Source organism: Nomascus leucogenys, chromosome 2, assembly GCF_006542625.1.
Source record: "Nomascus leucogenys isolate Asia chromosome 2, Asia_NLE_v1, whole genome shotgun sequence".
Taxonomy (NCBI): Eukaryota; Metazoa; Chordata; class Mammalia; order Primates; family Hylobatidae; genus Nomascus; species Nomascus leucogenys.
In genome coordinates this window covers 119,649,352-119,793,530 of record NC_044382.1, presented here as the reverse complement: position 1 = coordinate 119,793,530, position 144,179 = coordinate 119,649,352, and the positions used below count along the sequence as shown (strand labels likewise).

General features: G+C 39.0%; 1 protein-coding gene, 1 long non-coding RNA gene and 1 pseudogene across 3 annotated transcripts; 2 read left to right on the top strand and 1 right to left on the bottom strand.

Moving 5' to 3' along the window:
• The first annotated feature begins 48,885 nt into the window (after positions 1 to 48,885).
• NREP (neuronal regeneration related protein) lies at positions 48,886 to 78,112 on the top strand. 2 transcript variants are annotated; one of them, XM_004087420.3, is made up of 5 exons: positions 48,886 to 49,154; positions 49,918 to 49,961; positions 51,258 to 51,318; positions 71,601 to 71,678; positions 76,375 to 78,112. In XM_004087420.3, exons 3-5 carry the CDS (start codon positions 51,316 to 51,318, stop codon positions 76,498 to 76,500), a joined length of 207 nt encoding a protein of 68 aa, XP_004087468.1. In that variant the 5' UTR covers positions 48,886 to 49,154; positions 49,918 to 49,961; positions 51,258 to 51,315; the 3' UTR covers positions 76,501 to 78,112. The 2 variants fall into 2 exon arrangements, with proteins under 2 accessions (XP_004087468.1, XP_012360826.1); XM_012505372.2 differs by having other exon boundaries at positions 48,896 to 49,167.
• LOC115836371 lies at positions 68,310 to 143,157 on the bottom strand. The gene is made up of 3 exons (XR_004031401.1): positions 142,969 to 143,157; positions 75,492 to 79,429; positions 68,310 to 68,901 (listed from the first exon to the last, which is right to left on the bottom strand). It is a non-coding gene; the product is annotated as an uncharacterized LOC115836371 (long non-coding RNA).
• LOC115832058 lies at positions 84,209 to 84,315 on the top strand (annotated as a pseudogene).
• Positions 143,158 to 144,179: the final 1,022 nt, after the last annotated feature.

The following is a 144,179-nucleotide window of genomic DNA, read 5'->3' as shown; positions in this document are numbered from 1 at the left end:
ACTGAAATCTAGATTCACCAATTGTTAACATTTTGCCATATTTGATTAATTTTTCTCTTCTCTCTGTGTAATAAACATATATAATATATATTGATTTATTCATTCAGTCACTCCTGAACTTACTTGCTGAAGTATTTGAGAGCTAGTTGCAGGCCTTGTATCACTTTACCCCCAATTACTTCAGCATAGGATGTATATATATGCACACATATATGTATGTACATACATGTGCACACATCACATATACTATTTTGTATCTTGCTTTATTCAATTAACAATATTTTCTGATAATAACTCCATATCAGTTTATACAAGTCTTCCTCAATATTTTTAGCCACTACAAAATACTCCATTATGTGGCTGTATCATAGTTTATCCAATATCTCTCCAGTATACAGGCATTTAGGTTGTTTTCAATATTTAGCTACCACAAATATGCAATGAATAACCTTGTACATATTTTTTCTGGGTTGTTGTAGTCTTAACTTTAGGGTAAAATTCTAGATGTGGAATTACTGGCTTGAAGAATAAATGTCTGTGAAGCATTTTTCCCCTTCAGAGCCGTTGTGTAATTTTACATTCCCACTGGTGATAAATGAAAGAGCCCATAGCCTATGTGTTGCCACACTTCTGAAGTTTTACCAACTTGAGGTGAAAAACTGTGTCTCAATTGAAGCTCTATTTACCTTATCATCAGTGAAGCTGAACCTTTTTTTAGGTTTGAGAGCTTTTTGTAGACGTCTTTATGGCTGTTCGTGTCATATGCCCATTTTTCTAATAGTTTCTTTTCTGTTTTATTTTTATTTTTTTTGAGACGGAGTCTCGCTCTGCCGCCCAGGCTGGAGTGCAGTGACGCCATCTCGGCCCACTGCAAGCTCCACCTCCCGGGTTCACGCCATTCTCCCGCCTCAGCCTCCACAGTAGCTGGGCCTGCAGGCGCCCACCACCAAGCCCGGCTGATTTTTTGTATTTTTAGTAGAGACAGGGTTTCACCGTGTTAGTCAGGATCATCTCGATCTCCTGAACTCGTGATCCGCCCGCCTCGGCCTTCCAAAGTACTGGGACTACAGGCGTGAGCCACGGCGCCGGCTCAGTCTTTTTTTTTTCTCTTGTTCTCCTCCACTCTAATTAAGAATTTGATTACATATTAGGGATAGCAGCGCTTTACCTGAACTATATATTGCAAATATGCCTCCCAATTTACATGTGTCCTTGATTTTTGGACAAATGATTTTCTGCATGAAAAATTTTATTGTTGCTTAATGTAGTCCAAATTGTCAATCTTTTCCTTTATACATACACATACACACATTTGGATTTTTAGTTACAGTTAGAAAGTTTTACCTACACTCAAGTTATAATGAATCTATCTGTGTTTTCTTCTAGTCCTTTTATGGTTTCGTTTTATGTTAAGATTTAGATCACTGATGTATTTGCAGTTTATTCTTTTGTAGGATCTGAACTATGGCATCTTTCTCTAATTGGCTATTCATTTATTCCAAATCATTTATTTAAAAGTCTGTCTATTCCTCCAGTGTTTTGAAATGTGACCTTATCATGTACTAAATTTTCATATCTACATTCTCTATCTGAATTTTCTATTCTATTATGGTTCTAACGTTCATGTGCTAGTACCACACTGTTTTAATTGTGAAGCCTTTTTGACATTTCTAATGGGACAGTCCCTCTTTCATTTCTCTTACCTTTGTCGTCTCATCTCAAATCCCTCATTAAACTTTTCCTGACCACTCCAGAAAGAGTTCCATAGCAACTTTGGAATCAACTTGTTAGGTCCAGGGAAAAAAGTGATTACTAGTTGTATTGGGGTTGCATTATAGTTATAAATTAATCTATGGAGAACTGATATGTTCATGATTTTATTCTTTTAATCCAAGAACAAGGAATATCTTTCTATATTTTCAAGTCCATTTTTGTGTCAATGAGGGGGACTTGTACATATCTTGTTAAGTTTATTGTTATTTCATCTTCTGTACCTCCATAATTTTTATCTCCCACCTTCAAAATTTTTGAACTACTCTCTGTAAGGGATATACAACATAAAATGACAATGAAAAGTTTCCATCAGGAAATATAACTAAGAATATTTTAGGTGATAGGAACTATGAATTATGCGAAATATTCTTGCTTCGTGACAATAATAAACATTAATAGATACTTAAAATGCAACTTTGTCTTTCCTACTTGCATTAACATAAATGCTTTGAACAATAAAAGATAAGCTTTTATTGTTCTGCTACAAAGGGAGACCCCCAAATGTTGAAATATCAAAATAAGCATGTAATTAAAAGGAACCCAATGAAAGGATAAGAAAAAATAATTATTGGAAAGATGTGTGCAGAATTCAGACACAGCAACTTGCTGTCTAGTGAATGTGCATTTTAGACAAAAAATTTAGTTGATTCCTGCAACTCCGTATCAAACTAGATTTATTGAAATCTCAGTGAATTTTGTCTTCTCTGCCTTTGATAATCACCTCTATTCATTTTTGCCAAGATCTTCTCTATTTAAAGCTTCTCCTTTGAAGGGTTTACCTACTCTCATAACTTCAAGCATCTTTTATTCAAATTTTATTTTATAAAATAAAATCCCTATTAGCAGACCTTATCTGAGTGATAACTTCTTTTTATGAACTCTGACTATATGGCTGGTATTAATGGCACTTGGGAATTTCCATTGACCTGCTCCAACATTATATTAAAATCACGTTATCTAAAACTAAATTTATTCTCTTTTCTGAAATCTGAATTTTTGTCTTTGGCAACACCATTCTCGCAGTTTTTTTCTTTCAATCATTCCTTACTTATTTGCAGTCAATCAGCCAACAAATTGTGTGATTATCTTTTCATGTCCTTTCTTGCTACTGCTCTTTCAACCTCATTCTTTGGGTCATTGTCATAATCTGGTCCAGTTTTGCTCAGTCATCTAAGGAGCTCATAGTCCCTTGCAACCCACTAAATATTCTGCAGGCTGTTCTGCATCTTCAGATTTAAAAGTTATGAAATGATTATTTCCACATACATTTTGTAAAGTTGAACTGTAAAATCAATTATAATTTTCAAAAGAATACATTATGTTTTAAATAATCTTTATCCCTTAACATGTGCTGAAAGACATGTTGATTTGCTTTGGCTAACATTCAGATAATGGGATGCACTTCAGATGATATTTTTCATGGCATCAGTTTGTTATTTTTTACATTTGTGAAATTGCATTTTAAAAAAATACAATGCTGATCTAGGCCTCATTCATCTCTTGCCTGGAGCTCTGCAGTATGTACACTCTGTCTTTCCTGCCTGCCATCTTTCATTTCAACAGTTTCTCCTGCATTAGATACTAAGTCCATTTCTTAGAAATATTCTGTGCTCCCCCATGTTTTCAAGACTAAGCTTCACCCTAAAAGTCTTTAACAATTTGGGGATCAGCTGCCCAATCATTCACTTACTTTTTTTTTGCCTAAAACGGTCTCCTTGCTATACTTTTTTAACACTGTATTTGACACCTCCTTAACATTTTTCTTCATTATGTGCTTAGCCTTAATATCATCACACTTAAACTTTCAACTAAATCTTATTTTTCCTTCATGGCTCTATTAAAATTCTTCATTAAGCCTTTTCTGATCACTCTGAACAGCACAGTCCTCTAACTGTCTGTGGTAGTGGTTCTTAAATAGAGGTATTCAGCCGAAACCTCTATTTTAATTTAAATTTTAAAAGTATGGATGGCTGGGCCCTCTGTCTGGAGGCTGTTATTCTATGGTCCTGAGGTATAGAATGTAGGAGCCTCAGTTTTTAAAGCTCCACCAGGGATCAGAGCTGCCTATGTAATTTGCAGAGTCCCATGCACAGCAAAAATGTGCGGCCCCTTGTTCAAAAAGCAGGAGAAAATGTGCCGATAAAAATACAAGAACAGAAAGCTTTTCCTCCTTTCCCATGGTCTGTCTTTCTCAACTTGTCATGGTATATTTTACTTGCTATTTAATGCCATTATTATAAGAAGTATAAAACTTAAGTTAGAATAAATTTTATTGTTCATCTTTGTATTGCACAATGACAGTTTTCAATGTACATATAAGCATATTTAACCCATAAGTGGAATTACTGAAATTACGTAATTGCTTCTCTGTAGCTCATACTTGTATGTATATTTTTTTCCTTGTCAGGACAGTGAAAAACTGCAAAACTAGCTCAACTGTTTTTATTTCATTTCTGGATATGCACACATTCTGCCAACACTCTCTACCTTCTGCTTTGATGAAAAAGAAGGCCTGAAAAGAAAAGGAGCTATGAAAGGCCTCTTTTTTCTATGTCACCATTTTTAACATAAGTGATTGGTGAATACAGATAATGAACACAAGTAAAGAAGGGATAATATGATTCCTTGGTTGCCATTGCCTTCTTTTCGAATTTAAAGCAGGTGTTGGTTTGAATGTAAAGCGTGGCCTCTCTGAGCTATCAGCACCCCCACATACTCAATCACATTGTAAGGGTAAATACAGCTTAGTAAGAGGCTTAATTCTCCCTGTTGAAAATAAGAAGTCTCCTCCTTCCCTTTCCACTAACATTTATTTTAAAAATTTATAATTGTAAATTCTTTCTCTTTCTCTTTGATATGTGTGTAAATCTTTTAAAAACTAAATATGTTTTTTCGATAGCTTTGTGACCCAGGAAGGTCTTTCTCAAGGACAAGCCCCTATCTCCCAGTTTCTATGGGAGCGGAGGAGTCAAACTTCTTCAGGGAGTTGATCCAAAACTACCTCCTGTCATAAATATATAGAAGTTTTTTTTTTTCGCCCTTTGGCTAAAGCCAATTAGCTAACACAGATGGTCACTCCAGTTACCAAGTGAATTTAGGATGAACTATATGTGACAAATGGTGCCGCCAAGTCCTCTTACTTGAGGACTAATTATCGTTTATCTTGAAAACATGCATGCAACGGGTTGTATTCACCTGGTTATATAAAAAAAATGAGATTTCTGTTTTTGCAATTTCTTGAGCAGATTGGCTAATAACATATATCACATTCTGATTGATTGTTTATTCAATAATAAAACTTTTTTTCCTCTTCTACCTTTGTGGAGAGATTTTCTGGACAGGGAGAAAATTTCATTTTTAAATCTACCTCCCCAGCAATATGCACTTTGAATCTTGCTGAACTCCCATGAGCGCCACTGGAATTCTGGGCTAATGGAGCTTCATGAATGTTCCATGCGAATTGGAAAGGCAAGAAATGACTGGAATGGCATGCCACACATGCACTATCAGTCCACAGGACTCCGCTGTGAAACAAATTCAAAGACAAAATGATGAAGAATTTCAAGAAAGCAACAGCAGAGCATTAGACTAAGCACAGGACCCTTCTGTGCAATGGCACAAGTTGCATGCCCATGAAGCTGGCCCTGTCGGTGATTCTAACATGAAACCCTGTTAATAATCACTGACGTACAGCAAGTACTGTCTGAACCTTTGGCCCTGAACCCTAATGAATTTCTTTAAATAATGAAAATGCCGATAAGTTTTTTGCTAGTTTATTCCTTTTAAAATTACGTTTCAAACCATGTGTGGTGGCTCGCACCTGTAATCCCAGCACTTTGGGAGGCCGAGGCAGGCAAATCACGAGGGCAGGAGTTTGAGATCAGCCTGGTCAATATGGTGAAACCCCATCTCTACTAAAAATTACAAAGAAGAGAAAAAGTAGTCGGTGTGGTGGTGGGCGCCTATAGTCCCAGCTACTCGGGAGGCTGAGGCAGGAGAATCACTTGAACCTGGGAGGTGGAGGTTGCGGTGAGCTGAGATCACACCACTGCACTCCAGCCTGGGTGATGGAGTGAGACTCCATCTCAGAAAAACAAAAATTACATTTCATTAAATGTAAAACTTTACTACCAACAAACCAACACATCCTGAAAAGACAACATTCTTTCACTGTATTTCATATCTGCCTTTACTCCAGACAAGTGGACTATTGGCTAAGCCTTAGAAATGTCTTCATTACAAATAATTTCTGAAGTAAATAACACCCTTTGCCTGATTCAGAATTATGTACCCATACGTAAGTAACTATGTCCTCTAGGCAGCCTTTAATCAGAAATAACTGGTATTAAGCCTAAAGTTTTATTTCTTAGTGGGAATATGAAGCCAATCTCAGACTTTCATGCAAACATTTGCTTATGCAATACAACAGCAGATTAAAAGCATATAGGAAATTTTGGCAGTAGAAACAGGAATACATAAAAAGGGAGAAAACAAAAGAGAATTTGAAGGAATTGTATTCTGGGATTAATTGTCCTAGGGCAATTGGTCTTCTTCAACATGTGTCAACCACACATGGGATTTAACAATGATAATGTCAAATTTTCTGGGAAACAAACACATTCCATGCTCATGGGTGGGTAGAATCAATATGGTGAAAATGACCATACTGCTAAAAGCGGTCTACAAATTCAATGCAGTTCCCATGAAAATACCACCATCATTCTTCACAGAACTAGAAAAAAAATCCTAAAATTAATATGGAACCGAAAAAGAGCCTGCATAGTCAAAGCAAGACAAAGCAAAAAGAACAAATCTGGAGGCATCACACTACCCAACTTCAAACTAATCTGTAAGGCCATAGTCACGAAAACAGCAGGGTACTGGTATAAAAATAGGCACACAGACCAATGGAACAGAATAGAGAAGCCAGAAATAAAGCCAAATACAACCAAGTGTTAGTGAAAAGGAAACACTTTTACACTGTTGGTGGGAATGCAAACTAGTACAACTATGGAAAATAATGTGGAGATTTCTTAAAGAACTAAAAGTAGGTCTACTGTTTGATATAGCAATCCCACTGCTAGATATCTAACTAGAGGAAAAGAAGTCATTATACAAAAAAGATATTTGCACACACGTGTATAGCAGCACAATTTGCAGTTGCAAAATATGGAACCAGCTTAAATGCCCATCGATCAACGAGTGGATAAAGAAACTGTGATATATATATATATATATATATATACACACACACACACACAAACACACACACACACACACACGCCATGGAATACTACTCAGCCATAAAAAGGAACGAAATAATGTCGTTTGCAGCAACCTGGCTGGAATTGAAGATTATTATTCTAAATGAAGTAACTCAGGAATGGAAAATCAAACATTGTATGTTCTCATTCATATATGGGCCCTAAACTATGAGGACTGAGGATGCAAAGGCATGAGAATGAAACATTGGAATTTGAGGACTCAGGGGAAAGAGTTGGAGGTGGCAAGGAATAAAAGACTACACGCTGGATACAGTGTACACTGCTCGGGTGATGGGTGCACCAAAATCTCAGAAATCACCACTAAAGAACTGATGTAACCAAATACCACCTGTTCCCCAAACACCTATTGAAATAAAAAAATAAAAACTAATTAAAAAAACACAAATTTTCCGGGAAATTGTAGACAAAGGTATAAAATTATAAAAAATCAATTTCCAAAGATTTCTGAACTTAATTTTTAGAATGGGACTTAAATGATTTTATTTTCCATTTCTCTATGATCTTATATGAATAGAAATTTACTTTAATCTTATTTGTTAAAATTAAATTTGACGTGCCTTTCAAAATTAAGCTTTGTTAAAAAAAAATAAGATAGTTTTTCAAATAACAACTATCATTATAACAGGTCAAAATATCCAAGTTCAGTCATTAAGTTTAGGGAAAAAACTACATAACTATCTAATTAATTCCCAGTGATCTGTGCTTAGTGTAAATTCCCCAATAATAACTATGTCTGAGAGCTACAAAATGAATAATCTCTCCTTTTCTTACAGATTTGGTGGGTTTTCCTATCAGTTTTTACTTACTGCACTTTTATACATTTCTTTGTTCTCCCCTTACCTAAACTCTACTTTCCTTCTTCCATAAATGTGTTCTATTGAATTGCCTAAAATCTACCTCATGCTATTACTTCCCTTTTTCTGAGAACACCGATTTTTCTAAGGAGACTAAAAATCCCATCCTCATCAGGGCCTTTGTGGTTGGAAGGCTATTCTGACTCACTGAGGCTGCTACCAGCTCTCTAATTTCAAATGTCTTGTTTAGCGGGATCATTTCATTTGAAGATGAAATTGGCACAATTTTGTGCTCATTTGACATCTGAGACTCTGCAGCCTAGCAGCTCTGCCCTGCTGGCCTTCCCAGTTTAGCTGCAGACGCTCGAAGAGATCTAGCAATATTATCAGCTTTATATTTAGTAAAAGAAAGTATATATTCAAGTGATGAACTCCATAAAATCAAGGGAAGACAAATCATGCAGAACATGATACTTGTAAGGCCTGTGCTCTTGCTCCAAATTTTTCTTCTTCTCTAGATTCTAATATATAGAGACATAAACCTAAATGTACTAATACTTCTTAGAGGATAACAATTGCAGTAGTATTCCTCCATCATAATTTTGGAGTGTAAGCGAAAAATGCAAATGCAAGAAAATAAAAAGCCACACCATAAGGACAAGCTGTAAAGTTTTAAATTTTTTTCTCTGACACTTGCATAGTGCCTGGTACTTAATGGGTACTAAATAAATAAATATTTGTTGAATGGATAAACTGATGAAGCTCAGTTTTCATCTCTAATCTGTCCCACAGTCTATGTGTATTTGCCCAGTGATGTTTTTTGAAATATCAGTGATGTTTTTTGAAATATCTATCTATCTATCTGTCTGTCTGTCTGTCTATCTATCTATCATCTATCTATCTATCTGTCTATCTTAGTAGACACTGCACTTGCGTTTTCTTGTCTCTTTAGTGAACCTTGTCATTCCCAAGATTCCACTATTCCTCTTAGCAGTATGGACCCCGTTGGTTCTTCAGATTTTCCTTTTATTATAAAATTTTACATCAGGGACAGCAAGCCATTAAATATAATTTGGTTCTTATTTACCAGTTTGCATTTGTTCATTTGTTTAATGGTTTCATGCAAGGTAACATTGTCTCTGCAATGTGATTTTAAGCTTCTTGAGAGCAGTGAAAGTGCTGCAGACCCTTTTGTATTACCTATAGGTCTGACCAAAATATTAGGCAATTATAGTGGTCATTATATTATCAATGTTTGATTGACTAAGTCAAATGAGTTATCTATTAGCACTTACTCATTCATTGCCAAATATTCACTGAGCTAGACTATGATACTGTTGTAGGCTTCGAGCAGGCATTTTTTCAAGATATTTTTCTTCTGCTGTGACTAACCTTGTAATCTCTGTCTCACAATATGATGCAAATAAGAATTACACGAATAAGCAGATGACCTTAGACTTGCCTTAATTCTGCCTTCTCGGCTTAGAGACTTTGGGATGCCAATTAATATAGTGGTTGTGATAGGTAGAATAATGATCCCCTAAAGATATTCACATTCTAATCACCAGAACCTGTGAGTGTGTTATCTTACGTGGCAAAGGGACTTTGTACACGTGGTAAAGCTAAGAATTTTGAGACAGATTATCATGGCTGGGCCCAATATGATCACGAGGGTCCTTAAAAGATGAAAGAAGGAGGCAAAAGAGTCAGAGCAGTAGGTGTGAGGACAGGAGCTAGAGACGAGAGGCAAGAGACAAAAGGAAAGAGAGACTGAGAAATTTGAAGCTACTGTACTGCTCTGGAGGAAGGAGTCACCAGCCAAGTAATGCAGTTGACTTCTAGAAGCTAAAAAAGGCTCTTCCATAGAGCCTCCAGAAGGCATGCAGGCTGCTGACACCTTGATTTTAGCCCAATAAAAACCATTTCAGACTTCTGACCTCTAGAATTTTAAGGTACAAATTTGTATGGTTTTAAGTTTGTGATAATTTGTTACAGCAGCAATATGAAACTAATACAGTGGTTAAGAATTCAGGCTTTGCTGTTGAAAGACCTGGCTTTGCCTCAGTGCTTCTGTCTGCACAATGGGAATAATGAAAGCACATACCTCATAAAATGGTTGCTTAGCTATGCTTGAGTATTAATAAATACATATTTGTGCTTTGTATCCTGTTTTCAATTGATTTTAAAATGTAGACTCTATCTGTCTTTTATATACTTTTGACCTATTTAATTACTTTTAACCTATGTAACCTTAGAAGGATTAGCTAACTTTTGCCAAAACAATTTATTTCAAAGTAATTATACATGAATAGGTTCTTAAACAAAAATGCAAAATGACTGGATTTCAGAATTAAAGACATAAATTATTTGATTTGAATATTAATAAGAATAGTAAAAGGAATTTATCTCTCATGTAGTTTAGACAAATTAAGTATCTTTCTTTAAAAAAAGTCCTAGACTATTAGGGTGATGTGAGACCAAAATTCAAAGAATATTTCAAGCAACTGTGGAAAACTTTTGATGTTAAGGGAAGTGGTTCAGAATAATTCATATTGATTGTCTACCTAGCTTGAGTTTGCCAAACAATGACCAAGTTTCCACTACATTCTGCTTTGCAGTCCTTCCTTGTAAAGCAGAGTCAGCAAAATCATCTTGAAGTTTCCTACAGGAATCACAGTGTGGAGTAGAATATACACCTGAGGCAGCCAGTCCACTCCCTAGCCGCTGACATTTTCTTTTTATTTATTCTTGTGTTTGCATCTAGTAATGATCCATCTTTGCTTCCCCATTTATTTGTATGAAGCAGAAAGATTAAAAGAAAGCAAAATAGAAACACAATATGGAAGAATATCAATGTCCCTTTGTATAAGTCATTATAATGCTACTTGAATCAAAGATACTTAAACTGGTTAACTGTTTTAAGACCAAAAAATTTATTCACATCACATTTTTCAGGCTCTTTTTTTTCTTTTAGAGCAGCTTTAAATTCACAGCAAAACGAAGAGGCAGTTACAGGGATTTTTCACATATCCCCTGACTCCCATATATGCAAAACGGCCTCTGTGACCAAAAACAACCAACAGAGTGATACATTTGTTACAATTGATGAACCTACACTGACACATCATTGTCACCAAAAGGCCATCGTTTACATTAGGGTTCACTTCTGGTGCTGCACTTTCTATGGATATAGACAAATGTGTAATAGCATATATCCATCGTGATAGCTTAATACAGAGTATTTTCACAGTCCTAAACATCCTCTGTACTCACCTATTCATCCCTCTCACTTCTTACCAAATCCCTGGCAACCACTGATTTTTTTTTATTGTTTCCATAGTTTTGCCTTCTCCAGAACATCATGTAGTTGAAATCATATTGTAGGTACTCATTTCAGATTGGCTTCTTTCACTTAATAATATGCATGCAAGTTTCCTCCATGTCTTTCCATGGTTGAAGAACTAATTTCTTATTAGCACTGAATAATATTCCATTGTCTGGATATACCATAGTTTATTTACCTGTGTACATACTGATGGAGGTCTTGGTTGTTTCCAAGTTTTGGCAATTAGGAGTAAAGCTGCTGTTAATATGAACATCCTTGTGCAGGTTCTTATGGAGACATAAGTTTTTAGCTCCTTTGGGTAAATACCAAGAAGCCCATTTGCTGGACTGTATAGCAAAAGTATGTTTAGTTTTGTAAGAAACTGTCAAACTGTCTTCCCAAATGACTGCAGCATTTGCATTCTGAACAGCAATGAATGAGAGTTCTTGTTGTTCCACATCCTTGCCAGCATTTGATGTTGTCAGTGTTTTAGATTTTGGCATTCTAACAGATGTTTAGTTGTATCTCATTGTTTTAAATTCAATTGAACTTTTATATTGAATTCTGAATGAAAACACTGCATTAACTTTATTTCTTCTCATAGGGTCTTGCTGTGTTGCCCAGGCTAAGCATGGGCATAGCTCACTGCAGCCTTCACCTCTTGGCTCCAGTGGTACTCCCACCTCAGCCTCTCGAGTAGCTGGGAGACTACAGGCATATGCCACACACCTGGCTATAATTTTTTTTATAGAGGCAGGGGCTTGCTTTGTTACTCATGCTGGTCCTGAACCCCTGACTTCAAGATATCTTCCTGCCTTGGCCTCCCAAATTGCTGGAATTACAGACATGAGCCACTGTTCCCAGCCAGAAATTTTTTACAATAGATATGTGCCATCAACTTTCTTTAGCATTCATTGAGCGTAAAGCATTATGCTAGGGAGTGAGGAGGGCTCCTGTGATGGTTAATTTTATATGTCAACTTAACTGGGCTAAAGTCTGCCCAGTTAGCTGGTAAAGCATTATCTCTGAGTGTGTTTGTGACTGTGTTCCAGAATAGATTAGCATTTGAATCAGTAGACTGAGTAAAGAAGGCCCACCCTCACCAATGTGGGTGTACATGATCCAATCTGTTGAGAGCCTGAATAGAAGAAAAAGGCAGAGGAAGGGTGAATTCTCTCTCTTCTTGAACTGAGACAATAATCTTCTCCTGCCTTTGGATTTTGGAGCTCCTGGATCCCAGGCCTTTGGACCCCAGGACTCACACCTTATCACTCCTCCCCTACCCCTTCAGACTCAGACTGAATTACACTGCTAGCTTTCCTGGTTCTCCAGCTTGCAGATGGCATGTTGTGGGACTTCTCAGCCTCCATAATCACGTAAGCCAATTTGCATAATAAATCTCCTCTTATATATCTCTATATATCCTATTGGTTCTGTTTCTCTTGAGAAGCCTGACTTACAGAGTTCCTAAAACCTACCACTTCTCAAAATGTAAAAAAGGCAATACGGTTGGGAACTGCCCATGTTTCATCTGAGTTTACAGCACCTAGTTTACTGGGTGACTTGTGGAGATTTCTGTCATTTGTCATGCCTGGTTATAATTTTTAATTAGTACGACATGTCCCCTATTCCTTCCAAAGGCCCATCTGTATCCTTTGCATAGTGATGTTCAACTTCCAAGAGCCAGAAAAACTAGAAATAACAAAGAACCACCAAATAAAAAGAAACGTCATCAGAAAAAAATTTTCCCATCCTGATGTGGCTTTAACATGTGCCAATTTAACCAAGTGCCAGCCACATTTTAAATGACACACATAAAGCTAAGTCATGGTTGAATCACCAGCAGAAATAAATTTTGTTTGTTCTTTTAATTCAACCAATTTCTTTCTATTTTCTCGTCTCTCTGTCTTTTCTTCTCTCTTCTTTCTGTTATTTTTGGATGCTCAAAGATTGCCAAAATCATTTTTTTCTACAGATTTTGTCGCATCTAGCCATTTTTCTTTTTCAAAGTATGATAGATACTATTTATAAAAGCAAAATGTCTTGAGAAAACTGCTTCACTCTTTTTGCACATGGGTCCTGTAAAAGGAAAATCCTCGTTGATATTTGGCTCGTTAAAACCATGTCCTTTTGTAAGAAATCAAGCCATGTATTTTTTATTGTGCATCCAAGTTTAAGCTACACAATCTTTACAATTATTTTCTTTTAATATGTTGATAACAAAACATATATTCAACCTCTTCCAATCATTTTATTAAGTTGGGTTAATTTGTTCTTAACTATGGCCTGTGTCATTCTATACAGGCTATTTAAGGCAGTGTATCAGAGTCTAAATAAGACAACACAAATTTGAAAATAAAAAAATTTGACTAGTAGAATGAGACTGTCAGGGTGGTCGGTTAATATGCATTCATGCAGGCTACAAGAGCTTATATCATTATAAAACCTGGGCTACAGAATGGGCTCTAAGCTATCAATTATATGTGAATTTCTTATTGTCAGCCTATCAAAATATACATATTCTAATATATTTGTTCTTCCAGAGAAACAAATAGTTTCTTCACACCTAGGTCTAAAGCAAATATTTATGTGATAATAACAACATCGATGATAGTTTATAACTATATAGTGTTTCCTTTGTTCCAGGTAATTCTAGGGACTTTTCTCATTTAATGCCTATAACAATCCTTTGAAGTGGGAACTATTTTATCCTCATTTTAAAAGTCAGATAACAGAGTCCCAGACCTGGCAAACTCAATAAAACAGGCAGTTCGAAACATAGCCCAATTAGACCGTTTTTTAAATGATAAATACAGAGATAATGGTAGTATATCTAAAAGAATGAATAAACAGCACATTTAATTTAAGTCACAGGGTGCCATGGCTCATGCCTGTAATCCCAACACTTTGGGAGGCGGAGGCAGGAAGATTGCTTGAGCCCAGGAGTTTGAGACTAGCCCGGGCAACACAGCGAAACCCTGTCTCTACAAAAATTAGCTGAGTGGGCATGGTGGCACACACCTATAGTCCCAGCTACTCCGGAGGCTGAGAAGGGAAGATAGTTGGGCCTAGGAGGTTGAGGCCGCAGTGAACTGACATGTCACCAGTGCACTCCAGCCTGGGTGACAGAGTGAGACCCTGTCTCAAAAAGCAAACAAAAAATGTTTGTGTCAAAATGAGGTCATATTTCTCACAAATGTTGTCAGAATCTAAAAAAAATCAGACTTATAGAAGCAGAGAGTTGATCGATGGTTACCAGCAGGGAAGATGGTGGTGAGGACTGGGGAGATGTTGGTCAAAGGATGTAAAATTCCAGTTAGGAGGAATAAGTTCAAGGAATCTCTTGTACAATGTGGTGATTATTGTTAATAACAATCCATTGTATACTTGAAAATTGCTGAGAGCAGATTTTACATTTTCTCACCACAAAAAAGTGGTAAGTATGTAAGATAATGGATACGTTAATTAGTTTGATTTAATGATTCCGGAATGCATACATATATCAAAACATCATGTTCCACTCCAAAAATATATAATGTTCGTTTGTCAATTACAAAAACAATAAACAATTGCTATAAACAATTTAATAATCTTCTATTACAATCCTCTCTCAGTATACTGGGGGATTGGTTGCAGGACCCTCCCCCAGCCTGCACATATACCAAAATATGTGCATATTTAAGTCCCACAATTGGCCCTGCTGAACTCACATATATGAAAAGTTGGCCCTCTGTATATGTGGTTTTGCATCCCATGAATGTTGTATACTGTATTTTCAATCCTCATTTGGTTGAACAAAAATAGGCACCTAAGTGGAGCTACACAATTTAAACCTGTATTGTTCAAGTGTCAATTGTACTTAACAGTATATCCTAAATAACTTCCCATGCGATGGCATAAGTAGATCCTCATTTTAATGACAGCCTTGTGTTTCAATGTATGGCTCTACCAGAACTCATTTAGTTACTTTTCTATATTCTGCACTTAATTTGTTTCCAGCTTGTTATAATTTTAAACATGGGTAGGAGAAACTTTTTAAAATTATGATTATTTTTGAGAAAGAATATCATTCTGCTGCTCAGGTTGGTCCTGAAGTCCTGGACTCAAGTGAACCTTCCACCTTGGCCTCTCAAAATGCTGGGATTACAGGTGTGAGCCACTGTGCCCAGTAGGTAAACATTCCTGAACAAATACCTATGTATACTTTTTCTGATTATTTTCCTAAGACAAATCTCTAGAAGAGGAATTGCAGTACCAAGATGAATACAAAAAAAAAAAAAAAGTTAAGGTTTTTGAAGTACAGGGTGAAAACTCGTCCAGAAAGTGTAGTCAGACTTAAAGACTCACCAGTAGGGTATGGGAGTTCTTGTTTTTCATGTATTTAGGATGTCCTGGATTTTATAATTCTCTTTTATTTTTGTCAATTCAAAAAAATCTGATATGTTTATATCTTTACAAGAAACATTCAAAACTTTTCATGTGTATTGATTACTTGTAGTTCTGATTTTGTGAATTAACTATAGTCTTTGCTCATTTTTATATCAACATGGTCTTTATTATTTGCTCATAATTGTTCTTTCTATATAAAGAAAACTACTTGATGGCTGTAATATATGTTGCAAGTTGTTTATCTAGGGTGAAATTTGCCTTTCAATTTTGTTTATATTTTCTCCTCTACATAAATTTATTTTATTCATGTCAAATCTACAAATCTTGTCCTTTATGTCCTTTGAGTTTTATGTCATTACAAGGAAGCTCTTCCATTGCCTATAGTTCTAAGATCTTATAATTATTTGCCTATTTTTTCTCTTAGTAATTTCATGTGAGCTCATGTGGTTTGGCTCAAGACTAGTTCTTGCCAAAAGATTAATGATAAAGAGAAGGTCAATAAAAGCTGCTAATAATCTCATATTATTAATAGAGTCCTCCTCAAGGTTAGAAAGAGAATCTACAGCTATACTGAACGTACAATGAGGGCAACCATGAGGGTCTATGTGCTTTACCCATGGTAGAGAAACTATAGCCCAGCTATTAAATGAATAAATAAGAGCAAACAGTGGCATATCCCTGCCTAGAGCCCCCAAGCTTCTCTGATAAAATCTGGGCTTAAGAAAGTCAAGCTAGGAATTTGTCAAAGATAAGTCTATCACAAAATGTACATGCAGCACTAATAATTTTTATTCTGGAGAAAAAACATGAATGTAGACCTTTACTCTGCCTCTATTTAGGTGGAATAATACACATTAAAAATATGTTTAAGTGGAAACTTCCACATGCATCATTAAATGTGGTAGTTTAATTGAGAAAACAAAGTCAATTTTTTCCACAATGTGTTTGATAACATCTTTTTCTGAAATTTGTCAAGAGAAAGAAAAAAAGCTTCAATTGGGTATGTGTATGATGCTTCCCTAGAGAAACAGAAACAATATATTACACACACACACATGCATACACAGGCATACACATATATATATGTATATACATGAACACACACATATGTGTATATACGTATTTATATACACACAAAAAGGGATTTAGAATAAGGAATAGGCTCACACAGTTATGGAGGTGGGCAAGTTCAAAATCTGCCCAGCCTGTGTCCCACTTGGAGTCTGAAGGCTGGAAGCTGCCGTAGAGCCATGAAGAGCTGATGTCAGGCAGGAAGAGCTGATGCTCCAGTTCAAAGACTATTAGGCAGAAGAATTTGCTCTTAATCAGGGGATGGTCAGCTTTTTGTTATTTTTAGGCTTTCAACTGATGGGATGAGGCCCACCCACATTAGGGAAGGCAATCTGCTTTAGTCAGTCCACATGGATTTAAATGTTAATCTCATACAAAAACATTCTCACAGAAACCACCCAAAATGTTTGACCAAATATCTGGTGCCCCATTGCCCAGTCAAGTTGACACATAAAATTAACCATCACCATGTGTGTAATTTTGAAATATGATTATGTAGCCCACATATTACCTATGATACCTGTCCTTTGAGATTCAAATCAAATTCATTCAAATTCCATTCCATGTGAAGTGAACGCCTGGCTGTCTCCCTGGCCTTTCCAGGAATTCTGGGTGCATGTGAGGCTTATGTTCTTCCCAGTCAGTTCTGACTTCATGCCCTGGCTTGAATTTTCATTTTTATGGATTTCTCATTGTTCCGTGTGTGTTTTGTTTCTACATCACACAGTGTCAGCAAAGACACAGCTCACTTTCTCTCCCTAATTTCCACATATATATGCACACAAATACAAACACACACACGCCAACACTTCGTCCAAAATATTTATATGTGTGAGAGATTTAATGAAGATATTGAGAATACAGGAAGATTTCCTATACCAGAAATGCAAACAATTTATACTGGACATTTTTTATCATAAATATTTTGGCCATTTTGGCCCATTGAACCTACAAAAGTAAGGTGAATACACCATGAGGGGTTGCATTACAATCCACTGGGCTCAAGAACACAATATTAGAACTTTTGCTAATGTTTCTTTTCTTTTTTCTTTTCTTTTGATATTTCTTCTTGTTGTTGAGATAGGGTCTTGCTTTGTTGCCCAGGCTGGAGGGTAGTGGCGCAGTCATGGTTTACAGCAGACTCACCCTCCTGGGCTCAAACAATCCTCCCAGCTTTCAAAGTACCTGGGGCCACAGGTGTGCACCACCATGCCCAGCTAATTCTTTTTATTTTTGTAGAAACAGGGTCTCAAAATGTTGCCTAGGTTGGTCTCAAACTCCTGGCCTCAAGCAATCTGCCAGCCTCAGTCTTTCAAAGTGCTGGGATTACAGGCATGAGTCACTATGCCTGGCCTGATATTTATTTTTAATGTAAAAAATAAGTAAGAAATTAAGCTTTACCAATATCAGATCAATAAGTATATTTACAGAATTTTAAAAGAAATATACATATATTTGAAGAACATGCTCAAAAATGTCTTACTGATTAACATGCAGAATAAAAAAAACGCATTTGGAAATTACGAGTTTAACTACATGCCTGATTTCTTCACCTTTTTTTTCAAGCCCTCCTTTCTTTTCTTTCTCCAATACTTGTTTCCGCCTTCTGTGGCAAAAATAATAATGCTAATGAGTGTCAGTTATGAATATCTCCAACTCTCATCCATTATTACTGAACTTTCTCTAGTACTTATCCCCAAGTCTACCATGGGCTTGCTTTTGTATTTCCAAAGATGCGTTTACTGTAGTTTTCTTCCCAACCCACAAAGCCTGGAGCAAAAGAACAATAAGATGGTTTACTTTCTCATTGTTAGGAATAACAATTGGAGGGAAGAATTATCCAGTGGTTAGTTTTAATTTTAAACAATATCTCTCTCTCTCTCTCTCTCTCTCTTAAACTACTGGGTATTGGAGCTGAAGTGTGTGTGGCTTCAGAATGTTTCCCTACTAAGATCACTGGGAAATTCCAGTGTCAGATGAGAAGTGGTTGTGGGGACCTTGAGCAGAGAATACAACCTGTTGGGATGGGGGAGGAAGCACAGGGAGGGGTATCCAGCAGGGCTGAGAATACAGGAGAGAGACATTTCCTAAGTTGAGAGTTCTAGTGGCTACTGCTGGTTCCTTTTTTCAATTTATTTGGCCATGCCAACCTTTTTCTCAAAGACCATCAACAGTGTAAGACATCATTGCTCTGCTGGACATAGTTTAAGAAGGATAGCATACATGTAGCCTAGTACCTGACCTTAAATAGGTACTTAATAAATATAACTTTCTTTTCCCTTCCAAGGCAAAAATAATCTGCCCACCAAAGATTCATGCCCTTCTTTACTGTTGTTTTACAGAAAAACAACTGCCACTTCAATATACAAAATTCCTACCCCAATATACAAAATTCTGATCATTTAACTTCCCCAAGGAAGATTAACATTGATAAATCTCAAAAGATCCTAATTCCCTGAAAGTGCTGTCTTTAGATGCAACAGCATTCATTACAAATTGTACATTTACCGTATTTATTTCTCGCTAAATTTTAAGAAGGACATTGAATACCTGACATATCCAGAGGAAAGTGACAACAGTGGGAAAGGCTTCTCAAATCTTTATATCTGAGAAACATGTGACAGGCTTGGTGATATTTGGAGAAGAAAAAGAAAAAAAATAGTACATCCATGCTTACTCTATTTAAATATTTAAGACCGTCCTGTTGAAGACTTTTGGACATCTTTCTGGAGGTCAGGAGAGAGACAGAACTAGGCACTGTGGGATATTTTAACTAATGTAAGAACCCTATATTAGTCTGTTCTCACACTGCTATAAAGAACAGCCTGAAACTCTGTAATTTATAAAGGAAAGAAGTTTAATTGACTCACAGTTCCACATGGCTGGGAGGCCTCACGAAAGTTACAATCCTGGAGGAAAGGGAAGCAAGCACCTTCTTCACAAGGCGGCAAAAGGGACATGAGTGAGGCGTGAAGTGGGAAGAGCCCCTTATAAAACCATTGGATCTTGTGAGAACTCACTCAAACCCTCTAGCAATTAGAGTTGTTTAAAAATTGAATGAGCTACTTTGAGAACTGCGTAAGTTCCCTGTCTTTGGAAGCAGATGAGCAGGAGCTGAATGAATATCAGTGAAAGATAGAGGCTGTTTTCGAGGAAATCGGACAATGGGGCCTTTAAAGCCTTTTCCTGCTCCACACTACATGATAAAAAAAAGAGTGACCTCTCTTCATTTTTCTTTCCAGGTCCTGCTCTTGTTTTCATACTCTCTCTGCAACCCTCTTCCCTCTCCCTATCCATCTCCTTGATACAGTTTGTATATATGAACTATGGGGACTCAGGAAGGCATGAGAGAGCTTCAAGTCTTGCTCCTGCCCCATTGTTGCCTTTCTCATCCTTTCCTCCATGCCATTTTTATTCACTGCTATGGATAATTGGTATTTCCTCTAATCTAATAAAACATAATAAGTATATACAGCTTCACTTTTCTTGTCCCTTCCATTAACTCACCACTCCTAAACCACTCATATATATAATTTCTGGAGTTATCAAAGTATGCACATATTTTTACCAACAGTAGCTTCCAAAGCTTCAAATAAGAATAGCCATTTTGGGCCAGGCACAGTGGCTCACGCCTGTAATCCCAGCACTTTGGGAGGCCGAGGCAGGCAGATCATGAGGCTAGGAGATCAAGACCATCCTGGCTAACATGGTGAAACCCCATCTCTACTAAAAATAGAAAAAATTAGTCAGGCGTGGTGGCATGCGCCTGTACTCCCAGCTACTCAGGAGGCTGAGGCAGGAGAACTGCTTGAACCCAGGAGGCGGAGGTTGCAGTGAGCCCAGATCATACCACTGCACTCCAGCCTGGGCGACAGAAGGAGACTCCATCTCAAAAAAAAAAAAAAAAAAAAAAGCCATTTTAAAATAGAAATGAATCATGTCTGAGTAGAATATCTCTATGTTTAACAAAGCCGTGCTTCCCTTAATGAAGAAAGCATGATGGATATTTTGTGGTCCAAAGAATCTATGCTAAAGGAAGAAATGAAACAGGGTTGCTAGTGATGGATTGGTGCTTGGAAGACTTGCTCTTCTTTCTCCCCAGGCAAAACAGGATACAGATTCTGGGCTGAAGTTCATATAGATCTTTAATGTTCTCCCCAGGCAAGATAGTCAATGACTCTATAACTCCAGGCCTGAGGATGGCACCACAGGAGCCCCGGGAACGTAAGCCTTCCCTTGGCTAGAGCAGCTCCCCGCTGCTCAAGCACACCCAGCCTTTCTTTGTAGAAAGTAATTTCTTTCCCAGATAGAATCATCATACATTCTTTATAAAAATAAGTGAAATGAGCGATGATTGGGAACCTTGAAAAGTATAGCTTTTTAATTAAATGCTATTTTTAAATATCCATATTGCTAAAATCTCTCAAACTGAGTCCTATAGTGCTCTAGGTAATTTGCAGCCAAATAAGGTTTGGAAATGCCTTACATTCTGTTCATTCTTGGAGAGTCAAAAATGCATATTAATATACTAAGGACCTTGAGAAGTCCTGAAGAAAAATAAACTTGTTAAATTATGTTTAAAATAATATTTCTTCAACATCTTTGGCCATGCTAACCTACTTCTTAAAAACTATCAATGGTGTAAAACAGTAATGCTCTGCTGGCTGCTGGACATAGTTTGAGAAATGTGCATTGTAACAAATCAAAGAAAGTGTAGCATGCATGTAGCCCACTTCCTGACCTTAAATGAGTTCCTAATAAATATTGCTTCTTTTTCTCCCATATGAGGCAAAGATAATTAGCTGCCCACCAAAGATTCATGCTTCTTTTCTTTACTGTAGTTCTACAGGAAAAGAGCTGCCCAGTTAGGACTACATTCCCAGCTTTCCTTGCATCTACACAGGCAAACCCACAGAATTCTGGCCTGTAAAATATGGACAAAACTAAACATACCACCTATGGGCCTAGCCTTAAAAAAAAATCCAATATCCTTTATACCTCCTGTAAGCCCATTGCTTAGCTATATTTTCGTGCTGAGGATAACATCAAAAGCCCCAAGTAGAAAATAGCAAACCTTCTATCAGCTTGAATTTCTAGATTATTTGTGGAGCAGAGTCCTCTTCTTGCTGAACTGTCCACCCCCTCTACCCCACATATATATCAACTGAACTTTATGTGATTAAATGAAAAGCAAAATTTTTTTAAAGTCTTATCCAAAACTTATGTTTGTCATGCAGATTACTGAGGTTATCACTACTTGTGTAGGAAGGTCTTATAATTAGTAAACAGAAATATAAGGCCATAGATTTTCTATATGCATAGGGTCATTTATTCATTCATTTAACATTTATTATTCATTCATTTAAACATGCCAGGTTTAGGGAAAAAAGGTGAGTAAGACAAGAGTCTCTATCTAAAGGTAGACAGATATTTACAAAACAAAATTAGCAAATTTCTCAGGAGGTTATATTAATAGAATAAAGGAGAAAAACCACATGATTATTTTAGTAGATGTTTGTATGCCTGATAAAATTCATCACTCATTCAAGCTAAAACATGTTCAGCAAACTAGGAATAGTAGGAAACTTCCTCAAATGGAGAAGGGACGTCAATAAAACAGAACAAAATGAAACAACTACAGTTGATGTTATGGTTAAATGTTGGAAGGCTGATTGTTTCCTCCTTGAGATCAGAAATAATGCAAAGTTGTTCCCCACAGACATCTTAACTAACTTTCATTTTGTTGCGGTCCACCTGGGTGATAAAGTTAAGCATAACTGACAATTTGAATTGAATACTTGAGCCAAATAATCTCCTGGTGTATCTTTTCCCCAACATTTAGAATATATGAGGTAATCTTAGGAAGATTTTTAACCATTTAAGGAAATCAAAATTTCAAATTACAAAATCTGCTAAAGCAGGAATTTATACACAACAGAAATTACCTCAGGCAGTTAGTACATCATCCTGGCTCCTTTGCTCCTTTTCTCATGACAAGAGTCCGCATAGGGATTTTAAGGAGAGATACTGTGACTATGTAGTTGATAAGTCTGTTGAGAGTGTCACCTATAGTCTGGGGGGTCGCTTCTTTCTGATACTGTGGAACAATGAAACATTCTTACCATGAGTTCACCCAGAGCCTGAAAAAAGTCTGTTAAAAAATGCCATGTGAGGCCAGGCACAGTGACTCACACCTGTAATCCCAGAATTTTGGGAGGCTGAGGCAGGTGGATTACTTGAGGCCAGGAGTTTGAGACCAGCCTGGCCAACATGGCGAAACCCCGTCTCGTTTAAATACAAAAATTAGCCGGGTTTGGTGCCATATGACTGTAATCACAGCTACTTGGGAGGCTGAGGGATGAGAATTGCTTGAACCCAGGAGGCAGAAGTTGCAGTGAGCTGAGAGCATGCCAGTGCCTTCCAGCCTGGATGACAGAGCGAGACTGTCAAAAAAAAAAAAAAAAAAGCCATGTGGTTCTTTGTTGTCCTATACCCACTTACTTGAGTTTTCTACTTATTGTGTATTTTATGGGAAATTTCTGGTTTTTCTCTGTTTTACTCATCAAAATATTATATTTAGAGTTAATTTAGAACTATCAGATGCCCAGAGAATCTATTTTCAGCTCTATTTCACAGAAGAGTCAAACGTTTCATATAGTTAAGTATAAATGAAATTAAATACCCAAAATGTAAGAGTCTAATTTGAAACACAGATTCTCCAAGTTATGAATTTGTTCCAAGGTTGGCAGAATATATGATCACATCTCTGAGGTTTGCCATTTATACTCAAACACATGCAGAGTTGAATCAATGCCTTTTAAGGCAGATAACTAACAAAGTGCTTTAGGTTAGGACATTTTGAATGGGTTCAATTTTATGATGAATTTATTAGTCACGCTGATAAGCTGCCAGTTCCATATACTGCAGAACTTTTTGTCCTCTACATGTGGATATTCCAGGAACGTTAGCCAGGGAAATGAGAATGTGAAATTTAGTGATATGGGTTAATATGTTACAGTAAATATTTGGAGTACTACAATAATCACAGCTACCATTTATTAAGCCATTAGCTAGTATTAGGTGCTATGCTAAGCATATTATTAATGACATTTCTAGAATGCTTATTTTGTACCAGACACAAAGCTAAACACTTTACATACATTTTCTCTGTAAATCCTTATCATTATAAATATAATTAGCCTCATTTTACAAATGAAGAAACTGAGGCAAAAAACAGAGTAAATTTTTAATCACATAGTTAGTAAATAGCTGAATCTAGAGGAATTAATTATTCAGTGTGTCAAGCCACTTGTTTTCTCATTGGCTATCTTGAAATTTGACTTTTTATTCCTGAAAGATGAACCAACTTCTACCCCACCTCCCCTTGGCCCTGATAGCCTTTGTCTTTCAGGCTAAAGAACCCTTGAAGTACAAAGAATAGTGCTTGAAATCTAAAAAGTGCCATGAAAACAGATATGACCCAGGTCTTTAAGCTTTAAATAGAATTAGTCCAAATTTCATCACAAAGTTCTTATTTTTCCAAAGATCCTGGAAGTGAGGATGTATTATTTATTTACTGTAGCATAACAAATTATCCCAAACTGTGGAGGCTTAAAGCAATAATTATTTATCATTTCCCACAGTTTGTCTTGAGTCAGGAATTCGGTCAGGATACAGTAGAGATGGCCTGCCTGTGCTCCCTGATGTATGGGCTCTCAGCTGCAAAACTGCAAGACTGGGAACTAGAATCGTCAGAAGGCTTTTGCTTGCCCACATTTTTAGTGGTTAATGCTGGCTGGGTGCCCATCTGGGGCTGCTCGTCAGAATACAAACACATGGCCTTTCCATGTTGCATGGACTTCCTCACGTAGGGGTGGCACTGTTCCAAGAGCAGGCATCATGAGAGGAAGCAAGAAAGAACCAGACAGAAGCCATGTTGCCTTTTTGACCGAGCCTCAGAAACCATGCAGACTCACTTATACCCCATTCTGTTGGTCAAGGGTCTTAGAAAGATCTACAAGTTTCAAACAGACACTGGGGCCTATCAGAAGTGGAGGGTGGGAGGAGGTAGAGGATCAGGAAAAATAACTAATGAGCACTAGGCTTAATACCTGGATGGCAAAATAATCTATACCACAAACCCCTATGACACAAGTTGACCTATATAACAAACCCCTGAACTTAAAGTTTTTTAAGAAGAGATGTTGTTTGTTAAAAACGAAATAATCTATATAACAAACCCCTATGGCACAATTTTACCTACATTACAAACCTGCACATATACCCCTGAACTTAAAATAAACGTTAAAAAAAAAATGTCTGTGGGAAGGAACATAGACTCTATTTCTTGAAGGCAATGTGTCAACTTCACATTGGAAAAAGGGCATATGGGATAGGGGTTATATATTGACGTGGCCTTCTTTGCAATGTAAAAATTGCTGCAAAAAGCAATAGTGAGGATTTAAAAGATTTCCAAATCACCTATGACTATTAGCTCCTGCTTTTTCTGTTAGTTTCATTAGTGAATTGTCTAACTGTGCTTCATGTTATTTCCCTATTCTCAACCACTCAAAACAAGATTTGAAATCCAGCCTCCTTCCATGATTTACATACACAATGAAATACACTCCCCACCAAACATATACTAGCAAATAAAAATACTCCTTCAAGTCAGTTACACTGACTTGACTGATATTTGCAGCAATGAGTGGGATTTATATTGTAGACAAATAACTTAGAATATTGAAAACCCCTAATTTAAAAAGCTCTATGACTCTTTCCTATGTTCCAGAGCTTTCCTCTCTCCCTGTTCCCCTCTATTTTCTTATCTGCCTCTTCTCTCACAGTAGCAAAAACTTTAAATACCTTTCATTTTCTTATGCAAAATAATTCAGTTTAGCTCTGCTAAATCTCCATACACCATAGTCAGTGCATAGACTCTTTTTAAATCCAAAGTCCCACGAATGTTTTCTGCTAAACCAAATGCCATCTAAATCTGAGGGTCACTCTTTCTTCCTACTCCATCTCTTTCTGCAAGAGAAAGGAACAGTGAAGAGATTTATTCCTCCAATTAAATAAATTATGCCCCGTTCCCACCCCCGTGTTCTCCATGGGAAGGCAGAAGTTGCTCCATTCAGTTGTGGTTTAAAATGACAATTTCCCCCTCTGCATTGCACTAGCGTGCATTGGATCATGGCCAGCACTAATCCAATGCTTAGTTTAGATGGAAAACTAAACTTAAGTTTTCCATCTCTGATTTCCAAAACATTCAGGGAAAGCCTCAGCCTCAGACATTGTAAATATGCCTAAGAATATAACTTCTGAGGCAAAAAATAAAAAATAAAAAATCACAATTTAATCGAGAGAGCCCTCAAGTACCCATTTAATAGGTAAGCCATGTTCTTGTCCTTTCTCCTACTGTGCAATTCAGCGTCTGAGTTGCCTTTCCAAAGCCTATCGTTAAGTCCTATAAACTTTCAGAAATGGATTGACCCAGGAGAAGCCTTTATAGAAACATCTAAATATGAAAGATATACTCTCTTTCATAGTCTCTAGCCAGAATAGTCTCTAGCCAGATTCTGGAAGAATACTGGTTCTCACAGGGAAGCCATAATACAAATTCCCACTTGTTTCTCCACAGTCATGTCCTCACTATTGCCCTTACCCCTTTCTTGGAGAGTTTGATCTAAGCCTCTCCTCCTGGTTCTCATAGCCCCAGTGAATGGGAGGGCACATGTGACGTCACATACCTGTTTATGGCTAAATGAATCATGGTAACTAATCCAATTAGATTGTTTTCCTGGGATAATGAGCTAGGACTAACAGACAGTAGCTAAAATAGTCTGAGCAGAGCAGAGCAAACCTCCCGGCAGAGACAGAAGCACAAAGCAGGTGCAGAGCTGTGTGACAGGATACAAACTGGCGTCTAGAGCTGGGAAAAGAAATGAAGTTCCAGAAAGCCATCTAGTTCCTGCTTCCAATCCCTTAGGAGGTCTGGATGCACCTCTTGCTTTTTGGCTTGCTGAGATAGCCCAACAACAGAGCAATAAGCTTATCTTAATGCATCAGCTAGTTTGCAGCCAAGTGAACAGAAATTATTCTACATGGGATGGGAGAAAGAAAAATAGGAATATATTTTAATTTCTTTTCATATATTTCAAATAAATTTTCAAATAAGTTTATTTATGCACGCTTTTTTGGGTATATATGTTGTAAGTAGTGAAGACTTATATATCAAGGAGTTTCAGTAAAGTATGATTGCAATGTAAAGGCTGCTACAAGATGTTCTTCTATGATATTTGAGGACCATTAAAAAAATAAAACATACTTTAGTACTGAATGAAATGTCATGGTGAACTTCTTATCCTTGGTAACCAAAGAACTTGCTTAAAAAATCATCATATGCCGTTGAAGTATCTCTGAAGATATTTTACATATAGTAATCTCTGTACAGTGAATTTTATTTGAGGGGGCTTCATAGGAGAGCTTTGCAAGATGTTAAAGAACATGCTATTTGTCAGCTTTCTGAAGAAATCTCTGCTCTTTAGGGCCTCACAGCCAAAGAAACAAACAAAAACAAACTCGTAAAGCAATACTGAAAAATATGTGCCCATTCCAAGAAATGGAGTGAAATACATTAGCAAATTAAAAAATGTAATGGAGTATGGGAAAAGCCTACATCACAATTAAATAAGGAGTTTGACTCCATGTAAAGCTTCATGTGTAACTCTTTATGTAAGGAATTCATACTACTGACAATTGGCCATGAAATACACAAAAAGGACATGGTTTAGAGGACAGGAAGTAGGCCCCACACTCACTAACTGTTAAGCACACTACTTAAACCCACTGAGCCCCTGTTTCCTCATTCGTAATGAGGATGACAACATTATTTACCTCAATGGGATGTTGTGAAGATTTAACACTATAATGCTTATAAAACACTTGGCACATGCATTGATGTTCTCAATAAATCTCAGGCCACTTGTAGTAGTAATTTTTGTTATCTCCATTATCACAAATGTATCTGGATATTCTAGGGCAATTCTCTTAGCATATGAAGAGTTTGATGTGCTGGTTGGAGATGGGCAAGCAACTTGCCTCTGCTTGACAAGACCACTCCCACTTCTGATGTGTGCCTGTGTGTATGCATTAAATTGTTCTGTACCAAATCCTACGATTTCTGCCACCAGGTTTCAGTTTCTTGGGCTTTCTTTAGCTTGTTCTGCGTACAGGCAAAACAGAGAAGCTGTTTTGATATTTTGCTGTTTAACATTTCAAATTACTGGCAAAACAATGAAATTCCTGGACCTCCCATACCCTGTTTATCTCAATCAGCAACCTATTTCATGTGAGCCATCACACAGGCAATCACAGCACAACTGGACTAGGTGGGGAAAGTGATGGGACCTATTAGGAGAATACAACTGGGACCTGGTCATACTTTAGTTATGCCTGTGATACATTTCCCTTGTTTTCTCCACACCTATAATTTCTAGAACTTTGCCAGTCTTAAACTATGCACGATGCCCTCAAAAACGTTGCTTTTACTTCCTTAGATCACTCAAAGTTACATAAACAGCATTTTGGCCTTAAAAATTGAGCTCAAAACACTCTTGTTACTGAATACCACAAATATACACATAATGGTTAATGTGCAACTACACTGAAGCATTGTCGTATTTACTCCTAGACTTCTCACCTCTCTTACATTCTCGATGTATCATTTAGGGAGAAATCTGTGTGTATTTACATGCATGCAGTACACAATTTAAATTGTACTATAGGCCACACGCTGAAAAGTGAGCTACCCGGTTTCCTCTCCAGAGACAACTACTGTTAGATTCTCATAATAAATACGTACTTAAAACACACACATACGCAAACCACACACTGTAGCATATATAAACATTCTCAGTGAACGTTCCTTGCGATAATTAAATTCTCATACTCTAAGGCATCCATTGTATGTAATAAATTGGCTTTTCTTCTAGGCATCAGAAATGATATTAATTATGTACCATCCGTAGAAGAATTGAGGAAATAGTCACAAATAATGGTTCTGTGAGCTGTGGTTCAAATGAGGAACTCTAGTTGAGAAATACTTTCACTTAACAATCTAGCTTGGAGATTATATATATGGGTACATACATAGCTGCTCTCCTCTTCCTCCTTCTCCCCCACTTCTTTCCTCCTCCTCCTCATCCTTTTTCTTATTTTTCCTTCTTTACTTTTTCATTGAGGTATAACCTAAATTAGAAAGTGTATATAGTACACCAATCTTAAGTATACCATAAGGTAAAACATGACCAATTTTATATATTTATATACCTCTGTAAACACCATCCAGATCATAATATAGAATATTTCCGTCACTTTAGAATGGTCTTCCATGCCCCAGGGCAAATCTCTAGTCTAACTGCTATCACTACAGTTAGTTTTGCCTGTTTTGGAGCTTCACATAAATGAAACCACATTTGTATCTTCCTTCTTTCCTTCAGCATGTCAGAGTGATTTTCCATGTTGTAGTGTAAACTGATGTTTCCATCAGCTTATTCTTTTTGTTGTCTATTATTCCGCTGTATGAATAGATGACTATTTATTCATTCTCCTGTTGATGGACATATGGAATGTTTCCAGTTAAGGGCTATTTTGAAAAAATCTGCAGTGAACAGACTAGTACATGTCTTTTGGTGGATATATGCATTTATTTCTCATACACCTAGGAGCAGCTGGGGTCATGCAATAGGTAGGTATATGTTTAGCTTTAGTGAACATTGCTAAACAGTTTTCCAAAATAGTTGTTCCAATTTTGATCATTCTTTTTAACAGCTGCATAGCATTACATTGGTATTCTCATGATGTATTTAAACTAGCCCACTCTTAATAAAAATGAAAGTTGTTTTCAAACATTTGCTTTGGAACAAAATATGCTCCAAATAATACCCCTTGACATAAATTATCTTGCACATATACAAGTTTATCTAGAGGAAAAATTATAAGACATGAATTTACTTGACCCAAGGATATGCTTATTTTTAATGTGAGTCTATATGGCCAAATTGCTCTCCAAAGTGTCTCAACTGGTACATACTGCTGCTGGCAGGGTTTGAGGCTATTCACCTCATACTTACTGACAGTAAATCATCAAATGTTTTAAACTTGTTAATCCAATTACATTTTTATGGTTTTTTATAGTTTTAATTTGAAAGTCTCTTATTATAAGTGATAGTGAATATTTTCATAAGTGCAAAAGCACTTATCGTTCCTTTATTGTGATCTATCTTTTAATATCCTTCACCCCTTATTAGGTTCTTGGTCTTTTATTGATTTAGAAGAATACTTTTTAAATGGAAGAAATTAAGTTCTTTCTTTATGATAGGAGTCACAAGTATTTTCCCCCAAATTGTTGTCTGTCTTCTCTCTCTGTTGATAGTTGAGAGAATATTTTAGAATATTTTCTTCACCTCAAATTTTCAAAGCATGTTTTACAAAGCCCTAGTCTACCCTTCTTCTGCCACCTGTAAGATGTATCTTAATCATTATTAATGAATAAAAAAATTATGCTCTAAATATACTCTCTGGATTATTAAAAATAGTCCTGCTCTAATGCGTACTCCAGAGAATTGAAAGGAAGACCACATGTATAAAAGTAATTGGCAGGCACACAGAATATGAGTAGGGCTGCTGTATTGCAAACTTTCTCAAGGAAGCAAAAGGCAGTTTGCATTCTTAGAAAGATTCTGCATTAGGATCATGTGCTCACCTTTGAAAAGTATTTATATATGGTAATCAGCTGCCTGCTGCTACCCTAGGGCAGCCCACAAGTCACAGGGAGATTACCAGGCACTCACTTCACACTGCTCCCTAAAGATTTGGTCATTTTGGAGTATCCCATAAAATGCCCTTAAAATGAGGATTGGTATAGAAAGAAACTTAAGGAATTGTTCTAAATGGCAATATCTCTGTGATGCTTGAAAGAATTGAAGTTAAAGCCTGGTATGGTGGCATGCATCTGTACTCCCAGCTATTTTCGGGGCTAAGGCAGAAGGACTGCTTGAGCCCAGGAGTTAGAAGCCAGCCTGAGCAACATAGCAAAACCCCATCTCTTAAAGAAAAAAACAGAAAACAACAAAATCAAACTATTACTGTGATTCTTCAGGAAAATTTCTCCTCACATCATTACAGCATTTACTCACTTTCTCCCCCATTAGAATCTTTGCAGCCAGGGACATTTATTATTTGTATCAGTTTTCTCTTCCTACCCTAACCAATTACCATGAATTTAGCAGTAAAGACAACACCCATACTTTATCTCATAAATCTGCAGATTAGAAGTCCAGGTCACCATACTGGTCCTCTGTTTAGAGCCTTACAAGGTAGAAATCAGAATATCAGCAGGGCTGCATTCCTTTCTGGAGGCTCTGGCAGTTAATCCACTTCTAAACTCATTCAGGTTGTTGGCAGAATTCAGTTCCTTGCGGTTACAAGGCCGAGGGCCCCATTTCCTTACTGGCTGTCAGCCAGGAGCCTCTCTCAGCTCTTTAAGGCCATCTGCACTGCCAGTTATATTACCCCTCCATCTCCAAACCCACAAAAGGACACTGACTCATTTACACACTTTGAAACACTGCATTCCCCTTTCTGTGGCCTTTCTCCTTGCTGCAGCTGAAGGGAGGTTCTATGTTTTTAAAGGCCCAAGTGTGATTAGGTGGGCACAACTGGATAATCCAGGATAATCATCCTATTTTAAGGTCTGCAACCTTAATTATATTAGCAAAGTCTCTTTTACCATGTAAGGTAACATATTTGGAGGTTATAGAGATAGAATGTGGACATCTTTGGCAGCCGTTATTCTGCTTACCATAATATCATTTGTCTTTTTCCCTTCTTCTCTCCCTCCTGCCCTCCCTCCCTCCTTCCTTCCTTCCTTTCTCCCTCCCTCCCTTTTTTCCTTTCCTTCTCTCATCTACAGTATCTAGCCTAATGCTGTACATGTAATATAAGGAGAACTAAATCAGTGCTAATTAGTTCAATGATGTCTCTAGAGTTCTTTGTCCTGAGGCTTCAGTCTAAATTCTGGGAATACATATTGAATCAAGAATTCGTCAAGTGGTTTATAAATTCTCAGATCAGAGTAGAAAACTCTAGGGATGAGCATGCTTTGTGTCACCTCCCCGACGGGTAAGAGCCCGGGTTGAAGAGTCTTCCTGGTCCAGGAGTGTGGTCTTTTGGTCTAAGCTACACTCTTGGGATTGCCCTAAGCCCCGCAAGGTTTCTCTACAAGCAGGGTACCAGGGACAGAACACATAAAACTCTGTGTGCCAGAACCAAATTTGGACTTGTCAGTGTTTTTCAAAAAATAAGAAAGAATATTAGGCATTCTGTAGAAGGCACTGTATTTTTGAACAGAGAAATAACCCACTTTAGTAAAGGAAAGCTTTAGATGATCTCAAACCTTAATTTTGGTCCTAGAGTCTCCCTTGTAGACAATACAGAGACATTTTTGCATGAAAATTTTGATTATAATGTACCAAGGGGCAAATTCTTGTAGATCTTTGTTGAACAACTGAAAAAAACAGATTTCCAATCCTCCCCAACAAATTTTATTAAAGATAAATCCTCATTGTTAAATATCCTCAGTAGAATAAATAATCATCTTCTAATTTCTTGAGCAAAGAGATTTTGACTATTACATTAGCTGCTAATTCTTGGTTTATGTGAAATAAAAGCGCTGTGCAACCACTGTTTTCTTGGAGTGGCCAAGGACCAATTAGTAACCTCCAAATACTATTTATTGTTACATCTGCTTTAGAGAAGTGGGTGTTTATTCGTTTTTATGTATGTTTATGATTCTCTCTCTCTCCTAAGGTATATCTTCCCAGAACTTAGTTTACTGCTGAGCAGATAATAGTTTCTTTTCTTCTTTCCTTTTTTTTGGTTTCCCCTCAGAGAATTGAAGCTCAGTCTCCTGCAAAGACAGTAGTTTAAAAAAAAATTAAAAAAAAAGGCTCAGAGAATTGAATGAAAGTTATATGCACTATGACTTGCACTATCTATTGTCTGTTGGGATTACAGCTAGAGACATATAGATGATGTATGAACAAGTATGTTTACATTATAGTAAAATTCTGGAATTATTAATACTATGTTGACTTTAGTTGAAAACAGAGAAACACGGAACGTAAAATGGAACATTTGAATATCATCATTTTGCTATTTAAGAGAAACTAAGCAGCAGTAACCATTAGTAACAAGATAACATTGCCTAATCCAAAGCTGTCATGCTATGAAAGACAGCATCGTTTATATTAAACTCCTATTATTAATAATACATAATAAAGAAGATTAATGAAAAGAAACGCTTCAGGAAAACAACATCTTTCAGGTGCTGAGTCAAAAGTGACTCCAGTTGTGTCTTCATGGGAAACATGCTGCTTGCCCCGGTCGAAGGCTATGATTGCAGTTCCCATAAAGGACCAGCAGCATCCCTGTTGGTGTCTTGGGGGAGGGGCTGAATGAGAGGACTTGTTGCTGCTTCTCTGAGGCTGCACACCTGTCCCTTTCAGTAGAGCCAGGCTGAGGATGCTCCTCAGGTGCATAAAGATGTTACCTCAAACCAAACCATGACTTGCTGATTGCAGCTGAACCTCCAGGCTTTCAGAAACTGGAATATTTCTTGGGTCAAAATGTAATCACATTTTTTAAACAAAACTTTTGTATATTAATGATGAAAATCTCAAAATTGTTTCTATAAATTTAGTGAAACAAGGATGAACAAAAATAACAAAGGAATTGTATTTCAAAACTACTGAAGAGTTTAAAACAAACAAAAAAACTTCTATTCTCTCACCTCTGGTTATTTATCAGGAGTGGAAAAATAAGGCTCTTGGCCAAATATACTGTGATCGAGATGATAATTTTACAAGTCACAGCATGAGGGCAACTAAAGAATCGCATTTAAGCACAAAACCTAGCTTGTAAATTTTCACACAGTAATTACATTTCAAGCTCTAGAGTTATAGGATTTTAGGGTGTTAGTGCTGGAAGGAAACTGGAGAACCTTCTAGTCCAACTCCACTGTTTTACAGATTGTGGAATTCCTAATAACTTCATTTCCTCTAAAAGTTCTCTTAATGAAAGCATCTTACAGTAGCATTTATAACAACTGATTAGCTAAGTGTTTTTAATGGATTTTTAAAAAAATCATTCTATAATCACAGTTTTTTTGCTTCAGTTCTCTAGCTAAAATCGAAGTAATATAGTTCTTAGGGACTTTGGTATAACTTTTGGTTTGCATTAGGATAAGGAAATACTAAATATTGATGGCACAATAAAATCTTGCTTCTAAATATTCTATTGATTTTTTTGGTTTTTTGAGGTGGAGTTTTGCTCTTGTTGCCCAGGCTGGAGTGCAATGGCATGATCTCGGCTCACCACAACCTCCGCCTCCTGGGTTCAAGCTATTCTCCTGCCTCAGCCTCCCAAGTAGCTGGGATTACAGGCATGTGCCACCACACCCAGCTAATTTTTGTATTTTTAGTAGAGACGAGTTTTCTCCATGTTGGTCAGGCTGGTCTCGAACTCCTGACTTCAGGCTATCTGCCCCCCTCAGCCTCCCAAAATGCTGGGATTACAGGCATGAGCCACCGCACATAAATGTTCAAGTGTGTGTGTGTGTGTGTGTGTGTGTGTGTGTGTGTAAAAGACTATGAAGCCTCTCACCAGGCAGTTCTGCTTTGAAATCCTGTCTCTGTCATTTATTAACTGTGTGTGATCTCAGGCAGAGTATTTACTCAGTAATCTAACATCTGTTAAAATGAGTTAAAGAATGCCTAACTCAAAGAATTTGCGAAGTGTAAGAGAGATTTCATATGTGAATGTGATTTACATACTACTTCTCAAAATGTACCTCCTCAATAGCTGTTCCTTTTATTCTTCCCTTCCATCATTCATGTGTCTTTACTTACTATGTGAAGCATTCTGCATCATTTTATTATTTCTAAATAAAATATCAATGCAATTCTCCTAATAGCTATAGGAAAAAAAGTTATAAAATATTGTTGTGTTCTTCACGAGACAAGAATGTCTTCTTTTGAAGTGTTGTTCTTGTCTCTGCCACTTTTTGTTTTTTTTTTTTTTTGTAATTTGTTTGAGTTCATTATAGATTCTGGATATTAGCCCTTTGTCAGATGAGTAGGTTGCAAAAATTTTCTCCATTCTTAGTTGCTGTTCATTCTGATGATAGTTTCTTTTGCTGTGCAGAAGCTTTAGTTTAATGAGATCCCATTTGTCGATTTTGGCTTTTGTTGCCATTGCTTTTGGTGTTTTAGACATGAAGTCCTTGCCCACGCCTATGTCCTGAATGGTATTGCCTAGGTTTTCTTGTAGGATTTTAATGGTTTTAGGTCTAACATATAAGTCTTTAATCCATCTTGAATTAATTTTTGTATAAGGTGTAAGGAAGGGATCCAGTTGCAGCTTTCTACATATGGCTAGCCAGTTTTCCCAGCACCATTTATTAAATAGGGAATCCTTTCCCCATTTCTTGTTTTTGTCAGGTTTGTCAAAGATCAGATAGTTGTAGCTATGCGGCATCATTTCTGAGGGCTCTGTTCTGTTCCATTGATCTATGTCTCTGTTGTGGTACCAGTACCATGCTGTTTTGGTTACTGTAGCCTTGTAGTATAGTTTAAAGTCAGGAAAACACATGAAGAAATGCTCATCATCACTGGCCATCAGAGAAATGCAAATCAAAACCACAGTGAGATGCCATCTCACACCAGTTAGAATGGCCATCATTAAAAAATCAGGAAACAACAGGTGCTGGAGAGGATGTGGAGAAATAGGAACACTTTTACACTGTTGGTGGGACTGTAAACTAGTTCAACCATTGTGGAAGTCAGTGTGGCGATTCCTCAGGGATCTCGAACTAGAAATACCATTTGACCCAGCCATCCCATTACTGGGTATATACCCAAAGGACTATAAATCATGCTGCTATAGAGACACATGCACACGTATGTTTATTGCGGCACTATTCACAATAGCAAAGAGTTGGAACCAACCCAAATGTCCAACAACGATAGACTGGATTAAGAAAATGTGGCACATATACACCATGGAATACTATGCAGCCATAAAAAATGATGAGTTCGTGTCCTTTGTAGGGACATGGATGAAACTGGAAAACATCATTCTCAGTAAACTATCGCAAGGACAAAAAACCAAACACCGCATGTTCTCACTCATAGGTGGGAATTGAACAATGAGAATCATGGACAAGGAACATCACTCCGGGACTGTTGTGGGGGGGGGGAGGGACAGCATTAGGAGATACATAATCTAAATACGAGTTAATGGTGCAGAAATCAACGGCACAATAATATAAAACTGCACATTGCAATTACCTAAAAAAATAAAAAAAAAAAAAAAAAAAAGAATAAGTTTGAACACTTCATTCTTCAGAGAAAAACAAAATTTCTCTATTTAATGTTTGTTTCCTGGAAGAGAGAAAAGTTCCATGCATGAACTTTAGAAAATATTGTGAAAGAACTCATTCAAATTAAGCTGGAGCTCTTCTTCTCTTGCTTGTTGAAGAGGAAATTAGAAATAATTCATTAGCTTGGCTTAGTGGCTCACACCTGTAGTCCCAGCACTTTGAAAGGCTGAGGTGGGTGGATGGCTTGAGCCCAGAAATTAAAGACCAGCCTGGGCAACACGGCGAGACCCTGTCTCTACAAAAAATCCAAAAATTAGCTGGGCGTGGTGGCACGTGTGTGTAGTCCAGGGTACTAGGAAGGCTAAGATCGAAGAATTGCTTCAGCCTGGGAGGTGGAGGCTGTAGTGAGCCGTGATTGTTTCACTGTACTCCATCCAGCCTGGGCGACAGTGAGACTCTGTCTCAAAAAAAAAAAAAAAAAAGGAAATTTTTTTTTTTACCAAATATTATTTTTTATTACTAAGGTCTAGTCACATTAACATCAACTTAATTTCAACTTTGGTACTAAATCAAGCTTGAGCTAGGTGTGGTTAAGGATTAGGAAAACTAATTTTAAAACCTTGAATGAATTCTAAAGTTAAGAACTTGCCTCTGCAGCATAGAGAAATTATAGTTTCCTTTTGTAATAATCCACAAATTCTGTATATGTTTATAATATTGATTTAATTTATGAAATAGTAAAACCTTAATATCTTGAAACAATTTGGCCACTATAAACTCACTTTTTGAAAGAAAAACATGAATGCTTTTATACTTGGACACAGACTCTGTGTCAGACATTAGGGTTATAAACATTGAAAAACATTCCTGAAGTCTAGTGATAAGCAAAGCAAGCAGAAGGTTTACAATAGACATGACAAGTACTAAACTAGAATGTCTAATTTTCTGATCTTATATTGATTGTTCTTTCCTCTTGCTCACTATCGTCTAGTCACATTATCTCAATCACAGCCTCCCTATCTCTTGAACATCTTCAGGGATTCATGCTTGAGTATCTTTGCACTTACTTTCTCCCTCTGATAGGAATACTCACTGATAAGGTTTGGCGTTTGGCTCTGTGTCCCCACCCAGATCTCAAGTCAAATTGTAATTCTCAGTGTTGGGAAAGAGAGCTGGTAGGAGGTGATGGGATCACGGAAGTAGGTTTCTCCCTTGTTGTTCTCATGATACTAAGTGAGTTCTCTCAAGATCTGGTGGTTTAAAAGTGTGTAGCACTTCCCCCTTTACTCTCTTTCTCCTGCTCCACCATAGTAAGACGTGCTTGCTTCCCCTTCACTTTCTGCTATAATTGTAAGTTTCCTGAGGCCTCCCAGCCTTGCTTTCTGTGCAGCCTGCAGAACTGTGTGCCAATTAAACCTCTTTTCCTCATAAATTTCGTAGTCTCAGATGTGTCTTTGTAGCAGTATGAAGACACATGAATACACCCCACTCCCCCAATATCTTTCAACCTTGGCTTCTTATTCAGGTCCTAGCTCAAGTGCTGCCTCAAAGAGGCCTTGCCTAAATACCCATTTCCCCACCCTCCCCCAGGCATTCTTTGCCCGGTCATTTTGTTGTTGTTGTTAATTTTCTTTATCTGAAAATGGCTTGCTTACTAATTGGTTTCTTGTGCCTTGGATTTGTGATTGTAATTATAGAATTAAGTTCCATTAGGACAGTGCGGGGGTCTATCTTGTCCACCGCTGTAACTCTGGTGCCTAGCATTTTGCCTTGCAAATAGCAAGCGGATGCTCAATACATATTTATTGAAGATGAAGGAATAGTGCTGTGGGGAGTAACCACAGCCATCAGGGAAGCTTCACAGCAAAGGTAATGCTTAAACTGATGCTTGATGGATTCCATTTAAGATATAGGATTAACATCAAAGAAATGCAAATCAAAACCACAATGAGATGTCATTTCACACCAGTCAGAATGCCTATTATTAAAGTCAAAAAACAACAGATGCTGGCAAGGCTGCAGAGAAAAGGGAATGCTTTTACTCTGTTGATGGGAAAATAAATTAGTGCAGCCACTGTGGAAAACAGTTTGGAGATTTCTCAAAGAACTTAAAACAGAACTACCATTCAACCCAGCATTCCCATTATTGGGTGTACATCTGAAAGGAAACAAATGGTTCTACCAGACAGGTATATATACTTGTATGTTAACTGCAGCACCATTCACAGTAGAAAGACATGCCCTCAACCTACATGCCCATCAATGGTAGACTGAATAAAGAAAACGTAGTACATATAAACCACAGAATACTACACAGCCATAAAAAATGAAATCATGTTCTTTGCAGCAATATAGATGCAGCTGGAGGCCATTATCCTAAGCAAATTAATGCAGGAACAAAGATTCAAATACCACACCTTCTCACTTAGAAGTGGAAGCTAAACATTCAGTACTCATAGACATAAAGATGGCAAAAATAGACACTAGGGACTACTAGAGGGGGCAGAGAGAGGGGAGCAAGGGTTGAAAAACTAACTTTAAGGTACTGTGCTCATTACCTGGGTGGCAGGATCATTCATATCTCAAACCTCAATACCACGCAATATAGCCAGGTAACAAACCTGCATGTGTACCCCCTGAATCTAAATAAAAGTTGAAATTACAATAAAAGCAAGCAACAAAAGCCAAACAACAAAAGCAAGATGTGCTTCCAAACAAATCAAACCAAAAAGGCACAAAATCTATAATCTCCTTCTGCTCCTATTTTCTTGAGGCTACCACTGTTGACCCCCTGGTATAAGTCATTCCACCTGGTTCTCTACTCTCCCGCCAATTCTACATCACAGACACAGAGAGAGGGGCAGCTTCTTTTTGTTTATTTGCTTTAAACTGTTGTTAATGCCATCTTACAAAACCTGATTTGTAATATGCATATTATCCTATAGATTTCTTTGCCGTTTTGACAAAAGGACATCCTTGTGGACATCCTTCAAGACAAGAGATATAGTTCTAACTAGAATTTTAAATAGGTGCATTATATTTCATATTAAACATGTACCACAGGCTAGGCACCATGGCTCACACTTATAATCCCAGCACTTTAGGGAGCCGAGGCAGGAGGATCACTTGAGCCCAGGAGTTTGAGACCAGCCCAGAGAAAACAGGGAGGCCCCATCTTTAAAAAAATTAAAAGATTAGCCAGGCAGGGCAGCACAAGCCTGTAGTTCCATCTACTCAGGAGGCTGAGGTGGGAGGATCACTTGAGACTCGGAGGTGGAGTCTGCAGTGAGCTGTGATTGTGCCACTGCACTGTTGCCTGGGTTACAGAGCAAGACTCTGTCTCAAAACAAGAAACAAACAACCAAAAAGCAGCCATAATTTAAAAAAAAAAAAAACACACAGCGTTAATACAAACTGGGGACAAGTGGAAGAGGGAGTTGAAGCAGGTTTTCACCTTGATGGAGTACATGTACGTGAGACCATTTGCATAAATAGAGAACAGAAAATAGTCCCAGCTATCCAAGGGAGATGGTAAGCAGTTTTGGATTAGCTGAGTTTATGATACTTGTGGGTCCTTCAGGTAGAAATGTGCTGTGGACACTTAGACAAAGGGAAAGATGTCTGTGTTAGAGAGATTTCTGCTGCTGTTTACGTTGTAAAGCCACTTGGGAGAACTGCCAGTGAACTATACCTATGCATAGATGCTTCAGAAACCAGTAAGATTTTTTTTTTTTTGGCAGGGAGGGGTAATTTATGGTACATTTTGTGAAAATTACTGAAAGTGTGCTCAGACTGTAAAACATAAATGTAAACTTTTAAAAGCTTAAATCCAGTTTATCTAATTTCTTTCATAAAAATCTTCCTTCATATTCTATCTAACCTCAGATCAGCCTAACCCAAGTTGAAATCAAAATTCTTGACTGCTTAGATTCCTGAAGATGTGTTTATGTGTTAACAATTGCGGCTTTTTTCACGTGTGCATTCAAATTCTTAGGGTGGGAGGAGTGTTAAAGTAAATTGCAGTTTGTAAAAAGTAGACAAAAAGAATTCAGGACATTTAAAACTGTAAAACTGTAAAAAGTAAATTTTTTGACAGAAGGAATGAAGAAGTTTCAGAACTTAGCAACCAATGTAGAATTACCACCCATATGATTTATGACCAAGAAAAAATGCTTTGCTTGCCAAGTCCTTCCGAGGAAAATTCACTCACCCACCCTTTCTTGGGCCTGTGGCCCTTCTCCCTCACCAGAACCAGAAGGAAACCCAGCTTCATGGAGGAGAAATTAGTGAACTGACAATCTGAACCTGAGATTGTAGGGAGGAAGCAACAGAACTTCAGGGGATGGCAGAAGAAAGAGGGAAGAGACAGAGGGTTAGGATGACCTAGTTGACAAAGGGAGAAGGGGACCCAAGAAAAGAGATTTTTGGATATCCACCCGAAGTAGACTCACTATGTGGGAAGCAGCTGAAGGTGGATAAGAGGGAATAACATTGCACTTCCCTTCACGCTTGTGTTCTTGGTTCTCTAACCATAAGATGTTTCTCTCATGAATAGCGGAAGCCTTTCATTACCCTTTCAACTCTTTTCAACCCGTTCACAGTTTAGGGATTATAGCTGGAGGTTTTCAGGCACTGACATTTTGATGCAAAATGAGGCAAATCCATGCAAATGGAAACCTGACAATTTTTCTTGGAACTGTCCTGATTTCAACTTTTAATATGAACAGTCTCAGAATTCTCTTAGGTTTTCCCAATCACAGAATCAAATTCTTACTGTTTTATTATGATGCCTTTGAGGATCAACCAAAGTAAAACTTTACAATGTTTAAAAAAAAATGACTAGGACACATTTTGACTCCAGCAAGTTGTGTAATTTAGAATGAAAAGGCTATATACAACACTGAAATCAAGAAGAACTTGAAGTTACAAAGTGCACTTTTAAAAGGAACTGTAATAATATGTAAATGATTATGTGTCTGTGAAGTGGGGAGAGGGAACCTCAGTTTTTTAGTTCTGTTTTCTGACAATATTTCATTACCAGTATGTGGTAGAGTAACTGGCAAATGGTGTGGTTCAAAACCATTTGTGAAATAAATTAATCGCCTCAAAAAAATCACAAGCTGATTTAGGAAGTGTAGGTGCCATTTTTACAAATCGTTCTGCCTGAAGAACAATTTCATACCTGGAAAATGCTAGAATTTAAGGGATAGTAAAATGAAGATGAGTCAGCAAAAAAAATCAAGAAGGAGAGTTCAAGAAGAAACCAAGTGAACCAAGTGAAGCCAGGAAATAAAGAGATGTCAAGGGATGAAGCCCTAATCATATACATTGGATGTGCAAATTTCTAGGGTTCTAGGCACAGCAACGAAGGTGAGCATGATGGTTAGGAGACCGAATTCTGGAGCCAAACTTCTTCGGTTCACATCCCAGCTCCGCGGCTTACACTGTATTAAGTTATGTGGTGTCTTAACCTTTCTCCACCTCAGTTTCTCATCTGTGAAGTAGGGATACTGATGATACCTATGTCACAGAATTGATGCAAGGGCTATATAGTTCCTGAGCTAACAGTGGCTGTACACGGAGGATGCCTGCTTCAAATGTAACTTTATGAGAAATGAAGGCTTATGCAGTCTAGTCATGATTTAGACCTGGAGTCTCCAACCCCAAGGTGCAGACTGGTACTGGTCTATGGCTTATTAGGAACCAGGCCATACAGCAGGAGGTAAGTGGTGGGTGAGCAAGCATTACTGCCTAAGCTCTGCCTCCTGTCAGATCAGTGGTGGCATTAGATTCTCATAGGAGTGTGAACCCTACTGTGAACTGCACAAATGAGGGATCTAGCTTGTGCATTGCTTATAAGAACTAAATGCCCGATGATATGAGGTGGAACAGTTTTCTCCCAAAACCATACCCCCAACCTTTCATGGAAAAACTGTCTTGCAGGAAACCAGTCCCTGGTGCCAAAAAGGTTGGAGACTGCTGATTTAGACAGTCCAATCAGTGTTATTAACTACAGCTGTGATCCTATGTAACTCCCTTCATTTTTTTCTACCTCTGCTTCTTCATCTGTGAAACAGGAATAATAAAATCAGGTTCTCATAGCTTGTGAGATACATATTGAAATATTTTTACAAGTTAGAAAGTGCAACAAACATATGAAATTACTGTTAAATGCAAACACCTTCATAATTCTTTATATGTGTACTTCTATGACTTCCAGAGGACCATACCATCTAATGTCTGAAGTTTCTGGCAGGGGTTTACCTTCTTGGGTATCATTACAAGAATGAAAATACTACCCTAACATTTGAAAAGAAAAACCTCCTCATTATTATTTTTTTAAGAACCTCATTCTAAAGGCAAAGATCTTTCGCCTTTGATATAGTTTGGCTGCGTCCCCATCCAAATCTTGTCTTGAATTCCCACGTGTTGTGAGAGGGGCCTGGTGGGAGGTAATTTAATCATGGGGGTAAGTATTTCCCATGCTTCTGTTGTGATAGTGAATAAGTCTCACAAGATCTGATGGTTTTATAAAGTGGGGTTTCCATGCACAAGCTCTCTCTTTGCCTGCTGCCATCCATGTAAGATGTGACTTGCTCCTTCTTGCCTTCTGCCATGATTGTGAGGCCTCCCCAGCCACGTGGAACTGTAAGTCCATTAAACCTCTCTTTCTTTGGTAAATTGCCCAGTCTCAGGTATGTCTTATCAGCAACATGCAAACAGACTAATACAGCTTTCAATCAGCCCTTTCTTTTTGGGCCAACCTCCTCCTTCCATCTCTGCCTCTGAACTGAAGCAACTTCACAACTAGTGGTCAGCTGAAGAAGGTACCTAAATGGAGCACCTGAAAGCATAACCCTGGATGCTGCAGGCCCTATTGAATCCTAAGTTCTGAGGCGAAGGTCAACGGGACAGGAGAGTATTTTGCTTAGCTGTCAAGATGCTTAAGTTAACTTCAAAATCATATTGAGTATGTATGGAATTTGTTTTAACCATGGCATCATATCAGGGGATATGTAAATCTAGAGGTTTTTTTTGTTAATCCACCTCTTGGTTGGTAAGACAAGCATTACCTTGTCTATAACTAGACAGTATATATGTTATCAGCTTCTTAGAGCATGTTTCTGCATTTCCCCAGTGTTACAGAAAATACCCATTTATAATTGTAAAATTCAAAATTCTTCCAGGGGGAACAACATTCTACTTTGTTAAAGCAAATTCGTTAACACAAATAAGCATGCGCATGCGTGCACGCACAAACACACACACACATACACAGACGTACTGGGATTTTAAAATAATTTCTTTTTCTTGTTTTAGAACAGCATTAACTACCAGTATTATTTTTACAGTTTTGTACCATGATGCAGATCAGTTTTAAGGCAAGAAGGAGGATAATTTTAAAATGTGTTTCATATGGTCTGTTTTGCGTGGTAGGATAATCTGGATAAATCTTCCTTTGAGACATTCCTTTCATTTATCTCTTTGTTTCTGCAACAACCTCCTTGTTCTTCACCTCCAGGAGGACAAACTTGACTTTTCCAGGGATTTACAATTATTTCCAGATGTTGAGTATAATACAAGATTGAAAGCACCATAATTTTCAAAAGTTCCTCACCTCTTTCATTTGTCCTTTATCTTTTAAACGCTCTGTTCATCATATTTTATAGAGTTATGTAGGTTGTAAGTCCTCCTGTGTTTGCTTTTGCATTTATAGTTCACAATTTGCTAAGTTTACATCTATTTTTACTTCTCTCATTGTCAGCATCCCCAGTGTCAATGGCTGAGTTCTTGATATTTTGTGTTCCTCCCTGAGACTTCCTGGATTCTCTAATACGAAGACACTGAACATACTCTTGGTGTGGGTTTCTCAGTGATGAAGGGGAGAATCTCTCATCTGTGCTGCCTTCAGCAGCTGTGTAAATACAGCTGGAAACTTGAAAGTGGACAGGGTTAATTGTAAATTGGTTTCCTTTCCCTTACGTGTTTCGGAATGCTGTTCTGAGAAAAACGAGCCGTGAATTTTAGTGGAGCCCTCCTGACTTCAACTTTTCTACACATATGTAAGCAACCTTCTGGGTTTGGATAAAGCCCTCGACATATAACTTCTTTAGCTTCAGGCTCTTCCTCCGACTTTGCACCGTAGAATATCCGAAACCTCATAACAAATGCAAATATTACAAATCCTTTACTCTTCCACATGTTTGCTGCAAGGGCGGTCTATTAGTTTCCCAGGGTTGTGATAACAAAGTACCACAGACCAGGGGGCTTAAACAACTGGCATTCATTTCTTGACAGTTCTGGAGACTAGAATTCTGAGATCTAAGGTGTCACAGGGGTTTGTTTCCTTGGTGTTAGATGTGTTTCTTCCCATGTCTTCATGTGGTCTTCCCCCTGTATGCGTCTGTGTCCTAATCTCTTCTTAGAAAGACACTAGTCACTTTAGATTAGAGCCCAACCATTATCACCTCATTTTACCTTAATTATCTCTTTAAAGACCCTATCTCCAAATACAGTCACATTCTGAGGTACTGAGAGTTCAGATTTTAGCATGTACATTTTGGGGGTGGTGTGTGGGGGGAGGGGACACAATTCAGCCCACAACAGGAAGAAAGCATGAGGAAAAGGGAGCTGGTGATAAGAAAATTACTCAAAGATAGCTACTGGAACATCATTGAATATGTGGGTTATACATTCAACAGGTATAAAATTGAACTCAATGTCACCCACTGATCCTCCCATAGGCACTTTTCTTTCTGTATTTTCTGTTTTAGGAAATCCCATCATCATCCAAGCAGTCACCAAGCCAGAATCTAGAATCATCTTAGACTCTTTTCTCCAGCTAATCTTCCATGCTTTGTGAACCCAGAATGAGTCCTGCAATTCTACCTCCATAATGCAACTTGACTCCTTCCCTCTTTTCCTTTCCTATGGCCTCTATCTTAATTTGGGCCATTCATAATTCCTCACGTGAATTACTCTAATATTCTCTGAAATTGAATTCATTTCCTCATTTCTACCCCTTCTCCATGCTCAAATCCATCCTCCAAATTACTCTCAGAATAACCTTCCCCGGAAAAAAAATCTTGTCACTTTCAGATTACATTTCTTCTACAGTTTTGTATTACTTTAAGAATAGCATTCAAATTTCTTAAGCATGAAATACAGTTCTTTCCCTTCAGTCTGATTGGTTGAACTTAGGTCACCTGCTTATTAGCCCATTATCAGATCCAATTCAGCACACTGATTGGCTAAGATAATTAGAATCTATTCCTTGGGGTCACCTTCCCTGGATCTAGCAGGCTGAATGGGGAAGGATGGAGACCAGGACAAAAATCAAGATTTCATTGAGAAGGAGGAAAGGGATAATGGATGTTACATATGTGATCAACAATGTATCCTGCAATCTGTTCCTTCATAGAATTCATAGTCTAGTGGTGAAGACAGAAAAATAAAGTCCAAGTTCAGGTGTAGAGTGATAAGGACAAGTGTAGAGTTCTGTACCTGGTGCACTGTGACCACAAAGACTCCTTTCTAAATGAGATCAGCAGTTCAAAGAAAGTTTCTTAAAAAGGCGGTGATGGCTAAACTGAATTTGAGAAGAAGGAGCAGGAGTTAGCAAACTGAAGAAGTGGGAAAGGGGCCTTCCAGCAGGAGGAATAGCATGTGGAAAGGCTCAAGGGTTGTGCAACAGTGTAACTCACTGAAGTGCTCTCATTCAGTCTGACCAGAGAGGACAAGAGATGAGGCCAGAAGGAGAGGCGGGGTCCATCAGGAAACATCATATAAGTTTTGTTCTATAAAGCAGTCTATAATACCTATTGCTACTGTATATGTAATGTTAACTTATACGCTAAACACTGTACACAGTCTCACATAATACAACAGTTTGGCACTATGGTATAAACTCCAATTGAAAGATGAAGAAACTGAGACTAAAAGGTTAAATGACTTATCCAAGGCGACATAGAGCTGGCTCTAACCACTTTTCTACTAACCTTTCACCTGGAACTCAAACTCATGGAACTAGTTACCCCAAGCAATGACACTGACCAAAAATTAATAAAGTTGCAGGAATATATAGATTTGAGATAAATTTAGCTATAATCAGGAAATACTTGAGAATGACATATCTAAGGGAGAAGAAAAATCCTGTGTCTAAAGTACATCCTCTTCTACTGAGCAAATCCTTCTGAGGGACTATTCTTTGGCATACTTGCCAGGGACAGAACCCAGGAATCAGGTTCTGACCCAGGGTTTTTATTTTCTTATACCATCTGGATGTCATCAGCCATCAGTCAAATTTCTTAGCTCATGATCTGCCCCTGCCTCTACCCAGAAGGCCCCTTTCCTCCTTCAACTTGCTGACTCTTTCTCATTCTTCAGAAATTCAGTTTAGGCCTCACCTCCCTTAGCAAACTTTCTTCGAACTGCTGGTCTGATTTAGAAAGGAGCCCTTGCATCCACAGTGAACCCTGTGCAAGAAATTTACAATCATCCTTATCACACTGCATCTTAACTTTGGCTTTGGCTGTCTCTTTACCCCTTCACCCCAGACAACAAATTCCATGAAGATAAGGACATTGCCTACTTCCCTTTCCTCCTCCCTATGAAAATCCTGATTTGGGTCAGGTCTCTGTCCCTCTTCAATGCAGTGCACATAACTCAAGGGAGGTTACCTCTTTCCACCTCAGGAAATGGATCTGATTGTTAGAGCTAGTGGTTCTCAATCAAGGATGAGTCTCCCTTACCCCTTGGAACATTTGGTAGTGTCTGGATACGTATCTGGTTGTGACAACTGGCGTTTCCTACAGGCATCTGATGGGTAGAGGCCAGAGATGTTGTTAAACATTATGCTATGCACAGGACAGCCTCACCCTCCATCCTTACCCCGTCAAAGAAGTATCTTGTCCCAAATGTCAATATAACTGAAGGGTCGAGACATCTTAGCTGAAGTCAATCTTTGTGTGACTTTGCTTCCTGACTGGTAATGGCTTAGGGATAATTATGTGCCCTAGATGATCAATCAGAGTGAAGTGAAGGACTGATATTCTATGATTGAGAGAGAGATGATAAGGTTAGAAAGTCAGACTATGGTCACACTGTGGCAAAATATGGCCTTTATCCCTTAATGGAGCAGGGGATACCATGATTAAAAAGAAATTTTAGAAGAGTGGGTCTACCTTACCACCTACAGGATAGATGGAAGAGGGCAGAACACGGCAACTAGGAGGACTGTGAGACAGCTATAGCTATAGTTTGAGTGAGGTGACATGGCATGAGTTTCTCATATATCCTTAAGTGACTAGCACATCCCCCTACACCTAGAGGAGGCTCAAGAATGTTTCTTGGATAGTTGGATGATAACCGTTTTCTGGAACACAACAGATAAATAAGCTATGAATCTGACCCAGTGTTCTTAATACTTAAAATTATCTGTCACCTGAATGTCTATCATTACAAAGAAGAAAAATTGGCCAAGAGAGGTGGCTTGTGCCTGTAATCCCAGCACTTTGGGAGGCCATAGTGAGGACTGCCTGAATCCAGGAGTTTGAGACCAGGCAACATGGTAACATGGTAAGACTCCATTTCTTAAAAGAAAAGAAAGAAAGAAAGAAAAATTAACATTTCTCTGTGAAAGAACATTTTAGGGAAGTTTTACATAAGCATTAAAGTCCCTGTGTATGTATGCGTGTGTATGTATGTTTCCTTGTAGAAGCAGCTTTTGAACAAATGTGGCTGGGATAGATTTTTGGTAGTCTGATTTGATGGTGTGCCCTTGGGGTTCTTTTCCAGCCTGACCCTGAGGTGAATGCCAAAGATCTCAATGTTGAGGTGCCCTTGAGCAGCGTGTTGGGGTTCCAGACTTGCAGATCAGCCCCCAGGCGTCTCCCCTCTCCCACCACCCAGCCTACGCCTTACACCTTTCTTCCAGTACTTCCCTGGCTGGTGAACTGGCCTGAAAGGGTCAAGGGAATTTGTTGAATTTTATATTTATTCCCTTTGTTCCTAGCTGTGGCTGCCAAATCATCTTATTTTTGCAGGAAAATTACTGTGATGTTTTAGATTAATTCAGAGAAGCTTTCAGTGGGCTCCTTAAACATCACACCCAGTGCAGTCTAATAGGCATTTGTTGTGGCAATGGCTTTGTAGTTTTAAAGATGACCTATAGTCCCAGCAACAAGCATACAGAGAACTCAATGCATTCTTTTAGAATTGTGAGTGTAAAGTATTGCTTTTTAAGGTTTGCTATTTCTGTACCCAGTATGTTACATCTAAAACATCATTCTGTAAACACATGTTTAAAAATTGAGTTTTGTAAATTTGCCTTATTTTCTTTGTTACAATGGAAAACATTGCTTTCAGTGATTAGGGGAAAAAGTGGATGGCAAATTTAGAAGACACTATGATCCTTTATATCTTTTTTTCTTGGCAAGGCAATTTAATTAGGAAATAATCTTCTCCTCTAACATCTGACAGTTACCATAAAATGATATCCTGCTTTGTTGGCAACAGAACCAGTTTATTTGAGTTTGTTGCAAAATCTTGAGCTATTACATTACTATGAAAAGATAAATTTTAAATACGAAAGACGAGTTTACAAAAATCAGAAATGGCAAAGCACTTTATTTTTTAAAGCAATCCTCGATTTTAAAAAGTACAATTTCAGAGGGGCAGGCAGTGGGGGAGCGTGTAGGGAAGGAGAAGGAAGCACCAGGGTAGTATGTCTTGGGCCCATCACGCCAGGCCGCAGCTCTGGCTGGCTGTGCGCGTGTGACTGTGTGCACGTGTGTGTGTGTGCACGCGCAGCCACAGGACCTCTGGGCCCGGCCTTCGGGGGCGCTCCCCGCCCCGGGCTTCCCCGCGGAAGAGAGCGGGGCGCGCGTACCCAGCCGAGGGGCAGGGTCCGACCCGAGGCCGTGTGCAAATCCATGCTTCGCGGACTCTTTGTGTGTCTGAGCGCGGCTCTGCGCCGCCGCAGGCACCATTTTCTGCTTCGCTCAGGACAGGCACATAAAAGGAAGGCGGCTGCCGCCCGTCGCCGTCCTCTTTTCCTCAGATGCCCTCTGCTGCAGGTTTATTATTACAGTACGGGCCGCGCCGCCTCTCCCCACGGCCCTGGCGGGCCGCCGGGCTGTGCAGCACCCTGGCCGCCTTCACGCCTGGCGCGCCCCCAAACCGCCTCCTCCGCCTCCTTATTTGTCTGAAAAGCAACCGCACGTCGAGGCGGAGAGGCTGGCCGGGGGCGGGGAGGAAGGCCGGGGGTTTGCGCGCGCCGTGCTCCCGGGGCGGGGCCGGGGCGCAGAGCTGCGGGTCCGCTTTGTCTCCCCGGGGCGCCGCGCGGTGCAGTGGGGGCGGCGCGGCGAGCGGGGCGCCCTGGGCGCGGGTGCGGGGTGTCGGGGCGCGCGCGCCTGTTGGCCGCTAGCCGACGGGGCCCAGAGCCGCCGATTCCTGCCGAGTAAGCAGTCTGGCTCCTAGGCGGCTGCACAGTGGCAGCAAGGCTGGGGCGCTGGCTCCGCGCCAGCTCCATCAGAATTAGCTCATTGTTCACTAGCACACCAGCGGGAGAGAGAGGGAAAGGGAGAGAGAGAGACTCTTAGAGAAAGAGAGAGACACACACACTCTTGGAGAGAGAGCGCGAGGCAGGGAGATGATCTCCTCCTCCTTTTTCCAAGGCTGCACTTCTTGGAAGTGAAGCCGGTTTGGGTTTTGTTTCCCTTCCCCCTCCTCCCTCCTCTTCCTCCACCCCTTTCCCCTCCCCCTCCCTCCCCCATCCCCCCTCCCCCCCAAGCTGTCTTTCTAGCATGTTGCCCTTTTTCAACCACATTTGTGTTTCAGGTGTAGAGAGGAGAGAGAGTGAACAGGGAGCGGGGCTTTTGTCTGTAAGTATATGCCATTCCTATCCCCGGCTGGGAGCGCTGCTTTCTCTTTTGTGTCGATTCCTTGCCGTTGCTCTTAGCTGGACCCTTCAACCCTGCAGAGTTCATGCTTCTTCCCTCTAAATTTTAAAGAGCTGAAGCGTGTACCTTGGAGAAATTCTGGCATTTTGGTCGTGCTGCATTCAGGCTGGAATTTAACTTGGGTTTTTTCTAAAATGCACAAGTTCAGAGGGATAAATGCATTCTTTTGGGAAGGGGTGGGGTTTTGTGCTTGTTGGTGTGGTTAATTTTGTTCTTCTTGCTCCTAAAGCATTGTTAGAAACTGTTGTGTTTCTTTGCATTAAATGCACTTTGGTGCATGCAAGCTTTTCCTCCCCTTTCATAAAATGAATTTGTGTCCCTCCGCCCTTACACTTGATTACTCTTTCAATGCTGCTGCTTCCGAGGGTCTTCTTAGGCATTCAATCTTGCAGCACTTTTTTCTGCATTTTCTTATAAAGCAGTTGAACTTTGGCGGGGAGGGCCTTAAAAATAAATGACTGTTTTTTTCTTGGTGATGATAATAATCTGATTTGCATTTATGTGTATCTATAATAACATAGGAAAACTCTAAGAGCGAATGATACCCTTTTTGAGAACTTCTAGTTTCTCCATTCATCTTAATTTTTGTCATAACTGTGTTAACAAAGAGCGGTCTTCTGATAATATAAAGGTTGAGGGTAAATCACTGCAGCAGTGTGTACATTAATGTTTATTTGGTTTAGGGAGAAGGACATAATGGTGTATATTCCTGACTCCCCCCCACCCCCCCCCGCCGTGTAGGTTTTTTTTTTTTTTTAAACACGGAAGGTTATGTAATGCAGTGCCATTTCCAAAAATATCCACTCTGAGGCATTACACTACACGGTGGAAGGCTGATTCCTATTCTGTCGTCTTGATTGCAAATATACTGCCAGTAGTATGTCTGGGAACAAAGAGCAGCCAGAAAACAATCTATTTTTATCACTTGGTTCTACTTTTAAGTTGCTAAACCTTTTGAACTCATGCAATTTAAAGATGAACCAAACACTAAGAATAACCCAGGACTCTGCAAAGCCAAGTACCAGGGATTCCTTTGTCCCTTAGTTAAGCCTATAGGCCACCTGGAAAGCTCTTTCAGAAATCCCAGTAGTTAACAATAATTTGCATGTAACTTAACCACAGAAAATGGTTATTCGTCTGTGACCTCTAAAGAGGCATTTTTCGTTTGCTGACCTGTGGTGAGGCAATGTGTCTACTGTATTTAAACATATTTTGCAGGTTGGTCTCCCTGGACTGAAGAGAGGGAGAATAGAAGCCCAAGACTAAGATTCTCAAAATGGTAAGACTTGGTCATCAGAGGAGATTCTCAGTACTTCTTACCAGTCTGTTACATATAAATATCAACCACCCATCTTCATCCGCCTCAACCCTTCATTGTTCTACACCCCATCTGACCTTTAAAAGGTTCTATCTCCAGCTCCTGGGAGCGTTGAGTGTGGCAATTTATGTGAATTGGATGTGGTAAATTAGTTCTTTTGACTTGCAATTATTTTGAATAGAAAACTAAAGTTCCTCTTTCAGAAGTGAGGATTTATTTAATTTGAACAGCAGAAACTGTTCGGTTCTTTAAGAAGAGTGATGTGTTGTGACATGCATGGAGGTGGTGACAGAAGTATGGCTCAAACAAAGCCTTGGGTCTTAGAGCTAGCCCGAACTTACCCAAAACTGAGGAGTCTGTCCAGCTGATCAGACAGCTACTGTATATGCTATCCTTTAAAGCAATATAGATGAAAAGCATGAATTTTTATATTAATGTACCCCATCTATTTAAATATAATTAGTTATTTTTCTTGATTTATAACTTCATTTATGAGAGACATGTACTCAATTTTAGAAGTCAAGCATGTTAACGTCTAAATAAAAGTATAACTATTTCTGACAAAGCTTATGATCCACAGAGAATGCAGTTTAATGTTTGATTACTGATTAAAGAAACAGAAGGAATACACATGAAAAACAGCTGAATAAGTATATTAATCATCTATGAAAAATTTCCTCTTTGGAAATAAGATGAACTAAAAAAATAATAGAAATGGCATAAAACTTTTTAGTGAAGTACAGCGTGTCCTACTGCAGATGTTTATACTCTTTAAAACACCTCTTTGTCACTTAGAATGTGTGATATCCAAATTTAGTTTTAGTTTTTTTCTTTGAAACGAGGGTGGAATTTAATGAATCAAAATTTAATCTGATATCTTTGATGTTTTCTTTGAGAACAACCCAAGTATAAGCTTCCAAGGAGAAAAATGAATCAGGCAGTTAAATGAGTTCAGTTTGATTTTTATTAACAAGTGTTTTATTTTTTATGTGTCACTTGTCCTTTCAACAAGTGGGTGTCAAAGCACCACATGGACCTTGTTTGAAAATGATCAAATTAAGGAACTTGAGGTAGAAAGACAAAAGAAGTGAACATAAAATTAAGCTAATCGATGGGTTTTGTGCAAATGGTTCCTAACTTCATATTAAATTCTTAATTAGCTCGTCATAGAATAATAGGATGGTAATAAAATCAACTGCTGTAAAGTATTTGTGTTTACTTATTTTTTACTGTGACTGGCCACATCACCTTGCCTCCAAGCTCTTTATCTCAGAACCTTACCTACTTTCTGTGACCGTAAATAGATCACAAAGGTTGCATGTATGTTGCAATATGTCAGGTGACCAGTTTAAACATAAATATGACTATGGACCCTACCAAAACTAACTCTATAGATCAAGCTCAAAGAGTAAGATATCATGGTTCTGTAGTAGTAAGTAGAATGAGCTTTGTAGAAGGTAAGCATGCCTGCCAAAGCTGAGAGTGGAAGTTGGAACCATTTGAATGCAGAAAAGCAAATGCAAATTATTATTACATGTTAATTTTTTTGCAGTTGTCGTTTATGTATGGTGGCAGAATGGGAAATCACAATTTGTTGCTCCTGGAAGGATTTTTACTCATGAAAAAATTCTTACAACTTTTTGGGTGATCCTTTCATCAAGATGTCAGTCCCTTTTGGCACAAGCCCATTGCCTGAAATGAAACCACTGACAGTTATTGTCTGTGGGTGATTCCAAGTAACTTTCTAGCAATTCTCTTTTTCCGGAAAGTCTGAGATCTTAAAAGGCTTTGCACATATTAATGTAAAAAAAGGTTTCACTTTTTTTTTTTTTAAGAAGTGATATTAGAGGTGTCTTTTATCTCCTCTTTCTCCCTTTTGGCAAAATCAAGTTAATTTTCTTTCCTTGATTAAAACTGGAATTACTTTGTGGACCTCTGTAACTGGCTTACTTAGAGTGAAGACTTAGCCCATATACAGTAGAAACTGCTTCTACTAAAGCAGTAGATTTATCTCCTGGACACCTCTAGAAAATACATAAGCATGGCTTTCCTGTTAAACTTGCATTTCCAGTTACATAATTTAAAACGCTAAAGAGGATCTAATTTCAGTATATTTTATCTATTTAGTAAAGGGCTTATTTCAAATACAAATTTATAATCAGCTCATTTTAGCGTCAGAAATTATTTAGTAGATTCCAGAATTCATATAACACAGTGACTCAATATCTAGACTTTTTACATACCTAAAATGATAATGTTTTACAACAATAATGTGGAGACACTTAAGGATTCTCTAGTGCCTTCTGTATCATCTGTATATATGTATATATATAATCTATATATAATCTATATATCATCTCTATATATATATCATCTATATCTATATATCATCTATATATATATATATACATATATATATATATATATATAAAATCAACTTGTGCAGCTCTAGGAGGCACCAATCACACTGTGTTCTGTGTATGGGCCTCCTTGAACGCCACTGCACGGAGTGCTGTTTACATAAAGTTGTGCATGGTGGCACCTAGGGTTGTGCAACTCAAGAGTACTGTTAAAAGTGTCAATTTTGAGTATAGTTTGCTGTATCTTAGTTGAACGGAACTTTTTTTTCAATAAGTCATTCTCCAACTTTTTGTTTTCTAGTAAATATGCCTCTCCCACCCCCACATTTTTGGTGTTTTTTTTTTTTGCAATTAGTAGGATATTAAGTCTTCAGCATTTCTTTAATTTACATTTGGCTTTTTGCTAAATTTTAATTGCTATGATTTTATTTTACATGAGTTCTATTTATTTAGGTATTCTATTTTAAAGGCACTTGCTTCACATAAGTTAATGAGAAGAAAACAGTTCCGAATGAATAGATGATCCTATTGAATAGTTTGAAAAAATAAGTTATTTAATCCAATGTCAAGGTTAAGTCCTGGTTTTCAACATGATTGCCTTCTACACAGTAAACTTGCCTCTCTGTGTGTGTGTGCCATGGACTCACAGTGACATAAGCTTGGGCTCATTATGTTTTAACAGAGACCTAGGAATTGGAACAATATAAGTTCTCTTTAAGACTGATGCTGAGCTTTTAAAACAGATGAGTTGACTCCATTGTACCATTCATAGAGCTCTGCTTTCTGTACAGTTTGTGAAGTGGCATTCATGGGCTTACAAGAAGACTCTTTCAATAATCTCTCCATTAACATAAGGTTTCCTTGTTTAAAGAAAAAGACAAAGATTGGAGAGGGATGCGGTCCTATTCATAGCTTGTACCATTGGGCTTAGAATGTAAATATACCAGTTGCTCAGTGACTCTTGATTGTGGAGATGCTGAAGAGTACCTAAGAGTATAATTTTATATGGTACTGTCTTTTACACCACAGTTTCCATTGAACAGTGAGGGAGAGAATTGGGAATCATTTGAGGAATTAGGACAGTAAGGATAGCCTATTTGGGTTAAGCCCAGTCCAGCTTCCTCTTGAGCTATAGAGATAATTCAGGTAGGAAAAGGTATTTGAGCAGCAATCTTAGAATAAACAGCTGTTCCGAGTATCATTTCATTTTAACCTGATACAGTTCTTTAAAAGATGTAAATCAGATCATCATCATAAATACACTGAAGAAATTTACTTTGTTTTAAATCCTGAGATGAATACTTCTAAAATAGGAAAATATACTTCTAAAATATGAACACTCTGCTAAACCAAATGAGTAAAACCCAAATTTATACTTGGCTATTAATGAATTTTATACTTTGAAGTATTAATTTACTTGGTCAGTTAAAGGCCTGGTATGGCATTCAGATGCACTGGGCTGACTGGGGATCCTTGGTGTAACTTCCTGGTCCTGCATTTTTTTTAATTAGTGCTGTTCCTGGTTGGAAAGTCTTTTAAGGCCATATCCTCATAGCCAAAGTGAAATGGAGGGTTGAAATAATTATCTGAGTAATTATGCTCAAAAAATTGATTTTGTCTGATTCATCTTGGTAATTCCAAATGTTGCTGGAGTGATGTAGGAGTGAAGGATTTGCCTGAATTATCTGTATAATTCCTGTGTTATACAAGAAAACACTAGGGATAAGGAAATCTTACCAGCAAATCCAGTGTGAATATACCAGAGGAAAATGTATTTAATGTACTTGGATTATGTCATCTTGGTTAAGATATATTACAATATATCAATTTTAAAGTCTCCTCTACTTTGTACTGGATAGCAGGTTAATCATAAATTCTTAGTCCACATCTGTAGAAATTATGTTTGCTAAAAATATTTATTGGGTGTAAATTTACTCGAAATAGATTTTTCTAGAACATATTTTGTACCTAGGAAGAGCTTCAAGAATAGTTCATCTCAGTGGTTTAAAAAATAGCAGTGATCCTGAAATTGATCTGTTAGTGCAAAAGGATTAACAGCCCTAATGGTTTGGGACTTAAGCATTAACATGGCTCTCAGCTAAATTCTAAATATCAATTCAGTTATTAGTAGTAATACCATGGTATTAACCGGGGTGGCATTATTTGTTAGTTGGATCATATGCATTTCTTTCATTGCTCAACTAGATTATAGGCCCCAGAAGGTTTATAAACTTCATATAGTGCTTGGTAAAGTATTAAATATATGGTAGAAGCTCAACAAATATTTCATCTATGCATATTAACGTCTATTAAGTTGAATTTTTTAAATTCTTAGTGATTTAATCGTGTTTAGTTTTTGTGAACTAGAAGTAATTTGTATCCTTAACCTCTTTTTTAAAAGAGGTAGGAAGCCGAAATGAATGCGATTTTAGTTTACACAGAAAATTATTTTCCATTATTAAAGGGATAAAACAAAATGCGGTGAAACCATAAGGTGTGGCACTTGCCAAAAGAACGTGGCTCGCAATGGCTAACCGTTCCCAGCTTCCAGAGTCACACTCTGGCAATGTGGTGCGATGCCATCTCTCTGGGTTGGATCCAGCTATGGTATTTAAAGCTCACAGCAGCTTTTCCTGCAGCCTGGACCCAAGAGGAGCTTTACTCCCAGTATTGGAACTTTCTAGCCTTCACTTAGTTCAGTAGAATCTGTTTCTGTGATTCTGTGATGCGCAGCAAACTTAACAATGTAAAACAATATAATCTAGTGCTAAATGGTACGGGTGATGTTAGTGAGGACTGGGGATTGGGGATAGTGGAAAACTTACATTAAGAAGGTAGAAACCAAGCTGGAGCCAGAAATAGCAAATATATGGCTATCTCCATCACTAACTTTTATACCTGTGGGAGACATTGCTAATCAACCTTGACACTCGTTATTATTCAGCTTGAGTATGATTTCAAAATCCTCAATACAGTGTTCCAGGATGCCATTAACAATTGATTGGAGTTGGCACAAAATTTGAAACTTAGAAGTGGACTATTTGCTCCTTGAGAGTAAGTACTATGCTTTATTAAGCTTTTTATTTCTAGGACTTAGGACCAGTTCTTATATTGAGTGAGTGAAGAATTAAGAATATTTGGGTAGATTTAGATGAGAGAGATGAGTATTCCAGATAAAAGGAGTGCATTAGAGAGTTAGGCTTGCAAGAGTAAGCATAATACCTTTTTACTATCATAGGGGAGATCTTCCTTCCTGTTTAGGACCTCTGTGCTGTCAAGGACAGACCTCAAAAACTAGACCTAGAAGTCAAGGACTTGATGTGCTAAGCAATAGGAAGCCACTGAACAGGCATCTTAGAGATGGCCCAGGGCTCTCACTCAGGTTACCAACCTGTCTCAGGTTCTTTGCCTTTTGATTGTGCTTAACAGGAAAGAACACACACACTCACTCACTTACACTTTCTGGTTAAAGGTACAGCTTACTTTATTGCTCCCTGTCACTCCCCTTAGGCTGGGGTGGAATGGTGGAGGCAAGAAAAGTCTCTAGCTAGAAGGAACTGGGAAGGGAAAAGGGAGCATGCTCATCTTCTTTTTCTTGAGAAAGTGGCAGCACTTTCATTGGCATATCCCAGCAGGTTCAGCAGTGTCTGCTTGGCCAGAGAGGATGTTGCTGCCTTGCAAGCTCCCCAATAGAAGGATTGTGCTTCCCTCCTGTGAGGCTGACTGGGTGCTGGCATGTGCTGATCAGTTGCACCCCCATGTACCCAGCTGCTTTTCTCTTTCCATTTCTTACTGATTAACCATACTTATTGAAAATGTAAGCCAACACTTACATCATCACAATAAAATTGTTTACAATTTGAGTCCTACATGCTGTTACTAATGTAGTCAGTAGTCCGGTGACCAACCAAAGAGAATCTCATCACATGATAGATGAAAATCGAGGAAAGCCAAGTCCAAGAGGGATTTTTTTTTTCCTGCAATCTGTTATAAACAGCACAGAATGTTACCTTGGAATGCATCAGCTGCAAGATTTTCAACATGAAACGATGTGACTAGCTCTTTTAACCCCTTTAGATGAGGTGGTACTTCTCTGTAAATCTCTCAGTAAAAGTGACATAGGTAAGCATTGCTCCTTGAATTCTTTATGCCTTCTCCACCTCATACCTTCAAGTAATTTTTTTTCACCTGCTTAGTTTAGAACTTCCTAAGTTTTATTTCTGTGGCTTGACAGATATGCCAGGAACTATATGAATTAATCCTTTATTTCTAGCCATAGTGGATTATATTTTCTTAGAGGGACCAGGCTACTTCTTATTCTAAACTGCCCCAGGATTCCCTCCTTCTGTGCCTTTGCTTAACTTGGTTCTAGAAGGAATGCCCCTTCTGACAAAATAAAGCCATTCTTCAAGACTGAATTTGAATGGCAACTCCTCTCTGAAACTCACCGTAGTACATCCAGGAGGAATCTTCTTAACGTTCCTCTGTATACTTATCACATGTTTAACTTTCTTCTTGCGGCTGGCTTATTTCTGCATGTTTTTCTACCCTCCAAGGTTGTATACTTGATACAAGAATATTGACCACTTAGTAACTGAGCAACACCTTTCCCTTTTTGGTAGCAGTTGAGGCTGTGATGCCTCTTTTTTTTTCCATTTCCTCTATCAGTGGGATGGTGAATTCAGATGTAGAAAAGTTTAATTACTGAGAGAGAACTTTCAGTAATAAATTGTAGAGAAATTGGTGTTCTCTTTCTACAAAGTGGTTTGGTGTTCTCTTTCTACAAAGTGAAAGGAAACTCTAACCTTCATTGACATTTCCTAATGAGACCTTGGAATAGATCCCACACCATGAACCAGTCTGATCTGTGCTCCCATACCTAACTAGGATCTGGCACATCCTCAGTGATCAACAATTGTCTGCGGAATAAATGAATGAGTCAGTGGTCATGGATACATGACAATCTGTTATTTCTGGGCAGGACCAGGTGGCCCACTTTGGTATCATACAATGAGTTATGGTCGGACACTGCACTGTTGTGATAGCTCGGTTATAAGTCAGGCAGTCCAGGAAATGAAATGAACAGACACTGATGAACAGTTTACTACTGAAAAGAGCCTTTCAGTGAACATTTTAGAAGGCTCAAATGTTTGGGAAGTAAGGGGGAAGAGTTAAGTGAGATCTAAGCACGCTACAAAAATGACTCCTGAAATTCTGTGTTCCTTTCTTTTGCACTCCTTTAGGCAGAAGAGGTCCTGAGAGTCCAGAAAGCTAGGCTGGTATGGTCTGACGAAAGAGGAATACCACTTTAGGGTAGTGCCACACATCTTATCCAGAACATTGGCTGTGGGGCGCCATTGTGCATGAGGGTATTAATGGTGCTTTTCCAGCGGGCAGCAGTTTGTCTCAGTAGTCTGACTGAGGCAGTCATGACAGTAGAGCAAATCTGCCCTGGCTTCACAGGGTAATGAAATCTTTTAAAGTAAAATTGTTGCCCATTATTACCTTAGAATGGTTTCTAATCTAACCTTTTTGCCTTGAAAGTGTTATGATAATCTAGCTAGAGATATTTTAAAATCCCTGATTTTAGACTGCTTGGTTGAGTGTTCCTCCTTATTTTCATGGAGCGAAATATAAATATAACATATTCAAGAAGGAGAAGGAGTAAATACATAAGAGAATGTGGCATGAAAGGAAGGTCTGTCTGTCCCTTTTCACTGAAATTTGGGAACCAGAGCCATTGATTGGAAAGGAAGGGGGAATAGCCAAGTAGTTGTTGCCAATAAAAATGCGGAGTCAAAGACTCACCAATAGGTAATTAAAACAACAGGGAGACTCATAATGTTCACAGAAGTTTTGCTGTGGCTGCCAGCTGCAGCTCCTCTCTCCTCCATCCCAGCTCTTACTCAGATCACCATCACACACCATATCCTTTGATTACTGGGGCAGGTAACAGCCTTCCTGCTGAATTGAGTTTGATACAATTCCAGCAGGGAAAAGTACTGCAGTCCAGTGGCTGAACAAGGAGAAATCTACAAAAGTTGTTTTGTTTAAAACGGGTCCAGGCATTTTGAGGACACTTTCATTGGATAAAGTTGATGTCTGATATAGAACTTATTCTTGGACAGGAAAAAGTAGAAATTAGGAGAAGATACTGCTTCTTTGCCAGCCAACTTTCAGACTATCAAGGGAAAACTAGTCAGTATTTATATGGATAAAACTTATTGACTAAGGTGCTTATAAACATGACCCAAGTATGGGTTTGATACTATTTCCTCCATGAAGTACCATTTCATGCCTCCCACTCAGTCATCCTAGTGAAAGCCACCCAAAAGGCTCATTGGGACCATGATGTCAAAGTGTGTTCTTGTGCTCATTTGCCAGACATTGTTGAGTGTCAGTAGATCAGTGTGCCATGTGGGTTAGGCGGCACGTGGTTGAACACTTAACCTAGTGCCTTCTGCATCAGAGGAACTCAGTTAATAGTAGCTTAAAGAATGAATGCTGTGCAGGGAATTTACCCACTGTTTAAAAGCATGCAGTATCGGAATTTCAGTTGTGTTGTTAACAGAATTAGAATTTGAATAGATAAATCATACTAACTAGCCCACCCCTTTCCTGAATAGACTTCCCAGGATTTGGTGGCTTAGTTTGAAAAAATCTTTTTGAAAAAGTATTTTCTTTGCTACTTTGATATTTCCAGCCCAAACTAATGGGACTTACTCTTTGATAGGATGCTAATTGTATAGGATTAAAAACTGCCTATGAAATATTCAATACCTGCAGAAAATACTTAGTAAATATTTCTTTATTAATTGACTGGGTAATTGAGATTATATACCTAGCCAACTTAGTTAATATAGGATCAAAAATTCTGTCCATATCTCTGAGCCCTTATCTTCACAACTTTAGTCCTTTATTAATTGGATTTAACTTTTCCAAAGCCTGGATGCTGTGGACCAGAACTGAGTCTCCATTTCTTACTGCCCTGTGGAGTCTTGGGTCTAAATATGTATCATGAAATGTCCTGGCCTTGCATATTTTTTTCACTTTTTGATAATAGAATCTTAAATTGTTCTGATCTTGTTATCAAGGTCTGGGAGACAAGTCTCCACATGTTTTCATTTAATCTTTATTAAGCCTGTTTTTCCTTTTTTTAAAAAAAAAAAAATGAGAACCACTTTTTGAACTTTACTATATGAGGCTTGACTGTCTACACTGGCACAATCAATTCAATCAGAAATCCAATTAAGTTTGTTCTTTGCATCATAGAAACAATTCATCTGATAATTATTGTGCATTTTTACTAAACTGATCAGCTGTTATGTTGTTGAGATGAAGTCAGAGGGTCACCACATCTTTGACTGTGATTGAATACAGTACTCTACCTGCAATATGAGGATCAAATACAGCATACCTAATTATTTACTATTTGATACCTTTAGGATGTTAATAATTAGTTTGTTGCCCCATCTGCATCTTTCCATTTGTCCATCTTTAGAACTGGCTGGATTTCTAATACATTAATTAAAGGTTTCCAAATGGAGTCTGGTTAAATTTATTTTTCTTCCTGAATTTATCATTCTTAGTAGTTTATATACTGCCTCTCTTGTCTGAAAAGTGTTTATTTTCTTCAACTGAGAGGAAGAAAAACACTTCATATTTTTATGCAGTATATGGTTTCTGTGTCTGCAGATCACTGATAAAATATTTTTTAACTAAGCAGTTTGTTTTTAAATTGAGTTAACATTTTGAAAAGCAAAGTTATAGTGAACAGGATTGCAAATGCATTTCATGAAAGAGAAAGCTATACTGAATTAGATTGTCCATTGGTAGCCATCTGAGAAGGAACTGAGAGTTCATTTGGGGGGTCGTATAAAACAATTTGGTTTCTCAGCAAATGCATTTTGTTATTAGCATAAAAATGATGCTACATATTTATATTGTGCTGGACATTTCCTTCCAGGGAACATTGAAAAAAGAAAAAAACTGTGGTTACTAGTATTGCTTGGGTTTAATTAGATCCGAAGTCTTAATGTAGCCAAGCCAAAGTTGTTACTCTAAGACTGGTCTTTCCTCCATGACTGTAGCAACACATGAACACTGGAGACGTTGGGCAGGTTCCCTGACTCTTCTCCCTCAGTGTTCTCATCTGTAAAATGGTGACAATGATGATAATGGTAGCTAACACAGATCTGCTTACTTATGTGCCTGATCCTCCTGTTGCCAGCGCTTTATATATATGGGTTTATTTCTTCCTTGCGGTAACATTGTGAAGATTAAATGAGTGCACCTGGAAAACATGCCTAACGTTAACAAAACATTATAGTGGATTGTATTATGCATTTCTACAGAAAACTGTGGGTTCCCGAATTTACATACTCTGTCTCTGTGTGTTCCAACTACTCCTGTTTATTGCTCATAGTTCCCTTCTTTTGGAGAAGTATAGTTGTGGTGTTTGGTTTACAATGGAAGAAAGACTGAGGGGAAAAATCTGTGGTTGAGGTCTTCTCTTGTTGGAGAATACAGGCAGAATTTGGAATGAAGGCCTGAGTTTCCACTGCTACCTTTTTCATATTAAACTACCGATGATTCTTTTTCTAGGGAACTTAAGCCTCTAGTTTGGCATTCTTTTTGCAGATATTTTCACAACTCTTGAAGCCTGTGTTTCTTGGGTGACAACTAGCCCTGAAACACATCTGTTTGGTTTGGGAGCTCCTCCCTTCAGTCTTCTCTGCCTCACATGGTACTGCTGGTCTGAATCCCTCATCAGAGAGAAGCCCTCGACTTAATCAGACTTGGCTCCACCCAGAGGGGTTGAAAACCCAGGTGGTGTGCAGGGGCATATCCATTCTAACCCTATTCTATTCCTCTTGTACTTTTAGTTTTCTGACAGTTTTCTAAGAAGCCTCTTAGTGGCCTCTTTTTGTCCTGAGCATTTAAATAGCATGTGGCTACAGAGCTGGATATATTTTTTCTTCTTAGAAAAAAAGTCAGAATTCTTACTAGATAAGAATTCTGTACCCTGTGATTTACACCAATTTTAATTGCATCCTTCTGCAATAGAAACCACTTTCCCTCCAAATTTAGTGGCCTGTTATGATACTATTTGCTATTGAAGAGATACTAGTTTTTAAATGATCAGGACAGTGCAAGACAAGCATTGAATTGTGAAATAACTTTAGCTAAATGCTGAAGGGTTTGCAACTACCAGTAGAAGAGGGTACATTGATGGAAAGAGTGAATAGTTTCTTTTGGAATGAGCACTTCGGGAGAAAATGCAGACTTTCTGGAAAGCTCTGTCTTGCACATATCAACAAGAGGAATGCTTTGAAATATCTTCAGACTCTTCAAAGCAAGTAGCTATCTCATCCACCCAGACCATGAAAAATCCAGAATCCTATGTCTAAGTAAATACTTAACCTCATCAGCCCTTAACTGAAGGCTTTAACAAAAGAAATCGTATTTTTGAATAATTATTCTTTCATGTTGTTGGGGGAAAATTTTCATAAGATTTTAGTGGATAGCACAGTAATTTTTGGACAGAAGGAAAGAAAAAATAGCATTCTTGGTGACTAGAAATTAAACTTCATATAGTTATTTGAACATGAAACTCGGCATAGCAAACTTAAAATTCTTCAAACCAGCTAATAAAAGCAAGTCTAGATGTTTCCTATTAACCTTGGAATGTGCTTGGAAAAAGCCCTGCTACTCCAGATGTCTAGTATTAGAAAGCATATCAACAGCTTTTACTCTCAATTGTGAATAATACCATTCTAAAATTCACAAGTGCAGTTTGGTGTGCTGGGGCATAATATAGAATTAGTATTCAAGTTTTTTCTTTCTTTTTAAATTCTTAATATATCTTAAAAGTAGGTGAAACATCACAAGATGTCATATTCCTAATTTCTTAGTTACACATTAAAACCAATTTATATAATGGAATAAGGTGGTCCAGACTTAGAACTCAGATGTGTTAAGTAAATATTTATTCTGGTTCCACTCCAGGGAGGTAAACGATTTTATTAACATATTTCTTGAATTAACATATTTCTTGAGGTCACCGGGGCAAAGAAAAGCTTATGCTGTGCTTAAATGCCTGAGGGGCCTTTTTGCTGCAAGCTGACAAAGGCTGATTTTTTTTTTTTTCTTCACTAAAGAGAGCAACTATCTTGTATTGTGGCCTTTGTTTTATTATTGTTCACTCACAACTGCATAATCTCAAACCAAGTTTTAAAAAGGCTGCTTTATTTTTTTCCCATTGTTTGGAAAGGCTCTTAGATATTACTTATAAGATTTGTATCCAAGCTTTATTCTTGTACTTTTTCTCCTGGTTTACTTTGGGCTGTTACCAGCCATTTGTACTTTGTTTTCTCTTCATTGCTGAAAAGAAAAATTGCCCATTAAAAGTCAAGATTTGAAGTGCTGAACTTAATTCCTTGAGTCCAGTCCACAGTTTGGCTCCGATTACTGTACCAGGCTGACCTCCAGTCCAAGGGAGGGTGCCTTGGCAGAAATCTGAGAATTCCTCGATCAGTGACTCCCTTTTTTGGATTTATGGAGTCTTTAGGTGGATTGCTTTGTGCTAAATGTGCTCTTATTGGAAAGGAATGGGGCTGGAATGAGAGGAACACGATGTTGCACAACATAAATGTTTGCAGCTGACCTCCGTGTTCACTATGCTTGAATTAGCTGGCCGTTGCTGCACCTGGCCTTGAACCATGTACCATCAAAGCCCAGAAAACTCACGTAATGAATGGTTTTAAGTAGTGGTGAAAAAGAAAAGTCGAGTAATTCTGTTAACCTTTTGTGGCTGGCTCCTGACTTGATTTTTTGCCCCCCCCTTGAAAGTCTTTGCTATTATTCTTAGAAATAAAATTTTAAAAGACTCAGCAGCCAAACAAGCAGAATATTACATTGTGGAACAGAGTGACTGTGAAATCTCTTTGTGCTGACGATTAATTTCACATGTAAACACTTTCATTTTGTTGCCAGCAAGGAGATTTCCTTTCTCTGCCTAGTTAAAGTCTAGAAATAAAATTCCACAGCTGTCAGGTTCCCACATATTCATCAGTGGCCTCTCAAGATGGCTTCACAATGAGCAGAGTGAATTTAGAGGATTCCACTATTAAAGTCTGCAAAGCTTGTTTCAGACACCCCAACTCACAAAATCAGGAATTGTAAATCTTTTGCCTTCCTGACATGTAATGTTGGACAGTAACATCATCTGTGGCATAATATTAATAAAACATGAACATTGTCTGTGCCCGTAGTGGGAATATGCACCCGAAGCGAAGCTAATGCCAATGGGTTTAACCAATTAGTGAGCCATCATTGTCTTCCTTATTGAAACACAGCTGCCTCCCCCAACCTCTATTTGTACATGTTAAGGACTTACCGGGCAATGAAACTCAAGGAGTGTCAGCAGGTGCCACAAAGGCCTTCCTTTCCTTTCTAGCAAGAGGGCATTTATGACTATAGAGTGCAGTAGCTGGGTGTTCATAATGCATACTCTGTAATTACCCATTGTTACCACAGCCAGCTCCAGTGTATGTGTGTGTGTGTGTGTCTGTGTGTATGTGTGTGTTTAAATTAGGTCAGTGCATGTTTCATTTAGCTCCCAAGCCAGAATGCTTGCCAACCTAAGCCCCAACACTTTTATTCTGCTTTCCAGAATGTGCAGAGGTTAGTACATCATCTGAATGGCCCAGTGTTCTGCAGGCTCATCTTTTTGTCTTCCAGTGGCAACGTGTTTTCCCCACTGTGTGCTGCTTCTCCAAGCAGCATTCACAAGGTTAGGCAGATCTCTAAGACTACGTCTCTAGAGAGACAGCACAGTGCATCATCTTTTGGCACCATCTAATCTTTGATGTAATGTTCAGAGAAAATGATCCTTGTAGCTCATTTATGGTTTCAGTTTACATTTGGCCCTCTCATATGACCAGTAACACCTGGGAACACAGTGGCTTTTGAGGGAGATTCTTTATAGCACCACTTCAAAGGGTTTTTGCAGAAAGGAAGTGTATATATATGCACATGAATTTTCCTTGAATTACAGTACTAGATTTCACAACCTCCTGGCTAGCTAGGCAGAATAAAGCATGTACACATACAGACACATACTATTTAATTGGCAGAAAGATTATGAAATATACTCCTTTGCTGCAGAAAGAATTGATTATGCAGGTTAGACCTCTGCTATCCTAGTCGGCTTTCCTAATTGCAGGAGACAGATACCCATACCCATCCTGTTAAGTTATAAAGGACCCGTGTGTGCATTCTTTAAGCCTACAGGACTGCATCAGGGATAAAGAACAATATTACAGTTATGGTCATTAACAACCAAACCATGCAACATGTCTTCGTGGCAGATTTCTGAAAATGTTAACTAATGAAGTAAGCAGCATTTATGTGTGTGGTGTATTTAGCCTCTGCAAAAAGATATAACCCTGCCTTTAAGTATCATTCTCATAGAACAGTGAAAGAAATATTGATAAAGACAGTAAGTGAACAGAGGAAAATACAAATTTAGAAACAGGTAATAAGTAGATATGATTCAAATTTTACCTGCAATGTAGTAGAAGTGATAGGAAACATGTCAGAGAACTTTTAGATTGATTCTGTATTTGAACCATGCCATTGAAAAATAAATAGCAAATTTTGAAATGAAAAGCTTAAAAGGTGCTTGAAAAATAATTTAAGCAATAATCTAGTTTGCATATTTTTTAGGACCTTGGAGGACTGGTCTCTGAATTTTCCCACATTTCATTTTTCTAATTTGGAGCACTAGTTGTCAGCTATTAATAATAGTTTATACTAAGCAATAGTTACTGGTGAGCTAATTACTTTATAGACTTTAAAAAATGCAGTTATTTTTCATGATGTACTGTCCGAAGAGTAAAACAAGACTCAAAAGAAAGAAGGAAGGGAGGAAGGAAGGAAAGGAGGGACAAAACCCTGAATATTTTATTTCCAATTTTTATGCTGTGATAGAATATTGAAACTTACCCAACTATCAATACATGTAAGAGAATCAGTAAGAAATAGCACATTTTCACTATAAGCAATATTTAAATATATAGTGGGTTTAAGTATATTAATTATACTCAAAACCATAAGATTGGTTTTGCCTAAGAATTGATCAAGAATATCTAAATACAAGTCGTGATTAGTGTATTTTAAACCAGTGTGGTTCTTTATGACGTTCTGTTGTTTTTCAACCTAATTGTCAGTGAGATAAATATAGCATTATAGAAAAAGATGCATTAACCAATATATTCAGTGACAAGTATAAACACTCAAACTTCCCCAGAATTCAAACAAAACTGTTGCATATTCTCCAAATTAAAAGTAACAAAATTTTCCTTCCCCCTACTTTTTTTTTTTTAAACTAGCATTTTTGTTTTCTCAATTGTTGAAGGTACGATTTGCTTTTCTGATTTTCTAATAGATTTCTGGAAGAATAGTATTCTAGAGGGTTTTGAGGATTTTATTTGGGCAAAAACAAACAGTTGTTTATTGTATACATGGAAAAAAAAGTTTTAAAAGAAGACATACTTTTTGTGAAGATTAATGCAAACTTTGGTTTAATAAAACAACAGTTTTGAGGTATTCCCATACCCAGAACGCTTAAATTTTCGCGATGCAAACCACCGAAACAACAATAGAGAATTCAGTGAAATGTCAAAAAGGAAGTTAATTTAATTGGCCTTCATGAAAAACACAAACTTGAATTCAGACAATGAATGAATGGAATGCAGTATCAGCCACGTGTCCATGTTTGGAGTGTCAGTTGATGAGCACCAAGAAGAATGGGCAGCTTTACAGTTCAGCAAGCACAGATGGACTCTAGATAGATAGATCAGCTTACCAGTTTTCTGATCCTCAAATTATCAGCACTGAAAAGCTTCAGTCATAGGGTCATTGTCAGTTCCTAATATTCTGAACTAGTTAGTTAGAAAACTGAGGGCACACAAACTCATGGGTTCGTGTGGGTCTTGTTACTGCTGTGGCCCCTGGGAGCTGCAGGGAGACCTCCTGGCCACAGGGCCATTTGCCTGCATGGAGCTCATTCTGCACTTATCCCTCACCCTTCTATCTTCCTTGGCTGATTCTGACAGACAGCCATCAAATGCCCTCCCAGATGTGCTCACTGCCACCCCCATTTCCTTTGTTGACAGCACTACTGGATATTATGCTAAATGTTGGTTTTGTTTGTTGTTTAGTCTGTTGATGTTCCAGCAGCTATTACATTTGACATAACCTATATATTTCTTTTTTGTTGTTGCCCTTAAAAAGCACACTGTGTTTAGTTTGCGAGGGCTGCCATAACAAAGTGCCACAGACTGGGCAGCTTTTAAACAACAGAAATTTATTTTCTAACAGTCTGGAGGCTCGAAGTCTGAGATCAAGATGTTGGCAGGGTTGGTTTCTTCTGAGGCCTCCCTTCTCGGCTTGTAGATGGCTGTCTTCTCCCTGTGTCTTCATATGGTCTTTCCTCTGTGTGTCTGTGTCCTAATCTCTTCTTAGAAGGACATGGGTCACTTCAGATTAGGGCCCACCCTGATGTCCTTATTTTAACTTAATTGCCTCTATAAAGATCCTGTTTCCAAATACAATCGCATTCTAAGGTATGGGTGGTTAGGAATTCCCCATATGAATTTTGAGGTGATACAAGTCAGCCCATAACACACATTTTTGAAAGTAAATTTTTGTGGATTGATCACCCCTGCTCTACCTGCCCCACCCCCAGACTTGAGCATCTAGAAGGCAGAAACTGTTTGTTTGTCTTGCAATCCCCAGAAACTAACAGTGTCCAGCACTTTGCAGCTATTTCATGAACTCTTGCTGCAAGAATGCACAAAGGTTGGTAAGAAACTTGAAGTTGAAAAGTGGCACTATTTCTGACTGCCAGAACTAGCACCTGGAGAGTAGACTAGAACATGTTCCGATGAGAAGAGGCAGAGAAAATACAGTACATTTAAACTGAGACAGCTTTTGACAGAAAGGCAAATGATTGTTGCTTGGGACCATCCATTCTCCACATCCAGCATTGGCAATGGAATGGAAGTTGAGGCCCTTGCGGAATACCAAAGGTCAGGTCTGAATCATTTGAGAGCAAAGGTAATTAATGATTGTCAATAGATCTTTTCTCTTAAGCTCTTCACTTTAGAGTCTCAAAATACTGCAGGTATAAGAAAGAACAATGCTGTAATGCAGATAGATCGTATTTGTTTCCAGTAATTTACCATGGTTTCTTAAAACTAGCTGTGCTTAAAAAAATGAAAAGTTTAAATATCTCCTTTAGATACTATGTCTAGGGATATGCTGAGTTCTTAAGATACCAGCCAAGCAGGTTTTAAGAATGTAACTGAGACTCCTCTGTCACTGCCATTTTTGGCTTAAGGTTCTGACTTTGAAGGAGATTGGGAGACTACCACAAGGCCAAAGCAACGTTCATTTTTCTAAAAGTATACAGTGATTGATTATGATTCAAATACTAAAAAATGCCTAATGTGCTAAAAATGCCTAATCTAAAAAAAAAATGCCTTAGTCAATGTAACAAATATGAAGTGAGGGAGAAAGTTTCCTTAGTCATATGTGTTTTGCTGTCAGATATTCATGTTCCCAAGTTCTTTGGCAAAAGTCATTGGCTTTTTTTTTTTTTTTTTTAGCAAATGGAGAGTTCTTAGAACAACAGATTGTTAGAATAGGTGTAATAATTTCTGAAAGGCAAGCTATTTTCCCCTACAAGTTAGACTTGAGTGGTTTTAGTATTGAGGCTTAGAAGTTAAATGTTAAAGCAGTGTCATTTCGTTAAAATGGAATATCCCAGAAAAGCACAAGAACACAAGAATGACAATACTTACCTGACCTTGCTTTTCACTGCTTCCTATGCCTACAAAGTTTTTACTTGTACTTTTATCAACGCTTTTGGTCTCCAACAGAACTTAATTTCTCACTAATATTTTAAGACTGTACTTGAAATATGATTTTTAAAGGGGTAATATAGAAATGTAATCACTTTATATCCATTTATATGAAGTGAATTTAACAGTAGATTCAAATTTGGGGTCCCCTAAAGTTGAGCCCAAACTGGGCTTTTGTGTGCTGTGACTTTGTTATAAGTCTGAAAAAAGCTGTATATTTGAGATTATTTTGTTTTCTTCACCCATTCCTGGATAAAGGAAATGTCAGAAGTGGCTGCTTGTCCCAAACAAGGCAGATGGTGGATTACTTTCTGAAGGAGCTGGGCACAGGAGAGGAAATATGTGGAAAAGTAAGGTGGTTGGGGTGGGGGGAACCACATGGCTCAGAAAACAGACCCAGTCCAAAAAGAAAATAGTTCTAGCTCTTGCAGAATGAGCTCTCTTTAAGACCCAAACGTGGGTGGCGGCTGCGGACTGGTATAATTTTGAGGGAGTGGTGGTAGGCGATTTGCATTCTGGGATAATGCGAGGGCAGCAGGATAGTGGAAGGAACTGAAGTTTTGAATCTGGAAACCTAGTGTGAGTTGCAGTCCTACCCTACACTACCTGTGTGACTTGGGGCAAGTTGACCTTTTTGAGTTTCAATTTCTTCATTTGTTTAATGGTAAGACCAGTATTATTGGCGTATCAGGACAAATTAAGTAATGTATGCAAAATTGCTTTGTAAGCTAGGATGTGCTATAAATGTCACTGGTGTAGAGCAAAGATAGTTACTGTTCAGTTATTCCGATGAGTGAACACACTTAGCCATCCACATTTCCAACCCTAGATCCCCTGACAAAATGGATTGATCAGGGTATACCAAGCATTACAGTCAACTCAATGATTAGGTTACCTCAATTAGGGCTTCCAAAACCAAAATCTAAACACACATCTAAGTCTGTTTGTTAATCTGTTAATGAGATGTGACTCTTAATTGTTTGTTGTTTATTAAATGTGAGGCTTATTTATTGCAGAATTTGGAGAATCAGATCTGGAGGGAATCTTACCTAATTTCACTCTGCTTTCAATCAGGACTATATTAAATGTGAATTAGCCCTGACAGATGGTTGTTGGATTCTGTTTCTAAATTTTTTAAAGAAGATTTCACAGTTTTTCTCTAATTTCTTTTAGTAATTTGACAATTCTTATGCTGAGTTCTTCCTTAGAGCTGACCCAAATCTTAGTTGTAATTTTAAGGCCTTTCCCCTCTCCTGTCATTACTGAAGATGGAGAACAGCTGGTCGGCAACCTTATGCTAATCATCCTTTGTATATTTAAAGAAGAGTTACTCAGTTCCACTCCCTCGCTCCACCCCCTCCCACCACCGAATTCATCAGCTAGTATTCTTTGAATCATTCATGGTGATGACACCTATCTCCCGCCCCTCCCTCAGACACTTGGCTGTTTCAGGCAGCTGGGCAGAATGTGTTGTCACTGGCCACATAGACTTGGAGACAATCTGGGCTGCTGCTTTCTTTCCTCTTTTATTGTGTTCATAATCTTTGGCTTTCTTATAAATGATCAGAATAACCCTTAGCAGTGTTTGATGGAGTTTTGCAAGGATACTTACCATAGAATCAATCTTTTGAAAGTTAGACCTCCCCGATGACTTAGTGTACTCAGCCAGGCATACCATTAAGCTGCTACTTTGCCTGCTAAAAATAACATTGATTGATATCTCTGCTTTATTGGACTTAATCTTGGAAGACATCGAGCTGAAACTCTCCTGAGTGCAGTGTGTGTTCAGAAGCACACTAACAGTTTGAAAGAGTTAATGGTTTCCCCAGTGCTCTAAGTTGCAGTTGGGAATAAGTAACCATTGAGGAGAACTGAGCTCATTAAGCTTATCTCATGTAGTTTCAGAGTGGATCCTGTTTTTAATCTGAATGTGTATGCTTTTGTGTCTCTATAGGTTTATTACCCAGAACTCTTTGTCTGGGTCAGTCAAGAACCATTTCCAAACAAGGACATGGAGGGAAGGCTTCCTAAGGTAAGATCCCTAGATGCCATTTTGTTAACACTATTTTCAACATAGAAACAATTGTTTTAAAATATCAGAGCTTTTTTATTTTAATACCCATTATAGGCTGCTATAACAATCCATTAATCTGATACTATGATGACCTTGGAAATAATGTGCTTTTAAAAAATATCCTAAAGTCCTGTGACTTAAAGTTCACATTATCTTCCTTCATAAATAAAAAATTTTCATTTAAAACATGGAATCAGTTTATCAAAGTACAATTTACAGGTTTTTAATCTGTTCCATTTCTGGTTAGACAAACTCAAATACAATGATCAAACTAAAAGATTTCTTAAACGTATAAGATTGTCTGCTAATAAAGTCGGAAGGTCTGATAAGATTATCCATAAAGCAAATGGGAGGAACAAAAAACTTACATTTCTTCTAATTTTTAAGCCTAAAAATCATTTTTTATTAACATGGTTTCATTGTTCTGACATCTTAGGTGTGGCAGTTCTCTGCCTCAAGAAAATTTGTAAAATTTATATTTTAGATTTTAGCATAATTTCTGAAACAAACAATAACAACTACTTACCAGTTTTTACTGTAGATACTGGACTTTGCCTCTTAGGGTAAATACTAATTTGACTTCAAGCAGGAAGAGTGTACTTTTTAACCAATGACTTGCTGATTTTGCAGTTAATAAAAACAGAATCCACTGAAAATAGAATTTCTATTTGAAAGTTTCATAAGTGTAATTGACTAATGGTGAGGCCTCCCCCAGCTGTTACTGGTATTTCAATGTTTAAGAAATTATTTTATTTACACTAAATAGTCTCAACAATTCCCTATCTTATACTGGCAGGCAGAAACTGAAGAGGTTGTATCAACTGGCAGTTTGCACTGAAAGAAAACAATCTTAAATCACTTTTAATCTTGCAGAGCATTTTTGAAGGTCAAGGTTGAAATCACTGGCAGGAAAGTAGGTGAACAAAATGGTTTGGCCCTGCCTGAACTAGACTTGCACTGATTTGTAGAGCTGGAGTGGAAGAGAGCTAAAATAGTAGCGCTTTCCTTAAAAGACACCCACACCTCACCAGCAGCACACCAGCGGCAGCAGCAGTATAACCGTAGACATTCATCACTGTGCCAGATCAGGACATAATTCTCTTAAGGCAGCTGAGGGTGAGATATGAAAACGAAGCAAAGTATAGCCTTCGCATTAGTTCTTGCCTCATTCAGGCATCCAAAGGTCCTCTCTCTTTGATACTGGTGACATAAACCAGAGGGGCAAGACTAGGCACAGATCCTTGATGAGTTCAGTGGTGCCTCACCATACTCTTAGAAAGCCAGCCCTGCTGTGCTAGGTCTTGTCCCACACAAAGACATGCTCCCAGGGCTGGGCACGGTGGATCATGGTATTCAGTTCTTCTGCTATTTTAAGTTCTTTCTTCTCTAACTATGTGAATAATATTTTAACCATAGTGTATTTGTTCTTTTTTCAGAAGTTCCCTTCTGGAAAAGCATATCTTTGTATAATTGTAGGAAAAATAATCTTGACTTACTTGGTCCAAAGCACATTATTAACTGGGTATTAATTTCCTAGTACTCATCTGTCGGGAGGGCTGATCCACCCCGAGGCACATTAACGGGCATGACTTTCAGGATGGCGGGGCTGTGGGAGCCACTGGACACATCTGCCCCCCAACTCCTAGCCTCTTGAATTACTCAAGTCCCTCAGCTCTGTTGGCACAAATGTGTGCTGCATGATAGAAGAACCGTTTTTCCCATGGATGACTTTTTTTGGCTTGAATTCTTAGAAGGCCTGACTTCTGGATCTGGAGAAAGAAGACTTCTTTGTGTCCCATATTCAAAATGCCTCCTCCACTTGTTGCAGAAGCCTAAAATTCCTTTAGTGGGGGCAGAAAGCCTATTATTAAAAAAAAAAAAATAGCGGCAGGGTGTGTGGATTGAAATCAGTCAGGGGAAGAGGATTGAAATCTAGTAAATCCAGGACTCCATAGGGAGGATGCACAGAACTCTGTCTCCTCAGAAGCACCTCTCTCCACGGGCATTTTGGGCTCCGGGCCCTCGGGGTGCTTCAGTAGCACAGCTCCCTGTGGGCCCTACTGCCAGTGCCTCATGAGGGTCCAGTCTGTATGCCTGTCTTCCACACAGCAAGTTAATGAAGGGTGAGATGGGCAGGGACTGTTTCTGTTTCAATCTCACTTATAAGTTTAAAATCGAATAGGGTACTCCAGCCATAGTAGGCACTCAGAAAATGAATAATAAACGAAGAAATGTATATTATCTGGGACCTTGAAACAGAAAAAATGGTAAATTCAAATCTGAAATAATCTTCACTTTCTTTTAGGAAAAAATGGTAAAAATGGTAAATTCAAATCTGAAATGATCTTCACTTTCTTTTTTTCTGGAAGTGCCTCTTCGCAAATCCCTAGCTCTTCCTTTTGTTTTGTTGTGTATGTTTCATGGAGGTAGAAGATTAGTACTGAGACTGAGATTTAAATAGAGAGATACACTAATGTTCTGTATATTCACTTTTGAACAGAGTAAGTCTGAACTGGAGCAGTTTTAAGGCAAGCTGTGTAAAGAGTATAATTGTTAACATTTATCAACTTTTGGTTTTCCTTCCTTTCTTGCCTGTGACAATTAACAGCCATTGAACTCTTCATTTGTCCAAAACCTAAGTTTGTCTTATCCTGAACCATGGTAACTGGTTGACTGTGGGGTGAGGTGGGGTCGGGCTGGCAGCATTACTTTAAGACACTGGGATTATAGTGGATTTCCTTTTTTTTTTTTTTTAATTTTGAGATTGTGTACCAAGATTCCCAGATTGAAATTATTTTCGCAACTGCAAGTAACTACCCAATATTATGCTTTTGGAAATTGAATCTAGACCCTTAAGGGTGTGTGAGTGGTGAATGATATTTTTATTTAATTTTCTGGTTTGGTCCCATTGGTATTTAATGATACCAAAACAACCTCTAAAATTACAACCTAAGATTGGAGTATTAAAGTACATCATGGTTATATATGTCCAAAAAATGTTGTATGCTCTCAAAGTCTGAGACTTTTAAGTAAAAAATTGAGGCATACCAGATGTTTAATAAGGAAAATCTGCACAGTAAGTAAGACTTTGTAAAGTTGAATAATCTGTTGCATTTAGTTCACCCCTGGGTTGCTGAAAATATTTATTCAATTTCAAGTTGTTTGGAAGTTACTGGTTTCTGAATTCTTAAAAAGAAATTCAGATGTGTTAATTTATAGGCCACATAGTAAGATTATCACTTTAATCCAAGTACTTTACATCTAGTCAAATTGGCTTATTAAAACTATCTTGTTGGCTCATGCTTCTAATCCCAGCACTTTGGGAGGCCGAGGCGGGCGGATCACGAGGTCAGGAGATCGAGACCACGGTGAAACCCCGTCTCTACTAAAAAATACAAAAAATTAGCCGGGCCTGGTGGCGGGCGCCTGTAGTCCCAGCTACTCGGAGAGGCTGAGGCAGGAGAATGGCGTGAACCCGGGAGGCGGAGCTTGCAGTGAGCCGAGATTGCGCCACTGCATTCCAGCCTGGGCATCAGAGCTAGACTCCGTCTCAAAAAAAAAAAAAAAAAAAAAAAAAAACTATCTATCTTGTTAGAACATGTGACTTGAGCAAAAAAAAAAAAAAAAAAACAAAACCCACATGTTTTAAAACCACAAAGGATAATTTTTTCCAAGAAAATGTCAGTAATTAAAACTCCAGAGTTCAGCTAAAAGAGAGACCATTGTCAAATCTTCACTGTGTTCATACCTGTACAGGGCATAAATTAATACCTTTATTGTGCATCATGTGGGCAGGTGGGCTTCACTGTGCTGTGCTTCTGCTGTCTGGTTGTGATGGAGCGCTCCTCTCCACTGTTGGCGCTGCAGCAGTGTGTCCGGGAAGCCACGTGGCGGCGGATCAGTAGTCACACTGAGATTGAGTTATTCTAGTCAGAAACACAAAAACTTTACTCATCAGAATTGTGAGGAGAGACTTAGAATAGCCCCAGTCAGTCTAGGTGAGCTGAATCTCACTCTCTTCTGGCCTTGGTTTCCCCACTAGCCCCCACTTTCCTACAACCGCTGTCTGGGCACCCTCACATTATTTCTCTCCCCGACACTTCCCATCTTTGGTAGCCACTTCTGGCATGCGCCGATTGCCAATAGAATAAGCCATACATAGATAAGATTTATGCAAGTTGAGATACGTTTTTAAATATTTTTATTACATATTAGAAAATTGATTGTTACTCTTCTTCATCACACCCACTGGACTCCTTTTTTTTTTTTTTAAATTATCAACTGACAGTCCTGTGAGTATCTATCACCCAGTCTAAGGTTGGGCCCTATCTGATACTAGAAACTGTCCCAAGAAACCTGACACTGGGGAATGCTGCCTCACACATGGCTGGCACCACTGTGACAGAAGCACTTCATTCTACTGAAGCAAAGGTGGCCAGTGTTTAATTACTTTATTTCCTCACAGACCTAATATTTACATTCAGGTGAACTGTGTTTAATATGTAAACTCTGTTTTGCAAAACAGCAAGAGTTCAAGGGTAAAATGTGGGCTGGGCAGGAAAAGCAAAATTTTAAAAAATGGTTTCAGAAGCATGACTAATTAATTTTGTCTTTTATGTGTGTCTGTCTGTGTGTGGGTCTGCCTGCTTTGCAGGGAAGACTTCCTGTCCCAAAGGAAGTGAACCGCAAGAAGAACGATGAGACAAACGCTGCCTCCCTGACTCCACTGGGCAGCAGTGAACTCCGCTCCCCAAGAATCAGTTACCTCCACTTTTTTTAATCATAACACCTCCATTTGTATTACATATGGTGTATGGGTATTGATGAGGTCATGGTATCATATATGGGATTTTTTTCTGTGTAAATCATCAAGTATAAGAAGAAACTATGGGACTCTGAGCCTTGCTTTAGAGAATTTACAGTGGACAAATAGGTATCATCAAACCAGTTTTTAATCATTCTGACTCAAGTGAAAACGCTCAGAATTTCACACTGTGAATCCACGTTTACAACCCTTACAGGTGGGCCTTCAGGCCTGGTTCGCTACAACGATGTCTTCCACAACTCAAACTCCCACCGCGCTCACACAACCGGTCCACTCCTGCCTTTTCACTCACACAGCTCCCGACTGCTTCTTGCAGAGGCTGAGAGTCCCCCCTTTTTTTTTCATTTAGATGTAACAAACCTAGTAGTTTATGTTCATCAATTGTCTGTATATCTCTATATTTTATCCATGTACTCTTTTGATGTATAGAAGTAGTTTGAAACTCATTGTTTCCTTGTGGTAAGTGACCGAGATGCTGCCACAGGACCTGAGACACTGATGAATGGTGCTATTTTGGACTTTCAACATGCTCCTTGGCGAGGTAGCTCTGATGGAGTTATTTTTTATTTCCATGTTCTAAGAAGGTGTTGGTACTCTGTTTCCCTGAATGTTGTTCTCTAGACTGGATTGACTTGTTTTCCTTGTGTCTTCAGTGTGGCTTTCTTCCTCAGTGTTGTAGGTTGAGCAAATGCTACCAGAGTGTGAGAGACGATTGTCTCGTTGGCTGGCACTCACGGACATGCAGTCACGGTAGCGGGAGCAATCACAAAACTGTAATTTACTTACCAAATCTCTTCCTTTCCGTAGCCTCGCCTGCCTGACTTAGAGAAAGAAAAGCAATAATTTTACAGGCATTTTGAGGTGTCTCTTTGGCTTCTTTCTGTTTGAAAGGATATTTGTCGTAAAAAAGAGCAAAACCTTTTTAAATAAATTCCCCCTGACAAAAACCCAAAACACTGGCATCTGAGTAGGGATAGGAAAATGACACCTTTTCCACATATTAAAATGGAAAACAATGTCTACAAAATCATGATACTTTTTTAAAAGGCAGAGCATTCTTTTTTTGGCAATTTTGATAAGCAAGGTGTAGATTTACATTTTTGTCCTTGCTCCCAACGAAATGGATAAACAAAAATAAATTACCATCTACTCATGGAATGTTGTTGTGTTAGCCAGTCTGAAAGCCCACCTTAATTTTTATATAACTGTCTTTTAGCTCTTCTTTTGACAGGGCAGGCCTTGTTCTGAACTGTTCGCTTCTGACTGTTAAACACCAATGACGCATGCACTGCACTTCTTCGTTTTCTTCTTGCTCCCCCATTGGCCTGAGTTTCTTGTGCATTACTCCTCTCCCTCCTTCGTTAGAATAGGTATATCAGCTGTGTAAATAGAGCAAGAAAACAGTATTCTGCATCTGTGGCATTTATGTAGAGTTGCAGTTGTGTACTGCTGAAAATGCAGGCTTTTGTAACAGTGTGATCTTTACTGATGCACTCATGACAAGTACCCAATGTATTTTAGCTATTTTAGTAGTATTTGTTCAATAAATACGCAAGCTGTAAGGTAACTGTCTGATTTGGCTCATCATTGAAGAGGCCTAGTTTTCAATGCCTTCTCTGGTTCTTGCTAATTCATGTGTTCCCAGAGTCCCAGAAGTCAGGCCAGCAAACCCAAGGGCAAATATCAAAAGAGAGAGAATCAGCTCTGCCTTTCATGCGTTTTCCCCTTTGAGGATTTTATGAGATTAGGGGCTAGGCAGTGGCTCATTAAGATGGTATTTGCAGAGCTGCCTCTGGACACAAAGGAGAATTAGACCAAGATCCTTTTATTTCTACACTTTTTCTCCCTCCCAAGGCATTCCCATACACTTCAAAACTTACTTACTTACTCTTTCTCTCTCCTTGCCATTAGGACCCGCTCTGTGGTATTCTTTATCCCTGCCAAAAGAGATCTGACCTCACGTCTTCATGGAATATTTGCACTTTTCCTCAGACAAAAAGCCTAAACTTATAAGAGGATAAAAATTTGAGACAGAATTTAAAGTCATTAAGACTTAATTCATGTGCACCCAGATACCTGGAACCTACCAGATGATAAGGTGATGATGAGCAGAGCCTTCTAGAGGTCTCTTGTGACCCTGAAACCTGGCAATTCAGGGGATTCATGCACTCCCTGCACATGAGAAATGGCTTCTGGTTTCTCCTCATCCATTATGGGAGTGAAACTTTAACTTGGCTTGTACACAGGTTGCTTATTTGGCTGGTTGAATTCAGATATTGGAGTTTCACCTCAACAGAGACTAAGGAACAGACCTCTGAGATAAAAGCCAGAGAGAGAAAAAAGAGCTAAAGGTAACAGGTAACACTGCCCCTGCAGTGGGAGCTTAGCCTCTAGAGAGTGGGCATCGGATTCTCTCTGAGAAATCTTGGGTCTTGATATGTGTGTTATGTCAGGAAGGACTTTTACATTTGGGGGTTATTGAGCTTAATTTGAAATCAATGCACCTCTCAGATTTTGTTTGTTTCCTGTTTACCCTCAATTTTTAATCTTATTATGAGAAAGAAGCCTTAGGGCAGAACCAAATTCTAACTGCTTACCAGATCATTAGAATTTCATTCTGAAGGAAAATTCTTAAAAATGACACACCACCACCATTTTGAGTATTAACCTCTTGATATAATAAGGGAAGTCCTCCTTAAATTTAATTACCTTTTTAAAAATTTTTTAATTAAAAAGAGAAAATAAACCATCATCTGAAGACTTACGTGGAGCTGCAGAATCTGTTCCCAATACAGGTTAGTCCATAGCTGTTTGCAGGATGCCTCAGTTCTACTCATGAGCCTCTCCCTACTGCTGCTTGAGTGTCCCCATAACTTCTGGCTTCCTGAAGAGCAAGTAATTCAAGAGAAAGCTGGGAGCAAGCTAAAATGCTATGACCTATTATCAGAAGTCACCATCATCTATCATATTCTATTCATTAGAAGCAAGTCACTAAGTATAGCCCACACTCAAGGATGAAGGAAATTAGTTTCTACCTCCTAAAAGGAATACCAAAGAATTTATGGACATATTTTAAAAATAGCACATGATCTGAAGTTGAAGAGCTCAGGGTAATTATAGGTCACGGTCTGGAAGTAAGAAGGGCTGAAACTAGCATCACAGCTACTTCTTTCTATTGAAAATTTTTTACAGTCCTTGGAAGTGGCATATGAGGAGAGCATCCAGGAACTATAATACTGGGATTGCATAGCCTCCATTTATTAATCCAAGTTCAATTAGACCCAATACTAATATTTAGAGAATGTTATGAGAAGCTGTGAAAACGGGAGCTGGAATAAATGATGTTTAAAGTTCCATCCAACTCTTTGGATTGTGGAGGTTGCTGATGACAATTCCTCAGCCTCCACAAAGCTTGAAGTAATAATTGACTCTGCACTTTACACTTGAAAGATTCGTGTGAGGATCCAGCAATGTTTTGTGAAGGGTTATAAGAATTGCAGAGATAGCTGGGCTCACTTCAGAAGACCCAAACTTTGATTTGAGACTGCTTTTTTCTCTCACCAGAGGCAAACATATCACCATGTTGCCTTTGGGAGGAGACTGCTAACAACCATTGAGCAGACATAACCTGGAGATTTGTTTTGCAATGTGTTGTATAACAATGTTGATTTAATTGCCTCAGGCGATTTCACATGAAAATCCGGGTAGAAAAGTGGGAAATATAGCAACAGCGGGATTGGAGGTGAATAGCTAGCTGCCTCCACCTGTGGATGAGGCATGTCCTCTCTTTTATCAAACTCTCATTACCTCTTTTCTTATATCCTGTCTGCTTCATTTATTTGTATCATCTGCTTGCCTCTGTTGGTATGGCAGTTAGCAACACTAATCTTCTGGTTTGGGGAGGATGGTGCTGCACTTATTTTCACCCACAAAGGGCCAGGGGACCTTTTGCACTCATTTTTTGATAGCGGGAACACTTGCAGGATCATGAACACCAGAATGGAATCGGAGATTCCTCAATGCTATTCCAAACTTCTCTGCTGCAATTCCAACTCTAGCTCTCTGGGCCCTCGTTAGAATCCTTTGATTATCCTCCTTCAGAGATTGAGATCACATGATAAACAATCTTGGATTGGGCCAGGTTAAGCTGTATACAGGTATGATAAATTCATAATTTTCAAACTGAAGTATGTGTACCTAAGGCTTTTCACGGATTGCATGCTCAGGACAATTTTCAGGAAATTAATTTCCAGATCCTCTATATAACACTATACTCTTTCCTTAAATTGATCTGCTGAGAATGAGTCTTTGTTCATACTGTTTCTTTTCCCACAGAAAAAAAGATATAGGGCTACCCATCCCAAATCTTAATACATTGCTCTTAGTATGACACCAAAAACCTCAGATGTAGCAAACAGAGCAAAGGTTTGATGATTAATCATAAAACCATACAGCCTTGGGCTTTTGCCTCTTATACACATGTTAAAGCTGATTATGATGTTAGATAACATAGAAATAGGGTGTTTAGACTCACAAATAGATTTTCAGAATTCAGATACATGATAAAGTGGAGTGATGGTAATGATGACAATTTTTTTTTTTTTTTACAGCTTTTTCTTTTTCTCTTCCTGACTCTTGTCAAAGAATTTCTTGCTCTTGAGGGAAAGCCATGGGAGAGTGAAACAAAGAAAATTAGTAGAAGGCACTGAATGCCAAAAATGTCTTCTTGCATATAATTGTAATCAATTATTTCCCATTATTGTCAATATCCTTCCCTAGGATGTATCTTGACTGGGAAAAAAAGTAACTTCGAAGAGCTAAAGCAGTATAGATTTACCATGCTGATTATTTTAAATGTAACCAGAATGCCTTTTGGGAATGCCAACTTTTTATAAGATGCAGTAGACAGAACCCAAGGATAAAAACTTTCACATGGTTCTTTCAGATTTGATGTGCATTCATTAATAAAGTTGTCAGAACCCATTTTATCAAACCATAACATGAAACATTTATTCAATTATATTCAATTCTTGTCTTAGTCTGTTTTCTGTTGCTGTAACAAAACACCAGACTGGATAATTTATTTTAAAAAAGAAATATTTGGCTCATGGTTCTGGAGATTGGGAAGTCCAAGAGCCTGACATTGGAATTTGCTCAACATCTGGTGAGGGCCTTCTTGCTGCCTCACATTGTGATAGAAGGGTGGAAGGGCAAAAAGTGCATTTCAACTCAGGTCCCTCCTCTTCTTATAAAGCCTTGGGTCCCATCGTGGGGTCTACCCCATCAACATATTAATTTGAGGATTAATTTTTCAACATATGAAACTTGGGAAACATACTCAAACCATAGTTGTTTCTACCATTTTATCTTATAACATTTTTCTTGTTTAATCATTCTCCAAAGCCACTCAGCAGTATTCAATACCTGTACATAATTTTACTAGAGATATACCATGCCTTTTATCATTTTCCTGCTTTATACGAGAAATAGTGTATTGGTCATCTTGTTTTTATAACTTAAACATGGAAAAATCAATTATATTACGTCTTTATCTTAATTGTTTTTAGGGATCAGTTTCACAAGATATACTTTTAGTTCTCATTGATTTTTATAATATTCCTCAAAATAGCTATTTGAATTGAAAAATGAAAAACTTTTTCTGACAGAAAGTGTATCTGATTTGGCTGACTGGTTTGACAGTGAAGATTGGCCCTGCCAATGAGGTTTTATGACAGATATTTTTCATAAATGAGCTAAATCTGCAACTCCAAATTAGTGGCAATACATTTAAAACAAGAAATAAGATCAAAGCATTTAATCAAAAAGCATCGTTTTGGCAAACGTAATAAAACTAAAAATTTGTTTGATTTTCCTGCCATTGCTGGTGATATGGGTTTTAAAAGATGGGCCTAAGTACAAGTGTTACAGCACAATTAACAATAATTTGATAAATCTTAGTAAAGCTCTCTTGGTATACTTCCCAGAAATTGAGAAAGTAAATTATTCAAATTGCTGGAGAACAAATCTCTTTGCTAGTCAGGTGCTTCCTAGTTCACTGTTTAAAAGAAATGAAGAAGGACTTTATCAAATTGTCATGTGACCTAAGATTAAAAATATTTTTACTAATAGACCATTATACAAATGTTGACATATAACATAGAAGGAATTCAAAGAACTGAATTACATTGCTATAATAAAATGCTCTCAATTCCTTCAACTTACATCTATAAAAACAAAAAAATAGAAATAGAATTGATACTGACCCCTTATTTCAGCAGTAAGTAATGTTCATCTACAGATAAATGAACTAACTGAAGAAAGTTTATCATCTCATTAAAGGATGCATTTGCACTATAATTTTACTTGTTGTGTTTAATAATATGTTTGTTTAATCAGTAGTGTATTGATAATAATTCAATTGCATAGATTTTTTTAATTTTCAGAGCTTTATGGTAACAAAATAAAAGTAAAAAACTAAATTTCGGTATATTTCAATTGCGGATACATGTGATAGCATAAGCAGTATTTTCAAACAAAATGATGTTACATTGAGGTAAAGTTCTTTGGAGGAGGTTGAATAAAAATTTAAGTTCGAGTAGAAAAAGTCAGATTTCTAAAAGTTATGGAAGTATTTGTTTTTAAAAATTGAATGATGGTGGGTTACCCATTGTCATGGTGTTTAGATTCAACAGTATACATTATAGAAGAAATTCAAATTTTAACACTTATGCCCCAAATTACATCCTTTAAAGTGTTTAAATTTATGATGAAAAACATTACTATTCATAAAAATTACATGACGGTACATACTTTAATACAATTCTTATAGGGGATATAAAAGCAAAAGAGTTTGAAAATCTCTGAGCTAGAAAAGAAACCTAGGTGCTATGTTTTGAGGAAGTCACTCCTGGACAGAAATACTTCCCGTCTAGTCTCAATGCCTGAAAATTTCTCCCATTAATTCTTTTTCATAGAAGCCTTGAAGGGCACTGGCCATTAATTTACTATACTGCAGGGACCAAGACCCTGAGGAAACAGCATCAGTGAATTTTGATGGGGAAGGGAAAGAAAGGTCCAGACTCTCGGTCAGAGGACAAGCAGGACAGGCTGGATGGCTTGGAGGCACTGACCACACAGGGGAGTGATGAAAGAGGGTCCCAGAGAAGATGTCTTCCTGGGCTGCAAGTTCAATGAGTGTATAAAAGAAAGATCGGCAACTTTTCTTAGAGCCTTTACATCATTCCTCCTTGACAGTCAAATCTTTTTAGTGCTACTTTTTTTTTATTTCTCCAGATTCTTCATCATATCTCTATCCAGCATATTCGAAAGGGCTGAGTCAATTATTCTCCCCCGTAGGAGAAGGGGGCACAAGTCAGTGAGAGAAGTGGGATTATACCTCAGGTCGCAACCCTGTAGTACTTGAGATCCCAGTACACCTAAGAAAAGCCTATACAGCAGCAAGCAGCTCTTAAATCAGGGCAGAAAAAGAGGGTCATCTTTTCTTTTATTGCATGTCTCCATTAGGCTTCCTTCTGAACATAACTTCACAGAAGGAATATGAAATTAATCAATTCCCTTGCACAGTACATGGTGCCATTAATGCATGGCCTAGCTATAACCAGGAGATCCATGTGGCTATGTGAAAGCCTCACAGAGAATTCTAATCACTTCTCGGCCTTTTGGCTAAGATCAAGTGTAGTGGAGAATTCTAAGAATGCATTAATTTGCTGATTTCAAGTTGAGCAGCTTTATTTATTAGCTGCAACCTTTCTGAGCGCAATGCTGCTATTAATTTCCACCATCACAATGGTCCCAGCTGAGCTCAGGGCTGCACAGAATGAGCTGGCTTTCTCCAATGCAACAACCTTTCACATCCTGCTCCCTTTGTCCTTCTAACAACCTCAGTTCCTTTAGGCAGTTTTTCTGTGACTGGTTTTCTGGGACTTTCACCACCACTATTGCCCTCTTACACAAACTCTTGTTTGTGACTGAGCCAGCTTCCTTTTAAAAATGATAGCTGAGGCCTGGAGGGAAGCAATGACAGAGACATCCACTGGAGGAACACACTGTATAGTGCTGTGGTTGTTAGGGGGTTCTAAGACATAACTAAATAGAAGGGAGTTGCGAGTCCTATTAATATCTAAACAGCTGCTGCAGAGCCCCAGGTGCTCTCTTCTACCTATCACTTTGGGTAGTCCCAATCCTGAGCCACGTCTCTACTAGGGTCCTATATTAGTCTGTCTTCACACTAATTCAGGTAATAAGTAACTACCTGAGATTAGGTAATTTATGAAAAAAAGTGGATTAATTGATCCACAGTTCTGCAGGCTTAACAGGAAACATGACTGAAAGGCCTCAGGAAACTTACAATTATGGTAGAAGGCAAAGGGGAAGCAAGGACCTTCTTCACATGGTGACGAGAGAGATAGAGTGAAGCAGCGGAGTGCCACACACTTTTAAACCATCAGATCTTGTGAGAACTCTATCATGAGACAGCACTAGCGGAATGGTGATGGTGAAAACCATTAAAAATTACCCCTATGATCCAATCAGCTCCCACCAGGCCCCACCTTTAACACACTTGAGATTACAATTCCACATGAGATTTGGGCGGGGACAAAGAGCCAAACTGTATCAGCTCCTAACTGTAGTGCTGGTCCCATGACATCCTGAAAAAAGGGGAGACAGTCACTTCTTTTCTTGGGGGCCACAGACCACCTCCTGTTTTCTCTTTTCCCTGGGCTTCATGACAATGTAACTGGATATCTGGGAGAAGGGAGTAGGCAAGGAACCTCATCAGGCCTACTTAGGGGCTGTCTCACTGGCTCGTTCCTTAAAATCTCAGGGCTAGTTTCTGAAAAGCAAATGTTCCTCACAGAGCAGAGAAGTGCTGCTTTCTAGGACAGAGAGGTAACTGGAACATTCCCATTTGTCATTAATAGCTAGGATTTGCTTTGTCAGATGTGATAATGAGGGGGTATTTGATGTGAGTTCTTGAGGAGGACAATTAGTTCAGAGGGACATTTAAAAAAGTGTGATAGCAGCACCCAGGAAGGGTGTGAAAAATAGCTGCTTTCTTTTATTGCATGTGCTGGACACTTGAGGGGTTGTCATATATATCATTTCACATATGGGCCTTCCACAACACTGTGAGGTCACCATGCTTGTCTCAGTTGAGGGATGATTAATTGCTCAGAGTGAAATATCTCATCCAGGATGGCAGGGCTAATCTTTACCTTTTCCATGCTACCACTTAGGAAACCTAACCTTGCCATTCAAACTTCCCCTTTTTTCATGACCTTTCTTACAGTATTAGAAGAAACATTAGAAACTAAGAAAAGTAGTCTCCAGAGAAACAGAACCAGTAATATTTATTATAAGGTACTGGTACACACAATTATGGAAGATGAGAAGTCCCATGATCTGCCACCTTCAAGCTGGAGATGCAGGAAAGCTAGTGTTGGTGTTTGAAAGCCTGAGAAAAAATGGTGTAGATTTCAGTCCAGGTCTGAAGGCCTGAGAACCATGAGTACCAGTGAGAGAAGATTGATGTCCTAGCTCAGTCAGGTAGAAGGAAGATGATTCCAAATTCCCCTGGTTTTTTGTTCTATTCAGCTATCAATGGATAGGATAGTGCCACTCACACTGGGGAGGGCCATCTGCTTTATTCGGTTTACCAATTCAAATCCTAATCTCTTCCAGAAACACTCTCACAGACACACCTGAAAGAATGTTTAATCAGACATCTGGGTCCAGTCAAGTTTACACATAAAATTAACCACCACACTTCCCTCACATGTAAACTTGCTCTCAAAAAGTACATGTAATTCTTTGAACATAAGAACTGAAAACACCTGTCTTGGTTTTTATAAATGTATTTGTATAGCAGAAATCCTTGAACCAAAGAACAGGGTGCTAATGGTGAGATTTCAGGCATCAAAGATGGGAATTAAGAAACATGGGGTAGGATTTTACCCCTACATACATGGCAGAGAAGTTGTGGTCTTCTCTGAGCCTGACTTTCAGTAGAGTGGTGGCAGCCAATTGTTCCTGGGCAGGAGCACTCATGGCAGAAAAGCTTTTTCCCCTAGATTCCAGACTTCTTCGGTGTATTTATGAAGTGGATGTGTGCACCATCTGGTTGGGACATCTGTCACTGTGCTGATCTGCAGGGCTGATTCAACTAATCTGGCTGGTTGGGTGGCTGTCCCCATTCACCCTCACTACTCCACACAGCTTCCTCCCAAAGTGGTGTGGCAATTTGAGCAAGAAGGCCACTCCCTGGTCAAGGACACCTATCAGCTACACACAGAGAAACTTCTCTGGTTTGTTTTGTTGAAAAACTAATAGTGGACAAAAACAAATGACCTTTTACTTTTTGAAGGAAGGAAATGAAGTGACAGCTTTTTGTTCTTCCATGTCCCATACTATGCCTCTGTAAGGCATAAAAAGAGACAGCCTTTGTCCCAAAACTCTAGGCATGACAGAAGCAGCTATTCTCAAAGCTCACACCTGACTCCATCTCTGATACTGTGTTATCTGGGCTCCATCCTCTCTAGTCAGCCTGCATCTTCCTTGTTCTTATGATGAAGTGGGAAGAGGGACTTTGTCCTGCTGGATGACTTAACACCTTCTTCTGATAACAGGCATCAATGCTACAACTCCCACCTCAGCCATCTTCACAATCTCAGGCCAATGGGTATTCCTGACACTTTTCTTTCTAATAGTGAGCTATCAAGAACAGAAAGCATTATATATAGCGATTCTGAGAATTACCAGTCTTTCCTCCATCCATGATTATTTATGTGAAGGAAGTTAATGATGATAACTATGGGCCAGCCAATGATGTTTACGTAGAAAGTATCTGATTAGATAAGGCATAAGTCACTACCTGAGCAGAAAAATGGAGACTAATGTGGGAGGGATTTTCCCCTTTCTGCAGTCCCACATGATTTAGCTAGAAGTCAGAAGCAGCATTGGCCCTGCTCTTAACCAGCTGCTCTTTTATCTTGACAAGTTGTTTTTCTCATTTGTTGTATAGGAAGAATAATACCTGCTTGTCTATTGGAAAGGTGTGCTATGAGAATGGAAGGCGTGTTTCCAGAGTGGTGGGTGTGTGGGTTGTGCATTTTTCTTGACCACTAAATGAGAGGTGAAGGAATGAAGGACAGATATGGGAAAGGGTGGCAGGCCTGTGGCAATCATCCAGGTAGACAGCCTAGGAGATGGAATATGGGAAAGGTCAAGATACTGGCAGGGGCAGGAACAGGAAAGAAGGCAGAAAAAAAAAAAAACTTTAAACAGGTGACATTGTGTGTCAACTGCAGAAAGTCCTTTGGGAGATGAGGACAGGAGAAAATGAAAAGAAACCTACAACCTGCATCCAATTTTGTTCTTGTAAGTACATGAAGAAATAGAGATAGAAGGCCAAGAGCAGAGGCAGCTTCCATGGGCCGGGGGTGTGTGGAGTGAGGAAGCAAATGGCAGGAAGATCTTCCCTATTCCAGAGTAGGTGCATGTCAGTATGATGGCCCACAAGAGTGTGATACGGAAAGCCTGGCTATTGCTCAATTTGATGAGCCCTGGGGGCTATGTTTTGCCATCTTATTCCTATAAACAGAAAGTCTGAGGAGGGTCTCACACAAGTAGAAATGCCAAGTTCACTTTGAGCATTAGCGGGAGAAACAGGACCAGAATTTTTGGGAAAATCACGAAAGGAACAACTAAACCTGTTTAAACCAAAGCTTCAGGAGTGGGATGATGAATGCGGAAAACTTTAATCGTCACAGATAAAGCATCTTCTTGGGAGACAGTCTTTGGTAAAAAAAAAAAATTCGTGTAATTTCAGTCATGACGAGTCTATTCCAAGTGTTGAAGATCATGGCACAATAACAGGACAGCTGGGATGGCTGGCATTTTCAAGAACTTGGCATAAAAGGATTGGAGCTGAGCAGGGTACCTGTACCCAGAATACGAAGAAACTACCTGGGATGATAAAAGAAGCAGAGGCACTAAAAGGACTTATGGGGGAAGGAGATAGATAAGGAGTAAAGGTGATGTGTGCAAAAAAATAAACCTCAATAAAGACAGAATATTCACATGAAGATCAACAATAAATCCATAATTAGAAGGTGGCTCCTGTTGAAGAAAAAAGCTGGGAAATATCAGCCATATCAGGGAGTAAACCAAGCTCTTATTCTGGGAAGAAGCCAACCTGGAATGAGTAGAAAAGGATGAAAGTGCCCTAGCAAAAGTTGCAGCAGGTAGAATATCAGGCAGAGGATGTCAGGAAGAAAAAAGGGAAATGAGAACCTCTACTCAGCTTTAGAAAGGGCAGAGGAAAAGTTACATGATTATATTGATCAGTGCAGAAAAATCATTTGATGGAATTCAAAACCCATTCATGAAAAAAAAATTCTAAGAAAAATAGAAATAGAGAGGAATTTTCTCAACTGGACAAAAAGCATCTATAAAAAACTACAAAATTATACTTAATAGTAAAAGACTGAGGGTGTTGCTGGCAAGATGGCCGAATAGGAACAGCTCTGGTCTGTAGCTCCCAGCGAGATCAACGCAGAAGGCGGGTGATTTCTGCATTTCCAACTGGTACCCCATTCATCTCATTGGGACTGGTTAGACAGTGGGTACAGGCCATAGAAGGTGAGCAGAAGCAGGGTGGGGTGTCACCTCACCTGGGAAGCACAAGGGGTTGGGGAACTCCCTCCCCTAGCCAAGGGAAGTGATGAGGGGCTGTGCTATGAGGAACGGTGAACTCCGGCCTAGATACCATGATTTTCCCAGTCTTCACAACTGCAGACTAGGAGATTCCCTCTGGTGCCTACGTCACTAGGGCCCTGGATTTCAAGCACAAAACTGGGCGGCTGTTTGGGCAGACACCAAGCTAGCTGCAGGAGTTTTTTTGTTTGTTTGTTGTTTTTTCATACCCCAGTGGTGCCTGGAATGCCAGCAAGACAGACCCGTTCACTTCCCTGAAAAGGGGTCTGAAGCCAGGGACCCAAGTGGTCTAGCTCAGCAGATCCCACCCCCATGGAGCCCAGCAAGCTAAGATCCACTGGACTGAAATTCTTGCTGCCAACACAGAAGTCTGAATTTGACCTGGGCCACTGGAGCTTGGTGTGGAGAGGGGCGTCCACCATTACTGAGGCTTGAGTAGGTGGTTTTACCCTCACAGTGTAAACAAAGCTGCTGGGAAGTTCCAACTGGGCAGAGCCCTCTGAAGTTCAGCAAAGCCACTGTAGCCAGACTGCCTCTCTAGATTCCTCCTCTCTGGGCAGGGCATCTCTGAAAAAAGGCAGAGCCCCAGTCAGGGGCTTACAGATAAAACCACCATCTTCCTGGGACAGAGCACCTGGGGGAAGGGATGGCTGTGGGCACAGCTTCAGCAGACTTAAACATCCCTGCCTGACAGCTCTGAAGAGAGCAGTGGATCCCCCAGCACAGTGTTTGAGCTCTGCTAAGGGTCAGACTGTCTCTTCAAGCGGATCCCTGACCCCTGTGTCTCCTGACTGGGAGACACATCCCAGCATGGGCTGACACACACCTCATAGAGGAGAGCTCTGGCTGGAATCTGGTTGTGCCCCTCTGCGATGAAGCTTCCAGAGGAAGGAACAGGCAGCAATTTTTGCTGTTCTACAGTGTCCACTGGTGATACCCAGGTGAACTGGGTCTGGAGTGGACCTCCAGTAAACTCCAGCAGACCTGCAGCAGAGGGGCCTGACTATGAGAAGGCAAACAAACAGAAAGCAATAACATCAACATCAACAAAAAGGACATCTATTCAGAGACCCCTTTCGAAGGTCACCAAGATCAAAGACTAAAGATAGATAAATCCACGAAGATGGGAAGAAACCAGCATGAAAAGGATGAAAATTCCAAAAACCAGAACACCTCTTCTCCTCCAAAGGATCACAATTCCTTGCCAGTAAGGGAACAAAATTGGACAGAGAATGAGTTTGATTAATTGACAGAAGTAGGCTTCAGAAGGTGGGTAATAACAAACTACTCTGAGCTAAAGGAGCATGTTCTAACCCAATGCAAGGAAGCTAAGAACCTTGAAAAAAGGTTAACTAGAATAACCAGTTTAGAAAAGAACATAAATGACCCAATGGAGCTGAAAAACACAGCACAAAAACTTCATGAAGCATACACAAGTATCAATAGCCAAATTAATCAAGTGTAAGAAGGGATATCAGAGACTGAAGATCAACTTAATGAAATAAAACATGAAGACAAGATTAGAGAAAAAAGAGTGAAAAGGAATGAACAAATCTTCCAAGAAATATGGGACTATGTGAAAAGACCATATATACGTTTGATTGGTGTACCTGAAAGTGATGGGGAGAAAGGAACCAAGTTGGAAAACGCTCTTCAGGATATTATCCAGGAGAACTTCCTCAATCTAACATGATAGGCCAACATTCAAATTCAGGAAATACAGAGAACCCCACAAAGATACTCCTCGAGAAGAGCAACCCCAAGATACATAATCATCAGATTCACCAAGATTGAAATGAAGGAACAAATGTTAAGGGCAGCCAGAGAGAAAGGTTGGGTTACCCAAAAAGGGAAGCCCATCAGACTAACAGCAGATCTCTCAGCAAAAACCTACAAGCCAGAAGAGACTAGGAGCCAATATTCAACATTCTTAAAAGAATTTTCAATCCAGAAATTCATATCCAGCCAAACTAAGCTTCATAAGTGAAGGAGAAATAAAATCCTTTACAGACAAGCAAATGCTGAGAGATTTTGTCAACACCAAGCCTGCCTTACAAGAGCTCCTGAAGGAAGCACTCAACATGGAAAGGAACAACCGGTACTAGCCAGTACAAAAACACACCAAATGGTAAAGATCATCGACAGTATGAAGAAACTGCATCAACTAACAGGCAAAATAACCAGCTAGCATCATAATGGCAGGATCAAACTCACACATAACAATAGTAAACTTAAATGTAAATGGACTAAATGCCCCAATTAAAAGACACAGACTGGCAAATTGGATAGAGTCAAGACCCATCAGTGTGCTGTATTCAGGAGACCCATCTCATGTGCAAAGACACAGGTAAGCTCAAAATAAATGGATGGAGGAATATTTACCAAGCAAAGGAAAGCAAAAAAACAACAAAAAAAAGCAGGGGTTGCAATCTTAGTGTCTGACAAAACATCCCTTAAACCAACAAAGATCAAAAGAGACAAAGAAGGGCATTACATAATGGTAAAGGGATCAATGCATCAAGAAGAGCTAACTATCCTAAATATATATGTACCCAATACAGGAGCACTCAGATTCATAAAGCAAGTTCTTAGAGACCCACCAAGAGACTTAGACTCCCACACAATCATAATGGGAGACTTTAACACCCCACTGTCAATATTAGACAGATCAATGAGACAGAAAACTAACAAGGATATTCAGGATTTGAACTCAGCTCTGGACCAAGTTGATCTAATAGACATCTACAGAACTCTCCACCCCAAATCAAGAGACTATACATTCTTCTCAGTACCACCTTGCACTTATTCTAAAATTGACCACATAATTGGAAGTAAAACACTCCTCAGTGAATGCAAAAGAATGGAAATCATAACAGTCTCTAAGACCACAATGCAATCAAATTAGAACTCAGGATTAAGAAACTCACTCAAAACCACACAACTACATGGAAACTGAACAATCTGCTCCTGAATGACTACTGGGTAAATAACAAAATTAAGGCAGAAATAAGTAAGTTATTTGAAACCAGTGAGAACAAAGACACAATGTACCAGAATCTCTGGGACACATTTAAAGCAGTGTGTAGAGGAAAATTTATAGCATTAAATGCCCACAAGAGAATGCAGGAAGGATCTAAAATTGACACTCTAACATCACAATTAAAAGAACTAGAGAAGCAAGAGCAAGCAAATTCAAAAGCTAGCAGAAGACAAGAAACAACTAATATCAGAGCAGAACTGAAAGAGATAGAGACACGGAAAAACCTTCAAAAATCAATGAATCCAGGGGCTGTTTTTTTGAAAAGATCAACAGAATACACAGATGACTAGCAAGACAAACAAAGAAGAAAAGAGAGAAGAATCAAATAGATGCAATAAAAAATGATAAAGAGGATATCACCACTCATCCCACAGAAATACAAGCTACTATCAGAGGATATTATAAACACCTCTATGCAAATAAGCTAGAAAATCTATAAGAAATGGATAAATTCCTGAACAATACACTCTCCCAAATCTACACCAGGAAGAAGTCAAATCCCCGAACAGAACAATAACAAGTTCTGAAATTGAGGCAACAATTAATAGCCTACCAACCAAAAAAAGTCCAGGACAAGTTGGATTCACAGCCAAATTCTACCAGAGGTACAAAGAGGAGCTGGTACCATTCCTTCTCAAACTATTCCAAACAATAGAAAAAGAGGGAATCCTCCCTAACTCATGTTATGAGGCCAGCATCATCTGATACGAAAACCTGACAGAGACACAACAAAACCAGAAAATTTCAGGCCAATATCTCTGATTAACATCTACGCAAAAATCCTCAATAAAATACTGGCGACTGGTGAGCCAAGATGGCTGAACAGGAACAGCTCTGGTCTACAGCTCCCAGTGTGAGTGACGCAGAAGACGGGTGATTTCTGCATTTCCATCTGAGGTACCGGGTTCATCTCACTAGGGAGTGCCAAACAGTGGGTGCAGGACAGTCGGTGCAGTGCACCATGCACGAGCCGAAGCAGGGCGAGGCATTGCCTCACTCGGGAAGTGCAAGGGGTCAGGTAGTTCCCTTTCCTAGTCAAAGAAAGGGGTAACAGACGGCACCTGGAAAATCGGGTCACTCCCACCCTAATACTGTGCTTTTCCAACAGGCTTGGAAAACGGCACACCAGGAGATTGTGTCCCGCACCTGGCTAAGAGGGTCCTAGGCCCACGGAGTCTCACTGATTGCTAGCACAGCAGTCTGAGATCAAACTGCAAGGCAGCTGCGAGACTGGGGGAGGGGCGCCCACCATTGCCCAGGCTTGCTTAGGTAAACAAAACAGCCAGGAAGCTCAAACTGGGTGGAGCCCACCACAGCTCAAGGAGGACTGCCTGCCTCTGTAGGCTCCACCTCTGGGGCAGGGCACAGACAAACAAAAAGACAGCAGGAACCTCTGCAGACTTAAATGTCCCTGTCTGACAGCTTTGAAGAGAATAGTGGTTCTCCCAGCACGCAGCTGGAGATCTGAGAATGGGCAGACTGCCTCCTCAAGTGGGTCCCTGACCCCCGAGCAGCCTAACTGGGAGGCACCCCCCAGTAGGGACAGACTGACACCTCACTCGGCCAGGTACTCCACTGAGACAAAACTTCCAGAAGAACTATCAGACAGCTGAATTTGTGGTCTCATGAAAATCCACTGTTCTGCAGCCACCGCTGCTGACACCCAGCAAAACAGGATCTGGAGTGGACCTCTAGCAAACTCTAACAGACCTGCAGCTGAGGGTCCTGTCTGTTAGAAGGAAAACTAACAAACAGAAAGGACACCCACACCAAAAACCCATCTGTACATCACCATAATCAAAGACCAAAAGTAGATAAAACCACAAAGATGGGGAAAAAACAGAGCAGAAAAACTGGAAACTCTAAAAAGCAGAGCACCTCTCCTCCTCCAAAGGAACGCAGTTCCTCACCAGCAACGGAACAAAGCTGGCTGGAGAATGACTTTGACGAGTTGAGAGAAGAAGGCTTCAGATGATCAAACTACTCCCAGCTATGGGAGGAAATTCAAAACAATAGCAAAGAAGTTAAAAACTTTGAAAAAAAAATAGATGAAGGTATAACTAAGATAACCAATGCAGTGAAGGGCTTAAAGGAGCTGAAGGAGCTGAAAGCCAAGTTTCGAGAACTACATGAAGATTGGAGAAGCCTTGGTAGCCGATGCAATCAACTGGAAGAAAGTGTATCAGCAATGGCAGATGAAATGAATGAAATGAAGCGAGAAGGGAAGTTTAGAGAAAAAAGAATAAAAAGAAACAAATAAAAAAGTCCCTCCAAGAAATACGGGACTATGTGAAAAGACCAAACCTACGTCTGATTGGTGTACCTGAAAGTGACGGGGAGAATGGAACCAAGTTGGAAAACACTCTGCAAGATATTATGCAGGAGAACTTCCCCAATCTAGCAAGGCAGGCCAACATTCAGATTCAGGAAATACAGAGAACGCCACAAAGATATTCCTCCAGAAGAGCAACTCCAAGACACATAATTGTCAGATTCACCAAAGTTGAAATAAAGGAAAAAATGTCAAGGGCAGCCAGAGAGAAAGGTCGGGTTACCCACAAAGGGAAGCCCATCAGAATAACAGCTGATCTCTCGGCAGAAACTCTACAAGCCAGAAGAGAGTGGGGGCCGATATTCAACATTCTTAAGGAAAAGAATTTTCAACCCAGAATCTCATATCCAGCCAAACTAAGCTTCATAAGTGAAGGAGAAATAAAATACTTTACAGACAAGCAAATGCGGAGTGATTTTGTCACCACCAGGCCTGCCCTAAAAGAGCTCCTGAAGGAAACACTCAACATGGAAAGGAACAACTGGTACCAGCCACTGCAAAAACATGCCAAATTGTAAAGACCATCGAGGCTAGGAAGAAACTGCATCAACTAACGAGCACATAACCAACTAACATCATAATGACAGGATCAGATTCACACATAACAATATTAACTTTAAATCTAAATGAGCTAAATGCTCCAATTAAAAGACACAGGAATTGAACTCAGTTCCGCACCAAGCAGACCTAATAGACATCTACAGAACTCTTCACCCCAAATCAACAGAATATACGTTTTTTTCAGCACCACCCCACACCTATTCCAAAATTGACCACATAGTTGGAAGTAAAGCTCTCCTCAGCAAATGTAAAAGAACAGAAATTATAACAAACTGTCTCTCAGACCACAGTGCAATCAAACTAGAACTCAGGATTAAGAAACTCACTCAAAACCACTCAACTACATGGAAACTGAACAATCTGCTCCTGAATGACTACTGGATACACAACGAAATGAAGGCAGAAATAAAGATGTTCTTTGAAACCAACAAGAACAAAGACACAACATACCAGAATCTCTGCGACACATGCAAAGCAGTGTGTAGAGGGAAATTTATAGCACTAAATGCCCACAAGAGAAAGCAGGAAAGATCCAAAATTGACACCTTAATATCTCAATTAAAAGAACTAGAAAAGCAAGAGCAAACACATTCAAAAGCTAGCAGAAGGCTAGAAATAACTAAAATCAGAGCAGAACTGAAGGAAATAGAGACACAAAAAACCTTTCAAAAAAATGAATCCAGGAGCTGGTTTTTTGAAAAGATCAACAAAATTGATAGACTGCTAGCAAGACTAATAAAGAAGAAAAGAGAGAGGAATCAAATAGATGCAATAAAAAATGCTAAAGGGGCTATCACCACCAATCCCACAGAAATACAATCTACCATCAGAGAATACTACAAACACCTCTACACAAATAAATGAGAAAATCTAGAAGAAATGGATAAATTCCTTGACACATACACCCTCCCAAGACTAAACCAGGAAGAAGTTGAATCTCTGAATAGACCAATAACAGGCTCTGAAATTGTGGCAATAATCAATAGCTTACCAACCAAAAAGAGTCCAGGACCTGATGGATTCACAGCCGAATTCTACCAGAGGTACAAGGAGGAACTGGTACCATTCCTTCTGAAACTATTCCAGTCGATAGAAAAAGAGGGAATCCTCCCTAACACATTTTATGAGGCCAGCATCATCCTGATACCAAAGCCTGGCAGAGACACAACAAAAAAAGAGAATTTCAGACCAATATCCTTGATGAACATTGATGCAAATATCCTCAATAAAATACTGGCAAACCGAATCCAGCAGCACATCAAAGAGCTTATCCACCATGATCAAGTGGGCTTCATCCCTGGGATGCAAGGCTGGTTCAACATATGCAAATCGATAAATGTAATCCAGCATATAAACAGAACCAAAGACAAAAACCACATGATTATCTCAATAGATGCAGAAAAGGCCTTTGACAAAATTCAACAACCCTTCATGGTGAAAACTCTCAATAAATTAGATATTGATGGGACGTATCTCAAAATAATAAGAGCTATCTATGACAAACCCACAGCCAATATCATACTGAATGGGCAAAAACTGGAAGCATTCCCTTTGAAAACTGGCACAAGACAGGGATGCCCTCTCTCACCACTCCTATTCAACATAGTGCTGGAAGTTCTGGCAAGGGCAATCAGGCAGGAGAAGGAAATAAAGGGTATTCAATTAGGAAAAGAGGAAGTCAAATTGTCCCTGTTTGCAGATGACATGATTGTATATCTAGAAAACCCCATTGTCTCAGCCCAAAATCTCCTTAAGCTGATAAGCAACTTCAGCAAAGTCTCAGGATACAAAATCAATGTACAAAAATCACAAGCATTCTTGTACACCAATCACAGACAAACAGAGAGCCAAATCATGAGTGAACTCCCATTCACAATCGCTTCAAAGAGAATAAAATACCTAGGAATCCAACTTACAAGGGATGTGAAGGACCTCTTCAAGGAGAACTACAAACCATTGCTCAATGAAATAAAAGAGGATACAAAGAAATGGAAGAACATTCCATGCTCATGGGTTGGAAGAATCAATATCGTGAAAATGGCCATACTGCCCAAGGTAATTTATAGATGCAATGCCATTCCCATCAAGCTACCAATGACTTTCTTCACAGAATTGGAAAAAACTACTTTAAAGTTCATATGGAACCAAAAAAGAGCCCACATCGCCAAGTCAATCCTAAGCCAAAAGAACAAAGCTGGAGGCATCACGCTACTTGACTTCAAGTTATACTACAAGGCTACAGTAACCAAAACAGCATGGTACTGGTACCACAACAGAGACATAGATCAATGGATCAGAACAGAGCCCTCAGAAATAATGCTGCATATCTACAACCATCTGATCTTTGACAAACCTGACAAAAACAAGCAATGGGAAAAGGATTCCCTATTTAATAAATGGTGCTGGGAAAACTGGCTATCCATATGTATAAAGCTGAAACTGGATCCCTTCCTTACACCTTGTACAAATATTTATTCAAGATGGATTAAAGACTTACATGTTAGACCTAAAACCATAAAAACCCTAGAAGAAAACCTAGACAATACCCTTCAGGACATAGGCATGGGCAAGGACTTCATGTTTAAAACACCAAAAGCAATGGCAACAAAAGCCAAAATTGACAAATGGGATCTCATTAAACTAAAGAGCTTCTGCACAGCAGAAGAAACTACCATCAGAGTGAACAGGCAACCTACAGAATGGGAGAAAATTTTTGCAACCTACTCATCTGACAAAGGGCTAATATCCAGAGTCTACAATGAACTCAAACAAATTTACAAGAATAAAACAAACAACCCCATCAAAACGTGGGTGAAGGATATGAACAGACACTTCTCAAAAGAAGACATCTATGCAGCCAAAAAACACATGAAAAAATGCTCATGATCACTGGCCATCAGAGAAATGCAAATCAAAACCACAATGAGATACCATCTCACACCAGTTAGAATGGCCGTCATTAAAAAGTCAGGAAGCAACAGGTGCGGGAGAGGATGTAGAGAAATAGGAACACTTTTACACTGTTGGTGGGACTGTAAACTAGTTCAACCACTGTGGAAATCAGTGTGGTGATTCCTCAAGGATCTAGAACTAGAAATACCATTTGACCCAGCCATCCCATTACTGGGTATATACCCAAAGGACTATAAATCATGCTGCTATAAAGACACATGCACACATATGTTTACTGCAGCACTATTCACAATAGCAAAGACTTGGAACCAACCCAAATGTCCAACAACGATAGACTGGATTAAGAAAATGTGGCACATATACACCATGGAATACTATGCAGCCATAGAAAATGATGAGTTCATGTCCTTTGTAGGGACATGGATGAAACTGGAAACCATCATTCTCAGTAAAGTATCGCAGGGACAAAAAACCAAACACCGCATGTTCTCACTCACAGATGGGAACTGAACAATGAGAACACATGGACACAGGAAGGGGAACATCACACTCCGGGGACTGTTGTGGGGTGGGGGGACGGCGGAGGGACAGCATTAGGAGATATACCTAAAGCTAAATGACGAGTTAATGGGTACAGCACACCAACGTGGCACATGGATACATACGTAACAAACCTGCACATTGTGCACATGTACCTAAAACTTAAAGTATAATAATAATAATAAAAAAAAGAAAAAAATAAAATAAAATACTGGCAAACCAAATCCAGCAGCACATCAAAAAGCTTATCCACCACAACCAAATCAGCTTCATCCTTGGGATGCAAGGCTGGTTCAACATATGCAAATCAATAAACGTAATCCATCACATAAACAGAACCAATGACAAAAACCACATGATTATCTCAATAGATGCAGAAAAGGCCTTTGACAAAATTCAACAACCCTTCATGCTAAAAACTCTCAATAAACTAGGTATTGATGGAATGTATCTCAAAATAATAAGAGCTATTTATGACAAATCCACAGCCAATATCATACTGAATGGGCAAAAGCTGGAAGCATTCCCTTTGAAAACTGGCACAAGACAAGGATGCCCTCTCTCACCACTCCTATTCAACATTGTATTGGAAGTTCTGGCCCAGGCAATCAGGCAAGAGAAAGAAATAAAGGGTATTCAAATAGGAAGAGAGGAAGTCAAATTGTCCCTGTTTGCAGATGACATGATTGTATATCTAGAAAACCCCACTGTCTCAGCCCAAAATCTCCTTAAGCTGATAAGCAACTTCAGCAAAGTCTCAGGATATAAAATCAATGTACAAAAATCACAAGCATTCTTGTACACCAATCACAGACAAACAGAGAGCCAAATCATGAGTGAACTCCCATTCACAATTGCTTCAAAGAGAATCAAATACCTAGGAATCCAACTTACAAGGGAAGTGAAGGACCTCTTCGAGGAGAACTACAAACCATTGCTCAATGAAATAAAAGAGGATACAAACAAATGGAAGAGCATTCCATGCTCATGGGTTGCAAGAATCAATATCGTGAAAATGTCCATACTGCCCAAGGTAATTTATAGATGCAATGCCATTCCCCTCAAGCTACCAATGACTTTCTTCACAGAATTGGAAAAAACTACTTTAAAGTTCATATGGAACCAAAAAAGAGCCCGCATCACCAAGTCAATCCTAAGCCAAAAGAACAAAGCTGGAGGCATCACGCTACCTGACTTCAAACAATACTACAATGCTACAGTAACCAAAACAGCATGGTACTGGTACCACAACAGAGACATAGACCAATGAAACAGAACAGAGTCCTCAGAAATGACTCCACACATCTATAACCATCTGACTTTTGACAAACCTGACAAAAACAAGCAATGGGGAAATGATTCCCTATTTAATAAATAGTGCTGGGAAAACTGGCTAGCCATATACAGAAAACTGAAACTGGACCCCTTCCTTACACCTTATACAAAAATTAACTCAAGATGGATTTAAGACTTAAATGTTAGACCTAAAACCATAAAAACCGAAGAAGAAAACCTAGGCAATATCATTCACTACATAGGTATGGGGAAAGACTTCATGACTAAAACACGAAAAGCAATGTCAATAAAAGCCAAAATTGACAAATGGGATCTAATTAAACTAAAGAGCTTCTGCACAGCAAAAGAAACTATCATTAGAGTGAATAGACAACCTACAGAATGGGAGAAAACTTTTTGCAACCTATCCATCTGACAGAGGGCTAATATCCAGAACCTACAAAGAACTTAAACAAACTTACAAGAAAAAAACAAACAACTCCATCAAAAAGTGGGCAAAGAATATGAACAGACACTTTTCAAAAGAAGACATTTACGCAGCCAACAAACATCAAAAAAAAGCTTATCATCACTGGTCATTAGAGAAATGTAAATCAAAACCACAGTGAGATACCATCTCACACCAGTTAGAATGGAGATCATTAAAAAGTCAGGAAACAACAGATGCAGGGGAGGATGTGGAGAAATAGGAACTCTTTTACACTGTTGCTGGGAGTGTAAATTAGTTCAATCATTGTGGAAGACAGTGTGGTGATTCCTCAAGGATCTAGAACTAGAAATATCATTTGACCCAGCAATCCCATTACTGGGTATATACCCAAAGGATTATCTATCATGCTACTATAAAGACACACGCATGTGTATGTTTATTGCGGCACTGTTCACAATAGCAAAGACTTGGAACCAACCCAGATGCCCATCAATGATAGACTGGATAAGGAAAACGTGGCAAATATCTACCATGGAATACTATGCAGCCATAAAAAAGGTTGAGTTCATGTCCGTTGCAGGGACATGGATGAAGCTGGAAACCATCATTCTCAGCAAACTAACACAAGAACAGAAAACCAAACACTGCATATTCTCACTCATAAATGGGAGGTGAACAATGAGAACATATGGACACAGGGAGGGGGAATATCACACACCAGGGCCCATCAGGGGGTGAGGAACTAGGGGAGGACAGCATTAGGAGAAATACCTAATGTAGATGATGGGTTGATGGGTGCAGCAAACCACCATGGCACATGTATATACCTATGTAACAAACCTGCACATTCTGCACATGTACCCCAGAACTTAAAGTATAATAAAAAATAAAAATATAATCGTAAAAAATGAATGCTGTACCCCTAAGATTAGGAACAAAGTAAGGATATTTGCTCTTACTCCTCTAATTCAGTGGAGTGCTAGCCAGTGCAATAAGGTAAGAAGATACAATAAAAGGCAGACTGAAAAGGAGGAAATAAAATTGCTCTGATTTGCATAGATCACAATGGTCTATGTGGAAAATTCCAAGGAATCTACACAAAAAATTTCTACAGCTAATAAGCGAGTTCAGCAATGTTGACAGATATGAGATAAACAAAAAACAATTTTATTTTTATATACCATCAGTGAGTCCATGGAGCCAAAATTAAAAATAAAATACCATTTATAATCACCCAAAAGAAAATATTTTGATGTAAATCTAACAAAATATGTGCAGGACTTGTATAATGAAAACTACAAAATGCTGATGAAAAAAATCAAAGAATATTATAAACTTAGAGACACACCATTTTCATAGATTGGATGACTCAACATGGTAAAGATGTCAATTCTTTTCAAATTTATATATAGCTTTAACAAAACTTCTACCAAAAATAAGCAAATAGTATCAGCAAGACTATTTTTAGATATAGACAAGAGTATGATAAAATTATATGTTAAGGCAAAGGAACTGGAATAGCTAAAAGAATTTTGAAAAATAATAAAGAAGGAATGAAGCTCTGAAATTTCACTTATATAACTACAATTCTGTGTAGTATTCGCAAGGGGATACATTTGTAGAACAGTGGAACAGACTAGAGAACCGCAAAGACATCCATAAGGAAAAAGAACGAAACTCTACCTGTCAGACAACTTATGTTTATTAATTCAAAATGGATCACAACCTTAAATGTAAAATATAAAACTAAAAAGTTTTGAAAAACACATAGAGGAAATACTCAAAATCTAAGGCTAGGCAAGGAGTTCTAAAACTTGACTATAAAAGCATGGCCTATAAAAGGAAAAAATTATACATTGGATTTCATCAAAATTAAAGTCTTCTGTCAAAGACCATATTAAGAGGTGGAAAAAATAAGATATAAACTGAGTAAAAATATTTGCCAACCACATTTGAATAGAAATAGTATATGAAATATATAAGGGACTCTGAAAGCTCACCTATGCACTCACACATTGCTAATAGGAATGTAAAGTGGTGAAATGGCGTTGGTGAGCAGTTTGGCATTTCTCCAAAAATTAAACATAGCGCTGTCATATGACACAGATTCAACTCCTGGATATATGCCCAACAGAAATGAAATATGTGCATACAAAAACTTATATATGCATGTTCATAGCAGCATTATTTATAATAATCCAAAAGTGGAAACTAAATTATCAATAAACAGATACACAAAATGTGGCCTATCTATACAATGCAATATTATTCACCAATAAAAAGGAAGGAAGTACTAATACATGCTACACCATAGACAAATCTTGAAAATATAAGCCAGGTAAGAGAAGGTAGTCACAAAAAGCCACATAGTGTATGATCCTATATATATTTAATGCACAGGATAGGCAAATCTATAGAGATAAAACGTAGCTTCGAGGTTGTTAAGGTATGAGGGAGGCAGAAACGGGAAGTGATTGCTCATGGAGATGGAGTTTCTTTTGGAGCTGATTAACGTGTTCTGAAATTACAGAATATGTGATGGTTACACAACCTTTTGAATATGCTAAAACTACTAACTTGTATATTTTTAAAGGGAGAATTTTACGATGTGCTAATTATTAATCAATTTTTAAAAGTTAAACAGTAAACAAAGCAAACAATTCGATCCTAAATTGGCAAAAGACAAATGAGATTTCACCAAAGATAATATGCAAATGGCAAATATGTACAAGAAAATGTTCAACATTATTAGCTATTAGGGCAAAGCAAATTAAAACCACAATGAGATATTACTACACACGTATCAGAATAACTAAAATAAGAAATAGTGACAACATCAACTGCTGATGAAGATGAGGAAAAACTAGATCACTCATTCATTGCTGGTGGGAATGTAAAATGGGACAGCCCCTCTGGAAAACAGATTGGCAGTTTCTTTAAAAACTAAATGTACAACCAGCCTATGACCCAGCAGTTGTACTCCTGGTGTTTCATTCATGTAAAAGCCTATACATTATTATTTATAGCAGCTTGATTCATAATAACCCTAAACTGGAAACAACCCAGATGTCTTCTAGCGGGCTAAATTGGGTACACTTATACCATGGAATACTACTCAGCAATAAAAAGGAATGAACTGTCAATACATGCAATAACTTGAATGAATCTCCAGAGAATTCTGCTGAGTGAAAACATGCCAAAGTTATATACTGTATGATTTCTTATATGCATCTGTCATGTTTTCTTTTATAGTTTTGCAAACCGGTTTTCCAAAAGTGTATACCACATTAAACTCTTTATCAATAGACTAGGCATGGATGCCTGTCCCAGAACACCTTCCTCAGGTGTGGAGTGCACAACTGGTTTTTAATTTCTGCTAAATTTGTAGGTGAAAAATAGTACCCTATTGCCTCTGTGCTTATTTATTATTGATGCTGAAAATCTTTAAATGTTTTTAAATCATTTATATGATTTTATGATTAGTCTATTCATCAAGGACCAAGGGACTCCTCTGGCTCATCATGCATGAAGCAGTGGGCACAAGAAACATTATGAGCTGGTTAAAATTGGTTATAATTTGTTAAAAGTTACCATGAAACTAACAAACAGGTTTGAGTGTCAGGGGAATCCTGAGGTGAAATATAACCAGGAAGTCGAAAGAATGAACAGTACACCAAAGCAAAGTCAGAGGTGGGGTCCAAGATTTAGGCCTGGCGGGGGATGGTCAGGAAATGATTTATTTATAGATAGCAGTATTATAGCGGGAATCTTGTAAGCCAAGAGCTGAGTGTAGCCTTTTCTGGTGGAAAAAGGAGCAGGGATGCAGGTAAATATACAAAAATTGTGCAAGAATCACATAACATAAAAATACAAATGGCAGAAAGCTAGAGAGGCACCCCAGGGCACAGTTTTAATTCTAGAAACAAGGTTTTATTGTTTCAGTAGAGATGTAGCCTTTAACACAAATACAGCAGGGGTGTGATTGTTTGAAGGCTTTTGTGACTAGGTTGTAGACTGGGAAATGCAAAATGTGAGACTGATGAATGTGTATGCACTTTCATTGGTGAATAAAAGCAGAGAATTATTTACACTGCTTAGGAATGAAAGTGCCAAATAAATGCTGACTGTGCTTAAGAAAAAGGGTATGAAGTTAGAAGAAGAAAAAGTGATTCCTATACATTAAGTTCTCAATCTATAAAACTGCAAGGCTAGAGAGCCCTCCTGTGAATACACATGGATGAACAGGATCTAAATTATACCTACAAGGAATGAAAATAGGCCAATATCCCAGAATCTCTATGTTGGAGAGCAATAGAGAGATCTGTCTAATTCTCTGCCCTCAGCATAAATCTCTTCTGAAATATTTGTTTCTGTTAAGACCTTGAATAGCTTCTCCTTGGGTACTGCCCTTGATAGAAATTTATTTCAGCAAAAGATAACTTAATCTGTTTTATAATACTATGCTTTCCAGAAAATTCTCCCTTTGAATTGACTCATTTCTATTCTCCTTCATAAATGCTATCAATAGCTCTCCCTCTGGAACCACATGAAACAATGGCAATAATACCTTTATATTTAAAAAGTTCTGACTATGTGACTCTATGTACATTATATTTTTTAGTTCCCACGACATTCAAAATAGGTAGTTTTTATTATCCTTACCTTTCCTATAAAGAAATGGAAAGCAAAAGAGATTGTGTAATATTCCCCAGTCAGTGCATGGTGACAGCCAATATTTGAACCAAGACTTGTGTCTCTGTCTGTGTCTCAGGCTCTTTTCTCTTGAGAATTTGTTGGGTTCTGCTAAACTGCCTTACAAGTCTAATCCTGTATCCTTGTGAGAGTTAAGTTTTAGAAGCCAGCTGTTCCATAAGACTTACAGATTTCTGCCACTGAAATATTGTCACATCTGCTTCTAGTGATTTCTTTATGAAAAACTATGGTCAGATTACGTAAAAGAACAGAGAGCTGGGATTTCAGATTGTGTGAACTCTTTGGGGTCTGCTTATCAATAGATGTTTGTTTAATAAACGTCTGGGAGATGTGTGGCAGAATTTGGTTGGAGACCTGCTTTTGTTATAACCTGGTAGGGATTTTGTGAGAGGATAATATCACTAACCCACCCACCACCAACTATTATCTACCAAAGTACCTACCATTATCCACAAAAATAAACAAAGAACCTCAGAGTCAGTGAATGATCATGCTGGCTCAGGACAATTAGCAACAGCTGGTCTTAAAGACAGGCTTTTTTCAGGAGTGATCATAATAGACTAAGCGATCAGATTAGTGTAGAATGGAGGCAGGCAATCAGCTTCCTCTCTCTGCATGTTCTCCTCTCCTCATAGCCTAAGATTGCAGCAGCTCTTGGCAGGTTCAGCATTCTGTAATCTCCAATGGAGCCTTGAGGACTCAGCCTCCAGCCAGGTCACTTTCATACTTGCTGAAGTTCCATCTCCACCCTGGACAAACTGCTGGAAGTTTTTTTTTGTTTGTTTCACCCAAAGATAGCTTTTCTATCTAGAAAAGACTATTCAGTCATTTATTTTATTTTGAAAAATTGATATTCATTTTATTTAAACTCACCAATTTTTAATAACCTCATTCTTCCTTAAGCTTTAAGTTCAATTTACAAATCCTCTTATTCTAGTTGTGCCTAGCACTTTTAGCAATCAGTCTAATTGCCTTTGAACAATACTGGATCCCATTTAAAAACTAGTTAATTAAACACTTTCACATATTTTACACTGCATTTATAAGTTTAATGCATTTTATTTCTCTTTAGAGTAATTCAATTGCCCGATTGGCAAACTTTCCCAAGGACTAAGTAATCTATATAAATCCAATAAATTAAGCTTATAAATATCGTGAACTCTGAGTTCTCTTAAGTGCCACAGTATTATATTATATATATAGTAAGAATTTCAGTGCAAACCAGAAGTCTGAATTAATCACTTAATTAGATATTTTAAATTGAAGTTACAATGCTATCACTCAAGTGCAATTTCTAAACATTTCAATAAAAATTGAATATTATTTCCATAATTCAAAAGTATTAATATCACTGGGTTTTAATTTTCTAAAATATTTCTCTACTTAATTTGCAATTCTGAGATTGAAGGATACTTATCTCTTAAGAAGGGATAGTACCATCCTAGTTAAAGTAGGTACTAATGACCAGAATCTTTGGCTTGGGCCCTAAATGGGATGCAATAAATCTCATTTATATTTGATTCCATAAATTCAAGGAAGGTGTGGCACATGGCCTACGTCTTTGGATTTAAGCCATATACATTACCTATTTCTTCCTTAGTCTATTCACAGAAATCTGCAACTCTCTTATTCCTGCCAAAATGATCACATGATTGACTCTTTGTCTCTCAATATATGAAATCAACTTCCTGCCCAGGCCTAAAGATCTTTGACCATGGCTAGATCCCTGCATTCTTTTTCATTGATTTTCTAATATTACAAATATTAAAATGAATTTTGGATATTTCCTATGTGACTGGAAGTCATAGTTGATATGGAAATTTTACTGACAGACTTGTTTTTAACCTAATTTTTGGTTTTTATCTGACTTAATATGAAATCATTTTGGATCCTAACTCTGCTCTCTTCTCCAATTTCATGTCATCCTTGGATTTGATAAACTTGTCATTGTTATCTAAGGTATTGATAAGAATGTTGACTGAAACAGAACCCCATATGGCACTTTGGGAAGACTCTCTTCAGTTTGTCTTTGGTCCATAAATCAGCTCCCTTCAGGGATGTCATACCTGCCTGCACATGGAACTTATTTGGACAGCTTACTAAAACTCGACTGTTGGACTTCACTCTTTAGCCTAAAGGGTTGTGGCACAGGCATCTTGAACTATTTAACAACATCCCTAGGTGACTCTTAAGCAGCTGTTTTGGCATTAGTCCAAAGACCAGCTTTCAAAGCTGCTGCCTCTGTTTCTCTGTCTTGGGCAAGGACAGAACATAGACATTATCCATTGCCGTAAGTCCAGACTCACTAGGTCTACAGTACCCCCATTCACCTGTTGATTAACCATAGCCTTAGAGGAAATAACAGTCTGGCATTACTTCTTCTTATAGTGCAGACAGGTTCTAAAAGACCATCTCCTATCTCACCACGTGCTCAGGAGAATCCCTGGAGATCAACATTAAATTCAGTCACTAGTGTTCCGTCTTCAATATCTGCCTTATTTTCTTCTATAAAGTTGGGTCATTTCCTCCCTTCGTGCTATCCTCCTCCTCTACCACATCCTCTAGTACTGTCCCTGGTCCTTATGGTTGGTGTCTCAACAATCATCTGTGGTGGATTAGTGATCTTACTGTCAGCTTTCTCTAATCCATGAATGTAAGTTTTCCAGGCCCGGGGAAACAAACACCAAATAGTTGTATATTTTAAAAATAATAAAGCCATATCAAAGAGAATTCCAGCATAAAGATGCACAAATTACGCTCCCAATCAACAATACCAGTTGTCTTGGATACATAAAACATAACTTGTCTGGTTTTTATCTGAATACTTCATTGACAAAATGATCTTTCTGCACTTATGGTTCATAATGACTCTACTGTGCTCTTTGTGTTCTTATTTTGTTTGGTATTCCCATAAACTTGGCCTTTTCTTTCCACACTGCCTATCCTTTATACCTTCCTTTTCCCAATCATTCTAATCTAAACATTCATAATGGAAATGCATTTTATCTTATGAAAAATACCATCACCAGAACATCACCTCTTATGAGACTATCTTTTCCCAATCCCCACTTAACTGACCATTCATACATAACTGGCCAGTCCAAGATGTCTGAGTGGACACTTCCTGGATTTGGAGGAAGAGTGATCCAGGAGACCCAAGAGCTGGAGGGTCTGCACCAAAATCGGCCGAGGATCATGGAAGTTTCAGTCCTAAATATTATGTGTCCAAGGGCCAGCAGAGGACTCAAGATAGTTCCTGTAGCTCTCCCCAAGTCCAGGTGCAGCAACTCCTGTGCACCTTGCCTCACATTGGTCCAACGCATGCTGGCAATGTGAAATGAGGTTTCCTTTCACATACAGCCTGATAGTTGACAGACAAGGACTTTACTTTCACTTCACTGCTGGGTTCTTCAGCAGTTTCCTCTTTTGAGACTTCAGTTAAGCCAAGCAGACGTTTTCCAGGTGTCAGGTTTTTCTGGTAAACATAGCCTTCTACTACTAGAGTAGGTGAGAGCTATACGCCCTCTTTGAATAATTCTCTACCTATGCGTATAATAAAAAATTATATGTATTATAGTGACTAATAGTCTCAGACTCAGTGCTATGTCACTTTGTAAGCAGAGAGGTACCAAAACAGTAAGACAATTCATTCTCTAAACTTGCTAAAGTCCTCACTCTTCATTCTTTCTGGTATCTTAACACACACCTTGTATACAAGAAAGGTTTCCCCTGAGTCAAAGGTAACAATGTTGATGAGGCTCAGCTAGCCTTCAGGTAGAATCAGGCATCTAAGTGTCCAGGGAACACAGGACCAAACAGCATTCCAGATCAAGGGCACCACCCCCAAAGATGTTAGGCTGCTAGGTTTCCTATAACTCATTAATGCAGGGGAAAAACATCTGCTTAAATCTTCCTGACCAAACATCTATCTTGAAAAATCTCTAATTCCAATAGAAAAAAAAGTATTTGCTAATATGCTTTGCCCTAATTAAAAACTCTCTAGTGCATATTTAGATAGCAATATTTGGAGCTATTGCTCATATGTGGATTTCTGATTATGGTGTTTCATATGCTAATTAACACCCCTAGAGTATATATTAAGGTTCATTTGCAAACATACACATGGAGCTGTATAGATTGACATATTTTACAAAAACAACAGAAGTGATTATCTCTTCATAGAGGTCCTTCTCGAGGTCTCTTGCCTGGTTATCCCTTGATGATTGTGCTGCTCCTGGTAGATCCTCTGCCTGGTTCAGGGCTCCTTTCTCCCCCACCCATCCCCCCTTCCTTTTCTTTCCAGCCTCCCTAACTTTACTGCAACTTCTGCTTTATCCAAAAGCTCAATCTTCTTTATTTTCTCTCACAAAAGACCTTAATGGCCCTTCAGTAAGAGACTTGACTATGTTTAAACAGGAGCCCAAATCTTCACCATCAAAAAAACTGGCCTTACTTCACCAACGTATGGAGGTCTTAGTCCTCAGAAGCATAATCACTCAATCCATTTGATGCCTGGGATGAACAGGGGATGTTTGCATTCTACCCCGAGGTAGGTCACTTTATATCTTAGAATGTGCCAAGAGGTAGTTAGTTGAGATTATATCCCCAGAACAGCTTAATTCATATCCTGAATCATCTACAATCAGCTCACCTTTATAGGTGAGTGGACAGGTGGTAAGAGGGTGAGTAGGGTTAGGAGGTGGGAAGGTTCATGAGAAAGGAGGATGCATGGGTGAAAGGTGAGAGGGTATGGGGGCAGGAGGTGGGACTTTGGGTAGTACTCTGGAAGGCTGGGCCTGCCTAGAGCCAGGGAGATATCTGTAGCATTCCAAACCTATTAGAATTCCCTGGTCCATTATATCTTATAATCCAACCACTTAAATCCCTTCTTTCTTTTTCTCCCTTAAGCTTGGAGTCTTTGCTTAGCATGCTGATAAGACTTCTATGATTCTGGAGAAAAGGAAGCCATTTTAAATAGAAGTAAATGGAACAAAGTTTTTGTAAATTCTTATTATGATGCTAAACAGAGAATTTTGCGAGGTACTGAAATTCTTGCCTCGTGATAGAAGACACTGTATGCAAAGAAGATGGCCAGTGACAGAAATGAGACTCAGAGAAAAAAAACCAGCAGTGTTTCTAAATGTTGAATTAAACTGAAATTCTGAATAAACAGGTAATAGGATTTATCATTCTGTAATAGAAGCATCATATTCCCAGGCAAGCTAAAAAAGTGTAAGTTTGTGGTTCTCATTCCTGTGGGAGTATTATTGACTCAGGTAAATGAAACTATGTTTACTAAAAAAGTATCTATAAAACCTGTCAATTAGAAAATTATTGTCGAGAGTCCACTGACTGCATCTTCTTGATCTCCTGGAATATTTGATTTTTAGCTGCCTTCAGGAAGAGAGTGAGATTGGTGTCTGCCATCCATCACCCACACAGGTACATGAGCCACCTAACTTCATAGCACCTGGAACCACCCATAAGGCTTGATTTCAAATTCAGGGAGATGTTTTTCTCATTAAAAAAAATTTGAGAGTTTTTGCATATATTTGCATGTTGACTTTCAAACATATGAAATCATATGTACAAAAACAAGTTTGATTGCATCTTACTATTCTGTAGGCCAAACTCAATTGAAAGAATTGGCATGTGTGAAGAATTCTAAATTGATTAGGTTCTGAAGCATAGAAAAACAAAAATTGGGATACAGGGACTTAAAGAGAAAAGAGAAGTCATTTTAAGACCTTCCTAAATTCAGAAATAGAACCATCTAAAAAGAAATTTAAACCATAAACAAGCTAATTAAATTGAAACTTTCAAAATATCCTTTTGTTTAATATTACTGCATTCCTGTATTCATTTCAATAACAGAAAGACTTTTTTTTTCTCCTCACCCTGGGAATTCTAGGAGATTTCCCTAAGTTTCTTGTCAAACTGCAGAAGCATCTGGAAAGAGTAGACACAGACCACAGTGGAGTCTTGACATTCTAATGTCATTGAGAAACATTTCTATGTGACTGCTGTCACTTTGTGGAAATGAAAATAAATATAAAGCAGTTGATTATAATAAGGTTAACAAAAGGGTGCTTGCTCCCTGTTGGTTTTAAATTTCCTCTGAAACAAGAATGCCTTGTGTTTTGGTTTCTTACCAAATACCTATGATTGACCTCCCTTATTTTCAGAATTTACATAGCATCTGTGACTAAATTTTTCAGAAGTAAGTTTGTTTTTCCCTCTTTTTCCAACTGTAAAGGCAAAAGGTAACTGGGAAAATAAGTTCAAATGTTTTAAAGAAGGTGAAACCATTCCCAAATCACATAGCCAAGAGATAACCTCTCTATTTTCCAAATCTCTCTGCTTATATGTATATTATACATATCTCATGATTTTGATTTCGAAAGTCAAATTCTTTTAGATATACTGCATACAACTTGCTTTTTTTTAACTGAACAACATATTGTGAACATTTTTTCATGCCAGTTTATGCATCTCTCTCTTGTTTTGAATGTCTGCTTAGTATTCTGGGTTTTTTTTCACTATACCACAATTTAATTAACTAGTACCATATTGAGAGACTTTTAAGTAATTTCCACTCACTCATTATTATAGACAATTCTGCAATGGAAATAACTGCATAAATTATCTTTGTGACCATGTGTAGGCATTGCAGTAGCGAGGCAAGGAAATGGATTCTCCTCTAGAGCCTCCAGAAGTAAAATTGTAAGGAAAAAGAATAGGCAAAATTAAAGTTTTCAAACCTTTCACCAAACTACCCCCACGAAGATTGTCTAATTTATACAACCACTAAAAGCAAATTTGAGGGCTCCAGTATATTTTAAGCTTCCTGTGTATAGGTGCATTGTGCTAAGCCATTGCAGATGGCATGATGCCATATCATGAGTACCTATGCCATATGGAGCTACACCCTGGCCCTGCAGAGTTCACAGGGCCATGTGTGCAGCCCAACTGCTCAGGAGCACAATTCAGTCAGCTACTGCAAGGAAAGCAAACATTTCTTTGGCTTGGCTTTCAAATCAATGAAGCCCTTCTCTGCAGTGGAGCCGAAGTCTGGGGCTCTGACTCAGAGCCACTGGACCCATTTACAAGTTATTGGTGAAATACCAAGCCTGAAATCTCAGAAAGCTGATGTTTCTAAGATGGAAGGGAGCCAGGATGGAGAGGGTTGTGGTTTACTTAAGCCGACCAGAAACTTAAGTTCTACTCCTAATTTAATTGTCGAATCACTGAACTCCTAATTTTCATTGTTGAGGAGGAACAAAAAAGAAGTGTAGCTTTATTGGCTTTCAAACTTCAAATACTTTGAAATACACACACACACTCACCTACACACAAACATACATATATACACATATATATCCCGCAACAAACATACACATACACACACACATACTCACCCACAAACATACACATGCACATACAGAGCATATAAAGTACATTTATTCATTCATTAATTCCCATTTACCCAACACTCACTAAGCTGCTATATGCCAGGCATCATACTAGATAAACAGAGAAGGAGGAACCGGTGGGGAACAAGGCTTGTGGCCAAACTGAGGCTGTGAACCCATCTCTAGTGGCCACTAAGTGTGTTAATTATTCAGAACCACTTTTCTCTACAGAGTAGAAGTTTTTCTTGAGAGGGTGAAGGTCATGACTGTTGAGCAATGCCTGGGAAAAGGAATGTGGGTCTTGGAGTTTCAAGCATAATTGGGTGAAGAAGTGGGAGGGGCAATCTGTATGCAAGGAGACAAGTGCACAGCAACAAGAAAGAACAAGTTAAGGAACAACTGTGGAGAAAGCAAGCAGGGAGGTTTAGGGCAGGCTAAGGAGCATCTCTAATACGGGGCCGTGGTGTTTGAACCTTTATAGGGAAACACTGAAGGAGTTTGAGGAGGCCAGCAACATCGTGTGTCATCTGTATTCCTTTGTTCTCTGAAGAATGAATGTGCAAAGCTACCAAGTGCCATTTAGCTGCTCCAGGGGCTGGCTGGTAAAGAACGTGGACAATTCCTGATACAGAAAGACAGGCGTACCCTCAGGGTTTTTGGATGCACAGCTCATGTGTTTAGACCTGTTATTTTGGCATGCAGAGAGCTGACTTGCATGGTTTTGAGACTAGGGTGGCATAATGGGATGGATAGAATGGTGAAGAAGTACTTGAGGACCATACAGTATAATGTAATGAACACTGGACTGGAAGTCAGGGGACTTGAGTTCTATATACAACTTCCCAGCAATGAGCTATACCATGCAAACTTAAGCAAATTAATACCATGTGTCTCTGGGACTCAGTTTTCCCACCTGTGAAATAAGGGTCTGAGGTGGGCCATGTTTGGCAGGGGTGGGGTATGCAGTTCAACTGTGCTGATGACACCTGAAGCATTTTCACTGTGACTCTAGGCCTGGAAACCCTGGGTTTCTGGGCTGATAACGATGCTTAGAACAGGCCACATTGTACAGCTCAAGTTTCTCTTCACCCACTCCTCACTAAGTGATCACATGCCTTAGTTTCTTTGTCTGCAAACAACAGGTCACTGAGCAAACCTTACTGGCTATTTGGCCCAACAGCACAAGCCAGGAGTTCAGAGCCAGGACTAATGGATACCACTGCTGAGTTGCCAGATGGGAGGCAGGGGGCACTGTCGGGTGGATGGTGTTCTTGAGAACATGGATCTTTGCTGAAGACTGAGTGGAAGAAAGCAGAAAGGGAGACCACAGAAAGAGGGGAATACAGCAAAGTATGTTTGATCACCTATGCAGAGACACAGTAAATTGAGAAGCAAATAGCTTAAAATAAGCAGCTAAGTTTCTCACAGATTATAAGAAAACCAACTGGGCTTCAAAAAATTACAGAGTATTCCCCAAAAATTCACATTTATGATCAACATTAATCTTCAGATTTCAAGGACTGACCATATGAGTCATCCGTTAAGCAAGCATTTCTGAGGCAGCCCTGGGCTAAGGGCTCTTCTAGCTGTAGAAATTGGAAATCAAGATTTCACAGGCAACCCAGGGTCAATGTTGAGAGTTCAGTTTGTGTATTTTGTTGGAAAATATTGGAATACCAGGCTTTCTTCCTGAGACTGGATGTGGGGCAGGGAATTTGGCAAGATTTAGAGTTAATTCAAGTTCAGACACTGGCAGGAGAGCGACTTTGACACAGGAAAACCTTTTTGACGGCGAAATATACAGACAACACTGCCTTTCTTCCCTGGAAAACTTTGATGGTTGTGCTTCATTGAAGCCTTCCAGGGAGATTTAACAGAACAATTTCTTGTGGTTCTGTCTAGCTTTTATGATGTGATGAGTTAAATAGGTCTCCCTAGATGTCATCCTCAACCAAGGAGACTAAAGGAGAACCCAGGGTAATGCCAGGTCATGTTACAGTATAAGAATAAGAGCCATGGGAGACAACTCGGTAGGAAAACCATCATTTTTTCAACTTTGTTTTTTGCTGTTTTGATGCAAGAGAATCAGTGAATTAGAGAAATAAGCCTGGGCCAACTAAGCCTATTACTACAGGGCCTTTGGCTATTACTTGCTGACAGATTGCTTCTGATTCAAAAATTCAGAAATTGCTCACCATTAACTGCATACTTGATGCTAATGCCAATAATATTCTTTGTTCTAGAAAGTAAAATTCAGAAAACTCTGAGGGGACTTTGAAGTAAACTGTGTAGCAAGTGGCATATCAGCATCCTGGACGCTTTGTGTAATTTTCTCTGTCACCATTAACAAGAAGAATGAAGTACTGGCAACCTGCCAGAGAAATGTTCAGTGACGGTTTGAGCGCTTCGCCTTGAGTACATTTGAATGAAGTACTGGATGCCTGCAGAGGTAATTGGGAAGTGAGTGTAGGAAGCAGATTTGCCTGCAGCACAACTTGTCATCTCTTAACCATGCTCCTACATGTTGGGCCTAGAGGCAGGAGCTTCCTTCCTTTCCTGATTTTACCCCTGCAGTCCTTTCCACCCTCCCCCTCCTGTGACCTTTAATGGAGGTCTCTCTATTAAAATCTTTTAGAGAATTAGCATCTAGAAGACAGCCTAGGGTTTCTAGAAAGACAGTCAGTTAAAGATGATGCCACACTTTGCAGAGGGTTAGGGAGAGTATCAGAGTGAGGAGGAAAGAGGCTGTTACCCTCACGTCGATGTCCATCATGTCGTTGTATTTTTCAACACTTTAGGGCTGAAATATGAATGCATTTTAACATCTGTATGAACAACTGTTATGGGCTGAATTGTGCCCCCCACCCTCCCCCACGTTCGTATGTTGAAGCCCTAGTCCCCAGTACTGTGGCTGTATCTGAAGATAAGGTTTTTAAAGAGGTGGTTATAAGGCCATCAGGAGGGGCCCTAATCTCATATGCCTGGAGTTCTTATGAAGAGAAAGAGACACCAGGGATGCACATGAACAAAGGAAAGGCCCTGTGTGAGGACACAGAGAGAAGATGGCCCTCTGCAAGCCAAAGGGAGAGGCCTCAGGGGAAGCCAAGCCTGCCAGCGCCTTGATCTTGAACTCCTCAGCCTCCAGAACTGTAAGAAAATAAGTGTCTGCTGTTGAAGCCACCCAGACTGTGGTATTTGTTATGGTAGTCCTAGCAAGTTAATTCAGCTTTAATGCCGGCAAATTCTCCCACTTTCTGGGTACTTGTTCCTTTTAATTTAAACAATGATGACAATAAACAAACATAATAGTAGTCCCATTCTGTGCAATGTGGAAATGTGGTCATACAAGATTCTTCTCTACCCTCCTACCACCTTTAAGTAAATTTTGGAGAATTCTCTTAGGAATGCTTTTACGTTCTATTAAACTACTCAGTCATCTCTGGAACCCCCAGCCAGCTTTCTTGCCCTGGACTGGTATTACTTTTCTCCCAGTCATTCATTTTTTACCATCTCATAACTTGCTTCCTCCTAGGTATGGACATTAGATTCTCTCATATGGGCATTGGTAATTCCTTGAAGTACCAGCTAAGACCATGCAGCAATGTTTACCAAAGGATTGTTGTAGTACTGGGCATAAGAGGAGGCAATTAAAATGCAAAAAGAGAATATTAAAAACTACCTTCTAAAGAGGGTATCTCCTAGAAGCTCCTCCTAGGGTTTTTCACAGGCTATCTCATTCCTTAAGCTTCCTGCATTTTGCCATGAAGGGCCCACCTAACCTGTATGCACTGAAGGACTGACCTTGTTTTTTAGCCATTATTGAGGTGTCCAAACTCATCTCAGTCCCAAGAAAGAAGAAGTGTTCTCTTTTATAAACATAAGATCGAGCTATGGCTTATATTCTGCCCTAGATAGAAAGTTGACAGAGGAGAATTCTCCTCCCTTCAGAAGACATCCCTTACATCCACTCACAGCGTGTGTACTCGCCCACAGCAAGGGAATCCCAGGATTCCGTGTTTCATTTTCAAAGTCTTGCACACAGTTGTGTAACTAATGGAAATAGTAACACATAACAAGTCAATCAAAATAATCTGTTCTATTACATTGGCTAATTAAAAATTTTAACGAAATTGCAAAATGTCTTTGGCACGTGAGAGGTGACATTTCTTGACTTAGTAGAGAGCAAAAGAATCATATCTCAGCTTATTGCTTTCCCAAAGATTTTCTTAATGGTGGTTGAAAGTTGTAAACGAAGAAGAAAAAAATCCCCATGAAAGGAGAACATTTGGGGATAAGAATATATGTCACTCAAGAATACATACTTTTGGCCGGGCGTGGTGGCTCACGCTTGTAATCCCAGCACTTTGGGAGGCCAAGGCGGGCGAATCACGAGGTCAGGAGATCGAGACCACAGTGAAACCCCGTCTCTACTAAAAATACAAAAAAAATTGGCCGGGTGTGGTGGCGGGCGCCTGTAGTCCCAGCTACTCGGAGAGGCTGAGGCAGGAGAACGGCGTGAACCCGGGAGGCGGAGCTTGCAGCGAGCCGAGATGGCGCCACTGCACTCCGGCCAGGGCGACAGAGCGAGACTCCGCCTCAAAAAAAAAAAAAAAAAAAAAAAAAAGAATACATACTTTTCTTACATTCTTTTCAACTTTAGTCTTCTAATATCCTCACTATAGTGATGACAACCACAACATAGATTTCCTGACCTATACCGGTAACTGCACTGTGCTGTAAAAATAACAACAGCAGCAACAATAACAGTAATAATAATTTAGATACCATGTATTCAGGTCATCAAATGTGAGAGGCACTCTGTTATTGCTTTACAAATGTTATCCTGAGTAATCTTCATCATAACCTACTCTGAAGTAGGTAACATTACTCCTATTTTAGAGATTAAGAAATTAGATGTAGAAAAGTGAAGTAATCTGCCCCTTAATCCCACTTCTCAGAAAGTTTTTGTTTTTACCTTTACTCTTTTTTCTTTTCTTTTCCTAAATTGATTCTAGGGATAGTCTTTTGTCTAAGAGAACATGATGCTAACAGTATTATATTTAATTCAGTACTGGCATTCCTCTTAGCCAGAGTCATAAATAATGTCAGATCTCCCCTCCCACCTCCCAGGAAAACCTAACATCCCGCATTGATCTTGGAAACATAAAATGGTCTTAAAGTTGGCTTCTTTCAGATTGGTAATTTAATTCAACTGGGCCAGGATTCAATGAGGGGCTAGAAAGGCCACGATGTACACTGTGCTATGAGAATACAAGGTTGAGCAAGAGACTATCCCTGGTTCGCAGAGCTTGCATTAGTATTGTCACCAAAGCCTCCTCTTTAGGGACAGGTTACATGGTACATGCTTCCTGTAAGTGCTTCAGGGACATTCTACCAGGCGCTAAGCTCATCCTTTGCTCTCTGAAAACAGGAATCAAATTCAGCCACATGATCCATTTGAAACACCATCTAGAAACAGTAAAGGACCAGTGACTCTTCCAAATGGCGTATAAGTTTGGTGGCCAAATGTTTGCAGATAAGAAAAACCTCTTCTTTTCTAATCGCAAATGGAAATATAGTAATTGCTAGTTGGATTCCTGCTTAAACGTTTAGGGGAAGGGCTGAGGTGAAAGGCTGCAGACTAGTCAGCTAATGAGAAAGCACAACCCTGGGGCAGTCACTGGTCTGACTAATACTCAACTTACTGGCAAAACATTGAGTAAAGGAATTAGCAGATTGGGCAATGATAAACCATGGGCAGGCAAAGGTTGTGAAGCTATTAAGATTTCTTGGGTTGGAAAACGATGTCAAGAAATTTAGCATTGCAAAATAGCATCTTATTTCAATGGAAAAAGTATTCTGGTATTGCATTCAGAAAAGCTAATAAATACTAATGGCTACTTCTAGGGAGTGATATCCATCCACTAAGCACAAGGCTGGGATGTGTTTACTGATCCTAGCCCTAAGAGGGGCAGTATCGGTCCTGTTTTTAAGGTGAAGAAACAGAGACAATAGAGGGCTAGGGTTCGGTCATTCCAGCTCATGACAGCCAATTAAATTTTCAAGAATTTTTTTTTTCTTTTTCTTTTTTTTTTTTTTTTTTGGAGATGGACTCTTGCTCCGTCCCCCAGGCTGGAGTGCAATGGCGCAATCTAGGCTCACTGAAATCTCCGCCTCCTGGGTGCAAGTGATTCTCCTGCCTCAGCCTCTCGAGTAGCTGAGATTACAGGCAAATTTTCAAGAATTTTGAAAGCTGATTATTAAACTGTTGGTAGTTTGAAATCAACCACGGTTGGAGTCTTTATACCGAGGAAATAAGCAAACACTACAAATTAAGCCTATTGTTTTCTTGTGGAGAGCTAGTTTTCCAGCCCACTGCTATTCAGAGAGTTCAGTTATTTGTTCAAAGTCACTCTATTCTATAGTCATTCCAAAACCTGAGTTTTAATTTGCTATGCTACATTGATTTATTTCCACTGTAAGAGGAGAGATATAGCTTAAGCCATCCAAATGCCTGGTAATAGAAATTTAAAGCCTATCATTAGGTATCCTTCCATGTACCAGAAATTTGTAACATTTCACATTTTCCAAATTTGCCATAGTTTTCATACTCTTTCTCAATTTCTGTGTTCAAGTCTTCATCCAACTCTTCTTCATGAGTCATGTCCTTAGCAAGACATTATAGTAAGGCACGTAAGTATTTCTGCAAATTAACTGGAAACATATTTTGGAGGCATCTATGTAGTGTTGCTAATATTGACCTTTCCTCCTGGCTTGCTAGTCTTACGTATAACAACTTGGAACTCCATCCTTGTTCTTGTTTCCCAAGGCTTCGCTGTCTCAAACACCATAGTTCTGTGTGTTTTTATGCATTACCATTTCACCCTTGTCATCAAAGAAGGAGTTTCCAGGCCACTAGAGATCTTCCCAGTGGGGAAGGAAGGGCAGCTTTAGAAGATCATGAACGAGGTTTGAGTGTTCTTTATATGAAAACTCCTGTGTAACTCTTTTCCTTTCTCTGGGGTAGAGGTCAGTGGGGCAATGGAAGTTATGACCCTCCTTCTTTCCTCCTTTCTTGCTCATAAATTTTCAAGTTCATCAGCACTTGAATCCAGTGATCTTGAAAATCTGTAACTGCCTCTTTCATCTTTCTTCCATTTGTTTATGTATTTCTAGAGCTTGCTGTCTTTTTATTTCCTCCCTTTGGCATTTTTCTGCTTTCTCAAAATCATTCAGAAAATATGGGATTATAGTCTAAACTAGTGCAATCAAAACTTCTGAAATCTCACCGTGTACAGGGTTATCTAGCGTGGGTGCCAGGTGGTGGGTGTATCTACAAGCACCAGTCATCTGATGAGCTGCTCCCTTTTAGGCTCCTAGGTTACTGGGGTAAAGATTATACTTTGTTTTGTCCTCTGGCTTTTTGCTTATGTGAGAGAACTGCTTTCTTCAAATGTTAATAAGAAGTGTAGTCAAATTGATTGGGCACGATGGCACACGAGTGTAATCTCAGCACTTTGGGAGGCCGAGGCAGGCAGATCACCTGAGGTCAGGAGTTTGAAACCAGCCTAACTGACATGGAGAAGCCCCGTCTCTACTAAAAATACAAAAGTTAGCTGGGCATGGTGGCACATGCCTGTAATCCCAGCTACTCGGGAGGCTGAGGCAGGAGAATAGCTTGAACCCAGGGGGCAGAGGTTGTGGTGAGCCGAGATCGCGCCATTGCACTCCAACCTGGGCAACAAGAGCAAAACTCCATCTCAAAAAAAAAAAAAAACAACAACAACAACAAAAAAAAAACTGTAGTCAAATTTAAATAAATGGAAGAAATAGGAATATCGCAAAAAATAGGCATTCTCTAAAAGACAATAAATTCTTATGGTGTAAGGTATATTTGGCTTAAAATATTTTAAAAGAAATGGAACCACAGTTCAGAATGGAAGTCTCCTTGCAGTCATTCTTCTTTCCCACCCGTAGTGCCAGAGAGATGCCAGCCAAGTCAGCAGACACTGAGTCAGGAGCTCTTCACCATTCCTGTAGCTAAACCAGCAACAACCATAGTGGAAACAAAAAGCCAGAAACTGCAAACATTGCAGGATGAGAAAAGGAAACTTCATCTCTGTAGTGAGAAGTAGTATGTTCCTGGGAATGCAAGTGGTAAAGAATAAAGGATGGAGAGGAAGGTAGTAGAGAAAGAAAGTAAAAGTAAACATAAATAAAGAGACCTAGGGAATCAGGAAAACTACAAAGGTCACACCCAAAGGCCTCACAGTGAGAACTCCCTCCCTGACGATATCAGGTAATGATACCAGATGACATGAGCAGGAGAAACATTCAGGACACAGCCAGTCCCACAGCAACTTCATTGCAGAATATGAAGCCACAAGGAGCCTAGTGGAGAAGTGGAGTCAGTGGCCCAGTCAGAGAGACACTATGATGTCACGTATCTTATAATGTACACCAAAGGAGAGAAGAGGCAGGGCCTGTGTCACAGATCTAATGGGTAATTTTTATGTAATGTATACACCTTGGCTCAGCTTCCAAAGAATGCCAATTATACACCCAGTTTCAGGGTGTTAAAGGCATGTGCAAGACACTAAATAAAGACCATTGGAAACCTGGCTCCTTATATGTACCCAACTTCTGAGTAAGGGCCCCACAGAGTATGACTGTTTTCTATGTGCTGATATCCAAATTAAACGGATGAAATAACATCACACCACTTTGGGTAAAAATGTTAATTGCCAATCCAGTATCTATCACCCTTCCACTTTTCAAAAGTTTTACTGAAGTATAAATAACATAAAATAAACTGCACATATTTAAAGTATACCATTTGATAAGTTTGGATATTGAATTATACCCATGAAACCATCACCACAATCAGGAGACTGAACATATCCATCATCACCCCGCCCCTTTGTAATTCCTCCCTCCCACCCAACTCTTTCTCTGTAGTCAACCACTGACTTACTTTCAGTCATTAGGGATAAGTTTGCATTTTCTAGAGTTTTATATAAATGGGATCACAGGGCATGTAGTTTGTTTGAACTCTTTCTCTCAGCATAACTATTCTGAGATTTGTCTAGCTTTCCTATATATCAATGATTCACTCCTTTTCATTACAGAGTAGTATTTCATTGTTAGGATATACCACATTTACTTATCAGTTCCCCAAAAGATGGACATTTTGGGTTGTTTCCAATTTTGATCTATCACAAATATAGCTAAGAACATTCACTTTATTTTGACCAAAAATAAAGCAAGCAATCACATCCCTGACTTTGTTCTAAACATCGACATTACCAGTTGGGGCTGCGTGCTAACTCCATAGTTCTTAGGTGCTTTTGCCATCATGGACCCCCTTCCTCCATTTAAATAATAAAATTAAAATTATATTTTACAACTGCACTGTTAAACACAATCCTGACAATTTATTATTGTATACTCACATTTATTGTATTCATTTTTTCTTCTGATTTTAAAAGAAATTAAATGAAAAACATTTTTGTAAGTCCCTAAAAGAATGGCGAGCTCTAGGTACTGTGCCTGCTATGCCTAATGGATAAGTTGGCCCTGTGCCCAGCTAAAAGTACTTTTTTTTTTTTTTTTTTGAAATGGAGTCTCACTCTGTTGCCAGGCTGGAGTGCAGTGGTGTGATCTCAGCTCACTGCAACCTCCACCTCCCAGGTTCAAGTGATTCTCCTGCCTCAGCCTCCCAAGTAGCTGGGACTACAGGCACGTGCCACCATGCCCAGCTAATTTTTGTATTTTTAGTAGAGACAAGGTTTCACGATGTTGGCCACAATAGTCTCGATCTCTTGACCTTGTGATCCACCCTCCTCAGCCTGCCAAAGTGCTGGGATTACAAGCCTGAGCCACTGTGCCTGGCCCTAAAAGTACTCTTTACCAGACTGTCTTGTGCAAAGGGTAGCCTGCAACATCAGCTCAGAGTTCCTAAGAATTCTGGAAGGGATGATTCTTCACTCTTCTTTATTCTTTCTGCCTAGATTTAAGGATGTGAAATCCATAGATTCAGCAGCTATCTTGCAACCATGAAGTGGTGGTGTTTTCTTACTAAGAATGGTAGAGCAGAATATAGAAAAAGATTGTTCCTAATGGTATTTTGAGCTGCAACATTACACAAGTGTCTTGTTAGATGAGAAAAAAAAAATCCTACTTGTTTAAGCTAATGGGGGTTTGGTTTTCTGTTATGAGCAAGTAGCTTCTCTTCTAAGTCATTCACTGCTGTAGGGCCTCAGCACTGTTTTGTGGGTTAGACACAATGTCAGCACATCACACAAATCTGTTCTAAACATCAGGGAGCAGCCTAAGGACTTGGAAACTTATGTAGTAACCACAGCACAGAGGGTGACTGTAAGACTTAATAATTCTCCAAAGAATAAATGCAGTGTGGGACCTTTGCTCAACCTCCCAGGTATGACTGTAAAGCAGGAGGACTGGAAGCAGCCATGCTGGCTGTCACAAGGACATGGAAGTACTCACTCTGTCATGAGACAGAACCTTGATATCCAGGCTTTTGCTGCATGCACTTGGCCAATTCTGCACTGTTTACATCTGCTGGGAAATCACAAGGGGAAGATTATAACAGGAAAGAGAACTGACTCAATCTTTTCAGGGAAATGTAGCTCCTGGATAGACCCTTCAAAGATGGGGTAACAGGCCACATTCTATTGCTCCAGGTTCATGCAGGATGAACCCCCTATGGAAGAGGGCCAGGGCACAAGCTTGAGGTAGCCCCTAATCTTGCTCTTTTGGAATCCTAGTGGGTGGCAGGCAGGTGTCCCTGGATCCTTGGGCTGTGCTGAATTCCTTAGTAACCCTAGAGTAGCAAAAGAAAACTCAGCCACGCAAAATAAAAACTGTAACAGAAAAGTTTCTTGATGGCACTTGTAGGGCAAAGATGAAAAGGTTGAATGTGTAAAGAACAGCAGTTTCTACAAGTCTAATACGAAAAAGTCAGACAAGTTATTTTAGGTAAAAGGCTTTATGAGAGGTCCTATTCTACTGGGGCTGATGAAGAGGGTAATCTCTTTTACATATTCATTTTCATTTTTATTTTTAATTTTTTTTACATATTCAGCAAATACCTATTAAGTACTAGGTTTGTAAAACAGCATGAGAAGGTCAGTGATCTGGATAGACAAAAGCAAAGACGAAATAGGCCAACAAACTAACAACTGCCATAATTAAAACATAATGAGGCATGGGAGGCACTGTGAGTATTTAGATTCCTAAACTTGTCTGCGTATTGAAATCTCCTGAAAATCTTTTAAAAATTCAACCACAATCTCTGGGATGGGACACAGGCAGCAGTAGGTTTTGAAGCTCCCCAGGGGATTTCAGTGCGCAGACAGGTTTGGGAACCACTGATACAGAGAGGAAGGGAGCTCTTGTTTATCCAAAAACAATTCAGGAATATTTTGAGCTGAGCCTTGAAATCATGCTACTCGAAGTGCGGTCCCTGGGAGCTTGTTAGAAAAGTAGAAACTTGGAACCCACCCCCGAGCTACTCAATCAGGCCTGCATTTAAAACAAGATCCCCAGCTGATTATGGATACAGTAAAGTTTGAGAAGCACTGCAAAGGAAAACTCAGACAGGCTATTCTAGGAAAGCAGGTATGACCTGAGTATACAGTATATGTAGAGGAGAAGAGGGAGGAAAGATCGGGGAAGTGCACCGGGGCCAGGCAGTTGAAGGATTTTGGAGCCTCTTCCAAAATATACCTCTAAGACGATATGTATATTCTAGCAATGCTGCCAGAGAGGAAATGCTTTAGATCTTTCTCTATATGCTTGACTTCAAAAAAAATTAAGAAAATCCAACTCATTGCCCTTTATCAAAATGTTTTGGAACCCCATACAGGTTATTCACATTATCCAACTTAGTCATTCTCTTTATTCTTTGAATATACAACTGTTTTCAGACATTTAATTAACTCCTAAAGAATAAATATTTACTATAACTAGAGATACTCAGAGAAAGGTACTAAGGGCTCTATAGACAATCTGAAAAAAAATATTTTCAGCATTATTGGAGTGTATAGCCTTGCTGGGTAACTAAAGAACACAACATTTATCTGTATGTCAAGGCTCTGCTGTATATAGTCACGCCTCCATATCCATGGGGAATTTCTTCCAGGACCCCTGTGAATACTAAATCTGAAGATGCTCAAGTCCTTGACATAAAATAGATTAATCTTTGCATATAACATATACACATCCTCCCACATACTTTAAATAATCTCTAGACTATTTATAATACATAATACAATGTAAATGCTAGGTATATAGTTGTTACATCATTTTTTATTCATATAATTTTTATTGTAGTTTTTTTCTCAAATATTTCTAATTTGCAGTTGCTTGAATCTACAGATAGGGAACTCGTGGATATGGAGGGTTTATTGTACACAAAACTCGGGTTCTTTATTTAAGATAAATTTACTCTAGTACTTCCTGATTAAAGGACGTAATCCAATTCTATATGGTTAGTTGTTCTGAAAGGAGTCATTTTTAGAAAGGCTTTGGTCTATGTATAGTATGAAAATAGATATGCAAACATAAATGTGTCTATGTGTGTGTTTCAGTAATATGAAAATGTTAGTAGTTTTCCCTGGTAGAATATTAGATTGGGGTAATTTTTTACCAGAGTACATCTATGTTTTCTGTAGTAGGCAGGTGTAACTTGTATAATAAAATGTTATTTTCTTTCAAGAAGAAAATGGTGTTAAAAGCAAATACAATAAACTTCCATTTTACATGAGAAAACAAAACCAACAGAGGTTCTGAGTAAGGAGCTCCCTGCACTGAAGAGGGCCTCCATGCCACCCCACCCTGCCCCAGCACTGCCCGTTTTATCAAAACTGATCCCCTTCCATATACTTTGTACATGACTTAAAAAAATAGACTTGGTAAAAATAATGTTTGGAAACCTCTGACCTGAGCCATGGATAGGTGACTCCCTACTATCCTGAAATGCCCTACCAGGTCATTGACCTTCTCACGGTATCTTATAAACCTAGTACTTAATAAGTGTTCACTGAGTAAGTAACACACAGTTATGACAGGACAGGGTGAGCTGCTGTGGAAGAAAGCCATTCTGGGTTTTTGAGAGAGGTAAGATCAATTTGCTTTCCTTGTCAGATGTAGAGGTGGCATTAACCTACTGTATGAGTCAGGGTTCTCTAGAGAATCAGAATGAATGGGTTATAGACACAGATATGGATATAGATATAGATATAAATATAAATATAGATATATACATACATACAGATTGAGAGAGGATTGGCTCACACCATTAGGGAGGTTGACAGATCCCAAGAGCTACAGCTGACAAGCTAGAGACCCAGGAGAGCTGACAGTATAGTTTCAGTCTGAAGGCCAGAAGGCTGGAGACCCAGGAAGAGCCAATGATTCACTTCAAGTACAAAAGTGGGGAAAGAAAACTGATGTTCCAGGCCAAAGACAGTCAGGCAGGAGCAACTCCCTCTTATTCGGGAGAGGGTCACCCTTTTGTTCTATCCAGGCCTTCAGTAGATTGGGTGAGGCCACTCACATTACAGAGGACAATCTACTTTACTCAGTCTATCAACTTAAATGTCAAACAAATTAAAAAACAACCTCATAGAAACACCCAGACTAATGTTTCACCAAATATCTGGGCACCCTGTGGCTCAGTCAACTTGACACATAAAATTAACAACCACAGCCACCTAGAAAAATCTCACCTTAGATGGAAAGCAGACCATTTCTAGAAGTCCTGCATTTTTTTCCTTGCTTACTTTTTGCTCCCAAAAAACTTAGCTTCCAGGTTGTTCACCAGAGCCAACCCTGACTGCTCCATTAACAGAGTCAGAGGGGCTTGAGGCCAACCTGTAGACACTTTCCTGGAGAATCATTGCCCTCTACAGTTATCTGGGGTGTAGTACAGTCATACAGGTGTCCCCAAAGGCAGGATATTCATTCTCTCTGGCAGCACCTTCCTTGTGCTCCACGTCTACGACTGGCCTGTTGCTCCGAGATGCTTTAAGGCGCTGCAGAGCATAGAGAAAAGATGAGTGAATCCGGAATTAAGTGCCATACACCCCTGTTCTCCCCCTTCCTAGCTTTGTTTCCTTAGACAAGAAACTATTTTGCCTCTTTGTCTTCACCTGTAAAATGGTAATATCTACAGCTCACATAAGATTTTGTGAATCTTAAGCCAGCGCCAGTCATCAAACATTATTCAAGTGGGAATTCCTATTATTAATTTTTAGTAGCAAAAACTAGAAGCAATAAATTATCAACTCATCACTATTTTTACATTCAAATGACTATCTGGGACTGCAAGCTCCTGGAAGGCAGAGACCATACCAAACATTTATATAGCAGCTAGACAGACATCATATGCAGATATGTGCTCAATTCAAGTTTAGATGGTGATAAAGGAATAGTTTTCTAATTTAAAAAAATTAGCCCAGGGCTGGACACTGTGGCTCATGCCTGTAATCCCATCACTTTGGGAGGCCAAAGTGGCAGGATCACCAGAAGCCAGGAGTTCAAGACCAGCCTGGGCAACAAAGGGACAGCCTGTCTCTACGAAAAAATTTAAAAATTAGCTGGGCATGGTGGTGCATGCCTGTAGTTCCAGCTACTCAGGAGACTGAGGTAGGAGGACTGCTTGAGCCTGGGAGGTCAAAGCTGCAGTGAGTTATAATAGTGCCACTGCACTCCAAGCCAGGTAACAGAGTGAGACCCTGTCTCAAAGAAAAAAAAAAAAGAAAATAGCTTAAAATGTTCTCATTTGTTGCATATTAAATATATCTTCCAGAAATAGGGTTGCCAGATAAAATGCAGGATGCCTGGTTAAATTTGAATTTCAGATCAACAATGAATACTTTTTTTGGTATAAGTATGTCCCATGCAAATCATGTGTTGTTTATCTGAAATTCAAATTTAACTAGGCATTCTGTAGTTTTATTTGTTAAACCTGGCAACCTTATACAGAAAAGGTGTTGATAAAATTTTATTTTAGAATTGAACATTAACATTTTCTTGGATGACGAATATTTAACATACACCATGTGGAAATATCATATTTAGGAATTTCTAATGGTTAATATAATTGGCATTAAAAATGATTTGCTTAAAAAGCTGATGGGCCTAAATACGTGTGTTAACCTTACTAGTTTCATGTGTAAAATAAGGATAATAGTATTTAATATAGGGAGGGGTTTGAGATTTACCTGAGATTACATGTGAGAATGTTCTTCGTAAATAAATCCAAAAAAGAATCTCAGTGGAGCATGGGCTTTACTGTCTGACACACCTGCATTTGCATTCCAGTGTTGCCATTTACTAGTGGAATGACTTCGGAAAGGCTACTTAACCTCTCTATTCCTAATTATCTCATCCATAATGAAGAAATAGTAATACAACTGACAACATACAATTTTTATGAGAAGAGAAAATGCACATATAATGCATAGTGCAAAATAAAGCACTTCCTAAATGTTAGATTGTATTAAAGAGCTAGAAAAAAAGTCCCTTTCTAGAAAGTCACTAATGTACGGTAACAGGAAATTATGGCTCTAACTGCAAGTATAATAAACTCTTCCTTTGTCTGAGTGTTTCTTACAATAGGGGATGTTTTGCACCTGTGCTGTTAGATGCTCACAAGATGTTTTTGAAGGAATTAATTAATGCGGTGAATCTCTTCCTCCATACCAAAAATGGTGACTGTCTTTGTATCCTAAACATGTCGTTACAGTTTCATGTAAAAGCAGACATTCTCTGAATGTTTAAATCAGTTCAGATCATTCTTGTTTTAATTTCATAGAGAACATTAATATTGTCATTAGAAAAATTACAGATGCTTTCATTTTAGAAATCAGCCTGGCAGGGCAATAGTGGTAGACACGTAGCCACAATCCCTACTAATACAGAGCCCTCTGTGTGTTCCTTCTACAGAAAGAAACCTAAATAAATTATTAAGCATGAGCGGTTCAACTGTTAGGTCAAGATTTCAGACCTCACTGAGCTCACTGAGATGTTAGAACTGTAATGGGCTTGTTCATCTCTGAAGAGGGTTCAAGGGTCAGGTTCAAAAGCAAAGATTATCATTGAAAGGACACACACATTTTGTTTGTTTCCAGTGAATCAGAAAAGCCTACTGTCATTGCTGTTACTATATTGGAATGTTCTAGGTTCATCAGTGGCTGATGAGTATGTATGTTAAAGGCAACATAAGGAGACTCAAACAGCCCCGGCAAGATCAGGAGACCCTGTTTCTACAAAAAACAATTTAAAAAATTAGCTGAGAGTAGTGGCACAGGCCTGTAGTCCCAGGTACATAGGAGACTGAGGCGGGAGGATCACTTTGAGCCCAGGAGTTTGAAGTTACACTGAGCAGCATCGCACTCCATCCAGCCTGGGAGACAGAGTGAGACCTCATCTCAGGAACAAAAAATAATAAAATAAATAGATAAATAAAGACAACACCCACAAATATATGCACTCAAATTTCTTCCCTGGAATTATCCAGTTTTTTTCTGTTGCTTTATGAAGACAAGGAGTGTCTTAGATCACAGGCCACCTATTTTTCTCCCAAGGTTCAAATTTATTTGATTAAGAAGGCAATCAGTGGCCATTTGTTCCAGTAATTGTGTTGCCACTTCTTAACCCTATAATCTTAAATCTCATTTGTTACAAAGTAAATTTCACCAGTTAGGCACAGAGTCATGCTTTACTACAACTGCCAAGTCTTGTGGAGTTTTTTTTTTGGGGGGGAGCTTTTTAGTTCAGACGAAAAAGACAGTTATGGTCTCTAACTCCCTGTCTATGGCCAGCTCTGCCATGGATGGCACTATGCCATCTTAAATGCCCATTCTCTCCATTCACTCACATGTTGCTGAACAGCTTTGCCAGGATTTCATACAGGGAAGCCTTTATGCCATACATACAGCCTTTTCAGATGTCACCTCGAAATCATCTTCATCAGCCTTGAGTACTTGGATCCCTGGAGGGGTTCCTGGCACCCTGAACAGCAAAGGCCCTGTGTGTGAGCTTGAGGCATGAAGCCACAGAGGCAACGGTACCCTCTGGTTGAAATGGGTTTTCAATAACCCATTTCAGCAGTTCGTGTGTCACTGAGCTGCTGCTTCTCCACTCCTTTCAGTGAAGGGAAACTTCAAAATATTTGGGGCATATAGGATTCACAATGCATGTTGAACAGAGGGACTCATGCATCATTTAGAGTTTTCCTGTGCTTAAGGAGACATATGGCGGTCGTGTTTTCTAATGTAAATATCAGAACCCTTGGCTACATTTGTCAAAGCACAAGGACAGAATATTTGAAATCAAAATGATCTTAGAAAAGCCTGTGTATATGGTAAGCACATCTCTCAGGAGTTTCCAGACCAGCAATCTTTCTTTGCTTCGGGATCCCCTTGGAATTCAGTTCTCTCTGCCCTTTTTCCCAAAACACTCTCAGTTTTTCTAGTCTCTCTTCAGTGTTTGATGTTGACAGAGGTTATTTCTTTACTGAATTATTTGCCTATCACCCAGGCCACAGGCAAAAACATCAAAATATTACCATCCTTCCTGCCCCCGGGAACCTCACTAGTTAAAAACCTTATGTGGTTCCAAAACATCAGTGTGGCTAAAGTGCCATCTAACTCTAGAATCAGCTGTCTGCCCCTCATTCAGTGCTGACTCTACTTCCACCCCAAACTTATTTCTGCTCCATAATGGTAATAGCAATGACAATAATGATAACCAACATTTAGCCAGCGCTTCCTAAATCTCGGGGCCTTATTACTCATTTATATTCCCACATAGCTTCCTTTAACCCCCACCTGGGAATTTTGAGAGCTTCCCTGAGGATAACATTTAAAAGTTAAAATGAAACCTTGTTTTAATATTAAAAGCAATACTTAGAATTATATCAGACTACTAACATCAGAAAATACGGACGGCCAAAATGAAAGAAAGTGATAAAAGCACCCATGGCACAATCCCAAAGATCACAAGACAGCCTGGGTGTTCTTGGAAATTCTGCTGTTTAACAGGATTTAAACAACAACAAGTGCAGCGTTATGAGGCAGGATCTTGCACCCCAGCAAAGGTCCAAGGGAAGTGGGACCTTTGTTCCTCCAGGACAGAGTTGTGAGGAGGCGCCTTCCCATGCAGGGTGAGTTAGAGGTACCAGCCAGCCTTCCATTGCCCAGCTTTGCTCACTGAAACCTAATATCCTACCCCTTGGCCTCAGCCCTCCATCCCCTGCACTCTTCCCTGCCCCCATAAATACCTGGGAAGCTGGGGAGAAGGGGTGGCTCCCAAAGAGCTACCTAAGAGGGATCTAGGTTTGGCAGACAAATGCAGCCCTGGTTGCTGGGGGACATGTCTGGAAACCACATTCACATAGAAAGCATACTGCTTTTATTTAGAGAGTATGTTTAAATAAACATACACCGCAGATGTTGGAGGCTGATGGAGACTGTGGTGGGGCAAAAATCCTCCTAAGATAACTCTTGACATTGGACTGTGGTTGACCCCACCAAGGAGAGAAAGTTTGTATCAGATTGTGCCCCAATAGAGTGCCCCTGCCCAGAAAGAACAGGCAGCCTTGGGTGTGCAGGGTGTTGGAGACAGAAGGGGCAAAAAAGGGGGCCCATGACAATGGCTCTAGGTCATCCATTTGCCTGGGTCTCGTTCCCTCAGGACCCAGGCTGCAGCAAACAGCTTGCTTTCTTTATCCTTATTGAATTAGAAGGAAGTCAAGGAAGCCTGCATGATTGTAAGTCAGGGAAATGTGAGCGACTTTCAAAAGCTTGCAACATCAAACTTTCCCACTGGAATAGAGCCAAGCCAGGGCAGATGTGTCAAAGTCTGCTTTTGGCTCCCTTGCTTACTCACTCCAGGAAGCGGGAGGATGAAAGGAGAGACGGGAGAGCAGAAAGGTGTACATATAGTCAGTAATGCTGCATTTGGTCCCAGGAAGGGAGAAGTACAGGTCAAAGGGGTCCCACTTATTGGCCATCACAGTCTGTGAAAACAAAAAGCAAAAACTGAAAAGCAAACAGCTCTCTGCACAGGAATAAAAGAGGAGGGAGCAGGACTTAGTGGAAAGTCAGGGCTGCCTAGAGGCATAACAAATAATCACAGGCTGGAAAAGTACAGTGGAGGGGAAAAGGAGGGCTAGGCAGATTCCTCAGCAGGGCTTCGGGCTATTTTCTTTGGCATCCTATCAATTATGTTACTGTGGCCTCTTTGAATTTGGTCATCTAATGCTCTAAATAAATACACTGTCCACATTTTTACAGTCTTGGAGTGGAGAGAACCTTCTAAGTCTAACAGGAGGCCCAGAGTCCATAAAGGAAAGGTTGACAGATTGGAATGATTTAAAAAGTCAAAACTTCTTTTTGGCAAAAACCAGCTCACAAAAACAAATTTAAAAGCCACATGAGGACTGTGGGAAAATATTTGCAACACAGATAAAAGACAAAGAGTTAACATCCATTATAGCTAAAATACTCCAATAAAACAACATCAAAAGACCAAAATCAAAAGGAGGGAGATTAAAATGAACAAATAAGAAGAGGCATTTTAGAGAGAAAATTACAATTGGTCAATAAATATCTGAAAAATGCTCAAACTAATAATTATGTAATCCATAATACAGAAAAGTTATTTTTTATTAAATTGGCAAAACAATAAAATTTTGATGACATATAGTGTTTTTAAGTGGATATGGAGGTAAACCCTTTCATATTCTGTTAACGTGTAATTTCTATAATGTATAAATTGGTATGACATTTTTGAAAGACCGTTTGGCAGAATTTTTCAAATTTAAAATAAAGACATTCTACAACCCAGAAGTACCACTTGCAGAATTTATTTTAGAAAAGTACTGGGTCTACTGGGAAAGGGACATGTGTGAGTGTGTGTGTGTGTGTGTGTGTGTGTCTGTATGTGTACATTGTAACACTGTTATAAAAGCAAAAAATGGGAGACAATGCAAATACCATCAACAGGAAAATGGATCAATAATTCATGTGACATCCATACCAGGGAATAGAACAAAATGACCAAAAAAATGAGATGTATCTACATGCACTGATGTGGTGCTATGTTAAATGAATAAAAAGCTGTAACATCCCTTGGGGCTCTGCGGTTGCTGGCATCTCCGAGTTTTTGGGCACTGCCACATCCCCCCTTGTCCAGACTCCAGTGCCCAAGTAGGAAGCCTGTCACAGCACACCAGGACCAGCCACAGGCTAAGCGCAGAGCATGGTGGGCACAGGAACTGGTAGTGTGAGCTGAGAGCCCAGTGGGCCTGAGTGAAGTCGGGGCAGAGGCACTGATGGCCACCAAGATTTCTGGCTGGCTAAGTGGCACCAAAAGGAGTGCCACATAGGTACATATAGCATATATATGCATACAGGTAAGCATGCATAGCATATCCTATTTTTACAAAAATTAAAACAAATATCTATATATGTACACTTGTATCTACACTGAGAAAAGTATATACAAAGAAAATACACACACACACACACACACACACACACACACGCACTCAAACTGTTTAAAGTGGTTAAATGTAAGGGGATGAGGCAAATGACTAACCAAAAGTCATTTTTCATTTGTTATATTTCTTTCTTGTTTGAATTTGTTATAGCATATGTCACTCTTACAGTTAAAAAGCACAATAAAAAGATGTAAACCGACATGCATACATTCATATTACTCTCCTACTGTAAGCAGCAAAGTAATTGTAGCATAAGAGTGTGATACACAGAACAACACCCTTTCCTACTCCTTCGAGATCACTGACTGGTGATCACGTAATTTTGGAGAGAGCTCTAAACTGACAGCAAAAGGACTTGGACTATAATACTCTTGGGGCTGTAATACTGAGTATTTCGGTGGAGCCTATGAAGCAGTATTCACCATACTTCTACCTCAGAATTTATAAAACAAAAGAGTCACTTTTTTAGAATTCCTACTCATTAGAGTCATTATGAGGATTACATGAGTTATCATGTAGAGTGTTCGTAAAGTAGTTGGCACACAGCAACTGCTATGTTGGTTTTATTATTATCATTGTAGTAAGTGTCCCTTTCTCTCCCACCTCTATTGTGGGAGGAGGTAAAATTCAACTGATTTCCTGACTTTCCAAAGGCAGAGGTCTTTAAGGACTTCTCTAGTGAAATGTGGGCACATGGTAGTTGGTACAAAGGGAAGACTGGCATCTCCTTCCTCCTGGAGGATTGCAGGAGGCTGTGGCCCCACCATGGGGTTCCTGGAGCACAGAGAAGGGTCTGGGGGAAAGTCAAGGAAGGTTAGTGAATGTCCAAAGGGCAAGGATCACTCTCCTGGTTTCCCATGGAATCAAGTCAAGGGTGGCAGAGACTCTTAGGATTCTCATGAACCTAGACCTGACTGTAGAAGGAAAAAACACAGGGGCCTGCTGGCCATTCCATGGGATTGCCAACTGAAGCAACAAATAGTCAGGCAGGAAGGTACAAGGGAAAAAGGCAAAAATGGCACTGACCACTGGGCTTCCCAACATGGTGAGCACAAGCTGGACATCTGTCCATGATGGAGCTACCACTGGCTACCCTGCATGACAGCCTGGCAGATGATGACATGAGCTGCGGGAGACCTTGGTTTAACCAAGGGATCATCATTCTAATAAGCTTCTTTCCAAGCTCTGCAGCAAAGGGTTAAAACTAGGGGGTGGAGAATAGGGAAAGATCCTTGAGATAAGGATGCTCTGGGGTTAAAATGATAAACCAGAGTTTATAAAAACTCAATTGAACTAAAAATATCACTGTCCTAGACTAAGTTTAAACTGGAATGAGAAAGAAGATAAGATATCTGTTCCAGAAAGATTTTGTAGTGTGTGTATGTGTGTGATAGGAAAAAAGCTTGAAGAAGAAGAGGGGAAAGACCAGGAAAGGTTATGTAGTATAAGAATAATGCAGACTCTATGCTTGCACAGATTTCCCATCTGCTGTACATCTTCTTTCCTCTCTTTGTTCCTAAGGAAACTTTCCTGTCCCCTTTCATGGAGTCATAATGATGGAAGAGGTTCAGGAGAAAGGAATCAGCTCCTTGCAAGGTAAAAAGAGTTAAGAGGGTTTTTTGTTGTTGTCATTGTTTGCTTTTAAATGCTATAATTTTAAAACAATGTACTGAGAAGAACACTGCAATGGGATTCAGGAGATCAAAGAAACCTGGGATAAATATCTCGAATTCTCTCAGGCTCAATTTCCTACTCTATAAAGTCTGGTATTTGGTAGCATTAGATGACCTCTAAGATTTCCTCCATTATACTTACATTATAATTTCTGCTCTACTTCATGAACTGGAAGGGACCTTAGGGTCCGTCAAAACCCTGAGCCAATATAAGAACATTCTCTGGGACAATTCACAAAGTGTGTTACATTTTATGAATAAATGTTTTTAATGCCTTAGTATAAATTGGTACTTTTTTTAATATAAAGGAATTGTGGACCAGAAGAGTGGTTTTCTTCGGCATGTTACTAAAATAGAGTTCCATCAGTTTTGTGTGTGAGTACATTATTTATCCACCAAAAACCTCAAAACTGGGGCCACAAGCAGAGTTTCTCAGAAGTTCCTTGTAGAGAAGTATAAGGGCTAAGCCATTGCTACACCTTTGCCAGGTGATTTTCAAGGATAAGCCAGGGATGTTCAAGGATAAATGCTTTTAGGGTTGGGGGTTATGCTAGTGGCAACAATAGAGACACCCCTAAACTGCAGGTGCTCAATAACTGCAAAATTTTGTTTCTTGCTCATGTGAAGCCATGTGGGTCAGCAGAGCTCTCTACTATCCAGTGACTCAGGGGTCAAGGCTCTCTCCATCTTGTCTGCCAGCACCTCAACATGTGACTTTAAGTTCTGATCACGAGGAAGAAGGATAAGGGAGACACAACAACAGTTAGGAACCTAGGACCAGAAGTGCCATATCACTTCTGCTCTCATTCCTATCTGCCAGAACTCTGTCACATGGTCCCAACCCAGCTGAAAGGACCTGGAAAATGCAGGAAAGCACATGTCTATTCAGTGGGCATGAGTTGTCTCTGGATGAATTGATGCAATCAGGGACATAAAGCCACCAAGTGAGAGCAATTCCCTGCCTTGTGTGTTTGGAATAAATGACCAAAAGCCTTGGTTTTTAATCTGTGGATTCTTTAAACTATTTTTATTCTAAAAAACATTTAGTTTTGAAAAACTGAGGGAACTTTGCTAGGAAGTGGGTCTTCTAAACTCTTCATCACATCTGGAGAGGGGGTTGCCTTTAAGTGGCTGCATCACACTGTTGATTCATCATAAACTTTAAGCCAACAAAAATCCCTATTTAATTGTTGGGAGAAATTGCTGCCAAGCCAGGCCTTCAGATCCTGTAACGGTGCCATTCATTTTGCTTTAAACCTAAATGCAAGACTTTATATTTATTCTAAGTGTCATCCTGTTATTTTCAGACAATTGCTTCAGCCTTCTGAATTTTTAATTCTGTCATCTATTGTAATATCTATTTCTTCAATATTTGCATCATACAGCAATTTGATGAGCATATCTTCTGTGTCTACATCCAAGTTCTTGAAAAAATAGGCCAAGGGCAGAGCCCTCCAATAGAACCCAGAGACCTCCCTTGAGAGGCATCACGATTCATTAATAAACACAGTGGGCTTATTTGTTCCACTAGCTTCAAATCCTCCTTACCTTATTATCAACCAGTTCACATTTCTCCAATTTCTCAAGGACTTTTAAGATTTCATAACACATCTAGATGAAAACTGAACTCGTTATCTCCCTTCTTAAGCCCCCTCCTTCTCCTGAATTATCTACCCATTAATGGCACCGCCGTTCAGCCCACTGTGCCAGCAATCTGGGAGCAATCCCACAATCTCTCTCCTTCCTCTCCCTGAGAAGTGAACTTGAGTCAGTCCTGACACTTCTCAACTGGGGCTGCTGTCCCCTCAAGCCTGTACCACTGCTTCCAAGCTTTTCTATGGGTCTCTGGGCATTCCTCCTCCAGTCTATCCTCTTCATCTTCACTCAGCGATCTTTCAAAACACAAGTCACATCATATTTCACCCCCTGATGAAAACCCATCAAAACTCCCCAGTGTAAGGAAAATGTTAAAAATATTTAACATGTAGTTTGGCATAGGCAATGACCAAACAGAAGGCCAGCAGGGCTACTCCACATGGAAAGCAGGGCACCTTCTATTCCCAGATCCTAAATGTTTCTAGGTGGCACCCTTCCATCTCCTCAGCCTCCATGCAGAGGTTTCAGCAGACCCACATTTGCATCTCAACACTCTAGCTCTGCTTTCTCAACTTTCTCAAAGCTCCTCCCTCAACACAGAAAGGGTCTTTCTCCTCTGAGGCAGGAAAGCATTTTATACATTCAACCCCATGCCCTGGTTTTTGGCAGAAACTGGTCAGTCTTCCAGGTTTTACTCTATTGAGGCAGAGCCAAGGTTTTAGAATTTGAAAATAAATGAAATAAATAAATTAAATAAATGAAATAAAATAAATAAAAGATAAGCTCCACTCCCTCTCCTCCAAAGGCCAGGTGCTTAGAAATTAAAGCTTTCCAGGCTTTCTTTCTTAGCCAGTAATTTGACTCTGTTCTGGCTGGATTCTTTTGTGTCTTTTCTTCTCTGAGGCAATCAGCCTAAGTTTCTCTGCCTGGTTAAATGGTGAAAAGACCACAAAGTAAAAAGATTTTCGGAGAAAGAAGGTGACTTCTCATAATATTTCAAAATATCATCCCAATTCTATGTTATTCCATGCACCTACACTACAAAATTCAGCTTCATGTAGGCAGGGTCCACTATTTGATTCATCTCTGTTTTTCCAGTGCCTAGGACATATTAGATGCTCATTAAATATTTTTTGACCGAATGACTAAACCAATGAGCAAACATAGACAGTATTAACAGCATTTTGCTAATCTACCAGTATGCTAATATCATAAAAAAGGGAATGGAGTGATTGGGCTTAGTTCATCTGTTGATGGTTGGCTCACATTGCAGGAGCAGAAAAATGTATTGCTTCTTTTGAACACTGCAGAGATTGTAAGACCACATCTGTGACAGTTCTTGTAAGAAAAAAAGGATGGACACATAAAGAGAAAATTTAATAACATATTTGCACATAATGGATAATCCCTGTGTACTAAGGATTCTTAATTCTTCAAATAGAAAAGATTCACTTTACTGCCCTCTAACCTTATGCATGTTTTCTCTCATTATAATGGTAATTAATGCAATTTTATAAAACTAAGTCAGTGGTTTTGTCTGGATTCGTCTTTTCAGAGCCTGTTCAACTTATTGGACTTCTCAGTGCAGAATTGGGCTTTAATAATGAGTATATTAACATAACGAAAATAAACTCATATTTTCCAGGTGCTAAGTATTAGCCCTTCTTAATTATTTCTAAAAGGCCCTTTTTTTTTCTCTTTCACATGATTCCTTCTTCCTTTATGTGACATTTCAAAATAAATTACCATTGACCTTGCATGGTCCTTAACAGATTTCAGTGGCTTTGTGACATCGATCTCTTCCCACAACTGGTGCCAACTCTGTGGAATGCAGGTGAAAGCAAATATTGCTGTGCTCTTAGAAGCAGCATTATAAAGAGAAAGTAAGTGCATGGGTTTGGTTTGAATTACTCTACTACTCACTCTGGGGAATTGCTTATTGCTCAGAATATGTACAATGAGCCTAACATCATGTGCAATTACAATAACTAAATAGGATACATTACATAAGGGGACTGGTATAATTTATAACAACAATGAAGATTACACCAAATCTATGGATTCAGCAAGTGACTTGCTACCTAGATCCCATTGATCTCACTGGAAATGAGAGTTAGGTCAGAAAGTGGGTGTGAAAATGGCCTACCACACTAGCAGTCCAGATTGCCAAGGCTGACTCAGCTAACCTGGCCTGCTTGGACAGTGTCCTTCTCCCTTCCTCTGCTCTGAGTGCTTTCCTCAAGAAGTCACAGCATTTGCAGACAGAAGAGGCTACACTGCCTACCCCGACCCCCAATAGTTTTGCTTTCCAGTAAAATGGGTCCACAGGCTCTTAAGGTCTATTAGCGGGTCAGGAAGCCTCTTGCTCCCCTGATCTCCAAGCACTGGATCATCACACAACCAGATAACTTATAAAAAGTACAGGAGGAGAAGATTTTCTTAATGTACTGCATGGCTACTGTATTAGCACACTCTCTTTCTCTCTCTCTCTCTCTCTCTCTCGTTCTCTCACTCTCTCTGTGTGTGTGTGTGTGTGTGTGTGTGAAGAACTAAATATAGTGAGTTTTCCTTATCTCTTGGTTTCATTTTTATATTCAGTTCTTGAAAAGACATTTTACTCATTTTTACTTCAAAAAAAATTAGGCCCACTTTTCCAAGCTGTTTTCAATTATGTTACTCCACCCACTCTCCATGTTTTTTCCTGGGCCCTCATTTACCCCATGAAGGATTTACAGGGCAGCCCTCTGCTCTTTCTCAGCCACTGTGGTCACACTGCCTCCACACGCTTGATCTGACCTCCAGGGAGCCTGCTGGTCCAGATTCAGAGACTGTGCCAATTAGAATAGGAACGTTCCTCTTCCTCCCAGCCCTCATTCCCCAATATTTGTTGATATATGAATATCAGCCAACAGATCCTATTTTTCAAGAATCACTATGTTTCTTCATAGATTTAAATCAATTGAAATCTACCCTGGCTCCCCCTCCATCAAGGCTGGTGGAAAATATAATTTCAGTCCTCACTGGGACTCCCCACCTCCAAGGACTGTGCAAAAAACTTATGTATTGTCAGAACATCAGGTTGTTCTTCTGGTCATGCGCTATGGTCCTACTGAGATGCCTGTTGCTACAGTCCAGTTGGGACCATCAGCCTTAGCAGCCAACCTGAGGGCACTGGATTATAGGAACAGCCTCTGCAACCACCCTTGGGGTCTCTTCCCTTTGTCAGGGTTGGCCACGGAGCAGTATGTGGATCCCTAATATTAGAGAAACTCTCTCACATTCATCTCCTTACATGGTCTCTGGAAATCTCTGCCTTCTTTTTTCTGCTGGACTTGAAAGTCATTATCTTTTCTCTCTTTCCTCTCTGGGGTACCTGGCACAATTTCTTTAAAGGGTTTAAGCCTTGGCACAAGATGAAAAAGGTCGTTGATATCAAGTTTTCTGTCAGGTATTAGGATGTTTGAAATAAAAGGAAGGAAAAAGACAAAGAGTAAATTATTTGCTCAAATAATATCCTGTTTGCTCTTTCTAGAATGAGTAAACTCTAGTTAAGAGAACCACCCCAGGGGATCCCTGGCAGCAGGGAGAAATGTAGTGTGGCACAAAGACATCTGTGGAGCAGCTGGGGGCGGCGGGGGGCTGCAACGGACCTGCGGATGGTGAGGGTCTTTGCTATAGCATGTATGTGATTTCCCAGGTCTCCCAGGGTGATGCCCCAGTGAGGCATTTGGACTCTAATTTGACATTGCTACACTAGTATTTCTTCATTTGTACCTTTCTTGTTTCGTGCCTCTTTTTCACTTATTGTACTTTTCTTCTTTGTTTTTTCCCAACATAATTTCACGTTATGCTCATGGAAAGTATAGCTACTGTAAAGTCAGATATTGTTTGTCAAGGTACCAGATGCCATGAAGGCCTGATTGCTGGGTGATTAGTCACTGGCCTAACTTAATAAGGAGAGTAGCCCACAGTTCAGTCATTGTAATATTCAGATGACCATATCAGATCAAATGTGATTTGAAGTTTGAGCAATCACTCTGCAAGTCACTGAGCTGGTGTAATGCATGTCTCTTTAATTATGGAGTAAGAAGGAACATTAGCTCTTTGCTACAACTTTAGTTTCTCATGCTTTTTGCATGATTTCCACCTTCCTGTCTTCTTTCAACTTGTAGCAAATATGAATTTCTGGGCTACTCTTTTCCATTTCACTTATTTTATATATTTATGCCCAGGTTTATAAACATTTAAGCTTATGAATGCTGTTTATTGTGTTTCTATTATCCACTTTTGTTGTAGAGCATCTGCTTTCTTTCATATGCTCAACATAAAAAAAGTTTTTGGGCTACACAAATATGTTATAAGCTTATACAATTTTACAGTACATGATTTGTTGTGTCCTTTTTCCATTACAAATTGCATTTCACTTTTCTCCACTTTTAAAATTCTACACAACAAAGGTCAGCACAAAACTTCCCATGGGTCAACTCTCAGCCACAGCCTAGTTTTGTAAATAATGTTTTGATGCAACACAGCTATGCCCATTCTTTCAAGTACTGTCTGTGGCTGCTTTCACACTACAATATCAGAATTGAGTAGTAATGCCAGAGACTATAGATCTTTACAGAAAAAGTTTCCTGACTCCTACTATGGGACAATAATAAAAAATTATTTTTATCACAGAATCGTAGAGCTTCAGAGCTAAGAAAAGGATAGCAGTCCAAGAACTTCATTTTAGAGAAAACAGGCCCATACAAACATCAGATTTTACCAAGTGTTCACTATATGCCAAGCACTGTACCTTACCAAATATTATCTCATTTACTATCCACAACCAATATTTTTTCTATCATATAGAAAAGTAAATCAGGATACACGAGCTTGAATAACACTCCCCGGTCATATAGTTACTATAATCAATGGAGATGGTGGGATTGGACCCACAGCATGGGGCTTCAGAGTCCAGAAACAAAACCCTTGCACCATTCAGCCTCTAGGTGAAAGAATTTCCTCTACATTCCACAGAAAGTATCAGAACAAGGACTAGTGCCCAGTTTCCTCTTCTCCCATGCCACTTATTTAAAGTAAAGATTTTTACACACCTCTATGTTCTGTGACCAAGAAAAGAAGAGGACCTTTTTTGTGTGTCTTCCCTGAGTCTTGACTAAAAGTACACTGACTGTACGCTCTGGGGTAGGACATCTGTCCCAGCATGCCTGGAACTAGTGCTTTCCCAGGTGAGTCACATAGCTATGGCTGTGTTTCCTAGACACTCACTTAAGTGCTGACTTAATCCCTTAAGGTCTGTCAAAAGGGGCAGTGAATTATCTATTAGAGGCCCTTCAGTTCCCAGGAGGAAATGGGACTCTTCCTCCCCAAGTCAACCTGTTATGCTTAGCCTTCCCTGTGCTCAAAAAGTAGAAATCACTATTTGGATCATAAAATTTATGACTAATATTTGCAATTGGAACAAGCTTAGGGCTACATGCTGCAAAAATTATGGACTTGGCATAAAATTAAACAGCCTTTTTATGCTGTACAGGTTTTGTCAGTTACTTTAACGACTGCAGCTTCATGCCTGTTGCATTTCCTCATGGTCAGCACTCCGGGGCCTGGATACCTATGCTCCACTGCCTTAGAAATGTCTACCTGACTCTTTAATCAACCTACTGCTAGGGTTTGGATGTTTGCGTCCCTTCAAAATTCATGTTGAAACTTAATCCCCATTGTGGTGGTATTAAGAGGTGGGCTTTTTAGGAAGTGATTAAGTCGTGAGGGCCAAGCACTCATGAATGGAATGAATGCCCTCATAAAAGAGGGTTCAAGGGCAGGCGCGGTGGCTCACGCCTATAATCGCAGCACTTTGGGAGGCCAAGGCAGGCGAATCATGAGGTAAGGAGTTCGAGACCAGCCTGGCCAACATGGTGAAACCCCTTCTCTACTAAAAATACAAAAAATTAGCTGGGCATGGTGGCAGGTGCCTGTAATCCCAGCTACTCAGGAGGCTGAAGCAGGAGAATCGATGTAATCTGGGAGGCAGAGGTTGCAGTAAGCCGAGATCACACCACTGCACTCCAGCCCAGGTGACAGTGCGAGACTCGGTCTCAAAAAAAAAAAAAGGCTTCAGAAGATGAATTGGCCCTTTGGCCCTTTTGCTATGTGAGGATACAGTAAGAAGGTGCCATCTTGGAAGCAGAGAGCAAGCCCTCACCAGATACTGAATCTCTTAGACTTCCCAGGCTTCAGAACAGTGAGAAATAGAATTTCTACTATTTATAAGTTACCAAATTTAAGGTACTTTGTTATAACAGCAGGAATAAACTAAGACATTTACCTTCATGTCTTAACTCCTTAGTCTTTTGTAATTTGGTTCTCTCCTCAGGTTTCTGATATTGTCCTTCCTGAAATGAAGAGCTCCTCTACCTTAACTCAGCTGCTAAGACTGCTACAGCAAGATTGACAGCTGGTCAGATTGCTGTCCTCATAAAAGCATGATCATCACCTTCAGCTGGGCTCTCAAATGGAACAGCCTGGCAATCTTCTTTGTTTCCCTGGTCAGTTTGTCTTCCCATTTCCATGTCAAAATTCCTGTCAAACTTCTGACTCTCTCACCATCTCAGCAAATGGGAACTGTCCACATCTCTACACCTACCTGTTCTCATGCTCCTGTCCTGCTTCGCTCCTCACATTTGACAAGGAGCTCCTCCTCCTATGAAAGGCCGCTTGTCCCATAGCTTTCCTCCATCCCATCGTGTCTCAGCATCTCAGGGATCTTACACTGATCATTGTCCCATCTTCAGAGCTGGTCCAAGAGGCAGATCACCTGAGCAGCAGCCTGGCATTCCAATTTGTAAGAAGTGAAGAGCATCCTTGAAATAAATTATTAGAGAAAAACAGTTAACAGTTAATTTAGGTTTTCCTATATAAACAAAGCATAAATTGGCCTGTTTCTTACTGAATAGAAATTTAAACCAAACAAAATGAAACAAAGAAGCATATTCCTCTGACTCTGGTCCATCACAAATGAGTTTTTGTGATCTTTCCCATTGCAGGATGCAAGGATGTATAAGTACAATCACAGTGTTGCCACCAAAAATGAAGTTGGCCAGCTGACAATTGTTTGGAGGCAAGTGAAATCCTCGAGCCCAACACAGTGGAGAAACATCAAACGTGTATTTCATTATATAAAATCAATTATATATGAACCACTACAGACAGAATAAGAATAAAAGTGAGAGCTGAGCAAATAACAATTTAAATATTATGAGCAATTCTGCCTGCAGGTCCCCTCACTGCTCATATGACCCAAAATAGTGCTGTCAGAGAGGAGAAAAACTAATCCCTGGAGTGTGTACAATGCCCATCTTCATTATCTCATTCCTCATCACACAGACACTGGAGTAATCATTACTGTCAGCATCAGTCACTGTGGTGAATCACCATTATTATCCTCAGAGTCACATAAAGATATTCAGAATGTATAGGGTTTACTTAGCATTATTGTTTCTCTTTTTAAAAAAATGCTTTCTCCTTATCTTGTTACCCCATAATTAAAAATACTCTAGAATTATATTTGCATATGTACAGGCTATTATATCCTCAACATTACTGTCTAGTTTACACATGTATACGTGCATATTACCATAGAGCAGTGTATATACTAAACCATGGACACTCCACTTATATTTAGTGTAAGGGATACCCAAGGATTAATTTGAGAAAACATCATTATCACTTAGCACTTTGACTTACAACTACCTCCTACATAAGCTGCCATCCTTGCAGAGTACATTGTAACACAAAGAATAATACTGTTTTGCAGGAGAGTGACTTATCTAATAAATGCACCCAAAATATTACCTG

What these genes read in the sequence shown, in the direction of transcription:
- NREP (XM_004087420.3), top strand. An exon ending in TGGAGGGAAGGCTTCCTAAG is followed by an intron (nt 71,679 to 76,374) that starts GTAAGATCCCTA and finishes CCTGCTTTGCAG; the next exon opens with GGAAGACTTCCTGTCCCAAA.